The sequence below is a fragment of the Rhinolophus ferrumequinum genome, chromosome 14 (assembly GCF_004115265.2).
Source record: "Rhinolophus ferrumequinum isolate MPI-CBG mRhiFer1 chromosome 14, mRhiFer1_v1.p, whole genome shotgun sequence".
Lineage (NCBI taxonomy): Eukaryota > Metazoa > Chordata > Mammalia > Chiroptera > Rhinolophidae > Rhinolophus > Rhinolophus ferrumequinum.
Window position 1 is genome coordinate 18394431 of NC_046297.1, and position 144179 is coordinate 18538609.

General features: G+C 38.9%; 1 protein-coding gene and 1 pseudogene across 1 annotated transcript; one reads left to right on the plus strand and one right to left on the minus strand.

Annotated features, from left to right (window-relative positions):
* Positions 1–9279: 9279 nt before the first annotated feature.
* Positions 9280–94210, minus strand: RAB2A (RAB2A, member RAS oncogene family). Its single transcript, XM_033126555.1, has 8 exons — positions 93922–94210; positions 63701–63772; positions 54212–54279; positions 46363–46445; positions 45821–45913; positions 33931–34042; positions 11559–11627; positions 9280–9540 (listed from the first exon to the last, which is right to left on the minus strand). Exons 1-8 carry the CDS (start codon positions 93965–93967, stop codon positions 9445–9447), a joined length of 639 nt encoding a protein of 212 aa, XP_032982446.1. The 5' UTR covers positions 93968–94210; the 3' UTR covers positions 9280–9444.
* Positions 70817–71118, plus strand: LOC117034156 (60S ribosomal protein L37a-like; annotated as a pseudogene).
* Positions 94211–144179: the final 49969 nt, after the last annotated feature.

The window sequence follows — 144179 nt, forward strand, 5'->3', positions numbered from 1 at the left end:
TCTGCTGTAACATTAAAAATTGTGTTTTTATTGTCATATCAAGAAAGTACTGATTTCCGGTCAAGATTAGAGAACAGGTAAACGTGCTCATCTCCTCTTACGACCACATCAAATTTACAACTAAACCACAGAACAACCATTATTAAGAATCAACTGAAGTCTAGCTGAACTGAAGCCCTACAACTAAGGACATACAGAAGACGCCACCTTGAGACTGGTAGGAGGGGCAGAGAGGTGGAATGAGCTGGTCCCACGCCCATGTGTGACCATTACAAATCAGGAAGGATATCTCAGCAGTGGAGGACCCCAACTGGAGGAGCGAGGGGTCCGAGCCCCTTTCCAGCCCAGGGTTTCAGTGTCGGGGAGAGAAGTCTCCATAACTTCTGGCTGTGAAAACCAGCAGATATTGTAGCTGAGTGAGACTGAGGGTGGCTGTAGCTCCAGGCAGTCCTCTTAAAGGGACAGCGCGTGGACTTACTTGCTGATGGACTCACCCTCTTTGAATTCCAGTGCTGGGGCAGCAGCTCAAAAGGCCCCAGGAACATATGGGGAGGAACTGAGTTTTCTTGCTTCAGAGTGAGGGCTGGAGGGGCAGCTTTCTCCTGGATGGAGAAGCTGGCAAAAGCCATTGTTTCTTTGTGGAGTCCTCCCACTCCCTGCGTGCAGATGCAGGCAGACGTCATATCTGAATCTCCATCAGACTGGCTATCACCTTTGGTCTGCCCCACTGTAGTGATTCCTTGAGACCACGCTTTCTCCCCCTCCCCAATTTTCAGGCACACTCAAGCCACTTCCAGTAGCTTTTCCATATAAATGGCCTGCCTTTGCTTATGCTGCAGAATTTCCTAAAATCTCTCAAAGGTTCGCAAAACCCATACAAGCAGCATCTGGCTTCAGCGTGTCCTGTAATTCTGGCTGAGAAGTCCTAAGCCCAGCACCAGCGGTAGCCCGCCTTGGTTCGCAGCTCAGCCTCTCAAGGCATTCGGCACACAGTTCAAGTGGCAGCCATCTGAGGATTGCTTTGTGGCTCATAGTTAGTGGCCCTGAGCAGGGCACAGATTGTGGCTGAACTAGGCCTGCAGCAGGTTCCCTCCCAGGAGGCCCTGGGGCTGGCATGCCCAGCGGCTATCTTTGGACTGGGCCGGAGCATTCATCCAGCTGCTTCCAAGGATGACACACCCAAAGGGCACCAGAGCCCTAGTAAAGTGAACCCGGCTCTGTAGGGTCAGCTCCTGCACAACAGCTTCTCCACTGTAGTCAAGGCCAGTCCTCACAACCAATCAGCCTGAGGGTCAATCCCTCCTATTGACATGCAAACAGCAATCAAGGCTCAGCTACAATAGGAGGGCACACATAACCCACACAAGGGACACACTTAGAGCACCCAGCTCTGGTGACCAGGGAGACTCTGCCACTGGGCCCAACAGGACACCTACTATATAAATCCACTCTACTAAGATTGGGAGGCATAGCAGCCCTACCTAACACATGGAAACAAACATAGAGAGGCAGCCAAAATGAGGAGACAAAAAACATGTCCCAAATAAAAGCTCCCAGAAAAAAGCTCCAAAAAAGGACTAAACAAAATGAAGACAAGCAATCTACCAGAAGCAGAGTTCCAAACACTGGTTATAAGGATGGTCAATGATCTCAGGGAGAACTTCAACAAAGAGATAGGAAACATAAAAATAGAGATAGATAACATAAAAAAGAACCAGTCAGAAATAAAGACTACAATAACTGAAATAAAGAATACATTAGAGGGAATCAACGGTAGATTAGCTGAAGCAGTGGATCGAATTAGCAATTTAGAAAATAAGGCAGCAGAAAACACCACATCAGAACAGAAAAAAAAATCAAATAAAACGAAAATGAGGATAGTTTAAGGGGCTTCTGGGACAACATCAAGTGCACTGACATTTGCATCATGGGGATACCAGAAGGAGAACAGAGAGGGCAAGGAACTGAAAACCTATTTGAAGAAATAATGATTGAACTTCCGTAACCTAGTGAAGGAAGTAGATAAAAAAGCCCAAGAAACGCAGAGTACCAAACAAGATGAACCCAAAGAGGCCCACACTAAGACACATCATAATTAAAATGTCAAAGATTAAAGACAGAGTCTTAAAAGCATCAAGAGAAAAGCAGTTAGTTACCTACAAGGGAGCTTCCATAAGACTGTCAGCTGATTTCTCACCAGAAACTTTGCAGGCCATAAGTGACTGGCAAGAAATATTCAAAGTGATGAAATGAAAGGATCTATAATGAAGATAACTACTCTACCTCGGACAGATAAAAGAGCTTCCATAGACAAGAAAAAAGCTAAAGGAGTTCCTCACCACCAGGCCAGTATTACAAGGAATGTTGGAGGGACTTTAAGACAAAAAGGAAAAAAAAAAAAAATGGCAACAACTACATATCTATCAACAATTACTTTCAATGTAAATGGATTAAATGCTCCAATCAAAAGACAGTGTGGCTGAATGAATAAGAAAAAAAGACCCTTACATATGCTGCCTACAACAGACTCACATCAGATCAAAAGATACACACAGACGGAAATAAAGGGATGGAAAAAGATATTTCATGAAAATGAAAACTAACCAAAAAAAACACCGAAGTAACAGTACTTATACCAGACAAAATCAACTTTAAAACAAAGGCTGTAACAAATGACAAAGAAGGACCCAGTAATCCAAATTCTGGGTAATTATCCGAAGAAATCCAAAATGCTACCTTGAGGGGATGTGTGCATCCATATATTCACTGCAGCATTGTTTACAATGGCCAAGATTTGGAGGCAGCCTGTGTGTTCATCGATGGATGAATGGACAAAGAGTAGGTGGTACATATATGTGTATACAATGGAATATTGCTCTGCCATGGATGGGAGGGGGTTTTTGTCATCTGTGGTGGCAAGGATGGACCTGGAAGGTATTGTGCTGGGTGGAGTGTTAGAGAAAGACAGATGCAATGTGATTTCTCTTGTATGTGGAATCTGAAGAACAAAATAAGCAAACAAACAAAGCAGAAACAAATTCATAGACAGAAAAAAAATATTTTGATGGTTGTCTGATGGGAGGGGATTTAGGAATGGGAAAAAAAGGGGAAGAGATTAAGAAGTACAAATTAGTTGTTACACAGTAGTCATGGGGGCGTAGGGTATAGCGTAAGGAATATAGTCAATAATATTGTAATAACTATGTATGGTGTCAGGTGGGTACTAGATTTATCAGGGTGATAGATGGGAGGGAGGTTGAAGGACAGGGTGAAACAATGAAGGATTAATAAGTACAAATTGGTAGTTACGAAATAGTCATGGTGATATAAAGTAAAGCACAGGGAATATATCCAATGATGTGGTAATAACTATGTACAGTGCCAGGTGAGTACTAGTCAGGGGGGTCACTGCTTATATTATATAAATGTCTAACCACTATGCTGTACACCTGAAATTAATATAAAATAATATTGAATGTCAACTGTAATTGAAAAATTAAAAAGGTGTGTGTGGGGGAAGGTGAAGGGGAATGAGAGGTTTAAATTTCCAGGTGTTAAACAAGTAAATCACGGGACGTAATGTACAGCATAGGGAACACAGTCGATAATATTGTGATAGCATGGTACGATGTCAGACTTATGGTGTTAGACTTATGGTGATCACTTCTTTAGGTATATAAACATTGAATAACTGTTGTGTACACCTGAAACTAATATAATATTATGTTAGCTATATTTTAACAAAAATATTAAAAAAGAAAGTCCTATGTGTTGCATTAGTATTTCTGACTTATGAAATCTCTATGTACAAAGATTTCATATTCTGAATAGCATCCTGACGTGTAAGTTTAAATTATTCTGAGGCAGGAAGATGTAAAAATACCTAGAGATAACTTTGCTTCTCTCAGGATGAGCTCTACCTGTGCCAAGCTGTGAGGCAGCTGTTACGCTCTCATAAACCCATGGCTTCGACACCGCCTTTCACTGAAGGGACACAGACAACCTATCAAAACACATCTTCATTCATAGGATATAAGGGATGTATTAATTTCCTAGGGTGGCTGTAACAAAACAAACTGGGTGGCTTCAAACAACAGAAACTATTCTTTCACAGTTCTGGAGGCCAGAAGCCAGAAGTCAAGACGTGATCAGGGCTGTAATCCCTCCGAAACCTGCAGGGGAGTCCTTCCTTGCCTCATCCCAGCTTCCTGTGGATTGCTGGCAATACTTGGCATCCTTGGTCTGAGGTTGCACAAGGTCAAGCTCTGACCTTGTCGTCACATCGCCCCCTTGTGTGTCTGTCTTCACATGGTCATCTTCTTGTAAGGACACCAGTCATACTGAGGTAGGGCGGTAGTAGCCCAGCATGATTTCATCTTGACTAATTACATCTGCAACAATCCTATTTCCAAGAAAAGACAAATTGTGAGGCACCAGGGCTTATATTTGTTCTTTTTGGGGGGGACACAAATCGTAACAAGGGGATAAGGTAAACGCCACACTTTTGAGTTTTGAGGTCAACTCGTAAGGCAACATTTTTAACTGAGACAAAATTGTATTTATGAGTACAAGAAAGTGCATTAAACATATATGCATAGTTTAAAGAATTATAAAGCAAGTATCCATGTAAACCCCATTCAGGTCAAGAAAACAAACATTGTTACTACCAGAGAAGCCCCCCGTGTGCCACTCCACCAAAACCCTCCTGCAGGATCCACCCAGCACCCCACATTGCATTTAATTGTCATGTCTTCTTGTTTTCCTCAATCTGTGATAGTTCCTCATTCTTTATCTTTCACAACCTTGATATTTTTGAAAAGTGCTGGCCATTTACTTTGCAGAATGTTCCTCAGTTTGTGTCCTTTGACATGTGCCTCTCCTTCCCACTCTCATCATTTTACGAGCACTTTCTTACTTTGGCATCACAAGATGTCCCAGGCTCATTTTCTAATTTCCCTGCCCCAGCCTGGAATCAATCATTTCTCCGAGGAGCCCTAGTTCCCTTTACGAGAATGGTGTTTAGAAACCAATATCTGAGCACTAGGTGTGCTCATTGCTACTGAGGTGTCTTTGCTTTTAGGTCCTCTCCGTATACAAAACAGGAAATGTATGTGCGTATACTCAACACTCACATATCTGCATTTCTCTACCCATCTGTACATATAAAAACCATGAGTTCCTAACGTCTTCATTCCAACCCAACCTAAGGTTCTTCTGTGCCCTATTCTTTTATTTGTAACTCCTTTGTCAATGATGAGAACCCTTGCTTTCATTATTGATCTTTGATGATCCACAATATACAGAGGGTGCCAAAAAAGGGTATACACACTTTAAGAAATAAAACTATTAAAATTGTCATACTCAATATATACTGAAAATAAAAGGTGAATACAACTCATGTGTATGCATTTTTTTGGTATCCCGGTATTTGCTCCATTTTAATATGCAAAAGGTTATTTCTAGAATTGCTAACCCATACTTCTTTACTAGAGTGTATTTGTGTGTAGTTCATTTTGTCTTTAGCCTCACAGTATACACAATCAAAATCCTGTTTCCCAAAGTTGCTGGTTGTATGCTGTTTTTTCCCCCTACCCTTTTGCAGTGTGGTAATGTCACTCATTTGTAATACAGGTAGGTTCATTCATTAGTTTGTATTTTGAATTCCCTGCACATCATGGTTGATTTTAATTATTTCTGGAGTATGTGAAATATTACTATAGTTGAGTCAGAACTAAACAAAAATGTATACTGAGAGAGGTATCTCTTGTCTCAAATATCCCATTTGTAATCTTCCTTACTTTCCACTCCATATCAATCCACTTTCTTCAGGTAACATGCCATTAGTTTCTGGTTTATTCTTCCTGTTTCTTTTGCACAGATGAGCTGATACATGTGTATTTTCTTATATTGCCTTCTTTGTTATACGAAGGATGGTAAACTGTAGACATTCTTACACTTTGCTTTCTCACTTAACAATATATCCTGTAAATCAGGACATCAGTTCAGAGCTAGCTCTTCCTCATACTTACAGCTGTGTGGGACTCAATTGTATAGACGTACCATAGTTTATGACTAGGAGATTACTCCTATGTATAGACGTTTAGGTCATTTCCAATTATTTTGCAATTACAACCAATACTGCAGTGAGCAACCTTGTGTGTATGTGCTTTTGCATTGTGGGAGGGTATCATCAGGGTATTTTCCTGGGGAAATACTGGGATTGCTGAGTCAACAGGTGTGAGTATATTTTGGTTTTATTAGGCATTGCCAAGTTCCTCTCCACCAACGAGTACTAGTTTGTACTTCCACCAGCAACATGAGTGTTTCACCAACACAATGTGCTGTCATACGTTTATTACATTTTTTCCATTCTCATAGGTGAGAAATGGCATCTGTTTCAATTTGACATTTCTGTTTGAATTTTAAAAATATTTGTTAGGGACACATTTATTTAGTGCGCGAATTGTCTTTTTCCATTTTTCCTATCAGATTTTTGGTCTTTTGTCCTACAATTTTTAAGAGTTGGTCTCTTGATTTTATGAAGCTAATGAATACTGAATATGTACACTGGCATTTCAGTTTCCCATCATGACTTCAAGCAGTAAGTACCCTTATCTAGTACATACCAATGCAATGAGAGGCTCTACTATGAAGTTAGGTTCTATTTTCATTTGACCACCAAAGCACATGTAAACTCTAAGCAACACAGGTAGATACATATGTTAGTTTGTCTATTTGTATAATCAATTCTTATTATACAACAGGGTTATCTTTTTGTATTATTTTTTAGCTCCTATTATAAACCCTGTAAGGTCAATCTTGTTACTGAGCTTACATGGGGCTTCACTACCTATAAGTGAATTAATCTTTAACGTGTTCCAAAGCCAGACATAAGTCATTTTTTTGAGTGATTAGACGCATCTTGGTACCATTTACATTCCTACCCTCTGGACTATTAGAAGACAAATAGGGACTATTTCCCTTGTAACAGGGTATTTTAAAATAAAAAACGAACTGTGTATGAAGATCCAGTTCAGCTCCCATATAATGAATTGTATATCTAACTATATGACACTTTTTCAAAAATTTGCTCATCTTAAATTCAGAAGACAAACACTAATACTATCTTTATGAAGATAACTTCAGAATGTTACATGTTGAGATATTAAAAGTTGTATTTCTTTAGTGACTGATTTTCTAGCTCTTAAAACATGTCCATACGATGCTACAAAACTGATCAAAGATTAAAGACTCAATTACAGTATTCAAGATTCAATGACAAGTGCCAATATTCCATTATTTGTCACAGGGATAATAAAATGAGCAAAGAGTAGAAAGCAGACAATAACATTGTCAATTGATGTTAGATGAGATTTGCAGAGAAAGTGGTAATGAACTATAGAGGAGTCCACTCACTGCTCACCCACTGCCCGAGGCAGGTTAAAGCTGCAGTGGTAGGAGCTGTATTTGAAGGCTCCATTTTTTCTTAGGGTATTAAAATACACGTGCTGGTTTGTTGCTTTTACCATTAGTTGCTCTTCTTATACTTGATTTACAAAAGAATTAGGCAACACAGCATGAAGAAACAACATTCTGGAAAAGTTAAGAGCAGTTTAGAAATAACAATTTCCAAAGAATCATCCTCTTCTTGGTAGAGACCAGAACAAGTCCTAGTTGCTTGAACCTTGTCTACTCATCACTCAAAAGAGATCAATGAATTTGGTATGAACACTCAAGTGAAAAGAAGTTTATAATAAAAATACTCAAGAAACTCAATTTCCTCTCACCTTTCCCTCTGCCCTGCAGGAGCTAGTTAAGAAAAAACTAAGATGGCATTAGGTGACTTCCCATATGAGTAATTCTAAAGCTTTAACAGCATATTGTTGAATATTCAGGGAAGACCTATAGAAAGTTGAAGTCAGTGTGTGAATTGAAAGTAGTTAGTCTCATACTTAGAACTTCTTTATGAAGCCTTCTCATAGTTTAAATGTGCTTTTGTGATGGTTGAGAAGTAGAAAATATTGCTTACATCAGTAACAAAAAGAATTTCAATATTGTGAAAAGTTTTATCACCTTTAGCAAAATTTTTAATAAGTGTTGAACATTCTGAGCCTTTTAAAAATATGCTTAAATACATGTAAAATCTATGGATGGACTAATAAAAAAAAACAAACATTAAAAAAATGATGTGGCCATAATAAAAAAAAGAACACTTTTATACATAGGATTTTATTTTGCACTGCTATAACAATTTCATTATAAGACCAAGGGAGAAAAAGAAGAGAAAAAAAGGATAAAACCACCACACTGAGTAAATTACTAAAGCTTTTCTACTTTTTAACAGGATTTTCCATCTGGTAGATTTATTGTCAGATCCCCTTCAAAACAGACAAGATGCTTACCGTATTTTAAAGATTATAGGTTACCACTGAAAGGAAATTTTACACAGTCACTGTACATCAAGGTTGAAAAACTGTCCTGCATGAAAAATATACTTAGAAATCATGTGAATAAAAGAAAAAGAAAACATTATTGTGAATAAGGAAAAATTAAAGTCCTCATAACGTGCCATCTAAATGTGGACATTCATTCTTCTCGGAGTCGCTTAGGTGTAGGGAGTTCTTGCCTCTGCCCATTTCACTCATTATACTGTGTTTTTAACCAACAGTATTCATTAAGGCAAACAGATCCTTTTCTGAAGAGGTCTTAAAGAAACTGTGGACAAATAGCAAATTTTGGCATTAAAACAGGTTAACACATACATCGCCTTTAGTAATGTACATTAAGCCTATTTTTCTTGGACTAGTGACAAGAAAAGATGAACATGCTAGCTAACAATGTCAAAAAGTTTAAAATTCAGTGTCCAAGCAATTCCTAACAATGCTTCGGTAGCTTTAAGCTCTAAACAGGATAGAATTTATGCAAATGCATTAATGAATTCAAGCTTGGCAAATTACACCCAAGCAGGTTATTAAACTATATATACAGAAAGTAAATGATAAATACAGAATTAAAAGAGTCCTTCTGTTTTTTTCTTACAGGCTTGAAAATTGACAAACTTTTTGAGGACAGTTCTGTTAATATTAAACATTAGGTAACCACAGGTGTTGGGAAACCTAACTACACAAACTGATTTAAAATACTCAAGATGACTTTGTAGTGTTTCATATAATTCAGTTCGTGGGTAAGGGCACAAGACAACATTTAACAAAAATAATCACATCAATTGACCTAGAAATCAAATGCAAATAGGTATGAATACAATCTCCAAAATCTGTCTTTTTAAGTGAACATTAACCATTTATTCAAAGTTATACAAGAATTTGAAAGAGTAAAGTCTTCTGTGACATAAAGCCATCTGGAATAGTTTCATGTCTCAGCTGAGCAGGACGGACGGAGACAGTGGGCAGGCCCCACTTGGGCGGTGAGACAGGAAGACCGGACTCAACAGCAGCCTCCCCCCGCCTGCTGCCCTCCCTGGCTGCCTGCATGTGTGGCGTTAGTAGCAGCATGCTGAGGGCCAATTTTAATGCCATTTGCCTGAAATGAAAGAAAGGAGGAGAATACATGTAACTGGATCCGATAAAAAGCCATTTAATTCTTAATGACACAATTTTACCAAACAATTCAGAAAAATACAATCTCTTAGGGGATGTTTCTTTCTTTTAAAAACAATGCTGTGGAACTATTTCTGAACGTAATTCTTTATCATACCAGATCCTGGGTAAACAGAACTGGACAGTGCGTTTTTCAAGGAATTCTCACAATGGAGAAAATGTTTAAAACAATTCTTGCAAGTCATCTTTAAAGGATAAAAATATGTAAAGCCTCTGCTGCTCTAATACGACGTAAAATCTTTTCTCTAGATAGCGTTTCTCTTCCATGTTGAATCAGCTGTACAGGCTGAGGGCATATGAGTGTTCTGTGTCATCAATAATTTCTGTGATCCCCAAAGACATGGCAGCTTGCCAAGAACCCACACACAGAGTAGTTCTTTCATTCATCAAACTCACACTTATGTCTTAACCCTCACTCCCTCAAGTGGATTTTACCTAAAAATACAACACTTTGAGAAAAGTAATACAGTAGCTTCAGAAATTAAGCTCTTAAGGAAACTTTACGTCACAGTAAATCTTAGATTTATAGTGCTTGGCAGTTGTTCTGCAACAGTAGTAGCCTTGGGGTTTCTGGCACTAGCTCAGTATTGACAGCAGCTGATGTGGTTTCTTTTCGCTCTTTTGACTCCTCTTTAATAAAAAGCATGCCCTATGGCTCATTGGTTTTGCCCCCTCTGGGCTGGTAGCAACTTCTTGAGGAATCAAGGAGTCAGACTTGGCACGAAGCCAAATAAATCGCACGGCCTGTTGGCTCCTGACAGCACATTACAATCAAAGCTGTGGCAGACACAGCAAAGCAGTCAGCTACTATACGAAACCAGACAGAAACAATGAACCTGCCCTTTTAAATCGAGGCCCAATTACTGTTCAATTTATACGGCATTAGTCTCTGAGTGGTGTCGCTTTTAAATTAACTCAAGATCTGCTGCCAGATAAGCCCAGAAGATAGGATTTAGAAACCGCAATATTCCAAATGAAAACAAATGAGAAAATCAAGCACTTTTTAGACAACTCAGGCAAACTGTTGTTTTGTTTTAGCAAAAAATACTGAAGCAAATAATAAAGAGCCTCGTTTACGTAGAGGCTAAGAGACACACATGCGATGGCTTTCTAACACAATGCTTCCTAATTGTGTTAGGAATTAGGCAACGGGGGGAGGAAGAAGAGTTTTTCTCTTGGAAGCAAAAGTCTTAATATAGAATGGCAAAAATATGTATGTAACAGTAAATAATATCCAAACAGTAAGCCATATCCACAAAAACATTCTGAAATAAGTAAGGATAAATGCATAGTGGAAATTTAGGTCAAAATGACGAGCTCTGGTAAACAATGAATTATATACTTTAAAGCTTTACACTTTTATCCTAATCATGTTGATCAAAACTGGCTTAAAATAATTTTACAAACAAAACAAACACAAAAAACCTCAAGAAAAACAAACCAGTGCCAATCGTTAATTAAATTATTTAATTTAGTTTCCGGAAAATATGCTGTGCTATACCGGAAGGAATTTCCAAACTGGGTACTTCCCACTTTCCTATCAGGCAACAGGGAGAACACCTTGCATTAGGAACATGGCACATGCAGCATTTACACACGAGAAAATTATTTCCCAAAGCAGATGACACCATACGGATGTGTGGATGAATGTGGGTTCTCTTCTCTCTTTGGAGGGTTTATATTATTTTGCATTGCTCGCAATGGTGGGGAGAGTCACTTCCTTGAATATGTTTGTACAGATAAAGTGAGGTTCCACAACATAAACATTTAGCTGTCACATAACATACAACAAATTTTCAGTCAGATGATTAGAAACCAATGTGTTAATGAACAAATAGATCTATTTTAGAAATTCTAAAAAAATACAAAATCATGAATCTAAGTAGTAATTAAAATTCAGTTCTAAATTAGTATTAGCCAATAATAGTTATATGTCTATACCTCATTATTAATGTCAAAGACTCCTTCTTGGATTTTTTCATAAATTTCTTTTGCTGTATTAATAAATGCCTGAAATATAAAGGTAGAGAAATTGGTTCAAATTATTTAAAACCACAATAGTAAAAGAACATTATATAAAAGCTCTATAGATCATAACATGCAACATAAGAAAATCAACCAGTGTAATATACCATATCAATAGAATAAAGGACAAAACCACATGATCATTTCAATAGATGCAAAATCCAACAACTTTTCCTGATAAAAACACCCAAAGTAGGACTAGAAGGGAACTTCCTCAACCTGATAAACAGCATCTAAGAAAAGCCCCAGCCACCCTCACAGCCACTGGTGAAGACTGAGAGCTTCCCCCTAAGGTCAAGAGCAGGGCAAGGACGCGGGTCCTCATCAGCATTATTAGCAGCAGCATCCAAAAAGTGGAAATAGCAAAAATGTTTGTCAGCTGATGAATGAAAACCACAACACGGGCTAACCATACGATGGAATATGACTCAGCCATAGAAAGATGAAGTTCTGATTCATGCTACAATGTGGATGAACCATGAAAACACCACACCAAGTAAAAGAAGTCAGACATAAAAGACCACATATAGTATGATTCCATGTACATGAAATGTTAGAAGAGGTCACTCCAGAGAGAGGAAAAGCAGATTATTGGCTGTCAGGGATTGAGAGAAACAGGAGAATGGAGAACAGATTCTAATGGGTGTGGGGCTTGTACTGGGGTGATGAAAATGTTCTAGAATTAGTGATAAGGCTGCACGATTTTGCAAATATACTAAAACCCACTGAATTGCACTCTTTAAAAGAGTGAATTTTACGGTATGTGAGTTATATCTCAAAAGAAAAATTTGTGACTGGGGGGTAAGTGGGGGTTACCATAACGTGAGACCAGCATACATGAGAAAAACATGTCAACTAGATCGATTGCATTAACTTCCATGTTGAAACCAGCTTACTTTTGGGGGCCACTGCACCACACAAGTTCCTTTTGCCAGAACAATACATTACTTAATATACAGTTTAAGAGGGGAAAAAAAAAATCAAAGGATGCTTATCATAAAGAGATAAAAAGGCAGCTCAACTTCTATGCCGTAAAGTTTCACCCTTTTCCCATACAGCATACTACTAAATTGACCAAAAATTAGTGTCAGAACACTGACCAAATTAAGGCTCTAAATACTGAAATTAATCCACATTCTACATTTATGTAAAGTATTTAAAAATTTATGCAAATATCGCCAATGCTACAGAAGGTGTTCCTAAACTATCAGATTTGAGAGATCACAGATAATAGTATCAATATTACAAGTCAGGTCCTTTTTAATTAGCATTCTACGAAAATTCATAAAGAAACCTATTCTTTATTATCACTGATACAGACTTCAAAATTTGAAAAGTAAACAGGTTCGTGGAGAGGAACAAATCATACCTTTCTTTTTTTCTGCACTGGAAACATTTGACTGCTGAACTTGCCACCAGAGCTTTTGTTTCCTAATTAACAGGACTGATATGTTTTCACCTTTAAAGCCCTTACAGCTCCCCAGAGTAATCAATCTACTGCAGCTCAATTACTGCACCAAGAACACACCAGTCAGTGCAGGAGCACAGAGATATGAATATGCATAAATTCTAAGTGGCTGATCGAATCATCAGAGAGGGTCATGAGAATTTGCAGCAAAATAATGAGAAGAATTAATCACTGCAGATTCACAAGGCACTTTGGAAGTGACTGTGCTTTCCATGCATGTGCTGGAGAAACTGGCTCCCAGCCAACTATGAATTGATTTACATTCCTCAAAATTGAAGTTATCCTGATAAATAAGGAAAATTTTAACTTTACTTACAATAACATGCCAATTATGATGATGGTCTTAGCAACGAGGCTGACTAAACATTGAAGTCAACAGACTCATAAATACACACGGTTGGAATTCCATATAGGGACACCCACTTATGTACATGTCACCAGACTGTTAGAACTACAAGGTCCCCGTAAGTGAGTTATAACTTCATATAAACATTTACTTTATAAAAGTCATTATTAAATGTGTCAATTTACATAAATAGACTTTTTACTAATCTGTTGATGAATCACTTTAAAAACTGGCTTAAGAAAGCTATGTTGTATAAAATTTTCCAAGTCTCTACTAATTTTATTACCTAAGAATAGTTGTAACCAATGGACTTAAGATATATTTTATATTTGAAAGATACGCAATGAATTTCACTACAGTTGAAATATAACAAAATGGTTACATTTTATTTTATAATTCCCATCATCCCAATGAAAATCTTTGTACAATGCTACATTTACTTATAGTCCAAGTCTCTGATTACATATTAGAGACACTGAAATAAAACATTTCCCACTCTTCTGAGCATATTATAGAGAAGATACGTATATAAATGGATTGTTTTATCAACATCATAGCAAAAAATTAGTATTTAATATATATTAAGTGATTAATTAGTGATCAATTTTAGTGAGTACTCAGAGTTTAAAACCAAATGTAGACATCAGTATACCTGTTTTAAAAGTGTGTGGCTATGGACTGGAAATTGTCCAGTTCGCAAATATAATGAACATTAACCAAACATTATTAAGGCTTATTAGAGATCAAATGAAACTTCTAAGATAAGAGCCTTGGGTGTTACAGACAATATTTGTCCACTAAAGTTGCAAAACATCTCAAGAAATCGGAAATACAAGAGATAACATATCTATTGCAACAATTTGCTAGAATTTTAACTGCTCATTTCACTCTAGTCACTAAAAAATCAACCCCCATATATATTTTTCAGGGTAGACATGTAACATTCTGAAATTCCTCTAGAACACACACACACAAAAAATGAGGAAATCAGCAGTAAGTTAACTAAATATATACCATGTTTCTCCGAAAATAAGACCTAGCCGGACAATTAGCTCTAATGCGTCTTCTGGAGCAAAAATTAATGTAAGACCCGGTATTATATTATATTATATATCATTACATTATATTATTTAAGACCCGGTTTTATATTGTAGTAAAGTAAGACCGGGTCTTATATTAATTTTTGCTCCAAAAGATGCAGTAGAGCTGATTGTCTGGCTAGGTCTTATTTTCAGGTACCACAAAGGCTTTACACTAAAGGTCATGCTTTAACACAGTCTTGAAACTCTTTCCAATTTTAGAAATCATTTAAACCAGTTTTACTTTTTCAATTTCCCAAACTGTAGAAGCCAGTTCTGAGGAGGGGGAAGGAGAAAGAGAGCAGCTATGAGGGTGTGTCTGTGTGAATCGGGGGAAGGGCCGCTGCGGGGACTGGCACGGGGCAGCAGCTGTGGCAGCAGCATCGTGTGCCGGCAGCTCCTGATGGCAGAATACAAGTGTTAATGATGATGGGCCCCAGTTATCCAAGGAAAGGGGCTCAGTATTTGCTGTTTAACATAAGAAATAGAAAATACGTTTTTTGAAAACTTTCATCATTATTCTTAAAAGTTTTGATGTGATTATCAAGGTAAGATTTTGTAACCTGGGAAATTATCTGCAATACGTATTTCCCTAATATGAGAAAAATGAAGCAAGCTAATGGCATACCTACAGAAAAAATTTAACATTAGTTAATGCAATACTTTTAAAACATGGCATCCTAAAGATAATTGCAGGTTTTGTGACATAAGTTAGAACTAAAGTAAGAACATTATAATCATATATATCCCACATTTAACCTATAATCAATCCAAATATTAATAGGTTATAGAATAGGAAAAAAAGTATTTGCTGAGAAACGGATGTCAAAGGAGGACTGCATTATCAGCACTGTGAAACAATATACAGGTAGGTCCATGACCACGAAGTATAAACAGATTTCCCTGCAGCCAACTTAAATTGGCGAGCCTCTTGCTCCCCCATGCAGAGCTCTACTCGGGTTGGGAAGCTTGACTCTCTTTATCTTGCCATTAGCTCTCCCCCTTTGCCCTACTTTGATTAATTGCTACGTTCAGTCCTTTACCTTCATTAGCCATTAATTGCCTTCCACCTCAGACACTCATCTTTCAGCCGTTGGCAGTAGTTAGTGGTCTGAATGGTCCTGATAATATCTAAACTTAAGTAAAATTTCAGGGGCTTCTATTGCACAAAATAAGATAAACATTACAACAAAGAACTATAAATGCATGATGATTTAAATAATTATTCAGCGAAACACACAAGTCGATGTGTATCCTACCTCTATCATTTGTCATTTACTCAAAGTCGACCACAGATTCAGCACAGCTCTAGGTACCAGGGGAGACATGGGGACAACTAAACTGTGCCGATCACACAGTTTAGTTGGGAGACTCAAGCACAGGGCTGAAGCCTCTGTTGAAGATGCAGGAAAAATAAACTTTCTGTGCTGACTGACATGGGGAGAGAGGGCAGGGCTGAGGCAGGTCCAGCTGCGGGCCGTGGACATCGGGCTAAGGCGCTCCACAGCTGACGGCAGAGCCAGAGAAGAGACAAAGGGGGACATGGAATACAATTTTACTTTTATTATGGTTTAAGTTTTGATGGCAAAATACTGAAAATAAATTCGGTCTACAACAGACTACCATTTAAATTATTTCCTTATGTAATATGCTGCCACCTGGTGGCAAGATAAAAATTAGAGCATCTGTTAGGTAAGAAAAACAAACCTTACTTAAACATCTTGAACAGATGCTAGAGACAAAGTACCGTGTAAAATAAGTGACTCTTTAGTTTTCTCTTAGAACTGGGAAACATGAGGCAGCTAGGATGCTGTTTAATTTTCTTCTCAATTCCTAGTCAACACTATGGACATCGCAGGAGTCCAGCTGACGAAGCTAGTAATAGCCAATATTTACCAAGTACTTACTGTGGGTCAGACACTATGCTAAAAATAACTTACACAGGTGTTCATTATTTCTGAAAAGAAATTCAAAATATGGATAAAAATAAGGAAATTAATTTTCTTTCATTTGCTTTCAAGAAAATCGATGTTTCTGGGATGAAGTTGTAGCTATAAGATTGGCAGAAAGGCTAGAGGTGGGCTCTGGAACCAGACTGTCTAGGTTCAAACCCCAGTGCCACCTCGTACTAGATGTGTTGCTTTGGGCCCGATAACCTCGCTGTAAAATGAGAATAATTTACTTCACAGAACTGTTGGGAGGATGAATGTAATGCACTGGAGACAGTGCTTGGCACATAGTAAGGACTCAACATGCGTTAGCTTTCATCATCATGAATGTTTCAGTGCAGTGACATGTGGGGAACAACAGAACAGGGGACAGGTGCCAAGTGTGAATGTGTCCTGAAACACTGCAGACTAAAGGAGAGAAAAAGTCATCAAAGCTCTTCAGTAAATTACAATTAATTCTTGATTAAATAAAACTAAACATTAAAACAGTAAATTAGCAACATGTAATGTGTTCAGTGAGCCCTAAAGAATAAAATATATTGAGCTCAGACTTAAATATTATGCAAAGATAGGCAAGTCTTAGGAAAAGAACATTAGACTAGAATTTAAGATTAGGCAGTCTAAACGCAAACTCCTTCAAATTCTGTGACTTTAAAATGTTCTATTTGATTTAGTGTCAGTGGGAGAGGACTCATATATATATCCTCCAATAGACTGGCTTTCAAACTGTTGTTTCATGGAAATCCTGCAGGGGCCATCTCTGGGGGATGAGGTAGGAAGTCGGGAGAGCGCAGTGGAGGGAGAACCACTTTCTCCTCTTTCTCCCTCATTTTCCATGGCATCCCCAATTCCAAAGCATTTAGATAATAAAGAGCTATTTTGCTTTTATGTCTTTCGTACACTTTCCTGTTTCATTAAAAGAAAGAGGGCCACTGCTAAATCTACTGATTAAAATTGGACATAAAAGCACACACCTCTCTCACATCCTTCAAAAAGCTTCTAGCTAGAAATTATTTTGGAATTCTAGGATTATTTTTAGAAGTATATAATATTAGTGATTATTTACATCCTTTGTGTCCTTCCTTTCACAAAAATTACAATCATCAGTGAATGCTTATTAAGAAGGAAAAGAAATGGCCTAAACAAATCTTGATCAATTTTACCAGGGAAATAAAGGGGTAAAATTACACTAGAAAGGTTTAGGGCATTACAACATTGAAGAGTTTCTCTTCTATTTTCTGTCAGAGATAATACACAGATATGTTTAATTTCTTAGTAATTTAGTTCTTCCGTTCAACCAGCATTTAATGAGTACTTGGTTTGAATCAGGCACTGAGCAGACTCGGGTAAATATGAATGTTTTCAAGGATACGCTACAGGACATGTAAATCCAAAATTGAAACACAGCATGGAAACTTCCACAGTAGTTGTTTAGAGCGGTAGGAGGTATGACTTCTGATGGTAAAAACAAACTGTTGCAAAAGCCCTGTGAGTGAAGGTCTGCAGGAAAACTAAGCTCCTACTCATTTGTTGAGAAACTCAGTGACAGTAAAGGGCACTCTGGACAGAGGCAGATTTTAAGCTTAGTTATGCTGGAAGCTGGGGTCAGGTCGGCATATGAGATGAGGTTTAGAGGGGTGGACCAACAGACATCAGGAACCCTGAAAAGGCAGGAAGAGGTGGGGGACAAAATCAGAGCATAGTGTAGAGGATGAATTAAAAGGAGGCAAGGTTGGCAACAGGGAGACTGGCAAGGAGTATAGAACAATAATCCAGGTAAGAAATGAAGGCCTGACAAATAAAAAAGTGGCAACAATGGAGAACGAAGGTCAGACTGAGTATGTACTTTGGAGAAATAATAAGGTAAGAATGGCAAAGTGTTTAAGTGACTGAGATGGAAGTGACTGAGATGGAAGGGCATGCCATGAGTTGACAGATAAAAAAGGAAGAAAATGATGTTTCAAAGAGGAAATGCGTTTATTTTAGACATGCAATTCTAATGTTCTGTCATATACAAGTAGAAAAGTCTTGGTAGTTGGTGATCTATATAATTATGTGCCTATGAATACACACTATAGATAAATGTGTGTGTGACATGCACGTATCAGCATGATTCTCTTCAGTAATGTTTAGCTACCCTGGTTTAAAAGTAGATAAAATGGATGAAACTTTCTAAGTTTGGTTTGAGTCATCCCTGAAGTTCCGCAGGATGATGGCCAAATAAGGGGTAGAGAAGCTGATGCTAGTCTGCAAGTCTTCCAATTTGTGGAAGAGAGTTGTAAATATTTATTAAACTGAACTCTCCTCCAGGGACGCTGCAGCTTGAAAAGGTCACGTCAGATTTCCAGTGCAAAGTCGAGTGGTACCCTCACCACTGAGAACAGCGTTAAGGGGACAACAAAGCCTTCAGTTTCCAGCCACATGCCAGCTCCTGTTTCACCACTTACAAGACAGCCCAAGGCAAGATGTCTTCTCAACACAAATTAAGTCTGCAGATTTTCAAGTACCGGAACAGGACTAAAGTATTAGCAAGGGGTCTTGAAATTGGTTTTCTTAGTTGTTGAAGTCTTATGCAGTCATGTGTTTTCCCCACAGAAATTCACCTATCCTGTCAGTTTAGATGGCTCAGCAGGTTTCTGCAGTCTGCCTCAGGGTTAGCTGGCTGTATTTTCATCCTGGTTCTATCTTTAGTACTTTAACAGTTAAACCACGAATTTCCAGCCATGGTTTTTCAATAGTTTAAGATTATTTTTAATTATTAGACTTCTGCCTCAAAATTTTTGTTTATGTATTTTTTCTGGTTTAACATAAATTTTCAATCTTAAATTTTAAGTAAAATTAATATAGGAAAAAATAACACACCAAATGGCTAACAGGTTGAGAAAAATATTTGAAAAAGTGAGAACTGTTCGTGAAATGGCAAATTTAACCATTATTCACACCACAATCATCTTTAGGTCCTAGAAGGAATTTAACACTGTACGTTTTGGTAATGTACAACTCTGAGGAAATGAAATTTTAACTTAAGGAAAATACACAGAGAAAAGAAGGAATTATAGAAGTAAATACACCATGTCTGGGGTATTCTAAAATCTTCGAAAAGCTGGCATGGAGCTTCTGGGCAAAGGTACTTCCTAGCCTGCCATATCACTGCTAGTTATTCCCGGGTCTAAAAAAACCTTTCAAACAACAAAGACTCCAGGCAGCTATTGGAGGAAGCTCCTGATCAAAGGAGGAGCCAATTTGTGCATCTGTGTTTTCCAAAAATCTCAGGTTTTTAGAATGCTTAGGGCAAAGGAAGTTTAGGACACAATTCCACCTACATGTTAACCAAAGCATAACCTGATTAAAGACTGAAGGAAGAGGAGCAGGTTTACAGTAATTAAATAAACACTGAACCATCCAAACATTTGTTATCTCCTATGTGGGAGAGAAACTGTGATAGGTATTGGGGATACAGAGATGAAAAGATAGTCTGTTTTCAAGGAATTCTGCCCTTATGATGAGCTAACGTGAAAAATGAGTGTCATGACAGAATGCTAAGATAAATTCATGCCCATGATGTTACAGGAACGCATACAGAGAAAAGAGCGTATAAACTCTGACTGTGTGTACATGTATGTGTGGTGGTTGGTGGTGCTGGGGCAGGGAGGGTGTATGTAACAAGGGCCATGCATTCCAAGAGGAGGCATTGGACTTGACTCTATCTTTGCAGGGTCAGGTAGGAAGGAAGGGCATTTCAAGTGCAGAGAACACTTTCTGTGGAGGGGGTAAAGAGTGTCACGCAGCTGATGGCTCCTAGTTTAATATGGAGAGCACACTGCGGGTGAGGGTTCGGGGGGGGGGGGCGTTGGCAAATAAAGAGACTTGTCTTCCAAGCTAAGGAGTCTTATTCTGAAGCTGTGGGGAACCACACGATTTAATAAAATCGGAGAGTGACATTCAATATTCATTTCTTGAAAGATCTCACAGGCAATGGTGTAAAGGATTGAAAAATAAAGACAGGAAGTCCAATTAGGAGGCAATTATGGAAGAGGACAATTTGCAGAGATATTTAACAGGTAGAAATAATAGGACACAAGTGGAAAGCAATATGTATGCATATTAACTGAATAAATGACTGTTCCATGGGGTCAGGGAAAGGGAACGCTTTAAGATGTAGGATACTGAAGATTTGCAGACCAGAGAAAAGCTCTCAGTTCAGTCTGGATGTGTTAAATTGGAAGGGTCCAAGGACCACTCATGCAGAGCTGTCCAGGCAGCAGCCTGAGTCAATCAGTAGAGCTGAACACACAGTCTAGAAGTCATGGATTTAAGTGACATTTCAACATGGGAGAGCTGGTAAAGGAGTCTGGGAAGGCACAAAGAAAGAGAGAAAATGGTGTCATGAGCTAAGGAAAAAGTTTATGGAAGAGTAGTCCGAAGTAGCGACTATCCCAAAGGGACTGTTTAGGGTCAGAGCAGAAAAGCATTTGTTAGGTGAGACAAGTAGGTCCAGGGTGCCCTTGGCCATAATGGAGGAAACAGGACTGTGAACTGAGGTGTAAAAAGAATGAGGAAATGGCGACAAGGCTTATTAGAAGCTAGAAGAGAACATGTCCAGAAGAACTGGGAATGACAGGTTTTTATTTTTAAGATGGTTGAAATGTGATTATATAATCATATGCTGAGTGCCAAGAATGAGTAGAAAAGGAAGATGAAGATGAGAACGTTTGAAGGAATAATGTCTCTGAGAAGACGGAAAAGGGTAGCACTCGGCCAGTTTCATCGTAGCCTCAATCAATACTTCTCAGAGCGAGCCCCCAACCAGCAGCAACCACAGCACTGGAGAGGTGGTTCCAAATGCAGACTTTCAGGCCACACCCCAGCCTACTGAATCAGAACCTGCATTTTACTGGGAATCCTAGGTGATCTGAATGCACACTAACGTTTAAGAACTGCTGTAAATACAAGTGATTTGAAAAAAAATTTTTATGGTATATTCTGAGCTTTAAAAAAGTAGTCTTCACACCCCACAGTGCAACCTATCTGTTAGCGTGAATTAAGAGAATAAGCAAAACAAAAGAGACACCAACCCCTTAGATGTGATGCATCCCTCACCTGTAATTCCGTTTTTGCGGGGGATGGCTAAATCACTTGCAAACCTCTGGGTTAAATAAAATCCAACAACTTTCTTAACATTGGATTCTCAGAAACTAACATATTATTGTGAATTATTCTGGTTTTCTAAAAGGAAATAGTCCAGATCTTCCTAAACTTGTTTGACCAGGGAACGCAATGTAGAGAGATCATTTTAATTAATGTTCCTCAAAGGAGGATAAAATGATCTTCAGTACTGCTGTCCTCCACTGTATAGCAGCACAACGGGAAGGGGAATGGATGGGGAACTGAGACCCATGGGTCTGAGTCCTCTAGGGAAACATGGGGTAACGTATGTGAAGGAATTTTGACAATGAACCACACAGACATACAACAGCATTATTTTAGGTACCTGACATGTTTTAATCATTTAAAAATACGTCTCAAAGAAAATTCCCCCTTATGAGATGCTCTTCTAAATGCTGATACCCACTGTGCGACTGTGGTCACTGGATTCTAGTGACAAGAGGAGCTCCTTGCAATCTTCATCCCAACTCCTCAGTTTGTCACAGCACAGACCCCAGGGGTCAGACCTTCCTGCCACCCTGCAGAGTAGGACACTAAACAAAGTCACGGTCCTGGAATGAACTGGCAAAGGGTGGCAGCTGAGGAGATGTCAATTGTGATGGGGAGCCGGGCAGTCGCCAGGCAAACACGACATCCTGGTGTCCTCAATGACTTTCAAGTCTCAGTTGAAAATGGAAGCCAAAACTGATGTTCAGAAATATTACTGCTGATCACTTAGTCGATTCTTATTTCCTTATCAGCAAAATCTTTAGTAAATGGGGGTCAAAATAAATTGTTTTTTCCGTTTTGGTCAACCAGAGGTAAAAAAAATCTCAACATTCCTAACATAAAATGTGATGATACTGTAAATGCTCTGCATGTTTAGCATAAATATGACCTGATCAAATGACAGGTGACTAACTACATGGGTTTCCCCCACTACGTGCCGTGCAGTCAAATACATGTATATTAAATATTACATTAAAAAAATCAGTAGTAACGGGAATTGAAAATGTAAAGAATGAGTTCTGATATCCTATTACTATGGGAATACCATATAAACGAGAATTATTTTGGTTGAAATTGGCCTTTTGATTTCACTGACATTTAGGAAATGACTCTGGAGTGGACTTCCAACCACATATATGGGTGTATTCCTCAGTGAACAACAAAAAGGATAAATAAGAACAGCATATTAGGAGCCATCCCAAATTGTATAAAACTGATTAAAATCCGTCTCATAGATAGAAGAAATAAATTCCTTTATTATAACTTGTAACTTGGAAATTATAACTTATAGTTTGAAAACAAATATACTTAAACATACTAATTATGTGCTATATTAGTTTGCTAGTACAGAGGTTTTATATGAAGAAAGTTTTCTACGTTTGTGTGTATATAATAAATGTATATATATATATGTGTGTGTGTGTGTGGTATTCATGTTATATATTATTTTATAAATATAAAATTATATGTACCCACTAAATAGTAGATATTGTCCTGAGAAATTGTTACCTCTGTAATTAATACCTAGTTCAGGCAGAGTAGGGTATCACTTTATGTTTATGCTCTTTAGTAAATAATTGAAAAAAAAAGGAATTTGAAAGTAGAGTTTCGGGTGCCATTCTTTACGTAAGATCCCAGCTGAAGACCAGCAGCATAAATTCAGGTAATAGCAGAACAGCTGGCACCATCAGAGGCACCATAAAGGAAAACGTAAAGCTCAAGATGTAAGTAGTACTTCTACAGCAGTGCTGAATGAAACGTACAGAGTAGGGGGTCAGGATGGTTTAGGAATTTAATAAACTTGGATCTAGGTGGCAACATCATCAATGAGATGCTGTGACAGGGGAAGACACACACTGCAGAATCCACAGGTCACAGAAAGCTCACAAAGTACGAGTGACATTGCTTCATAACAGCCCTTTCCAGTCTTCACTTTCTCCCCCAGGTTTCCATTGAAATGAAGCATTTTTAAGGTCAGAATCATACACCCTTCGCTCCCCCTACTGCTACATGAAGAAGATTCATGCATTATGCTGAGTTGTTGGTTCTTCATTGATTTTAATGGTATCCTATTAGTCTAGCTCAGAATTTCTCCACCTCGATACTACTGACATTTTGGACCAGATCACCCGTAGTCGTGGGGAGCTTTCCTGTGCATATTTTTCTAATACCACTTTGACTCTTCTCCCTCTTAAAAAAATCCTTCATGGATGAAATCATTAAGCTGAGTAAAACCAGCATGTCCACAGATTAAAAGTAAATCTATTTCCAACAACTCAACTAATGGTGGAAAAATGATGTTATCGTGTTCTGCAAATTATCCCAATCTTGAGTTAAACTCATGGTCTCTACTTGCATTACAGTAACTGGACTTGGTTAAAATATAAAAATAGCCTACAGCATAATAGCAAAAGGTAACGAGTCCAGTTCTAAAAAGGAAGGAATCATCAATGTACCAGTTAGGGTTAATCTTAAAAAATAGTCATGTAGTTTTAGATTTCTAAAAGGAACCTATGGCCAGATGGTCCATAATCAGGACATGGGCATTGGATAAATCATTCAATCTTTTAACATAATTATCTTTAAATAATTCATATTAAAAATGGCTCTTAAGAGTTTAACACAGGGTTTCCCCAACAACTTCTCTGCACACGAGAGCCAAGGATTGGCTAGGAACTGAGTAATTCTCATTAGATTATACACAAGAGGACCAGGAGTGCTGCGAGCTGCCCCAACACCAACCACCACGCTCACTAGGGACTAGGACGAGTCAGCAGGATACCTTCCTTCCTCTTTTAACTCCTCACATGATCAGCTCTCCTACTGGAGGGTCCTCCACATTCAGGCAGTAAGTCTGAGCCCACAGCTTGAGTTTCTACCCACTGTGCTAAACTGCCTCTTCCGTGGAGGATGGCATAATTAGGCAAATCCAAGTCCTTAGAAAGCAAAAACATAAGGTATAGCACTTAGAACAAATTTCCCTGAAATCAATGCTTATTTTCTGCAACCCCAACTCTAAGTCACTGATTAAGAATATATGGACCCTGTAAAACTAACATTTATCTCTTATATTTCATCATGATTCTTCCCTGGATCTAATTCTAGCAGGCTAATTCTTGCTTAAATCCCAGAGATAATATATTGTAATTTTATGAACTGTGTGGTTTCCCATTGAGGCCTTAGCTCTCCTGCCACAGAAACTGCTGTTGAGTGCCTATCACAAGGCAGATGTCTGATAAATGGTCGCTTAGTTCTCCTTCTTCCCACTTCTTGAAGTAGAAAGAATACCTTTTGTTAGTCTTCCCTAATCCCAAAGAAACGAAATACTTGTTTACCAACATTAATTTCTGAATAAAATAAAAAGCATGCTATATAGACTTGAAGTCAGATATTATTAAGGAATTATTGCTAAGTTTGTTAGGTATAATAACGGTATCGTGGCTATATTTTTAAAATTACTGCCACTGAAATATTTTATAGGTAGAGTATTTCTGGAATTGCTTTAAAAACAGGAGACATAATAAAACAAAATCGTCAAAATGTCAAAACGGTGGTAACTTCTAAAGCCAGATGATGCATATATGGGTTTACTTTTTAAAAAGGTAACACTGTTTAAATTGATTTGCAATACCATGTTTCCCCGAAAATAAGACCTAGTCAGACAATCAGCTCTAATGCGTCTTTTGGAGCAAAAATTAATATAAGACCGGGTATTATATTATATTATTATTATTATTATATTGTATCTGGTCTTAAACTAAAATAAGACTGGGTCTTATATTAATTTTTGCTCCAAAAGACGCATTAGAGCTGGTTGTCCAGCTAGGCCTTATTTTCAGGGAAACACGTTAGCAGTTCCATCAATCTTACTGTGAGCCTACCAAAATGCTTTAATACAGGTGATGTAGAAAAATAAACTAATGGATAAATGTGCGCCGTCATACAAATGCTCTTTACATAATGTACTTAATTGTGTTTTAAAGTCTGACAATGCATAGGGGTCATGAATAAACTTATTTTTAATACTAGTTTATATATTAAAGTGCAAAACGTAATGTTTATCCCATTTTGGGAATTCTTAGTTACTTTACTAAATGTAAAACTCACTGTCTTCCAGGTCTTTCTTATTCCATATAGCCTTTTTTTTAAATATTAGTATAATTTCATCTTCAGCTACATCTGAGAAATCGTATTAAGAAACTCTATGCATTAATAAAAATCTCAACACTATTATTTATTAGGCATATATAAACACATTAGCATTTAGCATGAGCGACCTGGTTGTTGTGTAAAAATTTGCTCTGTGCAGAAATGTGACAGAGACTTGTGAAAAAAATCTTTAAAAATTAGTAACTTAATTTAAAAAAGAAATTCTGTGTTCTTCATGAATTCAAAAAATACCAGTTAAGCTTTTATAATTATATTCCATATTCCCACATTACTATTTTATAATTGTGAGGCATCTTAATCCTTCATTTTAATTCTTTTAGATGGCTACTGTGATCTTAAAGAACAGGTTGAATTTAATTAGTTTATGTGGTTATAATTATGGTGTTTTGATCAAACTTTCTGAGCTAATTACAGATATATGTGTGGGCACACGATAACACAGAGAGATCCTGTGTAACCCCAACCTAGTTCCCCCAATGGCGGTATCTTGGAAATGTACGAGTATAGTACATCGTTACAATACTAGAAAGGGATACGGAACATTTCCATCACAAGGATCCGTCAGATTGTTTTTTAACACCCACTTTCCGTCCACCCTGACAAGCTCCTTAACACAGGCGATGACTAACCTGTTCTCCATTTCTCTAATTGTGTCATTTCAAGAAAGTCATATAAAAACAATCATATAGTATGCAACCTAAGCATAATTTTCCAAAGATTCATCCAGGCTGTTCCATGTAGTTTGTCCTTTTTTACTGCTAAGTAGTATTCCATGTGTGGATGCACTACAATGTGTCTGACCATTCATCCGTTGAAGGGTATCTAGGTTGCTTCCAATATTTGGTTATTATAAATAAATAAGCTGGGTTTTCACGCATGGGTTTGTGCATGAACATAAGTCTTCATTTCTCTGGGGTAAATGCCCAGGGGTACAATTGCTAGGTCATACGGTAATTGCATGTCTAGTTTTTAAATACACTGCCAAAATGTTTACCAGAGTGGCTCTACCATTTTAAATTCCAACCAGCAATGTATGAGTGATTTAGCTTCTCCACATTTCTTGCTAGCTTTTGGTGGTGTCATTTTTTTTCATTTCAGCTATTCTGATAGGTGTGTTGGGGGTCTTAATTTGCATTTCTCTAATGGCTAGTGATGCTGAATATATTTTCAAGTGCTTATCTGCCATTTATATATCGTCTTCAATAAAATGTCTATTCATGTCTTGCTCATTTTCTAACTAGAATTTTTTTTTTCAGTTTTGAGAGTTCTTTTAAATACTAATCCTTAGCTGGATATTTGGTTCGCAAATATTTTTCCCCAGTCTGTAGATTGTCTTTCTATCCTTCTTCCATGATCATTCAAAAGTTTTTAAAGACTAATCTATCATTTGTTTTCCTTTTATGGATCATGCTTTTAGTGACAAGCATGCCTAGTGCCAGATACTGTAGATTTTCTCTTTTTTCCCTAAATGAGTTTCAAGTTTTACACTTAATTCCATTTTGACTTAGTTTTTGTGTACATGTGATACGTAGGTTCATTTTCTTGCCTATGGATAGCCAATTACTAGAGCACCATTTGTAGAAACAGCTATCCTCCTCCATGAATTACTTTTGTACCTTTGTTAAAAATTGGTATATTTTTGGGTATAAAAATTGGGTATATTTACTCGTTTGTTTCACTGATGTATTTATCCCTTCACTAGTATCACACAGTCTCAATGATTGTAGCTACATAAGACTTGAAATGGAGTGATTCCTACTTTATGCTTCTTTTTCTAAAGTTGATTTAGCTATTCTAGTTCCTCTGTCTTTTCATATATATTTTACATTAATATTGTCAGATATCTAAAAAAATCTTGCGGGGATTCTATTTAATAGGAATTGGGTTAAACCTGCATATCAATTTGTAAAGAAGCGACATCTTTACTATGTTGAGCATTCCAGACAATGAATATAGTATGTCTATCCATTTATTTAGATCATAATTTTTCACCAGTGTTTTGTAATTTTTAGCATACATGTCCCATGTATTCTAGATTTAGATTTTTATGTAGATATTTCCTTTTTTCTGTGACTATAGATGGTATTGTATTTTGTATTTTGATGTTCATTGCTAGTATATAGAAATAGTTTTTTAATATATTTGTCTTGTATCCTGTAACCTTGCAGAATTCACTTCTCACCTCTAGTTTGTGTGTGTGTATAAATTCCATGGGATTTCTTACAGAGACAATCATAACATACAAAAATCGAAACAGTTTTGTTTCTTCCTTTCAGAGCTGCGGGCCTTTATTTCCTTTTCTTGGTTTAGTGCACTGGCTAGGACTTTCACCAATATGTTTAATAATGGTAAGAGCATACATTCTTGCCAGATCTAAGGGATAAAGTACTCAGCCTTTCACCATTAAGTATGTCAACTGTAGGTTTTTTGTAGATGCTCGTCAACAAGCTGAGGAAGTCGGGCTCAATTCCTTTTTTTTTTCTTTGCGAGTTTTAAAACGTGTGGGTGTTGGATTTTGTCCAATGTGTTTTCTGCATTGATTGCTATGACATGGTTTTCCTTCTTTACCCTATTAAAACGGTGGAACATACTGATTCGTTTTTCAATACTGAACCATCCTTGCAACCCTAAAATAAATTCCATTCGGTCATGATGTATATATTTTATGTACATGTATATGATTTCATGTTGTTGAATTCTATTTGCTGATATTTTGTTGACAACTTTCGCTTCATATTGATTAGAGCTATCAGTCTGTACTTCTCTTTTTTGTACTTTCTTTGGTTTTGGTATCGGTAATATTACTTCATAAAATAAATGAGGAAATATTCTACCGTGTTTCCCTGAAAATGAGACGTAGCTGGACTTATTCTCTGGGCTTAGAGATTTCTTTTCTGGGAATTTTAAAATTATGAATTCTATTTCCTTAATAGTTATAGGGCTATTCAAATAATCTGTTTCACACTAGGTGAATCTTGGTCATTGTGTTTTTTGTCCATTTCATCTAATTTATCATAATTATGTATTATTCCTTTGATGTCTGGAGATATATAGTTACGTCTTCTGTTTTGTTCCTGATATTGGTGATCTGTGCCTTCTTTTTGCTTCTTTGTCAGTTGCCAGAAATTTGCCAATTTTATTATTCTTTAAAAAAAACAGCTTTTCTTGTTGATTTTCTCTATTGTTTTTCTGTTTTCAATTCACTGATTTCTGCTCTTATCTTTATTATTTCCTTTCTTCTATTTGCTTTGAGTTTATTTTGCTTTGGGTTTTGAGGTAGGGGCTAAGATTATTGATTTGAGACTTTCCCTCTGTTTTAATGTATGCATTTAATGGTAAAAATCTCCCTCTATGCATTACCTTGTATTTATCTTGTATTTCCCAACAATTATCTTGTATTTTCAATTTCATTCAGTTTCCTGTATTTTAAATTTTCCTTTGAGACTTTCCCTATGACACATATATTATTTAGAAGTATATTGTCTAGTTACCAAGTCTCTGGAGATTATTCCAATTATCCGTTATTGATAACTAGAATCGACAGAAATGAAAGGAGACATAGACAAATCCATAAGCATAGTTGAGACTGTCTTTGCTTTCTAGTTTAATTCCATTGGTTCTATTGCTTTTTGCTTCACATGTCTTGTAGCTCTGTTGTTTTAGGATTGCTATGTCTTCCTGGTGGATTCTTCTTTTATTATTATATGATATCCCACTGTCTCTGGCAATTTTCTTTACTCTTAAGTCTACTTTATATGATATTAATAGAGCCACTACTGTTTTCTTTTGATTAATGTTTATGTGATATGTTTTATGTTTTTCCCCATCATTTTATTTTCAACCTGCCTTTATCATTATATTTGAAGTGAGTTTCTTGTAGACTCCATATAGCTGCATTGCTTTTTAATCCTCTAGGTTAAATCATTTACATTTCATGTCATTATTCCTATGTGAGGTCTTAAGTCTGCTGTCTTATTTTTGTTTGCTTTTTTTTTGTTTTTCCCCCCTGCTTTACTGAGGGTTAATCGAACATTTGTAAGAATTCTGTATTGATTAATCTATTGTTTTTTAGTTTATCTCTTTGTATATTTTTTAGAAGTTGCTCTAGGTACTGCATTGTATAAACCGTGTTTCTCCGAAAATAAAACCTAGCCAGACAATCAGCTCTAACGTGTCTTTTGAAGCAAAAATTAATATGACCTGGTCTTATTTTACTATAAGACCCAGTCTTATATAAGACTGGGAATATAACATAATACAATATGATAACATAATTATATTAATTTTTGCTCCAAAAGATGCATTAGAGCTGATGTCCGGCTAGGTCTTATTTTTGGGGAAACAGGGTATATAATGTTATCAGTCTACTAGTGTTGTCATTTCACCCAATCAGGTGACATGTAGAAGTCCCTTTCTCCACTATGGTTGATATTTCCTGTATGCATACTGAGAATCACATCATATAGTTTTACTTAAATTGTCAAACAATTTACAAGACTCAAAAGTTTTAAGAAAAAACGTCTATCATAATTATCCATACTTTTGGTTACAGTATTCCTTCCTCCAAGATTCTTTCTTTTATTATTTCATTTCTGTTAGATAACTTCTTTCATTCTTTTTTGGTAGATCTGCTATCAATAAATTCTTAGTTTTCTTTCATCTCAGAATGTGTTGATTTCCCTTCATTCCTGAAAGATATTTTTGCTGGTTCTAGCATTCTGGGCTGAAAGCTCTTTTCTTCCAGCTCTTGAAAAATGTTGCTATTTCCTTCTGGCCTCCAGTTTCCGGTAATAAATTTGCTATCATTTTACTTGGTAAGATGTTTCAAGATTTTTCTTTTGTCTTAACTTTCAGAGATTTGACTCTGCACAGAAGTATGTCTTGGTAAGGATTTACTTGGGTTTATCCTGTTTGGAGTTGGCTGAGCTTCTTGAAACTGTAGGTTTATGTCTTCTGTCACATTTGGGAACTTTTCAGTCATTATTTCTTTGAGTACTTTCTTAGAGCCATCTTCTTTCTTTCTAGGATTCTGATAACACAATGTCAGAGCTTTTGTTGTCCCACAGGTCCCTGAGGCGCTGTTTTGTTTTGTTTTTACCCACCCACCATCTATTTTCTCTCTGTAGTTTAGACTTGGTAGTTTCTATTATTCTACTATTGAGTTCATTATTTCTTTCCTCTGTTCCCTCCGTTCTGCTGATCCTATCCATTGAGTTTTCTATTTCAGTTATTTTGTTTTCTGTTCTAAAATTTCTGTCAGGTTCTTCCTTTTATCTTGTATTTCTTTTGCTGGGACTATTTTTCATTTGTTTCAAACATGCCCCTAATTGTTTGGTAGGGCCTTTTTTTTTTTATGATGGTTGCCTAAGAAATCTTTGTCAGATAATTGTAACGTCTTTGTCATCTTGCTGTTGGCATCTGCTATCTTTTTCTTTTTTTTGCATTCAGTTTGAGATCTTCCTGGTTCTAGGTATGAAGAGTGACTTTTTATTGAAAGCTGGACATTTTTGGTACTGTTTTATAAGACTCTGGATCTTATTTGAACCTATGCTTTAGCTGGCTTTCTCTGACACTGTTCCCACAGTAAAAGATGAGTGTGGAAGAATCTCATCACAGCCAGTTGATAGTGGAAACAGTGCCCCAATTATTTTCTGTCATGTTGGGCTGTAGAATGGTCATTTTCTATCTTGCTAGGCTGTGCCTTTCCTGGTCCTTTGGCTAGAGAGTAAGCTTCCCCTCCGCCCGCCCCCCCACACCTGTTAGGCTTTCTAGATTGTCAGTTTCTCTAGCACCCAATCTGAGACATACTCGTATGAGGCAAAGAGAGAACAAGGGGAATCACTGCTGTCATTCCTCAGGCCCCAAGGTCCCCAGCTGGTCAGCCCTTCTTCTCTCCACCTTTTGGAGTCTTCCGGTAATTGTTTTATACATAATGTTTCGAGTTTTAGTTATACTTAGCAGGAAGAAGGTGAGAGTAAGTCTACTCCATCTTCCCAGATACAGAAGTCCTTTGGTTATTATGGTCATGTTCAATCAGTTCCTAAGTTGTATAAAGAAATTCAGCTTTGATTTCACTCTTTTTGGATCACAGAATGGTCCTCCACCTACATAAAATAGTTTATATCACAAAACATTTTTAGCTTTGAGGTAAAACCTCATGGATGATTATATTATGTAATGCTTGTTTATGAATCCTTTAAAAGTAGAATTTAGAAAGATTATTTCTTAAATCCTTGGCTTCTGAGAGTCAAATTAATTTACATGATTAAATAAAGTGCTGTTCTCTCATGAATATGGGGAATTCCTGCCCAGATCAAATTTAAATGATTATTTTTATTACTAACCACAGATACAGAATGTTTGTAATAAGTGCTGCCAAAACATTAATTGAATAAGCAGGTTTCTTCACTATCCAAAAGTAGAGCGTTCCTATGAAACCTTTCCTAAGCTGAAATGGCGTAAAATGAAGAGTGTCCTTTACTTACTCAAAGTCCACACTGTGCCATTTCACTTTTACAAAGACCTACATTAGTATAGTAACAGCTTTTTTTGTAAAAGTGAGAATTCTCTTCGTATTTCTTTCAGCTAATGAAAACAGGTACTAACGTAGATCTTTGGTGAAAGTGAAGTGGCGTAACACAGACTTTCGCCAAGTGGGGGACACCTACATTTCATTTAAATGACAACAGCCAAACGACAACAGTAATTTGCTGCTTACAAATAAACATCTACTATTACTTATTAAGAGTAAGAAAAATGAACACAAAGGCATTAAAGACAGAACTAGAAATCTAGTATTACTACTTTCCAATAGTGGACTCCTTGTTATCTTACTTCATAGCACGGTTCTTTATTAAAATGCAGACAATTTTGGCTTTATGATTCTTAAAATCAAGAAGAACATCTATTGTTAATATTAAGGATTTGTTTCAGATGTCTTGTAACCCCCACAACATGTTGGCCCTTATGGTTTCAAATACAACACTTCTAATAAAGGAGTCTCTCTGAAACAAGTAGCTTTACATGTCTATTTTAAGTTGAATAAAGGTACAGAACAGATTTCTCTCTGGGGTTGCTGTTTTTAATGAAACATTACTCTTGTATGTTTTCGTTTTAATTATTGGCAACAATAGGTAAAGCATTAGTTGGTGCCTACAGAAAATGCATTAAGGGCTATCACAGAGCACCTCATTAACTATAGATAAGTATAATATCTTAACTAAGAAAGAATTCTTCAGTGAAAATACCAATGCTGTTCAATTACTGAAGTCAATTTGTGGGTTCAAGGCCTAAACAGAAGAGCTCCAAGTATCACTCTTAATAAACATTTACTCACTGTTTACTATATCAAAGGCACAGTGCTAGCTGCTGCCTATAATTTCATCCTCTGCTATCCTTAGAAAAATGAGATTCTTCAATCATTTGTTTTCTAGAATCCCTTTCTGTAGTTGCTCTTAACATTTTTATCCATACGGTGGAACAGTAGCATTACTCTGGGTAAACCATTTATTTTTTGGCCTAATTTCTGCATTTTGTAAAATAGAATGTAGCAACACATGTACCTTAGGGAGAATTAACTGTCCTTTAATCTGTGTCCAGTATACAAATATCATATCCAAACACATACAGCACAGAAGAACACGATGTATTAGGAAAACTTCCAATGGATTAGGTTGACCAATGGAAATAATTGAGATACTGCAAATTTTTTCTACTAAAGATGGCAGAATTCCCATGCTTTATATAATGTCACATGGCAATAATATAATATTTTCCCTAGCAGAAGTGGCTACAAATGTTTAGTGTCTTGAAACATTTCCAAATTTTATTAGTGTCCTTTTTTTCCCTCATGCAACAAAAAAAAAGATTTTAGAGAAAATATATATGACGATGTGTTAAAGCATTTTGGCTTCGAGAAGAAGGCTCAGGATATAATTTAACAGTCTGATAGAAGATGAATGTTATAAGGCATTTCAAAGGGAAGGAATTTTCCTACTTTATGATATTCAAACAGTATCAGTGATTAACAAGCTTATGGAAGATATACCAATAAATGAATATTAAGATATATAAAACAATCCTATTAAAAGATGATACACATTTAAAAGGGTCTCTTATTTACCTCTTCTACATTGGAAGCTGTCTTAGCAGAAGTTTCCATGAAGATAAGTCCATGTTCTCGTGCAAAAGCTTCACCTTCTTCTTTTTTTACTTCTCTTCTAGATTCTAAATCACTAAACATGGGAAAGAAAGTGCCATATTATTAACCAACACAGGACAAATAGAGGCGTCTGTAGAAAATGTACCATGAGATTCAAACTCGTACTGACTATTCTTTCAATTAGTTTTTAACACAGTAATCAACTGCATTATGCTGGGTACTACGAGGGTCGAAGTGTTTCGAGTACACTGCTTAGTTTCAAACAGAAGAAAGATTCTGAGTTACAGTCCTAGAATCCTAAAATTCAGCAAAACCTAAAGAGTAGCCCAATACTCTGCCTTTCAGAATACTGGATTCCAAAATGAAAGGAGCCATTTTACTCAAAATAATACTTTTAGAGAGCAGAACTACACAAGTCTCCTTATCCTTCAGCCGATTGACTGCTATGAATATAATTAAAAAATAAGTAGCACAATTCTCAGAAACTATAGAAAACTGCTTAATAAAATCCAAAGTCCTAAAAAAAATTAATTAGATTATTAATCCCAGTTGGTTTAAGACCCAGTAAAATAAAGTCTAAGCTAGAAATTTTGGACAAAAGCATAGTATTCATTTTTATCATACTAGAATTGTATTAGTAAAGTGTGTGTGTGTGGGAGAAGTAGCAGTCTCCTTCAAGTGTTTTATTGTAAAAATTTTTAAACTTTACTATTATTAGAGAACCATAAAAGCAGCAAGACAAAAGCAGTTAGTTACCTACAAGGGAGCCCCCATAAGCTGTCGGCTGATTTCTCAACAGAAACTTTGCAGGCCAGAGGGACTGACATGATATACCGTATTTTGCCGTGTATAGTGCACTTCCGTATATAATGTGCACTCACGTTTTTGGCCTAGACTTTCAGGGGAAAAAAATCTTTTGTTTTAATCTTTTAATTCAAATTTTTATTTGTTTACATTTAGGTACTTTTTTTTGTATTATAAAGGAATTTTAGCATTTATATTTTTAACATATTATGGTACAAGAAATTTTATGTAACAAATAAATACAAAACACAAGAATAGATACAAAGTACAAGAGATTTCATGTACTGGTAACAAATTTACGATATTTATGCATCATAGAAGGCAAAGAAGTCTTTGTTGTTGCAAGTTTGTTTTAAGTTCAACAAGACCGATTATTGTATTCCAGGGTATTATTTTACACACAGATATCATTATTGATTTCTAGAGTTATACTTTAATCTCATAAGCATAAATAAAAGAATTAAAAACATTTATGTAGATACAGAATTAGTACTACCCATGTGTAATGTGCATTCTTATTTTTCTCTCACAAATTTGGGCTAAATAGTGCGTATTATACACAGCAAAATACGGTATGTAGTGATGAAAAGCAAGGATGTACAACTAAGATTACTCTACCCAGCAAAGCTATCATTTAAAATGAAAGGATAAAGAGTTTCCCAGACAAGAAAAAGCTAAAGGAGTTCATAACCACCAAACCAATATTCTATGAAATGTTAAAGGGACTCCAATCAGAGGAAGAAAGAAAGATAAAAAAGATGAATAATAAAATGGCAATAACTACGTTTCTATCAACAATTACTTTTACTGTAAATGGAAAAAGACATAAGATGGCTGAATGTAAGAAAACAAAACTCTTACATATACAAGAGACTCATATCAGATTAGAAGACACACATGGACTGAAAGTAAAGGAATGGAAAAAGATACTTCATGAAAATGGAAACAAACAAACAAAAGCTAGGGTAGCAACACTTACACAAGACAAAATAGACTTTAAAACAAAGGCTATAACAGAGACCCAGTAATCCCACTTCCTGGTATTTATCCGAAGAAACCCAAGCACTACTCCGAGGGGACGTGTGCATCCCTATGTTCATTGCAGCATTGTTTCCAATGGCCAAGATGTGGAGGCAGCCTGGGTGTCCACTGATGGACGAATGAATAAAGAGGACGTGGTACATATACACAATGGAACATTAGTCATAAAAAAGAATGAAATCTTGCCATCTGAAACATGGATGGACCTACAGGATATTATGCTAAGTGAAGTAAGTCAGAGAAAGACAAATACCATATGATCTCACATATGTGGGGAATCTAAAGAACAAAATAAATGAACAAAACAGAAACAGACTCATAGATACAGAGAACATTTTGATGGCTGCCAGGTAGGAGAGGGTTTAGGGGGATGGATGAAAAGGGGGAAAGGATTAAGAAGTATAAATTGGTAGTTACAAAACAGTCATGAGGATGTAGGGTATAGCATGTAGGGTATAGATGTAGGGTATAGCATAAGGAATATAGTAAATAAAATTGTAATAATTATGTATGGTGTCAAATGGGTACTAGATTTATCGGGGGTGATCACTCTGTAAATTATGTAAGTGTCTAATCACTGTTGTACACCTGAAACTAATATTGTGTGTCAAGTGTAATTGAAAAATAGCATACCTATGTACTTCCATCTAGCCTTAACACATATTATTTTGACAGATTTATATCAGATGATTTTTCTGTTAAGAAATAAAATCAATAGTTACAGCTGAATTGCCTCCTTTGTGTCTGTTTGTTCCTGATCTCATTCTCTTCCCTTGTACCACTCTGTATTTGGCGTTTTCATTCTCATGATGTTTTTATATTTATATTCATGGTTATAGCCATACAATAGAGGTTTTTTTTTTTTTTGCACGTTTTTAGAAAATACAGACGTAGCTATTGTTCTACTTGTTAATTTTGGACAACATTGTTTTTCAGATTTATCTACATAATGTATGTAAATCTAGTTTCCTATTTTTTTTACTGCTGTATTAATTCTATTAAATGAATGGGATACAATTTATTTTTAATTCTCCATCTGACAAAGTTATTTGCAATTTTTAATTATTATAAACAATGTTACAATGAAAATTTTATATAGTTTTTAGTGCCAAACTTGTGCCAAAACTTTTCCACAGTACTGTTTTTCAAACTGTGCCAGGACTCAGAGAATTGTAAAACCACTTTAATAAGTCATAATCAAAATTAAAAAAAAATGTTTATCACCCACTGTTTCATGGAATATTTGTTCTTTATATAGGTATATACATAATTTTATGTATAGGGTCATGATGGAAAATGTACCGTGTTTCCCCGAAAATAAGACCTAGCCAGATCATCAGCTCTAATGTGTCTTTTGGAGTGAAAGTTAATATAAGACCCGGTCTTTTATTATGTTAAACTAAGACCGGGTATATTATATTTGTTATTATATATTATATTATATTATACCCGGTCTAATATTACATTAAAATAAGACTGGGTCTTATATTAATGTTTGCTCTAAAAGATGCATTAGAGCTGATGGTCTGGCTAGGTCTTATATTTGGGAAAACACGGTACTTATTTTAGGTCAAATCAGAAGTTCAAAAGCCACTGCCCTTGAATATATACTTAGTATATAGCTGCTTTCACAAGAGTTGTATAATTTATACTCCTACCAGCAATGTTTGAATCACCAGTACATCACATCCTCATCAACATGTGGTAATAAGATCACACTTGTTAATATCTGCCAATCTGATGAAGGTGAATGGTTCCACAGATTTGTTAATTTGACTTTAGCAGAGTATTAGTGAGTTTCATAAATGATTATTAGCAACCTCATTAAATTAAGAAATACAGAAAAATCTAAAATGAGACAGTCATCCATTCATTCATTCAATCTTTCATTCAACATTTACTGAATGCCTTTTATATGCCAGGAATTTTAGTAGGTGGGATGTATTAATGAACAAGCCAGACAAAAATGTATATACATATAGTTGACCCTTGAACAATGCAACGGTTGGGGCATTGCACATATAATTGCACAAAATCCATATATAACTTTTGACTCCCCAAAACTCAGCTGACCTTAGTATCTGCCTGGGATTGGTTCCAGGACCCCACGAATACCAAAATCCATGGATGATCAAGTCCCTTATTAAAAAATGGCATAGATTAATGCATATCGTTGGCCCTTTGCATCTGCAGACTCCCAACCAAGGATTGAAAACGGTACCAGGTATTTACTGAAAAAAAAAAAATTCCCTCTGTATGTGGACCCGCACAGTTCAAACCTGTGTTGTTCAAGACCAACTGTATTCTAGTACGGGACACACAGACAATAATATTAAATGAGTCTTGTTTTTTTACCCCTAAGTGACTTTGTTTTACATATATTCATAATCATGCTATATCTGCAACTTTGTGTCCTAATTTTCTTCACTTAATATTGGTATCTATGTCATTACACCTTTTCCATAAATATTTTAATGACTAATTAATAATAATATCCCATCAAGTAGATATTTAACAATTCACTTAACTATTTCCTTACTGCTGGATGGTAAGACTAACACAGTATGAACCACGTACTGTGTATGAAGTGTTTTACATGGATTATTTAATTATCTTGACAGGTGAGGAAACAGGCACAGACGAGTGAAATAAAGCATCTGAGCTCACACTCTAGGAAGAGCTGGTAGTGATTCTATCCAGACCACTGTGCTAGACTATATCTTTAAAACATTTTTTAATGATTACTTTTTCTGGTAATTGATTATATTGAAGAATTTTTTGTCAAATATGGAAACACACACACACACACACACAACACACACACACAAAACTACCCATAATTTCACTTTGTACAAGTAATTAACAAGCTGGTGAATATAATTCTCCATTACTCGTTTATTATTACTCGCTGTTCCCTATCACACTTGGTCTTAGCCAACAGGCTGAGAAACAATGTTTCTTACCTACCAGAATATACTCGTATCCACCATTCCTTATAATTGGCTTTGTGTTCCCCACTCACTATATTGTGGATCATTTTCCCATGTCGTTTTTGCAGTCTTTTACAACATTATTTTTACTGAGTACACAGTAAAGCATGGTAGTATTTTATACAAATTTAAATTACACAAATTAGGGATAATACAGAACAAAGATGTTAAAGTCTCATCCACATAATGTTAAGTAACGTCAATGTTTCAACTTTACAAAATTCAGCAGGAATTTCATAACTTCAAAGCTGGGTGACAGAGAAGCTGTCAGTTATGTTTACAAAGTTGCCATATCAGTCATTATCAGGCACTGTTGTTTCTGTGATTGAAACTTCCATGAATGATTCTAATGATTGTTTTGTAACCTTCACAGTTACACTTTAGAAATATCTTGCAGTTTATAAAATGCCACCTAAGCATTCATTCAGTGAAACAAGTGCTGCAAAAACACTCCTAAAACTGAAATAGTGGAAGAAAAGTTTGATATAAAATACTATAAAGGGAACAGCAAGTATAGGCTATGATGTTAATTTAGGTGACTGTACTATAAAATATTAGTGGTAAGATTAAAACACATAAAGCAGGCAAACTGAGTTTGCAAATATCATGGCATAACTAGGCAAGAATAATTTATCCAATTATAATCTGAGGAACTTCTGTGTGCCAAGCTCCTTCCTGGTTCTGGGGACAGACCACTCAACAAAACAGACAAAAATCCAACCCCTCCTGGCCTGAGTTTACATTCTAGTACAAATTAAGAAGGGGGGGAATGCTAGCAACAGTGATGTGATAACATGCTCCTGGAATTCAGCCCCTTTGTCTGACAATCATTCTTAAGGGAAAATTACCGTGTTTCCCCAAAAATAAGACCTAGTTGGACAATCAGCTCTAATGCGTCTTCTGGAACAAAAGTTAATATAAGACCCGGTCTTATATTAAACTAAGACCGGGTATATTATATTTATTATTATATATTATATTATATTACATTACATTATATTACACCCGGTCATATATTATATTAAAATAAGACTGGGTCTTATATTAATTTTTGCTCCAAAAGACACATTAGAGCTGATTGTCCGGCTAGGTCTTATTTTCAGGGAAACATGGTAGCTTTGAATTACACAAAATCTTCAAGAAAGCACCCTTCCCTTTCCGTTTTATACATATGCCACTTTATATTTAAACCATCTCTTATTTTGGGATATTTAAAGTTATTCCCAGTTTCCCACTACCAGTATTTGATTATGTTTGCATTTTAAAATGTTATCTTAGCAGAGGGTTAAGGACTTGGACATTTGAGGGATTTTTCAAAGAAAAGCAAGTGACACTTTTCTATTCGCAGTTTTTGTTTTTATCATTCTACTTTGTTCATTTCCTCAGTTTTCCTGGCATAAAATCTTATTGTTGTCTTTGACTTTTCACCCCCTCTAAATTGCTTTCATTACTTAAATATTTCTTTCCTAAATTATTCTTTTATTATGCCCCCTTTTTGTTAAAGGTTTGTATGATAATCCTTTAACTATTAAAAGCTTTCATCTTTGTAGATTTTGCTTCCTACTTCTTGTATAACAAATTTAAAATGGCACAGTAAGAAAAATCTGTGTCATCTGTCACTCTGACTAGGTCACTGCCCTTCTCAAATCCCTTCCCTGGCTTCCTAGTGCTTAATACATCTAATTCAAAAATTGCTTATTCTGTTTCCACGTCTACCTCAACGCACCTCATCTAATAATAATCACCTCATTTATCTCCTTCATTCCCATTTACTCTTTGCATGCCATATTCTTTTTTCCTTTTTTCTAGCTTCTTCCTTAAAATGTCTTTCCACAACTACAATAGTCCTAATTGTAAGGGCCACCCACCCACAATCATTAGAAACATCTCTTGTATATACTAAGCTTTGCCTTTTTATATTTAGACTGTAAGCTCCTCATGGGCAGCAACCAAATTCAAGCCACAAGTGAGCTGCCACTCACCGTGCTTCAGACACAAGGAAAACACTGGTAAGACAGGGAATAAAAATTCTCATTCTTCTCCAAACATTCTTATCTTATCATATCACACATCACCACTTAAAGATAGTATGAATACTTCCGTATTACAAAGACTAAAGCTTCCTTCCAAGAACCTTAATCTTAAAATGGCTTAGTGAGGTAATTTAAATGAGGAAAAGATAACCAAGAAAGGCCTTGAGTGAAAGCAAAGATAATACACACTTCCAGCTACAAAGTAATTAAAATTAGCCTTTTACAATGGAAATATCACTTAAGTAAATATTTTCTCTTAACAGCAAACCTAGATTTCTATTAAAACAATACTTTCTAAAATCAAATCTATACAGTATACTTGACATGAAAGAAACTGTACATTCCATGTAAAGTGTGATGAGTTTGACACACATTTACCTGTGAAGCCATCAGCCTCAACAAAGTTTCCTCACATCCCGTTGTAATCCATCCTTTCCTCCTCCTGCACCCTAGGCAACTAATGATCTACTTTCAGCCGCTATAGATTAATCTCCATTCACTAAGATTTCATATAAATGGAATCACACAATATGTCTTTTTTGTCTGTTTTTTTCACTTGGGATAATTATTTTGAGACTCATCTACTTTGCTGCATATGTCAATAGCTCATTCCTTTTTATTGCTGAATGGTATCCCATTGTATGGCTATATGACAACTTACCTACTCACCAGTTAATTGAAATGTGGGTTTTTCCCAGTTTTGCACTATTACAAATAAAGCTACTATGAACACTCGCATGTTTCTTTGTGTAGACATACGAAAGCATGTTTATCTTGGGTAAATACCTAGGAGTGAAATGGCTAGATGGTATGGCAGATGCATGTTTACTTTCTAAAGAAACTACCAAATTATTTTACAAAGTTGTATCATTTTATATTTATACCAGCTGTATACAGGTTTAGTTCTTTTACATCCTTGCCAACACTTGGTATGTTAATCTTTTTAATTTTAGCCATTTCAGTGAGTGTGCAAGGTATATCTGAGGTTTTAATCTGCATTCCCCTCATGATTAGTAGAGTTAAATATTTTTCATGTGCTTACTTACCATCTGTGTATCTTTAGTGAAGGGCCGGTACAGATCTTTTACTCATTTTTTTTTTTTAAGATTTTATTGGGGAAGGGGAACAGGACTTTATTGGGGAACAGTGTGTACTTCCAGGACTTTTTTTCAAGTCAAGTTGTTGTCCTTTCAATCTTAGTTGTGGAGGGCGCAGCTCAGCTCCAGGTCCAGTTGCCGTTGCTAGTTGCAGGGGGCACAGCCCACCATTCCTTGCGGGAGTCGAACCGGCAACCTTGTGGTTGAGAGGACGTGCTCCAACCAACTGAACCATCCTGGAGCTCAGTGGCAGCTCAGCTCAAGGTGCCATGTTCAATTTTAGTTGCAGGGGGCGCTGCCCACCATCCCTTGTGGGACTTGAGGAACTGAACTGGCAACCTTGTGGTTGAGAGCCCACTGGCCCATGTGGGACTTGAACCGGCAGCCTTCGGAGTTAGGAGCATGGCGCTCTAACCGCCTGAGCCACTGGGCCGGCCTCTCTTTTACTCATTTTTAAAACTGGGTTGTCTTTTTATTAATGAATTGTAAGAATTCCACATTTATTCTAAATTCAAATCTTTGGTTAGATATATGTTCTGCAAATACTTTCTCCTTTTCTGTAGCTTGTCCTTTTATTTTTGGAACTGTCTTTTGAAGAGCAAAAATTTCAAATTTTGTGGAAGTATAATTTATTTTTTCCCTTTTATGCTTTTCTCTGTCCTATTTAACAAATGCTTGGGGGGCGGACGGGTGGCTCAGTTGGTTAGAGTGCGAGCTCTGGGCAAGGTGGCTGCTGGTTCGATTCCCACATGGGCCGCGAACTGCGCCCTCCATAACTAGAATGAAGTCAATGAACTGCTGCTCAGCTCCTGGGTGGCCAGATGGCTCAGTTGGTTGGAGCGCGGGCTCTCAACCACAAGGTTGCTGGTTCGACTCCTGCAAGGGATGATGGGCTGCGCCCCCTGAAACTAATGGCAACTGGACCTGGAGCTGAACTGCGCCCTTCACAACCACGATTGAAAGGACAACTTGACTTGGAAAAGCCCCAGAAGTACACACTGTTCTCCAATAAAGTCCTGTTCCCCTTCCCCAATAAAATCTTTAAAAAAAAAAAAAAAAAAAAGAAATGCTTGACAAAACCAGTCACTGAAAGTTTGTTTTCTTCCAGAAATTTTTTTACTTTTAGCTCTTACATTTAGGTCTATGATCCACTTCCAGTTAATTTTTGTATGTCGTGTGAGTTAAGGGTCAAGGTTCATTTTTTTGCACATGGCTATTCACTTGTTCTAACACCATTTAATGAAAGGATTATCCTTTTCCTTAATTGCCTTGGCAACTTTGTCAAAAAATTAATTGACCATACATGTATGGATCTATTTCTGGACTTCTCATTCTGTTCCACTGATCTATGTCTATCTACGCCATTATCAGACTAAACTAATTATAGTAGCTTTATAATAAATCTTGAAATCGGTGTTAGAGAAGCCAATGAATCCTTCAATTTTGGCTATTCTGTGACCTTTGCATTTTCATATAAATTTTTAAATTAGCTTGTCAATTTCTACCTCCTTAAAAATATCTGAAGAATTTTGATTGGGATTACGATGAATCTTTAGATCAATTTGGGAGGAACTGACATCTTAAAAATATTTCAGGCTGGTCTGGTGGCTCAGGTGGTTGGAGCGCTGTGCTTCTAACACCGAGGTCGCTGGTTCGATTCCCACATGGGCCAGTGAGCTGCGCCCTTTATAGTTAGGATTGTGAACAACAGCTCTCCCTGGAACTGGGCTGCTGTGATTAGCAAGAGGTTGGCGTGAGCTGCCGCGGGCTGACGCGGGCTGCCGTGGGCTGCTGTGTGCCGCCATGAGTGGCTGGTGGCCGGCAGCTCTGAGAGCTGCCGTGAGCTGCTGTGAGCGGCCGACCGACGGCCTCAGCCGGGGGGAGCACAAGGCTCATAACACCTGCGTGGGCCAGGGAGCTGTGTCCTACACAACTAGACTGAGAAACAATGGCCGGAGTGGGGGGGAAGGGAGGTGGAAGAAACGGGGGAAAAAAACATTCCATTTTCCTACCCATCAATAAATAGTCTCTCTCTCTCTCTCTCTCTCGCTCTCTATTTAGGTTTTTTTTTTTTTTTGACTAAGGACTCATAAGATAAGAAAGTAATCATCTAATAATAGGAATTTTAGGAAGACCATGGTAACCATAACTTAGAGCTGGGGAAAAAATATCTTTGAATAAAACAGTATTTTTAAAATTGTTTAGGAATCATTTATTTTTTTTACTGAGATATAAATGACATAACACTCTATGAGTTTAAGGTGTACGTACAACCCATTGATTTGATACGTTTATGTAACAGAGTGTGATTATCACCAGAGCATTAGTTAACACCTCCATCACGTCCCATAACTCTCATTTTATTCTGTGGTGAGAAAATTTAAGATCTAGTCTCTTAAGTACGTAATACAGTACAACTTTGAAGTGTATAATACAGTACTGCTAACCATCACCATAACGCTGTGCACCAGGTCTCCAGAACTTATTCATTTTCTGACTGCAAGTTTGTACCCTTTGACCACCATCTCCCCAATCCATTTGTTTATTTTGTTTACAATATTCCTTATTATTCCTATAACATTGAAGGATCTGCAGTGATACTCTTTTATTCCTGATATTGGTAATGTGTGTTGTCTTTTTTTCATGATCCGTATCTATTTATCTTCTCAAGAACTAGCTTTTAATTTCACTGGTTTTCTTATTACCTCCCTTTTTGCTTACCTTGGGTTTAATTTACTCTTATCTTTCTAGTTTTAATCTTAAGGTGAAAGTTTAGGTAATTGATTTTGATTTGAAACTTTTTCCTAATATAAGTGTTTAGTGTTATAATCTCCCTCTAAGCACTGCTTCAACTGCATCCCACAAATTGTCAAAGATTGTAGAGATAGAAATTAATTTCTGGAAAACAGGTAAATAATACAAATAATTTTGGTCCACAGAAATAGACTGTGCCCCATAGAATATGACTATCATCCTACGGTATTGTTTAGTTTTGTATCCATTTGTAAATTCATTTCAGCATTCCTTATTGCATTAAAAATGTGGTGTTTTGAATTACCTTTGAAATCAACCGTAATATCTTACTGGTTCCCTCATTAATTAATTGTGTCTAGCTAGCATTTTAGAAATACTAATTTTATTTTTTACCACTGTGATTTTCTACTAAAATCAGTGGAAACTTTCCCCCACTCTTGCAAGTTTATAGAAACTATGGGCAAGAAACTGTTCTCCCACTACTATCACTTCAAACGTAGAGCACAAGGCCATTACTGCAGACAATGCTCCCTAGCAATACAAAGGAAAATAAAACCGAAAAACAACATTAGGATGACACTACCTAAAGCTTTAGAGGTAAGTTTAAAAGCACAATTGAGATATACACTGAACAATATTAAAAGTGTTTCAGGATTTTAAGTAGAAATGCATGGGATTAATCAATGTCATGTACTAACTCTTAAAAAGTACGTTAAATCATGAAAAAGGGAAAAATATTTTTTTTGAGTTTTGCACAGATACTTATTTCTACTGCCAAGTAGTTAAACAATTTGGATAATATTTAACAGTGACTTATCCCCCAAATAAATCAGTGGGTTTTATTTCAAATTACTAATCAGATAAAACTCTTTTAGATTATTCGTTAAAGTATACCTTCCAAAACAAACAAAAAAAAACCTATTTGAAATAATAATAATTTCCAACAAAGCTTATTATCTTTATTTTAAAAACCAAAAGAAACATCTTAGGGTTTTCACAGTTTTATAATTTAAGAAGCAATAACTTATATTTGGACAAATGTATAAGATAAGTGCTTTAACAGTTATCACATCAACAGTTATCCGTGGTCTTCATCATTAATGCAAAAAAAGCTTTAAACTAGTCCTCTTACCTTTTATTTCCAATAAGCATAATGACCATGTTGGAATTGGAATGCTGGCGGGCATCTTCTAACCAGGTTGTCAAGTGGTTGAATGTATCTCTCCTAAACATAAACCATAATCTGATTACTACTGGCGAAGGATTTCCCCTAGCAGGGTACAATGAATGCTACAGGGCACAATGAAAGGTATATATTCCATCGAAGGTAACTATTTTTAGCCATATCCACTTACATAATGAAAATGTTCAAGTACAGTATTTGGATTTAGAATCCATTGATGATAGTTCAGTTTAGAAATTAAATGTAACATCCCTTTATAAAATTCGAATGTGCAAGTACCATTACCAAACTAATCAACTTGGGGGTACTTATATAAGAAAATAATTTAGTTGCAAATTCTACAGAAATTTATATTTAATTCAAGACCCACAAATCTGAAAGGCAAACAGCCAGGGCATAAGGGCAAAGCTATACTTTTACTACTGGTACCATATTTATTTAGAAAATTTCTCTGCATTGACCACAGCACTAAAACATTTCCAAGTTCTCACCTTGTAATATCATACACTAGTAAAGCTCCTGCTGCACCTCTGTAATATGACCTTGTGATGGAACGAAAGGATTCTTGCCCTGCCTGTGAGGAAAGAAAAGGTTGAGAGTTTCCTTTAATAAACGGTCCTCTACATTTTCTTATTACTCACATGCAGAATATGGGCAGGTATGGAAAAGAAGAAAACCTACCTTCACCAAGCTGGGAAAAAGTCATGAATACCACTAGTGCTTAAGTCAACCACAAGTGCATGCAACCCCCAGACCTCTAAACCTTTTTTGGCAATCCCTGACAACCCAATTTACTGAATGGCTTCACAACACATGAATCATTATTAGAGCACAGAATGGACTCCTAGCAACTAAGCTCTGAAGACAAATTTGAAAGGAAGCAAATAACCCAGAGCCTCACATTTGAATTCAATAACCCACTCCCTGGGGCAGCTGTTGACACTAGAATAAATAAAGTCCATTGTAAATAAATGATGAATGACATCTTTACGCCCACCATCTGCTGGTGTAAAGGTTGTTGGAAGGCCAAGGATGCAGATTTTATCAGTTATATCATAAACTGCAGTGAGCTTTCAACAGTCATCAGATGGAATTCTTTGAGCAATCATTTTATTATGAAAAACAGAAAATAGCCCTCAATTTAATTTATATAATTTTTCTCCACACTTAATCAATTTTCTCTGTATTTGATATATAATGTTGTCAAATGGCAACAGGATGTAAAAGTCATCTTTATATTCACTTATGAAAACAGACTTCAGATTATACAAATTTAGTTAATTTCTCTTTTACTGGTGGCACTAATGTTTTTTAAGAAAGGCTGGTGAGGGACATGTCAACTGCCTTTGAGTTTACTCGTAAAATTGAGACAGTTCTTATAAAAAATACTTTTTTCATTTTAATCACTTTTTTCTACCTTTCAGAAAAAAATAAGCATGTAATAAATTAAGTAAACACAAAGCCAATTTTCACAATTTTTGTATTCAAAATCTAACTTCTTGAAACATATTCATGTTTGTATGTTCTGAATGCAGATCTTCCAATGTAAGTATTAACCCTCAGAATGCACAGAGCTCAAGTTCTGTTGTGTTCTAATATTCAATGCTAACTTCTGTTCTTGTTGAGCCTCCCAGGCCGCCTGTGCCTAGCACTGTGCCGGGCACACAGTAGGCACTCAGAGAAAGCCTGCTGAGTGAGAGAATGAATCCTAATGTCTTAGCCAAATACACAAAATGGTCACTACTCGATCCGACCTAAATGAGTGAACATCAGTACATCCTAACATGCTAAGATTCAGTAAAAATAACTTCTATGTGGAAACTAAAGATTTAGACCCTCTCTTTGTAACTCACGAGCAATTCTGGCACTTGAATAGTGTCTTATGCTAAATTAGATACTGAGAAAGCCATCACATAAAAGGGCTGCAAAAATAGTAAGCACACATTTATATACCATTTCCATTCCTCCCGAACTGTTTTACCAAGAACAAACATGTTGTAATATAGAAATAACATCTGTAACTCATGACTTTATACTGAATCCACTGAATCTGGATTTTGCCCTCCATTATAAAATCAAACAAAAACTCAAAAAACCCACATGTTCCAAGTGAGAACTATGAATATAGCTATGCCTCTTAAAATCTTTAATTAAGTTACATAATAAGTAAAGATCAGTATTTAGAATAATTTCCAAAATCTTGAGACCTAACTTGTAGGAAAAACATCCCACATTCTGGCCTACTCTCTGTTAATGGCATTGGTAGTCTTGAAATAAATCTTGCTCAAATAAGTGTTTCATTATGGCTTTTCTTACTATATACAAAAAACAGCTAACTGCATAAAGCTAGCCCAGTGGTTAACTAACTATGTTGGTCATATTAACACAAAGTAATCTAGTTTTTAAAAAGCACTTTAATATAAACTTGTCCAAACTGTGATTGACCTATATTGTTTTAAATGAAAAAGAATGTCAACTTAGCAAATAGAAACGTTATTTTTGATCCTCTTCACTATAAACTGTTGACTTAAAAGAGATTTTAGAAGCTTGAAACTAAACAAGATATAGAATTCTTTGTAGTAAGGGATTCCTAATGGTAGCTGAGGGTGTAAAGAAAAATTCATTTAATGAAATGAGGATGACTGGTTAATAGCATCAGACCCGGCTAGGGTGGACCATGAGGTTATTAGCTCACAACATAGCTGTTGATTTCTGGGGAAAAAATTAGCAACATACCCAGAATATTCAAAAAAGTAGAACAGAGCAAGTTGGCCTTGAGAGATAATGGAAAAACTCATTTTTAGTGATGCTTAGTATTAAAATCAGAGTCACAGAACATTTGTGAAAAAGAAGCCTTATTGATCTTCACTTTCCATGTTAGAATTGCTAAATCAAATAAACTTGATTCTTTGCCCTATACCTTTAGAATTTACTCCCCAATTGCCAGATGAAGAGTCCCCCAAACTAGTTTCCCCAGGTGCCTGAGTCGTTCTGTTGATAATTTTTTTTTGTAGTAACCAGGCTGGCAACTTATCTCTTCTTCCTCTCCTGTTACCGCCATAACATTAACATACAACGTTACACAGATTAAGCTACTGCTCAGAGTTCTCTAAATAGCCTGAATTTAAGTCCTAAACTCTTAGGAATTTGATCCTAGTTCTTCAAAACTTTATTTTCTTAGTCAATAATAGTCTTGTTCATGGGCGGCCGGATGGCTCAGTTGGTTAGAGCATGAGCTCTGACAACAGGATTGCTGGTTTGATTCCCACATGGGCCAGTGAGCTGTGCCCTCCACAACTAGACTGAAGGACAACGACTGGGAGCTTATGGGCCCTGGAAAAACACACTGTTCCCCAGTATTCCCCAATAAAATTAAAAAAAAAAAAGTCTTGTTCATAAAACGAATTTTTTGTCTACTGATATCCTGCCTGTACTCTGAATATTCCTGCTTTTATACCTCTGTTTAACTCTCCCTGAGAACTATTTTCTCCCCCGCTTCATCTATTCCCTTTGCTAACCAGTCAAGCCCCCTAATTCTCTCACAACGCTAGCAAGCTTGTCTACCACAGCCCACAGTTACCTTTTTTCCTCACAATTCAAAAAGCACTTTCATGTGATCATTTGGTTCTAATACTATTGACTAGATAAAATGAACACACTGCTTAAATGCTTATCTTTTTCCCTTTTTAGTTCCCCTTGAGGGGTAGCCTAACTCAGAATACTGAAGTATATTTATAGCAGGCACATTAAAATGGTATCTTGATTGATCCCAAAGAGCGATAGTTAGAAAATTAAGATCTGTGAAATCAATATTACAACAATATCTCTTACTTTCATTGTTAGTCATTTATCTAACAATTCCAGCTATTAAAACCTAGCCAAGGACTAAAAAGAAGAAGAAAAGGATTTCTAAGTAGCCAAGTTGTCTAGTGCCCTAGCATGAAATCCCAGGTACTTTACTAAAAAGACTCAATTTAAAAATCTAGACCAGTGATCAGGGAACTGCTATCATTGAGGAAATTGAAAATTTCATGCATTGAAATCTACATGCATGAACAAGACTTCTGTTTTGGACTATAGTGAGATTAGTAAGAACCAAGTGATTCTTACTGCCTCAGTGTCCGTAGCGCGGTTGGAGAAAAAGTCAACCTGGACTATAATTCCGGGCCTTTTTGAGGGAGTCTCCTATAGAAACTAAAGTAGATCCTGAGAAGAGAAACAAGGGTTGTAAATATCTATAAAGAATAGCAGATGTTGAATGCTTTAAAAAATTTAAGAATATTTACTTTGAGAAAAAGACTTACAGGAGATGACCGCTGACTTCAGATTTTTTTAATGCTGCCACATAAGAAAAACTCGAGACCACCGGTGGGAGGTAAACATTAGAGGAGAATGAAATGTCTAAGATAGTTTCCTGTCCCTGTGGTTGTTCAAGAAAAGGCAGATGAACAGCTGCTAAAAGAGGCAAAATAGCTGGATCTCCAAAAGCCTCCGACTCCTGGGGATGGAAGCAGAAGTAGGATTGTTTCCCAGGGCTTGGTTCCAGGCACTTCCCTAGCCCCACTGAATTCTGGTCATCCATCCTTACTGCTCCATTGTTACATAAAAATATTCATTTTTGGGGGTGGGGAAGAAGAATTAAGGAGTGGAATATAAACTGACATTTTACAAAGAACCAAAAAAATGCCTGTAACTTGCTGAAAAGGTACTTTCAGTATGTATGTTTCACATGACTTTTTACATAATTGCACTAACTCCTACTTGATGGGAAAAATATTTGTAAATCTAAAATAAAAATATTTTAGGAAAGTTGAGAAGATATTTGGACTTAAAACATCCATACTACAAATTTTGGGGAAGCATAAGATTTATCTGGGTATGCTAAGAAGGTGCTTGAAAAAGGGACAAAAAGCAAAAGATGAGTAACAACAGAAAAAGGTGGTGGGTAAAGGGTAGATGAGAGTCTAAGAGTGAGAATGGACTTCTTCCATCAGTCAATGAACAGGAACTGGGTGCAACCTACGATTTTCCTTGACTTAATGTGGTAGAGATGAAGAATATCACACACCCGACTCCTGATAAAGGAAAAAAGGTGACACAGGGCCAAGGGAAAGTGCCTTAAGGAAGGCACTGATAGACGATGATCACTGTTTCCGGCAAGAGTATCTGCTAGCAGCTAGACTTACTATTTTTAAAAGCAAAGATGGTGGATGTGGATATTTTGCAAGGAAAACATTCTTATTTTTGTGAATGGAAATGGATGTATAATGAATGACAACTATACTAACATCCTGAGACTTAAGTCGTTGGGAAAAAGATTAATTTCTTTAAGGCCAATGAAACAAACCATAACATTTGGCAAATTTTTCCCTGAAGGACTCCAGAATGGTTTTGTAAATGTCCTGGGCCAGGAACCGACAAAACCCTCGCTAAAAATGTAGCTTGCTATCCAATGTACACACTGCAAAACATTAACGATACGGGAAACCATGTTTCACTCAGATGTAAACTAAGTGAGGAAGCAACTTCAGTGTATGTCAGATAATGTATATTGAAGAGTTCTGGAAATTAGGAGTGAAAGTAAGAAGAAAACCAATGAGGCAGAGACTCAAGAAACAACTTTCAAAAGCAGTAAGTTAACAGACATATTTGAACATTCCTTGAACTCTGGAACAGGCCACTGGGTCCTAGCACCCTCCATGTGGAAGACCTGGAATTCTTTTTTGGGAGTCATAATGTCTTCAATGGCACCACAATCTTTTCCTTTTAGATACTGAGGAAAGAAAGCTCGCCTCGCCATTCTAGAAGAAGTCTGAACAAGAGTTTTTCCTTTCCCCTTTCACACTGTCCAGCATTAGTAATTATTATAGATTTCTTTCAAAGTTCACTGCAGTATAAAACAATCTATTCATATGCTAAGAAAAAAAGTCTTCTATCAAACGAAAGCATGGCTAGTTAACCTACAAAACAACTGGGGAACGAATGACTTGTTCAAGTTTCAAGGAGTGGGGGGATTATTATTTAAGCGAACACCTTAAGGACAGAAGAACGATTGAATAAACTAGAACAAACTATAATGAGGTGGTTTGTGCCTAAAATATTACATCATTTTCATGACTACAATAATCTTTCCTTTTGAAACCATGTAGTTTAGTACATGCTATCCCTTGAACATGTCCAATGAGCCTACTCATTCAGTCAGTAAGATTTATCAAACATTGTATCAGTCAGTAAACTAAGAATCCAAGAAACAAAGTTGAATAAGATGTAGATGATCTTTCCCTCGCCATGTTTATTCTGAGGTTAGATAGTTGAACAAAAACTATAATGACAGGATCAGAGCTATAGCAGGAATAAAATACTATGGGGAGAATCAGCTATCCCATGGGGGTCAGAAAGGTTCCACAAGAGTTGACATCTGCGCTGATCTTACATGGAAAGGGGGAACAAAGTACTTTAAGCAAAGCCAAATATTTATGCAAAGTACAAGGAATGAAAAACATGTTTATTAAAGAACAGCAAATAGTTTGGTTTGCAACTACATGATACTGAATATGTGTGTCACACAAGTTTATCAGCTAAGAAAGCAACCTAGTTGATGTAAAACAATCAGTTTTCAAAAGAGAAGAAATTCTTTTAATACAGAAGTAGAAAATACTTCTTTTTGGTTGGAGATCATTAATTTTAAATCTCTAGGAAAGAAGGGACTTGGCATATTTTATTTTTCCCTTTTCTGTGCAGTTTTGCAATCAAGTTGCCTGAGAGAATATAAATCAAAAAAGATATGAGGTGCAAAAAAGTTATGAGGCTGTGGGGGAGGAAGAACCCTAAAAAAACAGCAACAGCGTAATTTTTCAAGAGGAGATAAGAAAGCGTAAGAACCTAAGAGTCCAATGCTTAACTCTGGGACAAAGCAAGACAGAGATCTAGGGTTTTCCATTTCAGGGACGATTATGTGATACACAGGAAGTGTCAGGAAACCTAGGTCTCACAAGGGCCTTCAGCAACTTGCTCGGTCTTCTGGGGAATCCAGTCTGTGAGACTGAATATTCTCCAAGGTTCCCTCCTTCATTAGCTGTTAGAGGTGACAGGAGAGAAACTAAGACTGAGTGACTACAGAAAAAAAGATCAAGAGTGTATTATGACAAAATGCCTCATATTTCCTATTTCATTTACTAGTTTAGAGAACATGCTCTTTGTCATAATAGGAGACTTTTGGGTTTTCTCAACTGGGGTTCTGTGATGAATTAAGTCCTAAATGCCCAAAGGTAGTGGTTCTCAAAGTGTGATCCCAGGACTCGTGGATGTCCTTGAGACTTTTTAAGGGCCTATGAGGTCCTATGTTTCCGAACGACCTATTTATGTGAGGTTGTATTTTCTCCATATATTTCAAGTAAACGACACACATAAGCCTCAGTGCAGAAGCAGATATCAGAATCTAGCTGTCTTCTATTAAACAGACAGTAAAGAGATTTTCCAAAATGTAATAAAATGACATTCTTCTCACTAGAAAAACATAGGAATTGTTGTTGTTGTTGCTTTGGAAAAACATACTTAATTTCCATAAAAATTGCACTGGTTTAGCCCACATATGAAATTATGGTTATTTCCAAAAGAATTAATAACTAAATATTAAATAAGTTTCTAAGTTTTAGTTTCTAATATGGTAAATACTGACAGCTGTAAGCTACATAGAAGCAAAGGCTCTTTGGGGTCCTCACTAATTTTTAACAGTTAAGGGATACGGAGATGAAAAAGTTTGAGAGCGGCTACCTTAAGACATCCATTGTATATAGTAAAGTAACTTCTCTTTTATACATCTAAAATGGGAGAATAGAAAATAGTTACTCAATTCATGTTCTGTGGTTCAGGTGAGAAACTGCCATTAAAAATTCTATAGGTACTCGATGAACACAAATGAGAGAATTAGGTTGGAGAGCAAGTTGGCTTCAGGTGGTTGGGACAAACTCAAACTTTCAAAATAAAATAACAAAACTGTCAGATCAAGTGACTTTATGGTACTGAAATTCATACTGTATACTTTAAAAATTGTTGTTTTTCTTAAAAACATCGTTTCTAGAGCATTGCTGTTTAGAACACAGCTGGAACATTCACTCAGATATGTTCACCAACACCTAACACCTGTGGTACATCTGCTGAAAACGCTGCATAAGAAAAACTAATCTTTTCTGGTACCACACTTCATCTCATGGCTGCATTGGTGTTAGTGTTTAACAAACCATAACAGGCATAAAATAACTTTAAAACAAAACCAATATACAATGTACTTTTATAAAACAATTTTATTGAAGTCATACAATGTATTTTTGCTATACTTACCGTATCCCATATCTGAAGTTTTATTTGTTTTCCATCAATAGTTATCATTCGAGCACCAAACTCTACACCTGAATAGATTAGAAAATGATTTGTTACACAATCTAGTGGGAATATATTATACATTTAAGGATTAAAAAAAGGATGCCTATTTCCAGGACATACTATGCCAGGTGATATACATACAGATGACCTTGAACAAATCCAGCTCCTATCCTTAGAAAACGTATAAGCTAAGGCAGAGGTGCTAACAAGACATAAGCTAAGGTCATAATCAAAACTAAAATATTTGAGTCTAGTACAGTCAAGAAACCAACTGAGGTCTTCATGTATCACAGGCTCAGTAATATAAAAACAACCAGAAATGTGATTTAAGAACCGTAATTATTAGTAACAAACATTAAAATTTCTTAAAAAAACAATTAATGTTGTATAAAAATCACTAAAAGAGATAGATGATTTCAAAATCATAGTCTTGGGTCCCAGTATGAGCAATTAACTGGGGAAAACAATCTCCGAATCTGTCCCACTAGAGATAACTACTGTTTAAATATACTTCCAGGCATGGTCCCACAGATGAATACACACTCAGAAATAAGTATACAATTTTACAAAACTAGAACCTATAAATGCTGTTCTGCAAAATGTTGTTAATATGTCATAAACACTATTTCATATGATAAATACCTGTGTCAATCAATAAGTATATAACACTGTATCATTAGTATTTTTGATAGCTGTGTAATATTTCTCTCTCTCTCTCTCTCTCTCTCTCTCTCTCTGTATATATATCTATCCATATACATATACATGTGTGTATATCTACTGCTACAAATTTAGGTTGTTCCCAAATTTTCACTAAGATATGTTCACCAACACCCAACACATGCTGAAATGAACTTTCCTACATACATTTTTTAACTTAGATTTGTAATTTTAGGCAAACTGCAGGTCAAAGGGAATATAAGCTTTTACCCTTATAACTTTACTACATTGACTTTTCCCCTTGAATTTCTCATCTCTTAAAAGAGAGATGAGAAAAAAGATGATTCCAGAATGGCAAACAGCTGTGAAGAAGACTCTGAAAGAAGTCTGTCACTTATCATTACTGCTTGGAGTACGTTCTATCAGTATTTAGATCAGAGTCAGGGTGAAGGGGAGACACACATGGTCCCCAGGATCCAGGTATCCTCCCAGCAGAAAAACAGCCTCTACCTGCCCACGGGAGAACATACTGCCCAGGGTCGGAATTCCATTTCAGCATCTCCTGCAATTCCCTCAATTTGGATTAGGAGGGTGAAATAGAACAGTAATTTATCCTCCCATGATATGTAACTTGATAGAGTTTGCACTCTACATTTGAATACTTATTCCATCCTAGAGGCATAGTCAATACCAAGAAACTAATGGTATGTTTCTCAGACTCAGAAATATAGAGAAAAAAGACCCAGGAGTCATGATGTACTAGAATGAAAAATGCAAAACTGTAAAATTATGCCACATAAAACCATTATAGTGTTTACATATCTACCTATCTACAAACATATACATTCATTTGCAAATATATAGTGTGTGTGTGTGTGTGTATTATATATATATATGTATAGTGTGTTCTCCCGCCCTGTGTCACAGAAAACAACTATCAACCAGCTTACCATTAATGACATGAAAATGACAGTAGTTGGGGAAAGACACCAGTGTATGTCTGGTGTCTAAGTATGGTACAAATGTTTTTAGAAATATTTAGTATTTAAAAGAAACGTACTGAAGTACAAATACACATATCAGCAAAATATGTGACAAAGTGGAAGTCTTTTCATTAATCTATTGTTTCTAGCCACAAACCAGAGAAAGAAATCCTGTTTCTCCTTCCATTGTCATGGATGGACTTTTAACCACCATCCAAAAACATCTCCACTGCGCCTTGGGATTCAAAATTTCTTCAATGCAATGCACAATGTCAAATTTGACAAAAACAACTACAAATTAGAAACAGGCCCTTGACTGATACCAAGGCAAGGCAAGCAAGAGCAAGCAGATGCTCCTCTGGAATCGGTATCTTGAAACAGAGGGATAAAAGATACTAAAAGGGATGGGCAACCATTCCATCCTAGCAGGTGAAAGGCTAAGTAAGACTCCTCTGCTGAAGGACCACTGTCATGGTTCCTGCTTCCTGGGCTCTAAGATGCCTCGTTCCTGCCCGTTCCCAAACCAAGTTCAAGTCTCTATCTTCCTGTGGGTTCTTTTAAAAACTCCAGGTAATCTAATATATCCCCTTTTGCTTAACTTAGCTATAATTGAGTTTGGGTATATTTATCTCTTTATTCAAAGTAAGTAGAGAGAGGTTGCTGAAGCTTAAAGTCTTTAAACAAATTTTGCCTCTAAAAATATATCCAATTTTAAAGAAATGTTATATAAAAGTGAGGATTGTTTCTAAAGCAGGGAAATGTTATAATAAAATTGATGTTTTAACTTCATTTATCAATAGGGTTAGCATAGAGAATTAAAAAAAAAGAGGCAAAGAAACTAGTTAAAAGGCTATGTATTATCCAAGAATAAGATACAGAATGATGGTAGGAAGAAAAAAATCACATCTCAAAAGGAAAAACTGACCAGCACTGCTGTTTACTGGAAAAAAACAATCTTATCAAATAAAACAAAAATAGAATTCAATTTCAGCTTCAAAAATGTAACTCTTCCCATTTACTTTCTCATTCTTAACTGGGCTCAGTGAAGGTTTTACCTTTCTACGAGTATGTTCTGTGGCAAAAAAAAAAAACCAACAAAAAACTGAAAGCTAAAGTATTCTGGAAAGTTCCAGAAACAAATAAAAAACCAAAAACCTTATTTCTCTTCTGGACTGTTAACAATTTTTCATCTTTTCCCTTACATACACATATATATGCTTGAGAATTTCATTTAGAAAAGCTTCCTTATCTTTTTTTTAATAGCATAAATCATCGTCCCTTATACCCTTGAGGCTGTCTTCCCAGATAAATTTTCAATTAATAGACAATTTGGCTGCCAGAGAAATTGTCTATGGAGCCAAAGGCAAGACCTCATTTACCTGACATTGTCAGGGAGTGATGCTTATTTTTTCGGATATGTTATTCACTTCCAACCTTCCAGAACAAAAGACTCAAAATGCAAATACACATTTTCTAATTGTCTCTAGATCATTATCATCCTTGCACAGTAAGTACTTGCATCCTTGCATAGTAACCATTTATTGAACATTCAATAATTGATACGTACTAATTGTGTTACCCTTGGCAAGTTATTAAAATTGTTTGTGTCTTAGTTTCCTTAGTTTCTGTAAAGTGGCATTAAAGACACCCATCTCATAAGATTGTTTTTCAAGATTAAAAGGGTTTCTTACATAATATATGGAACAGTGCCTGGCAGACAGCAAGTATTCAGTATGTTAGCTATTCTTATTATTATTCCACATTGTACACCACAATTTCTAAACCACCACTCATATAACTATGATGACAGCCCCTATGAGAAAGGGCCACCTGTCACTGCCAGGTGATTGCAGAGGCAGGATGTGGCTCCTTCCCCCAGGTGGGGCTGCCAAAGCCGACAGCAGGGAATCAAGCAAGTGGTCGGGTCAGGCTGAGCCTTCCTGGGACCAGCCTGAGGACCTGAACCTGTTCCTGGAACCTACACACCCGATTCAAAACTGAGACTTGTGGGAAGAAGATTCTCCTAATTCTAGAAACAAAGGGAAAACTATATATATAAAAACAATTTCCTTAATTTTCTATAAAAAATAAACAGCAAACACCATACTTATAGGTAAAACAGAAGAGGACTTTAAATTACACTGAGAAAAAGATTATAATGCCCTCAACCTGTAAATTATTCTAGAGATTTTGGTCATAAATTTCAAAAACAAAACTAAAAGTTATAAATATTAGCTAAGGAAAAAATTACGACTTCCAGATAAGACCAAACTATCTACATAGGACATGCAAAATAATTAAAGAACAATGATGGGGAAAGAAAACTATTTACAGTAGTAATAAAATATACAAATACCAAAACAAAGTTGAAAAGTATAAGGCATATATAAAGAAAATTATAAAACTTTACTGAAGAGCATATAAAAAGTTGGAATAGATGAAAACATATAGTGTGTTTATAAATGGTAACCTCAACACAATAAAAACATAAATTGTCTCCAAATTAACAAATAAAGTTAATAAAATTCTTAACAAATTTTAAAAGCCTCACCAAAAATTTTGCAACTTGGCAAGCTGAGACTAAAGTTCATCTGGAAGAACAAATGCACAAGAATAATCAAAAAAACTTAGAAAAGGAAAAATGTCAATCGCATATTAACTATACTATAAAGTTACTATAAATACCACATTGTGATACAGCCTCATGAAATAGCAAAAAAACATGAATGGAATAGATTTGAGAGTCTCCAAACAGGCTTGCTTACATACGGAGATTTAGTATTATGACAAAAAGGTGATAGTTCAAATAGGAAAGAAAGAATGGCTTATTTAATTAATGGTATGGGGCCACAATTATATAGGGATTAAAGAAAATCAGATACACGACCATATACCAGGTGGAGTACAAATTTATAGTATCAGAAGGATATTTAAGAGAATATGTAATTTTGGCACTGGGGAGCCTTCCTCAGTAAGGCTTGAAAGTCATAAAGAAAAACACCAGTGGATTCAACTAAAGAAAACCTGTAGTAGAAGGGGCAAAGATATAAACAGGTAATTCAAAGAGAAGACACATTAAGTGGTTCTTAAACATAAAAAATGCTCAGCCTCTCTAAAAAAGAAGGAACTGAAAAGTAAATTAACCATTTTTTCCTCTCCAATTCACAAATATTAAAAACACTAATGAGCGGCAGCAGAGGCAGGCTGAGGAGAAGCAAGTCCTTTAGTACACTGGTGGACGACGTGCACATGACGACAGCTTTGTGTGCGTGCATGACTATGTCCAAACGCTCCAGAAGGCGATACATACAACCAAACTCTTCACAGTGTTTGCTGGAAGGCCAAAGGCAGGTTATACAGGAAATTTAACTTTCTCTGGACTTTCATGTTTTCATAATAATCACACCCTGTCAGGAAGATACATTTACATTTTAAAATTCAGGTACTTGGTGAAATCTAAATTAGATGCTCACAAGAGGTGTTTTAAACTATCTTCCTAGTTCTTGGCAGTGTTATTCCAGATAACGTTATCAGAAAATTGAACGCCAAATAAATGAGGTATGTATTTTCACTGATGGTCTGTGGGGAGCTTGATAGAAATGATGCTTCAATTCTACCACCTTTTCCCCAAAAGTATACTTCCACTCTTAGCAGTCCCTTCTTACAGGTTGACTGGTTTAAGGAAGTGGGAGAGATAGGTATGGAGGTGGAATCAACAAACAAATGGCCCAGCCTCTAGACCAGTATTTGTCAGGTTGTCCATGAGCAGGTAGTGAAACAAACATAGTGGGAATCAGTGGGCTGTCACTGCAATTATTTGTAAACATAACTGAATAGCATTAAAAGAATGCATGCATTAAGCACTGTAATGTTAAATGCTGCTTTATGAAGCCTTCCCCCCAGACAGATAGTACCGTGTATTAATTTAGCAAACATTTATAGAGTCTTCATATGTAGCAGGTGCTGGAGATACAGCCATGAAGAAAACAGGTAACTCTGCTGTCACGGACTTTATACTGGTGGGAGACCACGTTCACTTGTATTTACTTGTATAAAAAGTTAAGGAGAAAAAGAAATCTAGGTAAGAGAATGGGTATGGGGATACATGTACAATTACGAAGATCTGGGAGTAAAAGCATCAGGAGCTATTTGCACATGTTAAGTTTGAGATGCCTATTAGATATCCGAGAGAGGAGATGTTGAGTAAGCAGCTGAAAATGTGTATACGGGAGGAGAAAACACTAATTGGAGTGGGTTCGAGAATGAGTGGAGAAAAATCAGACGTAGAAAACATGGACAATTCTTTCTGAGGACTTTTGCTAAAAAGGAGAGGAAAGTATTGAAAGCTAGAAAACAGTCATGAAAAATAACAATCAAAAAGGGAAAATTAGTAACAGGTAGAAGAAGAAAGAACTGAACAATGTTCTTCAATAGGTCTTGGCTAGCAACGCCGAGTTCCTCCACAGCAGCGAGGGGAAGGCTGAGTTTATGGACACAATGCAGGCAGTGAGTCTATGTGGTGGTAGAAACCAGTGAAAATGCTCTTCTACTTGCCTTTACTTTCTGGGTGAAACAGAAACCAAGGTCATCATCTGAGAGTGAAGACAGAACGGTGCTGCATGCATAAAGAGCAAGAAGGCATAATGTAGTTATACAGGAACGGGAATGAATGGACTGGGAATAAAGTGTTATTGCCTGGCAGTTAGAAGTTAGTGTCCAAGAAATTACAGTAATGACACTAGTTAGCCTGGCTCTGTGTTTTTCTCCATGCAAGCACGGAGTAGGTAACTGAATTTAACCTATGGGTCAGCCACAGCATACGGTGAAGTGAGAGGGCACGAGGGGGTGGAGGGTCCATGCAGGAGTCACTGTGATGACAATTACAGTGGTTAGAATTACAACTGGGTGAGGGGGGAAGTACGAACGCCAGAGGGGTGAGAGTGAAAAGATGCTGGGATCAACAAATTATAGTCTGATGGGGTAAATAAATTGTTACTGTCAGGAACTAGAAGAGGGTGTGAACTGGAAGGATGGGAGAGAGAGCAAACAGTCAGATCCCCGAAACTGAAATTCTGGAGCGGCTGCAGATATGCAATGGCAAGGTCCTGGGTACGACAGTGGGAAGAAATAGCTGAGGTAGAGTGGAAGCAAGATCACAGGAGAGAAAGTAAGGGAACTGAGAGGCCAAGATGTATGTGTGCTCGCGTGTGTAGAGGTCAACAATATAAAACATATTTCTAGTTGGGTAATCAACACTTAAAAAACACTGCTCCAATGCTTCTCAAACTTTAATGTTCGTAAGAATCACTTGGAGATCCTGGTCAAATGCAGAATCCGAGCCAGTCGGTTAACAATCTCCCATGTGCTCCTGCTGCTGCTGCTCCAGTGCAAGAGCCTCGAGTAGCCTTTGAGTAGCAAGGCTGCCGTGCAGACCTTCCCTGTAACTGTATCCAGGAAACTACTGATAAACTGTGTCTTTGATTCGTATCATAACAAACCTCACTGAGAAAGTAGTCAAAGGGTAAGGAATATTTCAGTCTTTCCTCGCCTTTTATTTCCTCTTTTCTATCATTTAATACTTAGTCATGACCCAACCATAACTTTTCACATTTCTCTACTCATCAGGGAAAGGCAAGTGTGCAGCAGAATCAAGGTACTGTTATATGTCTGTTTTAGCAAACACTCCAATGTTCCTTTAAAAAATTGTGCTAATGACCTGTTGAATTATTTTTATGTCTGAAAAATACATTGTTGTGATGGGCGTCATAAAGTATAGCTGTCAGAGTCCAACCAGAAAAACAGAAACCATATTTAAGTATTTAGAACAGAGGGAATTTAACATAGGGAATTGGTTACAATAAGGAAGAACTGAGAAGCCCAAAACAGAGCTGAGAAAGCAATGCAGAGATGAGCCAACAGCAGGAAGCTGCTACCATCCCTAGCCTGCGGGAACAAAGAGAGTTTGGAAACCAGGGTTTCCAGAGCTCAGGAGCGGGACCACCAGTAGGCCTGGTGGGCAGGGGCTGGGACTACAGCCATGCAGGACCTACAGAGAAACAGAAGACCCTTGGATTCTCTGTGCTTTTATCAATCTATCTCCCAGTCCTTCCATCAGCAAATCCAGAGGGGAGCCAGCTGGTAGTTAGTTTTCCAAACAACTCCCTTTGGTCTACTCCTTATCTCTTCCCCAAAGTACGGATAGCCTATGCCAATTTCTGACAGCAGGCTCAGGCCCATCCTTTCCATCAGGTATGCCTAACAATTTACAAATTTAAATGAAAACTTCAATGAAAAGGAAGACACCTTTTTTTAGTAACCTCCACTAAAAACAACTGTTTGGCCAGTAGTCTAAGGACTGAGTCATGCCTAAGAGATGGCTACCAAGGCACAGACCTGTCTGCCAAAGAGCAAGTACACCCTCCATAAAAACGAGCCCACCAAAGTTAAAGTATGTCATGAGGGCCAGAAACAGTAGTACCTGTTTTACCCATCATTATTGAGTATACTTAAAACTATCAAAATTAAAATAGAATTTGAATGTTCTTATTGATGTCCCTACTAAGGAAAGATTTCAATACAGCCACAAAGTACATGTGGCTTGAACTATTAATTGAGCTATAGTTTGACTCATAAACTCTATCTTTGATTTGGTATTTTAAAAATACACAAGACATGAGAATCAACTTGCTGGTAATAGTGAATTAATGATATCTATAAAAAATAAACAGTCACTGGGTGAAAAGACACATCAAGTTATGAAGTGTGAAGTCTAACTAGATTACCAATTACTTTATTTCTTCTTAGTTGACTAATTTCTAGTTGTTAATGGGCTATAACCATAGAATAATCAAGCTAGGTTCTTTAGTTTTCAGGGCCTAAATAGAATTTTTTTTTTTTTAACAAATGAGGACCTTGAAATAGTATGCTTACTTCAAGATTTTAGTTTTTCATTCATTTTAATTTTATACTTTTGCATATTAATAATATCATTAATAACAGCTAATCCTTACCAGTCACTGTCTCATTTACTCTACAAAATTGAAGAAACTAAAGAATGCTTGATAGTAGTTTTTCTACAACAACAATAATAATGATATCTAATATTTAAATAATATTAGTTAAAAATAATAGCTAATATTTGTTGACTATTCCTTATCATTAACTGTCTCATTTAGTCTTTAAAATTGAGGAAACTAAAGAATGTTTGATGGCATTTTTTCTACTACAACAATAGTAATAAGAATAATGGTAACTAATATTTAAACAATTGAGGAAACTGAAAAATGCCCGATGGTAGTTTTTCTTGTTTAGTAATTATAGGTGAGCCTAGAGCACTTACCACGTTGCCAGGCAGTATTCCGATGCTTTGCATTTATTAACTCATTTACTGCTCACAATAATTTTGTAAGACCAGTACTACTATTACTCTCATTTTACAGGTAAAGAAACTGAGGCATGCGGTGGTAAAGTGGCTTGCCTTGATTCGAACTCTGGCAAGGTGGTCCAGAGTCTCTGGTCTTACCCCTATGCGATACTGTCTCTCAATCATTGTTTCATCATTAAATACAATCAGAATCTTATGTATTAATGTCTTGCTGCAGTGCAACCATTTTTACAAAGTCGGGTAACATTATTTTTACTATACTTATATTTTTAAAAAGTGATGGAGACTAAACTCCGCAGAGCAACAAATCTAGTTTCACTGATATTTTGACTTGTCACTAATAGAATGGACCCTCTAAGCATATTCCGTTTCCAGTACCCAAAACTTTTGAATGCTTCTTGTCTCTTTTATAAAACTTACCAATAGTAAGGTCATGCACTGGCTGAAACCTCTTGTCTGTAAATTGTAGCAGTAAGCATGATTTACCAACACCTGAAAGTTAAAAAAAAAAAAAAAAAGAAATTGAGACAAAACACAGAAATTAAGGAACACTTAACAAAAGCACATGGAAAACAGCCAGCCAGGGTTTCCGGTGCTCCTTCAACAATCTACCAGCTTTGTCAGGGCTCTAACTTCTTGGGAGATTAGAGGACTGATAATTAAGGTGGAGGGTGTTAATCAATCCAAAACACCCTTTTCATCCTCTCAGTCATTCAATCTGAAAGATAAAAGTGGCAGTAATTCCTACAAGACAACTAAGGTCTTCCCAGGAACCACTACCACAGTACTCATTCTTTTTTGTGTGCTAGTGAAAATATTTAAAAACATAATTTCATTTCTTTGTAGATTATTTTACCTTACTTTGTTCTACAAATAAACAAATAAGCTCGCAGCGTTTGGGATCTACTTTTCTGGGAAAAGCTGCTTGCTGTATCTTCCTTCGGGCTATTTCATTTCAAGATCAACTCTAATTTGAATTGCATACCTTTACCACCAAATTTCACCTCATTAAAGTCATGAATAACTTCCACATTCCTAAATTAAACGCAAATTTCATATATTCATTCTACTTGCCCTCTAAAAAGAAATGTATATTCAACACCACCTTCCTATTCGTTTTCAAGCCCTTAACCTCAGACTAGACCCAGTCTACTTAATTGATAACATCTTGCACTTCTACAAAACACTACAGGCCGTTCATTCACACTCATTCATTCATACACTTACTCACAAAGTCTTTCCTGAATGCTAACTATGCACTGCACTAGGCACGTGAAGATACCATCGTGTGGAAAACCAATATGCTTCCTTCCTTAGAGTCTAATACAGGTAGAGAAATTAAACAGAATGAATGCCCAAATTATCTATATGAACTGTAATTTGAAAAACCACCATTTGAAAGAAGAGAATAAAGTGCTACGAGGACAAACAATAAAAGAGACTTAATTTAGACTGAAAGGCTGGAGGACTTTCTGAGGAAGTGACACAAACTAAGCTGTTCAGTATCTTCTAGATTATAAACTCAGGAGAGAAGGATAATGAATACCTTGTCACTTGCTATCTTATGGTAGAGATAAGGCACTTAATAATTTTGCTGAATGACTGGACCTAGTGTCAAATGTTACAAAGTTTATTAAAAATGCCCAGTAACAAATCAAAGAAATGTTCTGTATATACATATGGTTGCGTTTTAGGAAATATTGTATTTATTTGAAGTTTTTTTGAATGTTTTAAGATTCTAGTTAACTGAAAATAAATTGGTATTTGACCTTAGTTTTCTTCCCTGCCTTTTATCCATGATGTCTCTTTTATATTACAAAATGTACTCAACTCATTTTATCAGATTTCTAACTCCACTGAATAGCCTTTCAGGTCTAGGATAGAAAGGAAAAAAAAATTTTTTTTAAGTATGAAAGTACAAAATAGGTGAACAGTTGGGATATGAATCGTCAGTTCTTTTTTTAAAATACTTTAGTTTTAAGAGCAGTTTAAGTTCATAGCAAAATCGCCAAGTCCAGGAGCCCCCATATTTTCCTTGCCCCAGATGAGCACAGCCTCCTCCACCGCAACACCCTGCACCCAAGTTTAAAACTTGTTTTGTTACAATCTGTGAACCTACATTGACACATCATCACTCAAAGTCCATAGTTTACATTAGGGTTCATTCTTGATGTTATACATTCTTCCGATTTTGACAAATGTATGATGTATCCACCAGTACAGTATACAGAAGGGTTTCACTGCCCTAAAAATCCCTATGCTCCGCCTGTGAGTCCCGTCCTCACCCCTAAATCCTGGCAACCACTAATCTTTTTACTGTCTCCATAGTTTTGCCTTTTCCAGAATGTTATATAGCTGGAATCATATAGTATATAGTCTTTTCAGACTGGCTTCTTTCACTTTGTAATATGCATTTAAGATTTCTGTGTCTTTTCTTCTTTTTTATTTTTAACATCCAAAAAATTCCCATATGTTACAGAAAAAAATATAATTAGAAATCACAGATTTTATTAATATTACTGAGGGACTTCAAGAATCATCTAACAGTCATTTATATGATACAAGAGCTTGAAAACCCTCTCCTATCTCAACAGAATACCCGTACATATTGCTCTAATAATACCAATACCACGTATTCTGACCAAGTGCTTGTTAAATACAGAAAATGCTTGCTCTTTGGTTCTCCATTTTCAAGACTCCATATTCTTTCTTCAGGTAATCAAAGTATCTTTCAATGCAAAGTATCTTTCAATCCAATTGCCACTGTGGTGTTTCCCAAGTCTCCTTAATTATACTACAGATCATTTGTTAGTGTTGGTTATATTTACAGATAGCTTATCTTATTCAGTATTTGTGGACTTCCATTTCATTTCTGGATAAACCTGTTTCAGAATACATGGGCTGTCTGTCTCACAATCACCAATGCTTTTCCAAATTGAATTAGCTAGCCTTTTCTCAATCCTCATCTTATTTGATCCAGAAAAATGATCTATTTGTGCCACAAACTACAGTTTATCTGCTTACAACCTCCTTGAAAATAATTTCTGACTTTATCAGGCTGTAACTATCTCCTTGGTTTCTTAATTCTGTGACAACTGCTCTTCTTCTATGTAAGCTTTAAATACTGGAGGTTTTCCTCACCATCCCATCTTTGGTCACCTGAGAGAACTAATCCAGTCCGATAGCCTCAACCTACTTCTATAAATTCGTCAGTGATTGTTCAAATCCATCTCTCCCCAGCCATCTTAACTTCACTCATTATTTCCCACTGCCTACGGAACATTTCCACTTTAATTCCTTTAGGGCTGAAACTTCCAAAACCTAATCCATTCCTTTTCATTCTCCTGCCGACCATCCTCCCAACCAACTCAGAACAAACTCAACTTCTCCTTCAGTATTCGCTGGTCTCTGCAGTTGCCTTCCAATGGATCACACCAACAAGAAAACCACAACCGCCCTTAATTCCGCTTCTTCCTTTATCAGCAGCTGTATCATAATGTTTCACAGGTTTTCCTACAATGGTGTGATCCCCACCAGAATGTGAGCGCCACTAAGATGGAGACCACATGCAAGAATACACCTCCAGCACGTAACGGATCAAAGCGAGTGTTAGAAAACCTCCTTCTGTCCTCTTTCCTATCTTACTACAAAAATTGCCGTCGTTGTCGATTCAAAGAGTAAATTTGCACATATAATTAATTCTGAATTTTTTTCAGTATTTCAGGAAGGTGGCTGTCTAGGAGGGATTTAACCAACCTGACTTTGTACAACTCATTTCCCCTTATTTTCTGAGAGGAAAAAATAAATCTTTAAAATAAAACCATTAAAACATGGACCAAAATTTCATCATAAATAGGAATCAAAACCTTTTATTGGACTCCCATCTTTTAAAAAGTGCTAAATATTATTTAAATAAATTTAATGCAATAAAGTTTAATTTTTAATTACAACTACACTCCTGAACAAAGAATGTAACAAATATTAAGTTAGAGGTTTTTGGTAATGTGCATACTTCGTAGGCCATCATTATTTAATATTTGCCCTTTTTATAACATAAACTTAAATTGATGAAAGAAAAATTTCTTTCATCAATCTTCCCGCCAGTCTCTCTTAATCCTTGATATTCAAATAGTTCCTTAATAGCATCTTCTGTATCTGTCCTCTTCTTTAGTAGTTTATTAGCCTAAATGTCAGATCCCCAATCATCAATGGCATTACATGGAATTCAAGCAGTGCTCCAACATTTTCACAAAACTGACGAAATCCTATATATTTTGTGGGATTTGCAATTGACTCGTCCTTTATTTTCACAGAGAATCATTGTCAAATATGTTGATTTTCCTGAAAGAAGACACTTAGAAAAGATAACTGAACGAGGAATCGGTTTTTTTTAGTGGCCAATGAATATTCTCATGTCATTATGACTATATTCTGAAGACCTCTGAAATATTAAAAATTATGATTCCCAACAACAGATAAAACTTATATACACCCTCCCCTGTGCCAGACGTTTTAAGCAATTTACGTCAACTCATTTAGTTCTAAGACCACCACAGCAGAATGGTTAAGATTTGACTCGGAAGCCACACTCTTTGGGTTCCAGTATCAGTCTTGCCAATTATTGATAAGACTTCAAATTATTTATCCTCTCAGTGCCTCAGTTTCTTACTCTGTAATAATACCTATCTGATAGGTTTATTGGGAATATTGAATGAGTTAATGCATTAAGTTCTTAAAACAGTGTCTGGCACATAGTAAAATTCAATAAAGAATTCAACTACTATTAATAAAACTATCACTTATTACTATGCCTGTTTACACTTTAAGCTCCCTCAAAGCAGAAACTATGTTTTATTCATTTTCAGTGCAACCACATGTATCTCCACTGCTTGCCAAGTCAGTTTTTCTAGAAATATCCGTGAGTGTCTACTTTTATGTTCTAAGACTAACCAACTGGCAAACATCAGTAAACAATAAAGACAAAAGTCCCTGCTCTTGTGGAGTGACGAGAAAGAGACAATGAACAAACCTTTTTTAAAAAGGTGTGTGTCTGTATGTACCACGTTTCCCCGAAAATAAGACCTAACCGGACAATCAGCTCTAATGCGTCTTTTGGAGCAAAAATTAATTAATATAAGACCAGGTCTTATATTATATAAGATCCGGTCTTATAGTAAAATAAGACCTGGTATATTATATTATATTACATTATATTATATTGAAGACCCGCTCTTATAGTAAAATAATACCGGGTCTTAATTAATTTTTGCTCCAAAAGACGCATTAGAGCTGATTGTCCGGCTAGGTCTTATTTTCAGGGAAACACAGTATGTGTATGTGCAGAGAGAGAAAAGAGAGAGAGAGCAGAGAGTCAGTCGGTAGCAGGGTGTTAAATGCTGTGGTACAGAGGAAAAAAACAGAGTAAGGTCCTGGAATGCCGGGGGGAAGGGAGGGAAAGGGTGTGGTACTAAAACCAGGTAGTCTCTCATGGAGAGGGAGAAAGTGAGATTTCGGTAAAGGCTAAAGGAGGTGAGGAAACAGGCAGTGGATTACTGAGAGAAGAGCACTCCAGTCTGAGGAACCAGCTGGAGGAAACGCTGTTACCGCGGGATGTGCTGGAGAAACTGCAACAGGCCAATGTGGCTAAAGCTGAAAGGTGGGGAAGAGTCACACCCCTAGGAGGAGACTGCACAGGACTTTGCAAGTTTCTGTGGGATAAAATGCGAGGCTCACTGGAGGGTTCTGAGCAGAGGAGTAATATAATTGGACTCAAATTCTAAAATAATCACTCTGGCTGCTACAATGGGAACAACTTATACGTAGAAGCAGATGAGAGTGGAAGAGAATGGTTAAGGAGGCTTTCTCAACGAAGCAAGAAATGGTGTCTTGGACCAGAGCAGTCGCAATGGAGGTGGTTTGAAGTAATGGAATTCTGCACATATTTTGATGCAGAGACAAGAGAATTTGTTGATAGTGAGTTTTGAGAGGAGAAGTATGTTAAGTATAGCTCCAATATTTTTGCCTGATCAATTGGAAGAATCAACGGGATGGGCAAAACTGTAGGTAGAGCAGGAAAGACCATCAGTTCCAGTTTGGTTATTTTGAGTTAAGAAGTTTATTAGACATCCAAGTGTTAAAGCTGAGTAGGCAACTGGATGTTTGAGTCCCGACTTCAGGAAAGGTGCTCAGGCTGGAGACATAAGTTAGAGAGATAGCAGCATAAGATGGTATTTAAAGCCATATTAAGAGAGGAATCAGCCAAAAGCCATGTTTGTTTTATAAAAGCATGTTTGTTTAATAATTGCAGAATTAAACAGAGAACATACAAGTGGCCTCTCCAAATCCATCTTCCACCCCTGGAACCTGCAGGGCCTTCACACATCCTTTTCCCTCTCTCGATGTACGAATCTCATGGCTGGCTGCTCACCTCCACCAGGCGCCTCCACGACTATTCTATATGAAGCAGCTCCCACTCTCAATCACTTTCTACCTGTTAGAAGTTTCTGATCTTGACCAAAATACTCCCAAATCAGTATCAAGCCTTGGCCCTGAGATTGTGAATGAGTTGTCAGCATTGAACTAGCTAGCCTTGAATAAACCACTGGCCTCTGTGTATTTCCTTTGCTGTGCAGCTTTTTAGTTTGATGTACTACCACTCGTTTATTTTTGTTGCCTTTGTTTTTGGAGTCAGATCCAAAAAATCATCACCAAGACCAATGTCAAGGAGCTCACTCCTTATGTTTTCTTCTAGTTTTATGATTTCAGGTCTTACATTCAAGTCTTGAACCCATTTTAAGTTAGTTTTTGTGTCTGGTGTAAGATAGTGGCCCAGTTTCATTCTTTTGCGTGTGATAAGTGACTGTCCAGTTTCCCCAACAACATTTGTTGAAGAGATTGTCCTTTCCCCATTGTATATTCTTAGCATGACCACATATGCATGAGTTTATTTCTGGGCTCTCTATTCTGTTCCATTTATCTGTGTGTCTATTTTTAAGCTAATATCATACTATTTTGATTACTATAGTTTTTGTAATATAGTTTGAAATCAGGAAGCATGCTACCTCCAGCTTTGTTCTTCTTTCTCAAGTTTGCTTTGACTCTTCAACTACTCTTTAATTAATACCAATTACTGCACTTAATAATGCTGCTGTTAGAATTCATACCATGAAGTCACCTTACCTTCTTCCTTTACTCAGGGTCCTCAGTAGGACACAGTGTTGTGTTGAGAACCAAGTCCCTAAATACCACATCAATGCCACAAAATTACAAGTAACACTCATTAAAAATACAGATTCTAAAGCCCATCCCAGAAATTCTGATTCAGTCTGTCTCTGACTGGGCCTAAGAATCTAGTAAGTTCCTCAGTGATTTTTAGGCGATAGGTCCTTCTCCACAAAACACACTGGTGTAAGTGCTAGGTATTCTACTCATGTTTATTTTCCTAGTCTAAACCGACGTCCAACCAATTTCAAGGTAATTTTTAAAAATTGGTGATGGCTCACCAGACAGCTATGTTCTGACCTAGTTTGCGGCGACATGGCTAAACGCAGTAAGAAGGTCGGAATTGTCAGTAAATACGGATCCGTTATGGCTCCTCCCTCAGGAAAATGGTGAAGAAAATTGAAATCAGCCAGCATGTCAAGTACATTGGCTCCTTCCGTGGCAAAACCAAGATAGAGAGACAGACTGGGGATCTGGCACTGTGGTTCCTGTACAGAAACAGTGGCTGGTGGGCCTGGACCTGCAACGCCACTTCTGCCATCATAGTCCAGTCCGCCATCAGAAGACGGAAGGAACTGAAAGACCAGGAGAAGCTCCACAATTTGAAACACTGCTAGCCTATAATAAGTGGGTAATTTACGACACAAAATTTAAAAAGAAATCACAAGATGAATCACTTCAATTTAAAATATGAAAAAGCAAAGATTAGAAAAGTAACAGGGCAAATTCCTAACTACTAAAGAAAAGTTCTGTCCACCTATCATCCTGAAATCATGGCTGCATATTGTCATCTACACTTGGTCCTCAAAAAAAAAGTCACAAAGTTCCATGAATGAATGACCTATCTCATGACTAAAAGTAATCCACTGAAGATCTACATGTTTTAAAGTCGTGCCAAAGAACTGACAGGCCTCAAACACAGACCACATAAAGAGATATGATTAGTTGGTTTAAATATTAGTAACTTATTTTGCAAACATAGAAAATCTTACTCTTCTTTGTGCTAACATTCCAAATTGAGAAACATGTGAAACATGAAAAACCAATAAAGTGTGCTCTTTTTAAATAAAATAGTAATAAACTTGGCAAGCTTTACACAGTTGTTAATGCCAGTGTTCAAATCCACTTGCATTATTTTATAACCAGTGACCTAGGAAAAATTAGTTACAGAAACTGAGGTCCATTTCCACACGTGTAAAATATGAAAAAGAAAACAGCATTCCGGACAGCCGGATGGCTCAGTGGGTTAGAGCTCGAGCTCTTAACAACTAGTTGCTGGTTCGATTCCCACATGGGCCAGTGAGCTGTGCCCTCCACAATCAGACTGAAAACAATGACTTGACTTGGAGCTGATGGGTCCTGGAAAAACACACTGTGTTTTTCCCTAATATTCCCCAATAAAAATTTTTAAAAAGAGGGAGAGAGAAAGGGGGGACAGGCAGATGCACACAGGGGAGAAGGCCATCTGAAGACAGGCAAACAGACTGGAGCTTTGCTGCCACAAGCCAAGGAGCACCTGGTGCCACTGGAAGCTCCAAGCAGCAAAGAAGGATTTTCCGTGGATCCTTTGAAGGGAGCGTGGCCCTGCCAATATCCGGATATCAGACTTCTGACCTCCAAAACTGTGAGAGAACAGGTTTTTGTTGTTTTCAGCCCTAAAACAAGTTTGTGATAATTTGTTACAACAGCCCTGGGAAACCAAAACACTTATCACTAATCACTTTCATCCCTTTCTCCTTAGACTTTTATGTTATTAGTCTCCCAGTCTTGTTGGCTCTGTCTATAATTCCTACCGTATTCAGTAAAGTAACTCAAATATTAAGAATGAGTGGAAAGGGAAAAGGAAATGGAATATAGAGAATTTATTTGAGAATTTTGTCAGTGAAGGCTGGAAAGGAAGAGACAGTCACTCAAAAAACTATTTATTGAGGACTATATTCCAGGCACTGAGCTTAGTAATAAAAATAAAGAAAGTTCTCAAAAGGATGTAGCTTTAAGAACGTAAGACATCTTTTCCCTGACCCTAGAAGGTATAGAAACAAGCACGCTGAAAGAGTTGCTAAAGAATCAATAAAATGAGAAGGAAATAGGAAGATGTGGAGAACCAGCCTTCTTTCCCTTATGCAAATCACCTATTTCTGTATCTCTGTTTTACACGCTAAAGGACTCCAAGTACTAAAACACTTCTGGGATGAGATCAAAGCACGGAAACGAGTAAAGCAGGCAGCATCAGCAGAAAGTCTCTGATGCCTTATGCCAGTATTTCTCACACACCGGGCCTTTGCACATATTTATTTAGTATTTTTTAAGTGTTCCTTCTCCAGGACTCAGTGACTTTTTGTCCACTTAGCAAACAGCTACTTTAAAACTTAACTCAAGTGCCACAACCTCTAGGAAGCTTCCATAACACATATCCTTTCACAAAGTGAGTTAGGTATTCTTCGGAGTTTTAAATATGGAGACTTTCTGCTTGTGTGTGCATTGAATATACTCAATATAATTGTGTGGTTTCAGAGGAAAAAACAATATCCTCTGCTGTAAATGCTGGAGGAGGCAGGGACACTAATGGGCTTCTGGGATGACCTCACTCACCCTGGGGGTGGCATGGACTCTAGGAAACCAAATCTAGACCTGAGCTCAGAACAACACATTAAGTCAGGCCTCACTGAAAGAGAAAATTCATTTCTAAAACAGGCTTAGGAAGAGCTCCAACCACAGTATTTATTTAGCCACTATTTGCTGAGCACCTATGGACAAACAATGGCGAGTGGAGAGGCCTTAACTTGAGTAGTTTAATCCTTACCCTGAATTCTTTATGAAACCTCTTTGCTTTTACCTCTCCCAAAATTTTGGTTGTTTTTCCTTAAGTTTTTACCTAATGTCTGTTTTCTGTCCAGGATCCCACCCATGAGTCCACATTACATTCGGCGGTCATGTGTCCTTAGGCTCTTCTTGGCTTTCTCAGTCTTTCCTTGTTTTTGATGCCCGTGACAATTTTGAGGAGCACTGGTCGGGTATATCATAGAACGCTCCTTAATTGGGATTTACCTGATTCCCTCCCCAAACCCCTCCCCTTGGTTGACTGGAATTACGGGTGTTTGGGAGGAAGACCACAGAGAGCACAATTTTCATCTCATCGTAACAAGGGCCAATACTATCAACGTGACTGATTACTGCTGACGTTACCCCTCATCACCTGGCTTAGAGAGTTCGGCAGGTTTCTCCCGTGTAAAGTAACTCTTTCCCTTCCCTTTCCATAACACACTCTATTTGCAGTCCTCTCCTTTGGGGAGTGGAGCTTCCCAAAGTTTTAACCTCTGTATAGTCTGACCTGCTTCTCTTTGTACGATGTCATCTTTCACTCCCACTGCCCCCAGTCATATCCAATCTTCTGCCCTTCATAGTGTTTTAACATTAACACATGTATTCATTACCTTTACATTAAACAAATAAATGAAAAAGAGCCTGTATTTGAAGTATATACTCTTCTGTGTCTGTAAATTACCGTCATCTTTTATTTTTTCACTCTCTACAACATCCTTCCCTAAACCTGTCTGCTTCACTTTCACCACCATTGTCTTAGACAAGGCCTTTCCACCACCTACTTGGACCATTGGAATAACCACCTAATCAGCTTTCTAATTTGTCCTACATATGCCAAGGATGGAAGAGAAAAGAAGACAGAAGGAAAGGATTACATTTAACATCTAGTATGTCTCTGCCACTGTATTACAATATGAATACATATACGTGTGTGTGTGTGTGTATATGTATATACATATACATATATATATATGTAGTTTTAATTTAACTCTAACTACAATCCTGCATTCTTTCCTTTAAAAACTTCAATCTTCCCTACTGTCTAGAGAACAAAGTTCAAACTCTACCTTAACCTGTCACAACCTAGTACCTACTTAGGTCCTACATGTGTAAAGAACTTATTTTTCCAGCCTATTTCCTGTAACTGCCTGACACAGGGTCTACATACATTAAACTGGATGGTTTATAATGATGGCACTTAGCAGATGTGCAATAAATGACAACTACCTTGCTGTCTTTTTCTATTTTTACATTTTGATTATTTACCATTTCTGCTTGTCTAAACCCTACTCATTTTTATCAGCTCAAATGCCATCTTACCCTAAGTCTTCCAAGGAGGACAGGCACATTAGATCCTATGCAATTCCGAGCGTTTTCTAGCACCTCAATCAGAGCCCTTACCACATTCTCTCAGCGCTGCTATAAAGCGCTTAGGATCCGGCCATATCCAATTCACTCTTTAATTCCTTTGTACTAGTACCTCATCCTGTGTTGAACACTGGTAAACTTTTACTATTGTAGCCCATCTGCTTTCAAAGTCCACCATCAATTTACAAGAGAACAAATCTGCTGGATTGGATTTGCATCCAGTGCATGACAATGGTAGAAAAAGTTGTTTCAGGTCCTCTAGAGGCTTTGTTTTGCTTATTTGCATAATGGTAATCATATTAATCTACTTTTAATAAGACTACTTGAGGAACACAAGAGTTAGAATGAGGGAATAAAAGAATAATATATATCTGTGCTTTTTTTGTTCCCAACGTTTGAAGGCAGGCTTACACTTTTATCCTATGCTAAGGCCAGAGTATAATATACATACTTTACTAGTACTACCACACTATACACTTATTTTGAGTTTACACATCTACTTTCCTCCCCTTAGGAGCAGTAACATTCGCATTTTTACAGTAGACCCCCTTATCAGGGGATATGTTTCCAAGACTCCGTGGATGCCTGAAACTGTGGATAGTACTGAACCCTATGTACACATATACTACGTTTTTTCCTATACATGCAAACCGTGTTTCCCTGAAAATAAGACCTAGCCAGACGATCAGCTCTAATGCATCTTTTGGAGCAAAAATTAATATAATATCCAGCAGTAATATAATCACGTTATGTTATATTATGTGATGTTTATGTTACATTATATAAGACCGGGTCTTATATTAATTTTTGCTCCGAAAGATGCATTAGAGCTGATTGTGCGGCTAGGTCTTATTTTCGGGGAAACAGGGTACCTATGATAAAGTTCACGTTATCAACTAGGCAGAGTGAAAGATTAACAATAACTAATAATAAAATAAAAAATTGTAATAACAACTGTAATCTAGATTACGTGAACGTGGTCACGCATTCAGGCGGTCCCTAGGTGAGGTCTTCATATAGGCTCAATGCTTTCTGGTGCAACATGCTGCCATGAATTTAAGCACGTTTTCTGTTCATGTCTTCCACCCACACATTTAATGACTTCCACCTTACTAACCCGATATGCACTTGTGAGCTGTGCCCATAACTTCGCAGTTTGAGGCATGAAAGCAAAACTAGCATGATTGTCTTTTTCCTCTGTAATTTCACAGATAGAAGATTTGTTCTTACTGTAGATCTTAGCACCTCAGCAGCAATTTTTTTCCTTTCCTTATTAGGTAGAGAACTTTTACCTTTTCACTTAAAGGAAGCACTTTTAGGCTTCTCTCTGGCACATCTGCACTGCCAGCATCACTATTCCTGAGCTTTGGGGCCGTTATTAAGTAAAATAAGGGTGACTTTGAACACAAACACACAGTACTGCACAGTGGATCTGGTAACTGAGATGGCCACGAAGTGACTACCCACCGGGCGTGTAGCATATACGCCAGACAAAGGGACGATTTCTGTCTGGGCAGGATGGACAGCGACTGCAAGAGATTTCATTACACTACTCAGAATGGCACGCAATTTAAAACTTAAAAGTTGTTTATTTCTGGAATTTTCCATTTTATATTTTCAGACCCTCAGTGAAATTCTCTACCACCCAGTGGGGCCCAGCCACGCCTCTCCCCTCCAAAGAGGTCCAGATGCCAGGTTTGTTCCATCCATGCTCTGCCTCAGTCTTGGGGGTGGTAGCCGTGTCCTCTACCTGCTGTTACTGGATTCTTTAGAGTTCTCTTTACCTCTTAGCCAATTTCCCATTCATGTAATCCCACATTATAGTTAATGATTCTTTACATTAGACTCTCCCTGTTCAAATTCCTGTGTAATTTCTGTCTCCTAGTTGGACTCCGATTGATACAACTAGATGATTAACACAGCCTTCATTATCAAATTTAATTTGGTGAAATTGAGGGTTTTGAATATAAGCTAAGTTTAGATTTTCTTAGGAAAGACCTAGTTTGTCTTTTTTTAGTGCCATACTTTCACAAATACAAAACTCGGTGCAACTGAAATTTTTAAAAATTAGAGAATAAAATGAAGCATTTGCTAATTTTTACAGGGGATAAATAACAGACTAGTAAAGCTAATGCCAAATAAGATAGAAGAATGTGGTAAAAACAGCATCCCTTTTCTTTCTCTCCCAACTCCAGAGACTTTCCCCCACTAGTTTGCTGTAATGGTGTAAAATAGCTAGAGTGAGAAAAATCAGAGTGAAGAAAACTGAAGTATATAACTAATTACCTTTCAGAATCTTAGAATGCCACAGTTTGTTGGAATCACAGCGGTCCTCTGTGGAGTGGCTTTTAAACAGTATGCCTTAACCAGTAAGGACATAAAATCAATTCAGTGAATCACAACTAGCATTAAAAAAATGAACCAGGCCTGCCCGGTGGCTCAGGTGGTTGGAGCGCTGTGCTCCTAACGCCGAGGTGGCTGGTTCGATTCCCACATGGGCCAGTGAGCTGCACCCTCTGCAGCTAAGATTGTGAACAACGGCTCTCCCTGGAGCTGGGCTGCCGTGAGCAGCCGTGAGCGGCTGGTGGCCAGCGTGAGTGGCCGAGCGACTGCCTCAGCTGGGGGCAGCACAAGGTTCGTAATACCAGCATGGGCCAGGGAGCTGTGTCCTACACAACTAGACTGAGAAACAACGGCTTGAACTAGAGAGGCGGCGGTGGGGGGAGGAAAAAGAAAGGGGGAAACAAAATGAACCAGAACAAAATAGCAAATATTAGACTGTATGTACTATACATGGTTAGGATACTACTGTTTGGAAACTTGTTTTAGAAATATATATATGCACTCACACACATATCTGAATGTTGGGCTGCAATGTATTATGTCCCTATTACTGTGGCTTATAAAAAACAAACTTGGAAATTACTCTCTAGTATCTAATCCAACCACACATCCAATGAAAGAACTCATCTGCACTATTTTTGCTAGTATTTGTGGCAAAACAAATCAGTTGAACAATCTAGAATACTTAACCTTTTAATTAACATTTGCAAGGACAGGAATCAAGGGGGGAATCTGATTGAATCATCTGTTGGCAATTTAATATAATAAAATAAATACAACTTGGGTATCATGAGTCACCCACCAGGTGACAATTCCATTATAAACCTCTTTGTAAAAAGATTTTTCCATTAGATAAAATTAGGATGACCCTATATCCTGGTTTGCCAGGAGCAGGCTCAGTTACTCCTGTTGTCCTGGTAAATTATGGATCAGCTGGGATGATAAATTATATGGTTTCCCTAATACCCTGATTGTCAAAATGTGGTCCCTGGACCAGCAGCATCAGTGTTACCTGGAAACTTGTAAAAATGCAAATTATGGCCCCATCCCAGACTTACTGAATCAGAAACTCTGGGGTGGAGCCTGGCAATCTGTGTTTTACCAGGCTCTTCACGTGATTGATGTGCCCTAGCAATAACTGACTAAAATGCTGCTTTCAGTGTCCAACCCTCTTCAGTTTAGTTTTCCAGCTACAACTAATCTGAAGCTACTACACTTGCTATAACAGACACATGACTGAAAATACTGGGACATGTTTCACCACAGTACAGATTAAGTTAAAAACATGATTATGCTGGTTTCCACTTAGTAAGAATAGCTGGACTACCTGCTACCTGCCAAATGCCCAAAGGACCCACTTCATATGGATAAGTATTTCTTTTTTATTGCATCTATGGAGTCCTACATTCAAGTTTCTGCTAACGTACTTATTTAAAATACCTGCACGGCTTTTGATAATTTGAAGGAAAAATAGGCTCCCTCCTCACATACAATCTTTTCTGACCCTAACAGTAAATCTATGAGATCAGTAAAGCAGGAATGATAACCTCATTTTAAAGATGAAGAAACTGAGGCTTAAGTGATATGCCTCAAGTTAAGAATGTAGGAGGCAGAACTAAAATGCAAAACTGAGCTTTTTGATTTTCAGTCATATTTTACCACTATACCACCCAACCTCCTGAATTTGTTCTTCTCAGATACATATTATTATTTGCAACCTCTCCTAACTAAAAAGAATGTTATCTCACTTTCTAGGTATCAGTAGCAATACTAAGAGGAAGGAGGAAATATTTATAAATGAAATGACTCTGGCAGGGCAGAAATTTAATGAAGGAAAGTTTTTAAAAATGAAAACTGTTTCTTTGACACTGACTTTATGCCAAACAATAATGTTCCAGTTAATATATCAGGTATATTAGTATATTTTAATCTGACCATTTTCTTAATCCTCGCGTAAGCAATGGTTCCACATGAGGAACTGCACATCTCAGCAATACATTTAAACGAAAGAGCTTGAAGAAGATACTTAGTCAGGACGCTATGGAAGGAAGGGGTCTGGATGTAAATGTACAAAATGATTACTGTACAATAAATTTATTGTACATGATCTCTAAGCAGTATGTATGCTACAAACAGGTATCTGTTTCAAGTCTATATGCAAAAAGAACTATTTCATGCAGTTGTCAGATTAAAAGTACTAAGAAAAGAAGTGCATGGTAACAATAACTAAATCAAACTGCTAAGTCCCCAAACACAGACTAGGCATCAGTCAACACAGACAATAAATGTTGAGAGTAGCCTGTTGAACTTAAGTACATGCAATACATACCAAGCTCCAAATCAAATATTCTTTCTGAATCCACATTTTTAATGGAAGGTTATTTGGCAGTATTTATCAAAATGCAAAATGTAAATCCTAGTTGATCCACAAACTTTACTTCTTACACAAAAAAATCCGAATGCTTACCACAGCATTGTGTGTAACTACATTCATCAGCAGATGTGGGTGGACATTTGTTGGGTCGCCAAGCATCAGAACACCCTTCCTTGAGCTCCCTGGCAGTGAGGGCACAGACATGTGCCCCAGGCTGAGCCAATCTGATGCTCTTGTCCAATATATGGAATCTTGAAGGAGTGTTCCAATATGGGGGGGCCATCAGGAGAGAACCCACGGTGGCTACAGTGGAGATGGGAGACCACTGGCAGGCACCCAGCATCTTCTTTAACAGGTGAATGACAGTGAGAATTCTGGCTGTGCCTTGCCTTCCTTGGTTCTGCCATTTTCAAGCTTGATTATGTTGCCTTCTAATCAATTCTGAGGAGCACCCAATCTTTCCAATAAAATACTCTTCTGCTTAAATAACTACAATAGGTTTCCTCCGCCATTTGCTATATCAGACCAGGCTAACAGAATTTGGAACCGATTGAATTAATTATGGTTCAGCTATGCAGGTGTTTAAATAGAATGAGGCAGATTTATATGTGATGATATGTTAAGACATCCAAGGTTTATCTTTAAGTGAAAAAAATAAAGGTGTACAACACATTACTAATCGTATCTTATTGGTGGGATTAGGAACACACACACGCATACCGATTTACAGATGGATAGAAAATGTCTGGAAGGATACACAAGCCACTGTTTACCATACTTACACAAAGTGGTCAAGTATTTCATTTTCATTTTTACCATAAGGATTTGTGATTTTCACCATTAAGAAGAACATGTAAGTTTTCAAAAAAACTATTTTTACCATCAAACACTGTATAAGCAATACTTTTACTCATCCAACCTCCATAGTGATGTGGCATTTAAATAACTAGCAGAAACTTCTAGAATGACCAAAAATAATTACATTAAATGTTGGTCTGCTAAGAAAATTACAAGGAAGCCTGCAAGTAAATAATGTGCTGTGAAATAGCAGATTTTGATTTCCTTTTTTAACTCCTAAAAGCCACTAAAGAATACAAACAGTAGAAACTTTTTAGCAAGACTTACTCATGACTAAGGCTGAAAACTCACATATTCACACTCAAATCCAACATGATTTTTTCCATTTCTCATGTAAAATTCTCCAAGAAAACGAAACTTTACCAAAAGGATGTTCCCCATCCTTTGGCCATGAAAAAAAAAGTTAAATGGTGGGAAGGGCTCATTAATTACTGTCAGAAATCTGAATTAAGGGTAGAAATTTATTCATTTAGAGATTGGGGGATAAAGCTTCTTTGAAGCTACCCAGAGGATAAAAACCCAACTCTCTATGCCACACAATGATCTTCACAGTATGGTCCCAAGATTCCCTTAGTCTTCAGCCCCCCACAAAATCCTGACAAAAATCCTGTACTTCCATACGCAGGTGGGGAATTATTCAAACAAATGAGACCACATCTGATCATGACACACCCGATTTACCATTTGTGAAATGGGATCAATAGCTACCTACGATTACTGTGAGAACAATTATGAAAGCCTGAGTACAGCACTCATCATACAGTAGGTGCTCAATAAATTTTTACCCAAAATTTGAATCTGTTATGAGCCATTCCTCCAGGAACTGCCTACATGGTATCCTAAATTTCTTTAAAAAAAAAAAAAAAAAAAGTCCAATCCATCCTCTATTCTGCATAAAATTCATCATCCAAGCCCTAATACATGCTGATCAAATCTCTGCTAGAACAACTCCAATGACAAACCAACTCACCACTTAACAGGCTCTTTCCATTTCACCGGGAGTCCACATCTATCCTCTTTCCTACTCATGGCCCTGGTTCTGTGGGCAAAAAGCCACAAAAGGCAGTTGAAGCCCTCTTTCATATGACCGTAACCTAAGTTTGAAAGTCATTATATTCTCCTTTAAGTCTTCTCTTTTATTAGGTTAAAATGTTTCAGTTATTTTAACTGGTCCTAAGACGTCATGGTCGATACAGCCTTCCTACCACCCCGATTGGTCTCCTGAGCACAGACTCCAATGCGCAGGACGTCCTTCTGAAACAAGAGTTTCCATACTGAATTGTAGTTGAGTCCAGACAGAGTAGAACTATTACTTGCCTTGTCTGTACATTATACTTTTACTAACCTAACATCACATTTATTCCTTTGCTGGCTTTATTACTCATCTGACTCATATTGAACAAAGTCATGTAGAACTTTAAGTTTTTAGACACATGCTGCTATTTAACGAGCTGACCTCCAAATTGTAATTGTATGGTTGTTTTTTAAAGTAAATATAGGCCTTTGACTTCATTTTATTAAATTCCATTTTGCTAAATTTAGCCGGGCAAAGTCATTTTTCATTCTGTCTAGTATAATCTACACATTAGCTCTTTCAACCAAATTGGAGTTTATCCAAGTTGTTGCTATTATGAAATGTAAAAATCCGGGACTGAATGTAGCAGCACACTTCCTCCAGCTTGCGTACATGGAAAGCCCTGTATGGAGACGATTTTTCAACCAGTTAAAGCTCCACTTAGACCACAAGAATTCCTTTACATTATACCAAAGGTTATTCTGAAAAAGTTAGCAAATACCTTTACTTGAAGAACTGGGGAATCAATTCACCAAGCATATAATTATTACCGCTTTAATATATAACTAATAACTCATTTCCCTATTTATTAATTTTTGTATCAAGTAAAACTTTGAGCATAAGTGATTTTGGACACATGCACTTTTACTTTGCCCCGTGAAATGGTTAAAACTGAATTATAAATACTTATTCAAAGAAATAAGAAAATAACCTTTGATCAACAGATTCATTTATAACGAAAATTCTTCTGTAGATCTATAAAACTGTCTCTTTCCAAAGAGGTTCAAAATTGAAAGAAAACATTCAAGAGGTATAATGAGGTACCAAAGAGTTGCCGGTGGCTCAGGCGGTTGGAGCTCCTAACACCAAAGGCTGCCGGTTCGATTCCTCGAGTCCCGCAAGGGATTGTGGGCAGTGCCCCCTGCAACTAAGATTGAACATGGCACCTTGAGCTGAGCTGCCGCTGAACTCCCGATGGCTCAGTTGGTTGGAGCGCATCCTCTTAACCACAAGGTTGCCGGTTCGACTCCCGCAAGGGATGGTGGGCTGTGCTCCCTGCAACTAGCAACGGAAACTGGACCTGGAGCTGAGCTGCGCCCCCCACAACTAAGATTGAAAGGACAACAACTTGACTTGGAAAAAATCCTGGAAGTACACACTGTTCCCCAATAAAGTCCTGTTGCCCTTCCCCAATAAAATCTTAAAAAAAAAAAAAAGAGTTGTTGTGAAAGAACTCAAGTTAGAAGACAACTATGCATCTCTTTCCTGAAAACTAAGAGCATCTCCTACTTGCTATTCCTCTCAATCTCAAGTGGGCCACAAGGACATTTGAAATAGAAAAAGACATTTTCTTTTATGGAATCCAGAGAGTATTTCAAGATCAAAGAACTACCATTTTGCACATTAACATGTGATCTCATTTCCTTCACCTCAAGTAATTACAGCGTAAAGTCAGCACAGTGAATAGCTTTCTCTGTAGACAAGACCCCCCTACTAACTTAATTTCAGGATGCTCAACAGATAGAAAAATTATCTTTCACATATTACTATTAATAAAGCAGTTTGCAGCTTACAAGGCACCTGCACACACTGTTTACTTCAAACTCACAAAAATCCTGAGATAGATAAGCCAGGCATTACTACTGCCTTTTTCTAGAGGAGAAAACTGAAGTTAAACAGGTTTGAATTTTACCAGGAGGAGCCACCACACTAATCAAGACATTCTAATTACAAATACTAGGATCTTGGAAAATTTTCAGAAGTGCTGTCTAAGCTAACATAACCAGAGAGAAATTAGGATGTATTATTTGCCTCACAGGTACACAGTAGTTATTGCCACAGGTGGACCAATGCTAACAGGGGAGTCAGCCACCAATTTTAATAATGCTGGAGGCAGCAGACCAGGCATGAATACACCACTCTCAACCGAAAATAAATGAAGGGAAACAAATTACTGACACTTGAATTTCAAAGAAAGCTATAATGTTGGAGAAAAACAACCCTAGGTGCACTAGGCAGATACTATATACATTTCGTAAACAGAAAACTCAGGAATTTAAATTAATTGTTCATTTACATAATTAAGAGTTAGTGAAGGTATCACCTCTTTCCATTAGACTCTTTCTACATTGTCTTTCCAGGAATAGGTGACACTATACACACTTGGGAAACACGACCACCGTATTGCTTCCTGTGTGGGACACGTGCCAGCCTTACCCCCAAACCCACAGCAAACGGGTGTGCCTGTGACCTATGCCTCGATCTCTCCCCATGTGACTGAACAGAGTAGGACCTAATAATAGAAATACATTCAAATTCTTCAGTGATTAAATTCTCCTGATAAAGACAGCTTCTCAGATTGAATTTTTTTAAAAACATGGCAATGGGCTACATGAAAAAACACAGGCCTTAAAAAGAAGTGACATCGTAGGGCCGAAAAAACAAGAACGAAGAGTTAACTGATTAACTACTCTGGAGAGGGATTTATATCAGTTGGTAACACGGAGGATGTGTATACCTTCCATCCATAATCCTATTTCAAGGATTCTCTCCAGAACTCTAGCACATGTGTCCCAGGAGGCAGGCACAAGAATAATCCATGAAATACTGTCTTTTACAACACAACAAAAAAATCCACCCTAAAATTTCCTTAAGTGGAAAGAAGGGGAAAATTGCAGTATAGTCAAACAATAGAATATAATTAAAATTAAACCAATCAAGCAATTAATATAAACAAAATTGAGCAAAATATATTAATACAGATAAATCCCTAAAAATAATGTTGAACAAAAAAGTTTCAGAACAAGTACAATTCCATTAATATGACGTTTAAAAAACCCTGATTCCAAGAAAAACTAAAAGCAGATAAAAAGTACATATGAGGCAAACATGAATGGAAAGTTAATGTTCAAAATTAATATCAAACACTTAAATACCAAAAACTACATTACCAAATACACAAAATGTAAAAGTGGACGGTAACTTAATGACAAAGCAATAATTAACACTGCAGCAAGGTATACTCACTCCAACACTCAGGTATAAAGACCTGAGCCCATATACACCTTACTACAAAGGAGTCCTCAAATTTACTGGAGAAAAAAAATTTAATCTGACAGAACTGCCAAAAGAAAAACATCCATTATCATAATAGGATATGTCAACATCTTGCCCCAAAACGCAAGCGACTATTAAGAATACAGAAGATATGACCCACACAAACAGCAAGTCGAATCTAATGGAATGTACCGCGTACACAAGAATACACTTTTCAAGCACACATGGAACATGTATAAACACTGACTGAGAACTCGTCTACAAAATTAGCCTCAAACACTGAAGAATCAATACACAGTCTATATTCTCTTACCTAAGTGACATAAAGTCAGAAATCAATAATGAAAAGATTTAAAAAAGGAAAAGCATATTTAAAACCAAAAAACACATATTCCTAATTAGCTCAAGGATTGAATGAAAGAGAAGCCATGAGAGGAAAACAAAGATTTCAGAGTGACCAGTTTCCCAAGACTTATTTACATAGTTTTCCTTGGATTCCTATGAGCCCTCTTTAAATCCATATCAAACCTCTTTTCTTAAATTAGTTGGAGTAGGTTTCTGTTCTTTGTAATCAAATGGGTCCTTTCCTAGAACAAAATCCTAAAGTCTTTCTAAATCATTAGTGGACTTGCATGGTCATATAGATTAAATAAGGCCAAGCTGCAAAAAAATACAGATACCTGGAATAAAATGTATCTTGATAAACAATTTTGAATGTTGTTAAAATAATGTTGCTAAAGTAAGGAACTTTCCATAAAATATGGAGACACAAACAAACATAGTAAGTACAAGATAATACCAACATACGCTAGGAAACAATGAGAGTCAAAAGTAGCAGACTGAGAGCATCAGCTGGCGACAAATGAGTAAGCTAAACAGGCATGTGGAGGGGGAAAATAACCACAACATATTAGGACATATGAGGGCAAAAGAAATTATTTTTGCTGTGAACAACATTACTCAAACACTATACAGCACTGGTCAAGTTTGGGTTAGTTTTTCACATGCGTATGGGGAAAGTATAGAAACATTCAAAGAAGCAGGATAAGAAGTGAAGATGAAATATTAACCATTTCTTCTTCAAGACAGTGCCATACATATTACTTCATTCCATTTTATAGATGGGGACACCAAGACTCAGGGCGATTAAGGAGGTTGCTCAAGCTCACATAGCTGGTAAGGAGCAGAGAAAGGACTTAATCCTTGTTTTATACAGAGGACAGTTCTGCCCCATTTTACACAAGTGGAGGCGGGTGCTTATCTGTTTTAATAAAGGGAACGAGGGACAATGTACTCCCACAGCCACTCAACAGACAAAGCAGTTAAGAAGCCAACAGAAGAGGACTGATAGGGGATTTGTGGGAATCAGGGGATATGTATAATATGGGCGAGAGCATGACTTTGGAGGAACGAAGACCTGGGCTCCAATTCTAGCTTGGTCAGTTGCTAGTTGTGTGCTGTAACAATTTGTCTCCCTTTCCTCATCTATAAAATGGAGTCTTCCTCATGGAAATCACTGTTCAGGCTCAATGAGTTATACCATATAGGGCCCTAGATGTAGTATAAATATACTAGTTGCATATTTACATTCTTCACCAGATTAAGACCCATTATTAGTTATAATTAAGTACACGCATGCACATACTTTAAAAAAAAGCGATGGATAATATAATTAGGGGCAATGAGCGGTTTTTCTGTGTGCACCGCTTAGTGCTAAGTACAGTGCTCACTTCAAAAAGGTGTCCATATCATGTCATTGTCAAGTATTAATGTTGCTTCAGACTTCAACTTCCAGTTTCTCCTTAGCCCTCGGGTAGGCAGAATAATGCCCCGCCATCAGACATATATGCCCTAATACCCTTGAACGTGTGACTATGTTACAAGGCAAAGGGGACTGCGCAGATGTGATTCAGATTACAGACTTTGAGATGAGATTATCCTGGATTATCCAGGTAAACCCAATCTAAGCACGAGTCTTTATAAGTAGAAAACCTTTCCCAGCTTCAGTCAAAGAGAGGGGATGACCCAAGAAGAATCAGAAAGAAATGACACTAGAAGAACTTGATCCCTGTTGGCTTTGAAGATGGAGGAAGGGGCCATGGGCCAAGCGATGTGGGTATGTGGGTGGACTCTAAAAGCTGGGAACAGCCTTCAGATGACAGCCAGCAAGAAAACAGAGCTCTTAGCACTACAGCTGCAAGGAACTATATTCTACCAACACCCTGAATGAGCAAAGACCCTCCAGAAGGGAACTCAGCCTTGCTGAAACCTTGACGTTAGCCAGATGAGAGACACGTCAGACATCTAACATGTACATGTAGAACTTCAGAAATGTAAGATAATAAATTACACAAATATGAGCTGCTAAGTATGTAGCAATTTGTTATGATAGCAACACAAAACTAATACATACCCTCTCTCATTTGCATTAAAAAAAACTACATTTTTTTTTAACGTAAGTGCCCTTAATCGTTTTTGAAACAGAAATAAATGAGTCAGTGCATGAAGCCACCCAGCAGAGGCTACCCGGCACACATTTATGGTTTCCTGAAGCACTGTCGCTGTGCCAGGTACGGTCTTGCTTTCAAGAACTTCGCTGCAGGATGCATCCATCAATATTTATTTTCTTCCTTTTCTCCCTCAGATTTGGCCAGAACAGTTAACTGTCAGCTACACCTATAAATGGGAATATTTTGGAGAACTGGGAGAAACTTGAAGAGCTACACCAAAGCTATGAAAAGTAAAAGCTTATGAGGTGGGGGTAAAAGGAGGGAAGGAATAAGTAATTTGCTCCAAATGACATGGCTCAGTTTGTCCATTTATAAAATGGTAACTTCATAAATCTGTTGACAGATTAAAAGATAAGAAGCTTTCACTTTTGTGTATGTACTATAAAGTGTGGAGAATTCCTCGTGAGAATCTACTACATGGACACAGTGCCAAAAGCTAATGTGATGGAGAATTCTATATAAATTCAGCCTAGATATATCTTAGGGATGACTTAAATAAAATCCCAGAAAGCAGAAAATCTGGCAATAGAAAAGAATAAATTTTAGAAAAATAGGCAAAAAAGGCCTATAACTGACCAGTAGAGAGGATTTGTCATAGTTCCACCACTACAAACAACACCTTAAAAAAATACAGATGTCCAGGGCTCGCTGCAGGTCTACTAAAACATCTCCAAGGATGAGTTAACGAACAGTGCAGGAATTAAAGCGGGGTGATTACGTGTGTACGATAGCAGAGGGAATCTAGCATCTTTTTGCCAGGCAGCCTTTAGGTACTAGTGAAGAATAACACCTAGAATGTAGAGTATTTTAAAACTTGAAAATAAACAAGGTTTATGAAATCAAATGGGAAAGTTTCATGTAGAAAATGAAAGGTTAGAGAGGGGGACAAAGCAGGTCAGAATGTGGCTGCTTGTTTTGCAGCAAAGGACACAGCCTCTCAGACTGAAGATGAGAAAGTAGAGAAAAACAAAATGGAGCAAGCACAGCTGGGCCAGAGAGGGAAAAACAGCTGAGCTGGCAAAATGAGGATCTGCTCAAATAAAACAGCAAAATTACTGGCTACTGCAAGAAGAGGAGAGCTGGCGAGATAAAATGGGGGAGGGGAAGCAGTGGGATGATAAAGGAGAGAATTAATTTCATGTTGGAGCAGGAGTAGGAATGGAGTGGAGACAAAAAGGACAAGAGCACCAAGGAAGAAAGAGGGGCATTCTTTGGGATGAGGAAGAGGTAGGTTCACTAAGAGAGGTGAAGAAAAGGAAAAAGGAATAAGAACACTGGGTCACAGCCTCTATGGTGCAATATAAATTCTCCAGAGCAACAACAATGTTAGGGGAAGCAAGAAGCAAATAAACGGTTAGGAGAGAAAGAGAAAAGCAAAGGCTGGTCAAAAATCTTTAAAGACTACACATAAAATGTATAAAACAAAAATCTAAGTATAACAGAAATATATTGTTTACATCTTAGATGGCATTAAAAGGTATGTTTCAGGCAGGTTTAGCTCTCTGATTTAATAAAACTACTAAACACATCTAAAAACAAGCAAAACTAAACAATATAGTTTAGGGATGCTAAGTGACACAACTATGAAGAAAAGCAAGGGAAGAATTCACAGAATTCAGGCCAGTGGAAGCCTAAGAATGAGGGAGAGGTATGTGATGAGGATCTGTATTCTCTTAGCATGGCTGTTTGATTTATTACTTTCTTCAAAACAATTAAACTATGCATATAGATATGTAAAATACGCATATTTCATAACTTAAAAAATTTAATGGATTTGTTCTACCTCTGAATTTCCCAGTTTGTTTTTTAATTTTTAAAAAAATTTTAAAAATTTTCAGTTACAGTTGACATACAATATTGTATTTAGTTTCAGGTGTACAACATAGTGATTAGATAGTCATACTGTGGGGACAGAGTCCCAGACAGCAGTTTCCAGGCTCTCGGCCTCGCATGGGGAGGTGCTGGCTCGGGTAGTGAATGACCATCAACTGTGACTGGACGGCCACCAGCTGTAACCGGTTAGCCAATTGGCTACTGATGTAACTGCGGGGCTGCGTTGATTGGTTGGTTGGTTGGCAGGCAGAGAAGTGAATGGCGGAGTGCAGATTGTGTGGCTACTACTGCGTGTGTCTCGCCCCGCTGCCAGCGAGAATATAGTGGTATGATTCCCCTATCTATGGCTCCATGGGTGTTCCTTTTTGGCCTCATCATATCCTGCGTTCTTATATGGGGAGCGGGACCAGAGACCCCGCAGGCCGCCCCGCACGACAAATGGCGGAGCGAGCAGGGTCCCCCGCAGGATACATATAACTTACGAAGTTAGCACCCATCTGACGCCATACATAGTTATTACAATATTATTGACTATATTCCCTTTAATGTACTTTACATCTCCTTGAATGTTTTTATATTTGGCAATCTGCATTTTAATTCCTTCCCCCTTTTCACCCATCTCCCCCAAACCCCCTCCCATTGAGATTCCACATATAAGTGCAATCATATGGTATTTGTCTTTCTGCCTGACTTATTTCACTTAGCATTAATATCCTCTAGGTCCATCCATGTTGTTGCCAGTTTTTCCACCGTTTGTTTTCTGAAGATATTCTAGCAAACTTGCTCAAATTAAAATATCTGGGGGTTGGGACATCTAATCTTTTTTTTTTTTTAAACACCCTAGGTGATTCACAAGAATCTAACGAAACTCAACTTTGAGTCTCCCACAGGAAAAGGGCTTCCTTCAGTTACAGCTCTAAAACGCTCATGCCATTCCTTCACAAGTCCTCTAGCATTTTGCTCCTGCCCTCCCTCTGTATTTTCAATCTTTCAACCTCAAGTCTTCCATCTTAAAACACACATACCAGCCAACCTGATCTTGCAATCAATTCTAAACTTGTTCTTTCCTTCTTTCAGACTCAAAGTCTTCAACAAAATGGATCTATTTTTAACTTCCCAATCTCTCTCTCTCTCTTTTTAAAACCACCAGTAATATATGTGAGATCGACAGATTGAACTGCAAACATGCACTTCCAACTACCTACCAAGACATCTCTCCTCCTTCCCCACCTAGCAAATCCCTACTCACTATTCCCATTTCAGCTCAAACATCACCTTTCAGGTAAAGCCTTGCAACCTCCCCTAAAGGCCCATCCACTTATCTATTAAAATTTGACACTGAAAGGCCTACCTTTACATTTACAACAAAGACAAAAGCTTTCCAGACAAACAACAAAAAAAGACTATTTAGAATCATGTAGTGAAGGCAGTCAAAAGGTCAACTTCAGTTATAAGAAAAGTAAGTCCTGGGGACGTACTGTGCAGCATGGTGAGTACAGTTAACAACACTGTATTGTAGAGCTGCAAGTTACTAAGAGAGTAAACCTCAAAAGTTCTCCTCACAAGAAAAAAAAAATTTGTAACCGTGGCAATAGATGTTAAGTAAACTCGAGGTAATCATTTCACAATACATACATATACCAAATCATTATGTTGCACACCTGAAACTAATAAAATGCTATATGTCAATTATATCTCAATTAAAAAAATACATTCAGATGATATAATAATGTATAGCCAGGCTGGTCTTGTTTATTTTTTTATATAGTACTTGCCCTCAAAAGATTTTAAGGGGGGCAGCCAGATGGTGCAGTTGGTTAGAGCACAAGCTCTGAACAACAGGGTTGCCGGTTCAATTCCCACATGGGCGAGTGAACTGCGCCCTCCACAACTAGACTGAAGACAACAAGCTGAGCTTCCGGAGGGGCAGCAGGATGGCTCAGTTGGTTAGAGCGCGAGCTCTCAACAACAAGGTTGCCGGTTCAATTCCTGCGTGGGATGGTGGGCTGCGCCCCCTGTAACTAAGATTGAAAACGGCGACTGGACTTGTTGCTGAGCTGTGCCCCCCACAAAGAGATTGAAGGACAGACTTGGAGCTGATGGGCCCTGGGGAAAACACACTGTCCCCAATATTACCCCCCAAAAAAAAATTTAAAAAAATATTTTAACGAAAAAAAAAAAGCATGTGGGGAGGAGAAAAGAAGAAGGGGGAGAGAATGAAGGAAGAGAAGAGGGGACCAGTATGATGCAATAAGGAGTGGTGGGGTTATCATCTTAAAAGAATGAATAGGAGTTGGTCAGGTGAAAAAGTTTTGACCTAAACTTTCTCTTCTTTTTCTTTTTCTTTTTTTTTTTGGTGAGGGGAGGAGGGGTGTGCACAGCAAGAAGGGGCATTTCAGATAGAACACAACAAGGTTTGTGCTTTTGTGTGCCTAGTTGAGTGGCAGGGAAGGGAAGGGAAGGTTAGTGAAGAGGTTAAAATGATAGGCAGAATTTTAGGAGTGACAATTATAGGTTTATTACAATTTTTCTCTCCCTCTATACTTAATAATTATCTGCTTGTGATATTAGGCCAGGCTTGTTAAAAACCAATTTTCACTTTATATTTGATTTAATGAGGGAAGGAAACATGGTAAAGGATTTCTGCCAAAGTCAATTGTAAGAAAGTGGCAGAACTGGGCTAAAAAAATTCTGCTTTCAAGTGACTAATGTGTTTTAATAGGCACACAGTGGCCTGTTTGGCTATTCTTTCATTACTTTAATGTATAGGACTTTCTACTAGGTTCTTCCTGAAATACAAAGCCATACAAAACACTTTTTCTGCCCTCAAGAAGTATCTAATCAAATATAGGTGCCTATACAAGTATCTATAAAACAGTCTGGGATTAATATCAGAAAAATGATACAAACTGAGACACATCCAGATAAGGAGTAATCACTTTCAGCCAGCATACCAGGAGACGCCTGACACATCAAAAGAGCTTACTATAGTATGTTGACTCTGAAAGCATTATGGAAGACCAGGGTTAGACTTTGAAGGACTATTGCAACTCCCACAGAGCAGCAAAGACCAGAAAAAAAGCACAGCAATCAGCCCCTGGCCCTCACTGGCAAGGTAAGGAATAGTGAATAAAGGGAAAGAAGGTTAGAAAAGTCAACAGAGGCTAACATATGGAGCTCCTTGAAGGTGAAACAAAAGAATGTGAGCAAAGGAATAGCCTCGATCAGCCATGTTTCAAGAAGATAAATCTGAAAGAAAACTATACAAACTGAACCGCAGTGGGGAGAAAGTACCGCTGTATAGAGTTCAGTGTCAGGTGCTCAGTGCCTGAACTAGGTGGTTAACAACAGCAATGGCAAGAAAGGAATGTGTTCTTTTGAATTGCCTGGGGATTGTTTTTGAATGAGGGCAAATTCCAAGAGAACACCGAGGTGTTAATATTTGTAGCCCTACTACTCCCTACACAATGCCTTACCCGTAGTAGATGCTAAGTAAAGAAGCATCCTGCCAAGAAGGCAACTTGCAAAGACTAATGTGAATCTTCATTACTGCTAACGTCCAAAATTTTCTCTACTTCTGAAACCTACTCATATGACAGTTAACGTGAAGTCCCTCTCCAATCTTGGTTTTACAACCTAAACCAAACTTTGCCAGGAGGCTTTAGAACCCCACTTCCTTTTCCCACAAAATATGCCAGAGCATTTTTAAAAGCATATAAATTTGCTACTAAACATTTGCAAAACACTGCTTTCCCAGGATTTCCTGTAGAAAACCATCCAGTTTCCATACACACAACAACAAAAAACTTGCAGAAAAATTGTTACTTATAGCAGAAAGTTTTTCTTTTAGGCAGCAGTCAACATGCTTCTTGTGTTACTTATTGAATCTGCTAACTCACTAGTGCAACCACAAGTTGCAGCTTACATTTCTAAAATTGTGCAAAGGGTCCAAAGTTGTGCAAGACTCCTCACTGAAATTAGAGTCTGGTATATTAATAGTTACAACACCTAAAGAAACCTCAGTATTATTAGAGTCGAGCAATACCAAAATCACAGGTATTAAAAAATATTTTAGCAGTTTGTTTAGTATCTGTCCCATATACTCCGATGTTATTCTAAGTGAGAATAATTCAATTTCTTTCTGCCTCAGCCATCGGGTCACCTGAAAATTGGTACTTGTGACCCTGGATTTGATATATCTTTATAAAAAATCACAATGTCTCCGACACACAAACACGCGCAAGCTCACACCCAGAGCACTGAAGGGCCTTGCACTACCACCAAATAAGCCCGGTTTACACGTGGCAAAAGTCCACAGAACTCTTTCATGCTTTAATGACCTCGAAAAGGATTTCCCAGCCGTCAAGCAATGGGATGTGATTTAGTCTGACTTGGGAGTTGAAGGTGTTAGGAAAAAAACAGTAATTTTTTTAAAAAAGGTTTCCTTCTCTTCTCAGCTGGCTGTCCCGAACCAGGGAGACTCTGCCCAGGCCTTGGAAGATGCATGTAGGTCAGAGAAGGTGGGACTGTTCAGGAAACCCAAGACCCTCCTCCCATCACCTCCTGCTCTCCTCTGCCTCCCTTTTTCTTTCCCGGACGCTGCAAAGAGGCCCAAGGTGATGGGGCCTTGGCGAGGGATTGCAATCCACTGAGCCGGGCCCTGACGGCCCTGGGCTGGGTGGCCCTCTCGTCACACACTTCCCGATCGGGCGTCGCGAACCGCTGCCACCGGCCCTGGCTGCAGGACTGGTCGGGGCGGGGGCCGCGGCCCAGGCCTGGACAGGCCGCGGCCGCTCGCAGTGCCCACGTCACCAGCTCCAGCACTGCGGAAATGGAGCGGCGCAGCCGGGAGGGAGGCACCGGGCGGCATCGGCGCCCGCGCCGCGGCCAGACGCCGTTTGCCCCTCAGCCGGGACCCGCAGGTCGCCGACACCCGCCTGGCAGCGCCCCAGGCCCTCACCTGTGTCGCCAATGATGATGTACTTGAAGAGATAGGCGTACGCCATCGCCACGGCCGCTCGGTGCCAGGGCACACGGCTCCTCCTCCGGCTACTGCTCCTCCTCCTCCTCCTCCTCCTCCTCCTCCTCCGCGCCCCTCACCCCGGCGCCGCTCGGCCTCGAAACGCCAGGCCCCGCCCGCCGCAGCCGCCGCCGTCAGCCGCCGGGAGTGAGGGGCTGAGAGGAAGCCAGACAAACTGACACCGCCAGAGCCGAGTAAGACAGCGCCCGGCCGCGCACAGTCGAACAATAACAGCCTCCTCGGCGTCTCCGCCCCGCCTCCGCGCCGACCCGGAAGTGCTGCGGCCGCCGGCGCCGCGGGAGTAAAGGGGAGGAGCCCGCCGCCGGCCGCGCCCGCCGGCCGCAGCCCCGCCCAGCAGAGCCCTGCCCAGTCCAGCGCCTGGCCGGCCGCACCCCGTCCGCCTGGTCCGCCCGGAGCTGGGCGAAGCCGGGTGCTGGTCGTTCCGGCACGTTTGAGCTAGCGACCCTGGCGGCCCAGAGACGCTGGGGGAGGGGTGGGGAGGGTTCGGTTCCGTCGCTGCGACGTGCGCGACTGTCGCGTTCTTCCGCCCTTCGGAAGGGGAGCGAGGCACGTGGTGGGAAGGTCGGGTTCCGCCCGGGGCCCCGCCCTGGGATCGTGAAAAGGTGTTTGAAAATGCGGGAGCCGCCCTGAAATGGGTTGGAGTGCGGTGATATTTCTGTGTTTGGAGACCGGGCCGTGGCAGTGAAAAATGGAAGTAGTTGTGCCCTGGAAACCGTAAATAAGGGAATGCGAAGTAAATGATGGTATGCCCCTCCGGTGGAATACTATGCGGCGAAAACAAGACTTGGGACTCAGAGTATAAATATATATTTATGTGTGTTATTTATATATGATATATAACAACTAGAATATGTAATGTTATATTTGTAAGTTACATTTTGTTATATGAACACATTTCTTTTTACCATTATGTAAAGTGATAGGAATACACTTAAATACCCTGTGTGTCAAGTCAGTCTTAGAGGAAACACAACTGGCGCCAAGGGGGTGAGTGGGATGGGAGGAAGATCTGCATTTCACTGAATCATTCACGTGTGGTTTGGTATTTTTTTCTGTGTCCGTGAATTACCTATTGAAAAATACGTTTAAAGGAATAAACAAAACTTTTTTGTTGATTCAACTAACACTGTGTATGTACTTTGTTTCGTGCACTGCTGGGCATTGCAACTAAAGGCAGACCCTGTTCTAAAGGGGCACAGATTTTGGAAGAGGGAATAGAGAGACAGAGTAAGTGTCAGGATAGGTTACCTAGAGAAGATGATGTCTGAACCAGGCATATGAATGTTGAATAAGAATGTGTCAAAATGACAAGTTTAAGGAAGGGAACAGAAGTTTAGGCAAAGAAACAGAATGAGCAATGTTCATGGATCTGCTCAGGGGAATTTAAAGTTGCATAATGGGGAGAAGTGACTAGGATTTAGTGGCCTGGTTCCTATTAATATTCTCATTTGGGATCTTTCATTATGTAATTCTATTGACATCATGCTGGGCTGGCTGTGGTTGGTTGCCACAGGATTTGAATGGTCTCATAAGTGTGAACTCAGGTTTTTTTCTGGAGTATTTGGAGGAGAGTTTTACTAATGATTCAAGGATAGCCTACAAGAATTTGATAGGAAAAGTTACCTGCAATTGCATAATCTGGTTCATTCATTCATCTGTAGCTTGGGGACGAGAGGTCCCTGCCCAAGGCCTCTAGGTTCCAGAGGCCATTTTGTCCCTCCCATTTGAATGCCTTCACTCAAGTCTTTTCTGGTGATTGACATGTAGAATGTCCCCTCCTTCCAGGAGAATCTCAGTTCCTTACTGTTCTCCGAGGTCCGGCCTTTACTCATAGTCCCAGCAGGACAACTCTTATCAATCAGGATGTTACACAAAAGCCTAGTGTCCTTAAGTCTTAAGACTCTAGAACATCCTCATACTGTTGAAGGTGAATAGCTGAAGATGTCACTGGTGCCAAGTCATGCAGCGTCTTGTAGCCATGTCATTATGCAGATAGAACTTTATCCAGTGGACACAAGGGAAACTGAAGAGAAAGGTCAGAATTGGGTACGTAAAAATCATAGAAATGGATGTAGAGTTATAGAAGTAATGAAGTATAAAGAAAAGAACTTAGGAAACCTGACTTTTGATTTTGGCTCTGCCACCAATTGGTTGAATCATTGTGACATACCATTTGGCTTCTTAAAGTGTCTGTACTCATCTATAAAGTTAAGTGTTATGTAAGTGCTCTGTTCCAAGTCTGAAGTCCCTGAATTTTATGTTTATCCAACCTCCAGATCTAAAGCCACCTGTAAAGTAGGTAGTAATCCTCTCATGAAAATGTCAGGGCCACAGCAGTCAAATGTATATTGTTCTTGCATAGACCTAAGATGCATTACTTATTTGTGCACAGGAATTATAACCATCAGTTGCTGCAGAGCAGTGTCACCTCATGAAAAAATCGACTCCTTTTTCAAGTCCTTCCCTGAGCCTCAGTTTCCTTATCTGGAAAATGTACATAATAACTGCCCCACACAGTCAATTTAGGGTCAAATGAGATAATACCTGTGAAGATATTTTGTAAATTATGAAAAAATATATACTAATACGTAAAACTCTTAGTGCTGTGTGTATATATATATATATATATATATATATATATTAATTACCTTAAGGAAGTAAAGGCCTAATCACAATATAAGTTCAGTTTTTAAATCAGCTCCATTTCTCTCTCTATTTCTCTACCTTTATTTTTTTCCTACATGTCCTTCATACTATTTTGTTACGTTTTCTCTATGCCTATACGTTGTTTTAAATCCTCTTTGAAACAATACAGTGTATACATAAAAAACACAAACTTTATTTTAAGCATTTTATTTAGACCCCCAAATCCAAAAACATTTTTCAAGAAAAATTTCTCCAGCAAAATGACAGAAATAAATCTCTCTTACCTTAAGTTGTAGGGTACTTCCTGGGATTTTTCCATTCAGTTTTATTTTCAGCTATTTCACCCTCTTGAGGATGAATTCCAATAAACTCATCTCTCAGTCTTCCATCACGTATGATCTGAAGGTCATAACTGTGAAATGTAAATATTGTAAGACAATATTCTCCAACGTCTCCTTGTTCAACTTCTCCATGACATTTTAAAGTACAGTATTATATTGGAATTTTGCATTTGGTGCTCCAAGCCAACTTTTCATGAGTTTACATTTTCTCTGGTTTTGATTCCTCTGAGACTGTGGGAAGAGAGGTAGAGTGGGATGGCAAGGAAGAAAGGTGGTGGCTTGGAATACTGTAATCCATAGTTTCTTACTTTGGTTTTCATGGTTTCTCTAGCCAGTTCTTGAATGAACTCCAGGGGCTCTAATCCTCCAGAAATGGTATGCAAACTGTTGTATGTACTTGCATATAATTTTATGGGAGAGATTCTTATATGACTCCATGCCCTAGAAATAGTTAAGAACCACTGTGAAATGCCCTCTTTCAGCCATTTCTAAATACCACGACAGAACTAATTTTCAAGCAAATACTAATAAACTCAGTACCAATTTTGCAGAAAGAAAGAACTAGTTTCAAATCCCGAATTTCCCATCTATCAATTGAGTGACCTTGGATAAATTCCTAAACTCTCAGCCTCAGTTTTCTTATGAGATGACATAAACAAAGCGTCTAGCACAATGTCAAGTTCACAGTAGACATTAAATACACATTGAAATCATTTCCCCCTTCCTTTCATCCTCTCCTTTGTCCTCCACCTCCAACCTGTCACTAGTAACTGTAGGAGTTAAATGAGGCCAAAAGACCCTCTGACTTAAAGGAGATTAGCGTCTCCTCGTGCTGAGTCATGAATGGCTTTGGCCTGATGAAGGCTCTATGTGAGAGGTGCTGTGTTATTTTAGAGGACAGAGTTTTGTTCTGAGAAATGAGGGTAGATTTTATGGAAGCAGACCCATTTAATGTGAGCCTTAAAGGACATTATCTTTCATAGTTGTTGCTTTAACCTAGTCATTCTAGATGCTTCAACAGCCCTCTTCATTGTACTTTATTCACCTTATCCACCTGCTCTGCCATTTATATTCTAGTTGGTCAACCTGCTTAATGTTCTGTTTTACTTTACCATTCATGACTTATTTTTGACCACTTGTCAAAGCCAGAAATGACTGTTTTCTCTCTTCCATTTCATTCTGCTTATCCTTCAAAAACTTTCCTAAAGAGTCAAAATAATCGCATAGTCACATCCTTACGCAATGTGTGTGGAGGTGGATGAAGAAACTTTCTTTTACATGTAAACTATTCTTTTTATCAATGGACTGATCGTTACTAATACAAGGGACCTACATAAGTGCGTGGAACAGAGAAACAGTTACTATTGGAATAATAATAAGCTAATTTTATAAAATAGTGGATTAAAAATATAGCTACATAAAATTTTTTGAATTAATAATTAATAAGAAAACCTCAAAAGTTAGTTAAAAACCAGAATAGTGTTCTTAAAGTAACTACTTTTCTAAGTGCTTAACATTTGCTTAGTGCTTTCAGCAGAGAAAGTGTTCTGGAGAAAGACCTAATATTGGATTTCAGGAGGCCTGAATTATAGTCTCTTTCCTGCCACTACCTAGCTGACCTTGAGAAAATTATCTTCAAGCTCTTTGTCATATGTTCAATAAAAATAATAATTTCAGTGGCTTACATAACTGAATTGCTGGGAGGTAGATGTGAGAGACTCTGAAAAGAACATTATTGCTAGGAGAGAGTATATATACCAAATTGTGAATGAATGATTTTCTGTACATGTATCTAAGTATATTAAAAGACCAACTATATAACATCAGTAATATTTCCTTATCAGCATTGCTGTTTTGTTTTGTTTTTTTGTCAGTAGAGACTAGACCATGCAATTACCTCAAACCCTAGTCTTTATTTATCATTAATGTGTTCTATGTCTTGTGTTAATTGGTAGGTGTTCCTTGTTTTGGAAAAGTTGGGATGGGAATAAGAATGTGGATGTAGGGGGAATATAGTTCACATTGTGCTGAAGAGAGAACCATGTACGACTCCCGTAAGTGCTTCAAGTTATTTTAATCTTTACCCCTAAAGGTTTTAAATTTTGATAAAGAGAAATCAATTTTCTCTCCATTTTTGAGGAAATGATGAACTAGTTCTGTCCCACTGGGAGGTGTGGCCAGAGAAAACATGTCACTGATGTCCTTTGTGTAAGATGGGATCTTAGAAAATAAGTGGTGCAGGAAATTGTAAGATCATACTTCAACCTTTTGTACCTCCCTCCCCTCCTATCTAATCTTTATCTCTGCTGTGAACAATCTCATTGTCAGAATTTTTGACATGTGGAGTGAGACAGAAGAAAATGACCAGCACAGGATCACATTTCACTTCTAATCTGGAGAAAATAGGAGTCTTTTTCCAAACTTCCTTATTTAAAAAAAAATAAAAGTTATTAAAAGCATAAATCTTTTCTTCAAAAATTGACATTATATCTAAAGGCTCACATTTAAAAATCTGCAAGGCTAATTTAGATTTGTGCCAAGAATTATATCTGTACTTCTCCCGGTACTGCTCTTTTAAAAATTTCAATTTAAGGCACTTGGGGATCAATTCTCAAGAATTTCTTCAAATAAACAGATCATGAGAAAGTACACTACAACCTTAAAACAGCAATCAACATTTATTCTTATACAAGTTTTGTGCATCAGAAACCTAGGAGCAGCTTAGCTGGATGGTTCTGGCTTGGGGTCTCTCATGGGGTTGCAGTTAATCTGCAGTTATCTGAAGGTTTGATTGGCGCTGGAGGATTTACTTCCAAGATAGCTCATTCACATGGCCAGGCGCCTTAGTTCTTTACCAGATGGATCTGCCATAGGACTGCTTGAGTGTCCTCATGACATGGAAGCTGATTTCTCAGAGAGAGAGAGAGAGAGAGAGAGAGAGAGAGAGAGAGAGAGAGAGAGAGAGAGAGAGAACAAGACCAAAACCTCAATGTCTTTTAAGACCTAGCCTCAGAAATCACTCCTGCTCTATTCTTTTGGTCCCATGGACCCACTATGATAAAATGTAGGAAGAGACTGCACGAAGGTCTTAATACCAGAGGCAAGGGTCATTGGGAGTCATCTTAGAAGCTGGCTACCGCAACATAAAGAGATCACGAAGTAAAAACAGGGATCTAATAAATGTCTAACCATCTGAAATCAGATACATTTTGGATCATATCAGGTGTATTTAACCTGTCTATCTACAATAAAATTTTACTATAAATAGATTAGTGTATAAAGAGGTTTATGGTGGTTTTGGTTTTGTGTACTTCTGAAGGTATTTTCAATAAAGGACCTGAAAAATAATTACTTTACAGTTGGAAAAGGAAGAAAAACACATTTTTCAGTTTTTAAAAATTATATTTCAAAGCAGTTGTTTTGAGAATAAAATACAATGACAATGTAGCTCCTAAAAAGTCTTTTAAAAAAGGGTTGTTTGTTTCCATCCCAAGTCCTTAAGGATTCATGTGGTTCAACAGAGTAAACAATTTATTTCTATTTTTTCATTAACTTCTTTGAATACTTTTATGGGAACTCAATATTTTCCTACCTGTGAAACTCATCAAAATATTATAACAGTTGATTATGCATTCTAAGTTTTAGGTTAAAAAACTACATTAAATGCAAATAGGCGAAGCACAACCTTTAGTTAAGCAAGTTTAAGGTACAAACAAATAGAAGTTTGGCTATCATCTTATTTCCTAAAAGTAGTCTTTTCTGGTACTATAGTTTAGTAATCTTTATTAGAAGAATTGAAGGCTTATGTCATTTTGGAATCTTATGATTATTTTTTTAATTTTTTAAAAAATTTTTTATTGGGGAATATTGGGGAACAGTGTGTTTCTCCAGGGCCCATCAGTTCCAAGTCGTTGTCCTTCAATCTAGTTGTGGAGGGTGCAATTCAGCTCCAAGTCCAGTCGCCGTTTTCAATCTTTAGTTGCAGCGGTCATAGCCCACCATCCCATGCGGGAATTGAACCGGCAACCTTGTTGAGAGCTCGCGCTCTAACCAACTGAGCTAACTGGCTGCCCTGGAATATTATCTTGAAGTTTTCATTACTAGATCCAATGGAGAATATTTTTTACTCTTAGTAAAAGGATATTTTAATTTTCTTTCTCTCCCTTTCTTTTCCCTCTTTCTCTCTCTCTCTCTCTCTCTCTCTCTCTCTCTCTCCCCTTTCTTTTTTCTTTCTGTTTTTTTTTTTTTTACACGTGTTTGCCAGGACCAAGTCAAGTAGTTGTTTCAATCTAGTTGTAGAGGGCGCAGCTCACAGTGGCGTATGCCACTGTGGATCCAACCGTCAATCTTGTTATTAAGAGCACCGCACTCTAACCAACTGAGCTAACCGGCTGGCCCTATTTTTTAATTTTCTTGATACTGCATTTGATAGAAATTGTAATACAAAACCTCTATTAGAAAGAGTAGATTATTTAACATGATATCTTATACTTTTTCTTAGTTTTTCCTTTAGAAAAATCAATTATAGGTCTTTAGAACTAGATCCTGTTTCCTCTCTTTGAATTGACTGAATGCATTTCTGGGTGGTTCTCCTTTCACTTCACCCCAAAAGACACTAAATCCAAACACCAAATGTGAGATTGTCTCATCTGAACCCTGAGATAAGCTATTTTGTTTATTTATAAAAGAACAGACTGAGGTTCTTAAATTACTAATTAAAACACAAAAACTGAATTATTTACCTTTTCTTTCTTGGAAACAAGCAGAGATGAGGAAGTAAATATATAATATGTTTTATTATGTGACACGGGCTATAGGAAATTGAAAGCGGACAGGCATTCCTCAATTAACATTAATTCACTTATGAAATTTTTGAAGTCACTAAGTCACTAAAGTGAACGACTATTCAGTGATTAATTTAATGTAGCTTTCTAAGAAAGAATTATTTGCGACCTGCCACTCATACGGCAGGTACTCTGCCAGGTGCTAAGGATAGATGTGTAGATTTACCATGAAGCTAATGAGGCTTGAGCTCAGGATCCCTTACTTCCAAGGCAAATGTGTTCACGTGGCATTTTTCTTTCTTTTTATTCTTTGGATAAAATTTGCAAAAGTAAAACATTTTTAACCTTAATCGTTAAATTCTGTTCTTTCTCTCCACTCAGACTTCCTATGGGCCACACGTCCCCTTGTGCCCCTTGTGTTGGGAGGTGCTAGAGTGTCCACAGATATATGTATATACATACACATATACACGCATATACGCTGGTTAACGAAGAGTTGAGTTGGGAACACATTTATCTTCATAAGAAATATTTATTCAGTCACTCGTGTGTAGTTGAATTATTGCTAGTTGTTCAGTGTAGAAAAGGCTTCCAGGAATACTGCAAATCCCTGCTGTGCTGACTCACACCACATCATATGGTGCAGAGGTCATATCTCAGTGTAAGCATATCCTAATGGATTTATTTTTCTATTGCTGAGTAACAAAATACCACAGACTTAGTGGCAAAAAACAACACCCCTTTATTATCTCACATTCTGTAGGGCAGAAGTCTGGGTAAGGTGTGGATGGATTTTCTACTCAGGGTCTCACAAGGCTAAAATCAAGATGTCAGCTTAGCTGTAGTCTCATCTGGAGCTTGGGGTTCTTTTCCAAGTTCATGTGGTGTAGCAGGATTCAGCTTCTTGCACTTGAAGGGCTGACGTCCCTGGTTCCTGGCTGGCTATTAGCCAGGCTCGCAGTAACTAGAGGCTGCCTGCTTTCTTTGCCACATGGCTGACTCCATCTTCAAAGCCGGCAATAGAGAATCTCTCTCATTTTTAATCCCTTGTGCTTTGAATCTCTCTGTCATGAAGGGCCCCATCCCTTTTAAAGCATCAACTGATTAGCTCTAGCCTGCCCAGGACAATCTCCCGATCTTGAAGTCAGTTGATTTGGAACATTAATTGCCTCTGCAAAATCCCTTCCAGGAGCATCGAAATTATTATTTGATTGAACAACTGGGAGAAGGTATATGTGCGCCAGGGAGTGGAGATCTTGGGGGATATCTTAGATTTCTACCTACCAGCACTGGACATAGGTAGGTTAGTAGAAGGTGCACCTATTATAAAGCTTTTCAACTCAGAATAGGTATCTTCAAAGACTTGGAAGAAGAATTCAACATAAATAAGGTGAAAATTTATTCAAAGAGTTGGCACAGCTCTAATATACCACTGTAACTGCAATGTTTCTATTAAAATTATTTATTTATTTATTAAAAACCTAGAGATTTTAATTTATTAAAAACAAAGAGTTCATGAAAAATTAACAGAATATGCAGTAAAATCAATAAAGATGAATGATAAATTAATAAAAATTATCCTGTCATAGAGAACTAAATTGTAACAAAAGACTTTACAGAACACACCAAAAGCAGTAGTTCATTACAAAGGAGAAATACAGTTTGAAAATAAGTAATAAGCAGGCTCAGTGTCTGTCTTGGACTCCGAGAAGAGGGGTCTTGCTCTGATCCCTGCCCTTTGGACTCCCTTGCACATCACAAATACTGAAGCACAGAGAGAGCTTTCTTTTTGACCTCCTAGGGGAGGTTCCTGAAAGTTTGGAAACCAGTGGAGGGCCAGAAATTATGAGAAGGGGATGTGTAAGGAGAGCTGGCCCTGAGGCCAGAGGGGAATGGCTGAGAGCAGAACAGAGTGTGTGGGGTTAGGAGGAAAACTGTAACCCAGCCTGTGGAAACTAGAGAATGAGGAGCTACGTCAAGTTGGTCACCCCAAATCACCCAGGAGGGTGTCCAGGCAGATCGGGGTCCTTACACTCTTTTCTCTCTTCTGCTCTGCTGGTGTAGTATTGAGAAGTGAACTTCCAGAAGGCAGGGGATTTTTTGTGAGACAAGAGGGAGAGTATGTGCCCACCCTGACTCTCTGAGGAGCTTAGCCATGTCATTCCCTCCTGGCTTCCGGCTGGGTGCATGCACCACTCAAGATTCCAGGGCCTAGCCAGGTCCAGCTTTCTGGTGTAGTGTGTATGGAAGGACTGAGAAGGAGAACAGTCAAGCAGATTCCTAGCTATTTTGCTTAATGAACAATGCAGTGCAATTCACTGAGCCAGGAGAAGAGCAGGCGTGTGGGACAGGGGAGATGACGAAAGATTCTGTTTTTGACATGTTGAATTGAGATGCCAATAGATATCCAAGTAGAGATGTCAAGTGGGCAGTTGGATATTTGGGTCTGGAGCTTGTGGTAATGGTCTGAGCTAGAGACAGAAATACCATCACACAGGTGTTGTTGTTGGGGCCAAATGTTTTTTCAACTACCTGGTTCCTCTATTACAGATTATATATTTGTTTCCACTACCTATTTGTCTATTTAGTCTCTGATGATTATTGTTAAAATTCCCTGGAAATTTAATACAACTAAAAATGTGTAACAGATACCCCGAATCATCCAATCATCACATCTGATACAGGTATTTTTAAATTTAAAATCCTCATAGAGAAAGAGGCTTCAAGAGATTAAATAATTTCTCACATCATGACAGCTAAGTGGCAGTGCTGGAAGCTGGATATGTGGGTCTAATGAGAGTTTTGACCTCCATATACAAATATAGAAGTTACCAGCATATAACACATAAGAAAAATGTATTTGTCCTCTAACAGGGAGTGATGAACACTCGATGTTCATGCAGAAAGGATATATTGAGTCCCCAAGGGAACTCTCAGGATGGTATATATAGCAACTCAGGTTTAGAAACCTGATTTCTTTTCACAGCAAGAGTGAATCCATTTTTCATAATGGACTCACATTTACCCACGTAGTTCATGCATCTGATTTTTAAAAGCAGAATGTCAAATAGCAATGAGAAATCACTGTCCAAGAGACAGGAGTATGTAAAAATCCATGCAACTCACTTTTTTCTTATTCTGGACAAAAGGTAAAGTGTATGGAAATACTTAATGACTTTAAGAGAACATGAAGCATCCATCTCACTTTCGAGATGATCTTTCCGGGGAAGAAAATCTGGGACTCCTAACGCCTTCTGTCAGCTCATTCACTCTCATTTCGTCAGTCTGACCACATCTTGTTGTCTCACTCTGAGCTGCATGATGTATCTGTTTGGCCTCTGAAGGCCAATGACCTTAACCAGATACCAAATTCTCTGATGAGTGAAAAACTCCAAAACTCCCGAGTAGTATTTCAATAAAGAATACCAATTCTTATCTCTGAGATCTCCCTGTTGTCAAGGTTCTAAGGCTGACCAACCCTCTTGATGGACAATAGCTTCCAATGTTTTAACAAATTCAGTCAGATTACCATGAAGTTCTGGCCCTGGGATCCAATCTGGACTTTTCGGTCACTCTTATAACTTCATTTTGCAGGATATTAAGCCTTCTGTCTCATTAATTACCAACTATATGACTTAGCCAAGCCATTGATTCCATCTACACTTCAATTTCTTAATTTGTAAACTAGGGAAAATAAAATCAAAGTCATAGGGTTACTGTGAAGTGCTTAGCATGTGTGAAGCTCCCAATGTGTTATCTGTTGTTATTACGACATGTCATCATTTTGTATTGAATTTTAACATAAACTCAGAGGGTACAAACTTATTTTCAAGTCCTTAGGTGAACGCTTGCTGTAAAACCCAATGACTATAATGTCAGTCACATGGGGTTTGAAGCTAAAAAAAAAAAAAAAAAAAAGGAGGGAGGAAACTGTGGGCACTGTGATATGAGCTTCAAAACTGAACTGATAAACAGTAATCAAAGAGATTTAAAAAGCAATTAGGCAAGAAACATTATGAGGTATCTTCTTTTATTTCATTTTTTTTCTCCTTTTAGCATTAGACCACTTTAGCAGTCTGGTAAAGCTCATGGATGCCTTCTCAGAATAATGACTTTTTTAAAAAGATTTTTATTAAAATATAGCTAACATGGAATATTACCTTAGTTTCAGGTGTGCACCATAGTTCTTCAACATTTATATACCTAAAGAAGTGATCACCATGGTAAGTCTAGCAACCATCTGACACTGTACCACACTATCACAATATTATTGACTATATTCCCTGTGCTGTACATTATATCAGGTGTATAGCATAATGGTTAGACATTGATATAATTTAAGAAGTGATACCCCTAACTAGTCTGGTACTCACTTGGCAGTATTATACATAGTTATTACTATATTATTGATTATATTCCCTATGCTTTATTTTACTTCCTATTGAGTATTTTGTAACTTCCAATTTGTATTTCCTAATCCCTTCACGTTTTTCACCCTATCCCCAAACCCCTTCCCAGCTATAATCCTGATAACTAGTACCCATCTGACACCATACAAGTACATAGTTATTACAATATTATTGACTATATTCCTCATGATATACTTTACATCTCAGTGACTACTTTGTAACAATCAATTTGTGCTTCTTAATCCCTTCACCTTTTTCACCCACCCCCAATGCCCCTCCCATCTGAAACCATCAAAATGTTCTCTGTCTACCATGTTTCCCCCAAAATAAGACCTAGCTGGACCATCAGCTCTAATGAGTCTTTTGGAGCAAAAATTAATATAAGACCTGGTCTTATTTTACTATAACATAAGACTGGGTCTCATATAATAGCATAACATAACATAACATAACATAACATAACATAACATAACATAACATAATACAATACAATATAATATAATACAATACCAGGTCTTATATGAATTTTTGCTCCAGAAAACGCATTAGAGCTGATAGTCCAGCTAGGTCTTATTTTCGGGGAAACACGGTATGAGTTTATATCTGTTTTGTTTGTTTATTTTGTTCTTTAGAGTCCACTTATAAGTGAAATCATATGACATTTGTCTTTCTCTGTCTGACTTACTACACTCAGCACTATATATTCTAGGTCCATCCAGGTTGTCCCATATGGCAAGATTTCATTCTTTCCTATGGCTGAGGAATATTCCACTGTATACACCTACCACCTTTTCTTTATCCATTCATCCATTCAGGGAAACCCAGGTTGCCTTTTGCCTTTGTATCTTGGCCATTGTAAACAATGCTGCAATGAACATATGGATGAACATGTCCCCTCAAAGTAGCGTTTTGAGTTTCTTCAGATCAATACCCAGAAGTGGGATTTCTGAGTCCTTCTTTGTCTTTTGTTATAGCCTTTGTTTTAAAGTCTATTTTGTCTGGTATAAGTATTGCTACTCCAAATTTTTGTATGTTTGTTTCCATTTTCATGAAATAAGTTTTTCCATCCCTTTACTTTCAGTCTGTGTGTGTCTTTTGATCTGAAGTGAGTCTCTTGTAGGCAGCATATGTAAGGGTCTTGTTTTCTTATCCATTCAGCCACTCTATGTCTTTTGATTGGAGCATTTAATCCATTTACATTCAGAGTAACTGTTGATGGATATGTAGTTATTGCCATTTTATTATTCATATTTTTTATCTTTTTTTTTTTTTTGGTCTTAAAGAAGTCCCTCTAAGATTCCTTGTAATACTGGTTTGGTGGTGATGAACTCCTTTAGCTTTTTCTTGTCTGGGAAGCTCTTTATCTGGCCTTCAATTCTAAATGATAGCTTTGCTGGGTAGAGTCATCTTGGTTGTAGGTCCGATCTTTTCATCACTTTGAATATTTTGTGTTAATCCCTTCTGGCCTGCAAAGTTTCTGTTGAGAAATCAGCTGACAGTCTTATGAGTATGGAAGCTCCCTTGTAGGTAACTAACTGCTTTTCTCTTGCTGCTTTTAAGATTCTCTCGTTGTCTTTAACCTTTGGTATTTTAACTATGATGTGTCTTGGTGTGGGCCTCTTTGGGTTCATCTTGTTTGGTACTCTCTGCCCTTCTTGGGCTTCTTTATTTACTTCCTTTGCCAGGTTAGGGAAGGTTTCCGTCAGTATTTCTTCAAATAGGTTTTCAATTCCTTGCTTTCTCTCTTCTTCTTCTGGGACCTTTATAATGTGAATGTTGGTACCCTTGATATTGTCCCAGAGGCCCCTTAAACTATCCTCATTTTTTTTGGATTCTTTTTTTCTTTTTGCTGTTATGTTTGTGTGTTTTCTGGTACCTTATAGTCTAAATCACTGATTTGATCCTCTGCTTCATCTAATCTACCGTTGATTTGCTCTAATGTATTCTTCATTTTAGGTATTATGTTCTTTATTTCTGAATGGTTCTTTTTTATGTTTGCTATCTCTTTGTTGAAGTTCTCCCTAAGATCACTGAGCATCCTTATGACCAGTATTTTGAACTCTGCATCTGGTTGGGTGCTTGTCTCCATTTTGTTTAGTTTTCTTTCTGAAACTTTTTTCTGTTCTTTTATTTGGGACATGTTTCTTTGTCTTCCCATTTTGGCTGCCTCCCTGTGTTTGTTTCTATATATTAGGAAGGGCTTCTATGTCTTCTGGTCTTAATAGAGTGGCCTTATGTAGTAGGTGTCAACCCTGTGGTACAGTCTTCCTGGTCACCTGAGCCAGGTACTCCAGGTGTGTCCCTTGTGTGGGTTGGGTGTGTCTTCCTGTTACAGTTGAGCCTTGGTTGCTATTTGCACATTGATGGGAGCAAGTGACCCTCTGGCTCATTGTTGTGAGGACTGGCTGTGACGACAGTGTTGGAGCTGTTGTGCAGGGGCCGACCCTGTGGAGCAGAATTCACTTTAGCAGGGTTCTGGTGCCTGCCCAGTCTGTCCTTTAGGTGCATCATTCTTGGAGATGGCCAGGTGATGCTCCAGCTCAGTTAGAAGCTGGCCACTGGGCATGCCAACCACAAGGTCACCTGGGAGGGTACCCACTGCAGCCCACATTCAGCTGTAGCCTGTGCCCTGCCCAGGGCCACTTGGAATGATCCACAAAGCAATCCACAGATGGCCACCACTTGCAATATGCTTGGAAGCACCTTGAGAGGTCAAGCTGTGAACCAAGGCCAGCTGCTGCTAATGCTGGGCTTAAGGCTGCTCAACCAGAGGTATGGGACACGCTGAATCCAGATACTGCTTGTTTGGGTTTTATGAACCTTTGAGAGACTTTAGGAAAGTCTCAGCATGAGTCAAAGCCACCAGTTTATAAGGAAAAGCAACTGGAAGCAGCTTGATTGTGCCCGAAAGTTGGACAGGGTGTGGTTTCAGGGAATCACTAGCGTTTGGCAGATGAAAGGTGATAGCCAGTTTGATGGAGACTCAGATATAGTGTCCTCCTATATCTCCATGCAGGGCAAGGGAGGGCTCAACAAAGAAGCAATGGCTTCCACCAGCTTCTTCACCTGGGAGAAAGCTGCCCTTCTAGCCCTCACCCTAAAGGTAGACAACTCCGTTCCTCCCAGTATGTCCCTTCCACCTTCTGAGCTGCTGCCCCATTGCTGGAGCTTAGAGCGAGTCAGTCTGTCAGTGAGTAAGTCCATGCATGGGCCCTTCAATAGGAGTACCTCGCAATATAGCCGCCCTCTGTCCCACACAGTCACACTCTCCACTGGTTTTCACAACCAGCAATTATGGGGACTTCTCTCCCCAGCACTGGATCTCTGGGCTGGAGAGCCTGATGTGGTGCTGGGATCCCTCAATACTCTGGGGGAGGGGAGGGGACCTCTACAGCCGAGATATCCCTTCTCATTTTTAATGGTCATACCCGGGATTGGGACCAGCCTGTTCCCATCTCTGCCCCTCCTATCAGTCTTGAGGTGGCTTCTTCTTTATATCCATAGTTGTAGAGCTTCAGTTCACCAAGACTTCAGGCAATTCTCAATGATGGTTGTTTTGTAATTTAGTTGTAATTTTGATGTGGTCACTAGAGAAAGTAAGCACAGCATTTATCTACTCTACCTTCTTGAATGGCTAAAAACAGAATAATGATTTCTAAAGATACAAAATAAAATACAGGTGATTACAGAAAAATTAAATTATATTAGAACTGTTATGAAAAATTCCCAAAACAAATTTGTGTTAGAGTAATGTATGTGCTTCTTTGTTAACACATTAAATGCCAAGATCTAACAAAAAGCTTATAGTGTCCATACTTTAGCAGTTGGGTTGAGTGTAAATGATATGACAAGATATTTGTACCAGTTGCATTGTGTAATGAAAACGTCCATATTTCTATTAGTGACAAAGCCACTGCTACTGCTGGCTAATACCACCATGGTTTAATGACAACAATCATAATTGAAGAAAATGTTAAATATCAGTTAGAGTTAATAAAAATAAAGATACAGTTCCCCCAATCCATATCTGTGTGGTCCATGGACCTCAGATTAAGAAACTATGCCTCAAAATGTGGTAATACAGACACCAAAATAAGAGAGAATTTTTGAAGGAAGAATTGAATAATACATTTAACAGAAAGATTAGAAATTACAAAGATGAAAATGCCTATTGGATTTATCATTTAGGAGTTAATCAGTGAACATTGCTAGTGCCATTTCATTAGAAAAATTGGGGCATAAATCAGGTAACAGTAGTTTCTTGCAGAGCAAAAATTGACCAGGCTCTTGAATCTCATTGGCTTCATGAGGAGGTGTGGTGTTAAGAAATATATTTGGTCTTTGTCCCTGGTTCATGGCACAGAGCTCCTAAAACCCTTGGAATTTCCTGAGTGATAGGAGTGTCTTATGTTATTCATAAGTAGCCCCTTTTTGATAACAAGGAGTTTATGCAAATGAGATGACTTAAGGTGGGGTCCCTACATAGCCTAAGGATGGGGCTGGTCACCAGAAAGACTAAGTGATTAGAGGGTTGGAACGTTCAGCCCCACCTACCAACCTCTAGGACGGGGATGGGGGCTACAGATTAAGCTCTGTACATACTCTTGAACAACAACAACAACAAAAAATCCCCAAAACTCTTGAACAGTGAGAGATTCGATGAGCTTCTGGGTTGGTGAATACATGGAAGTGCTGGGAGGGTGGTGTGCCCAGAGACTGCATCTCTTCCATGTGGCTGTTTCTGAGTAGTATCCTTTTATAATAAACAGGTAAATGTAAGTCAATGTTTGCCTGAGCTTTGTGAGCCAGTCTAGCAAATTACCAGACCTGTGGTGAGGGTTCTGGGAACTGTCATTTATAGCCGGTCAGTCAGCAGGACAGGTGGCCCCTGGGACTTGTGATTGGCGTCTAAAATAGGGGCAGTCTGGTGGGACTGAGCCTTTAAGCTGTGGGGTCTAATGCTATCTCCAAGTAAACAGTGTCATTATTGAGTTGTTTGTAGGACACCCCGTCTATGTCCACTGAGAATTGGAGAATTGCTTGGAGGTGTTGGAAAACACCTCAAGAGGATATGGATATCTGAACAAAAATCTGGAAGGAAAGGGCAAGTGGGTACAGAGGAGGTAACTAACAATAGCTACTATAGATATTGATCTTAGAAGCAGAGGACCTGGAGTTTAAATCCTGGCTTTGCTACTTTGGAACTGTGTGATCTTGAGCAAATTAATGAACCTTTAAAAGCCTTATTTTGTTTAATAAGTAAACATGGATTAATAACACCTACCTCGTGAGATTACTGAGAGGATTAATAAGACAATGTATTCAAGGAGTCTGTTAAATGTCTTGATCCATAGAAGGGACTCCGTGAGTGTTTCCTTTCTTCCTGCTCTTTTGTGCATTAGTTTACAGTATAGCCAGTTGATCGGATCTGAAGGGATCAGTACTTTGCTATTTCCAACAAATGTTTTTTGAGGTGCTGATATCTTCTAATGAGAGCATGAGCCATCATTTAAACCATTAGATTAGGAACATTCCAGATGGTCCCAGCACAATGTGTTCGTGTCACAGATGGCTGGCTCATAATAGCAAGTCTGGAGTAATAAGCAAGAATAGGCATATCAGTTTTAGCTTTGGGCTTTCACCTCCTTCTTAAATATACTATTGCTGTGTAAAATAAATAAAATATGCATGCACACATATGTTTGCCTTTCTATATGTTTCATAATTAGGTGAAGATACTTAAGAAAATGACCTTCATTCTGGTTTTAAATGCATTGTCTTCCCTTCAAACATAGGCCTTTGTGCATACTGCTCTCGCTGGAAAGGTAACTCTTACTTTTCCCCCCAAGCCATGTAAATCATCAATGCCTGAGGAAAGGCCTCCCGGTTTTCTAGCCTAGATAGGACCTTTTGTTTGTGTTCTCATAGCCTAGAGTTTTTATTATTTATTGCTGTGTTATAAACAACTCCAAAATTCAGTGGTTTACTAGTGGTATCATTTCCCATGATTTTTTTTTTTTTGGTTGATCAGGTGGTTCTTCTCCTTCATGTGGTCTTGACTGAGGAGCTGAGGTAGCTGGAAGGTCACAAGACTGGCATATCGTGCCGGCCACCGACTGGTGCTCAGCTGGGGTTGTTGGCCAGGGCCCTTGGTTGTCCTCCACACGGACCGTGTGGCTGGTGAGCTTCTTCAGAATGACAACTAGGTTCTAAGAAAGTGCATTCCAGGAGGTCTAGTCTTATTGTGCAAGTGTTCATCGGACCTTGGCCTGTACCATGTATGTAATGTCCCAATTGTCAAATTAATTATATGGCCAAACCAGTGTCAACATGGAAGGGGGTTACACAAAGGCAAAATATCAGGTGGTGTGGAGGCCCCCAAATCTACCGCATCTAGTGAAACTTCCCTTCATAGTACTCATTGTTTACAATTATATAGTTGGATGTGTTATTTTCTCTCTCTCAATAAACTCTAACATACATAAAAACAGGGATCTTTTTGGTTTTTTTTGCTAATCATTATAGAACAGAACCTTAAGGGCAATGTAAAAATTTTTGAAGAAGCCCAAGGGACTGAGAAACTAAGAATAGGTGCCACCATGTAGGTCTTGCTGAAGGGATTGGTCCAAAAATGGCCTCACCGTTGTTACCCACTTCCACACTATTTTGGAGAGAGTTTCAGGTGTTCTGTGGTCCCTCCCCCATCATGGCTGAGGGGAGGAGGGCTTCCCTCTCACCTGAAGTCAACGGAGAGGGATTTCAAAAACTATTTGGGAAAAAAAAACAAACAAGAAAAACAAAACAAAAACTATTTGGAGAACTTAACATGGGACCCTTGGATTTTGAAGCACCATTCCTGCTAACATTCCATTGTTTGCAGGCACCAGGATTGTTTGTGGGCATCAGACCCCGTAAGGGGATTGTCTCAGGAACCTCTTTCCAGGCAGTCTCTGTGAATGAAGGAATCTGTACAAGTCCTAGACAGACACCAGTGATGCCTTCTACCAAACAACATTAGCTGCATTATTGGGCCTCCCATGCGCTAGGGAGATCACATTTATTTTTTCTAATTTGTATTACAACCCTGCAAGGGTTGTAAATGAAAATTGAAAATTCATTCAAATTTAAAGATAAGAAAGCTAAGTGAGGTGGAATTACTTGTCCAATATCACACAGCTAATAAGTAGCAGAGTTGTGTTTCGAACCTAGGTCTGTCTACAATATTCATGTCCTTCTGCTAGAGCCCCACTGTCCCAGTTCAGGGATACATGGAGGTAACACGTGTTCAGAGACAGACACAAAGACCAACTTTGGGGTACAAAATATTTAACAGGAAACAAAACCTGTGATAGGAAAGGAGAGGGAGCATCTTGGGCAGCTGGAGGAGGTATGCTGCAAAGCAGTCCTCAGCTACCCTGCAGGATTCTGGACCACACTTCAGTTAGTGTGGTGCCCCTTTGGGTGGAAGGCTGGACCTTGTACTTCTGCCTCACTCAGGATACACATTGCCTTAGTGTGATGGTTAATTTTGTGTCAACTTGACTGGGACATGGGGTGCCCAGGTTTTGGTTAAACATTATTTCTGGGTGCTCTGTGGGGGTGTTTCTGGATGAGATTAGTATTAGAATTGGTACTGAGTGAAGCAGACACCCCTGCCCCCCATGTGGGCGGACATCATCCAAACAGTTGAGGACCTGAATAGAACAAAAAGGCAGAGCAAGGGAGAATTCAGTTTCTGCCTGATTTGTGAGCTGGGACATTGGTCTCTTGCACTTGGACTGGAGTTCACAGCACTGGTTTTCCTGGACCCCAGGCTTGCAGATGGCAGATCACTGGACTTCTCAACCTCCATAATTCTGTGAGCCAATTCCTCGTAATCAATCAACCTATTTCTCTCTCTTTCCCTCCATCCCACCCTCCTTCCTCCATCCCTTACTGTTCTCACAGGTCTGACTGGGGTCAGTTGATTGGTTCTCACCTGAGGTCTCCTGTGCAGATGCTGTGAGATGGCAGCTGAGACCTGGGCAGACGGAGCCTGGGCTGGCTTGGCTGGAGCAGCCACCGCTGGCTGGGTCTCTGTCTCTTCCTGCGCTTTCTCACAGTGTGGTGATGTCAGGGTAGTCAGCCTTCTTACATGGTGGCTGGCTTCTCCCTGATGGAGCATTCCGAGGGACAGGAATCAGAAGCTGCCAGTCTCTTAAAGTCCGTGCATGAAAATGGGCACAACATCACTTCCACTGTATTCTATTGGGCAAAACAGTCACAAAACCCACCCAGACTTAGGGGGAGCTGGCATAGAACCCCACTTCTTAATGGAATGAATATCAAATAATTGGCCTCATCTCATTCACCACAAATGACCTGATGTCTTGTTCCCTGGTTTAGCATTGATCTGTGACTATTCTCTAGTCTCCTTCAGTGGTGTCTTCTTTCCCCACTACTTGCACAACCTCTTCCCTCTTCTCTCTCAATACTCGTCTGCCCTCAATGACCATATCTGCTTTGATGACTTCAGTCACCACCTTGAGGCTGATGATCCCAAATCTCCAAAGATGGCTACTCTACTCTTCTGACTCACGTGGCCAAGCAACCTTTACAACACCTGTGAAAGGTGTCTGAACAGTCTTTGTGTCCCCACATCCGTAGGCAGAGTCACGACTTTCGTCCTAAAGGTGGCTGGGTCTTCCTTGTACGGCCTTCCTGAGAGCCTCCTGCTTCCGTCCAACTGCACCACACTCACGGCCATCTCCAGGAAAGACCTCCATGAATGACAACCTAGGATGACCTAGGCCATCGAACCCAAAAGTGTGGGATGTGGGAAGGCTGACTGGCTGTAAGAACGATTTACATGAACATTTTAAATATTCCACTGCAGGACCTGCGTTTAGTGATTTCCAGGTTATTCAGCTGTGGGAAGCAGAGACACAGTTTGTATGTTTTTTTTAATCGTACTTTGCCATAATTGTACTTTTATAGTTAATAAATGAACAGCTCAGTCAGCCGATTCACGATGCATAGTACTCATTCCTATAAGAACAATGACTAGCCGGATCCTTTCTCACAGAGCATGTGGACATAATATTCAGTAGTAAAAATGAGCTGGTAGTGGCCCCTGAAAACATAAAAACAGACATAGATTAAAAAACAGCTTGCTTAAAAAAAAAAAGAAATAGACTAGGAACATTGTTTAAATAAATCCTAATTTTGTTATATTTATGTAACAACATTTGTTAATTTTGTTATATTTATATTTGAATTCTGTGTTGACAGACTATTTCTGTGACATACTGCTTTTTTTAAATTAGTTTCAGGTGTGCAAAACAATGTAATAGACATTTATATTCCGCATAAAGTGATAACCCTTCTCCCCGAATCTACTACCCCTCTGACATTGTATATGGCTGTTACAGTTCCACTGACTCTATTCCTTGTGCTGTACTCCACATCCTGTGAATATATATATATATAAATATATATATATATATATATATATATATATATATATATATATATTAAATTATAGTTGACAATCATTATTATTCATCTTCAGCTTCAGGTGTACACTGCAGTGGTCAGGCATCTACGCCATCCATGAAATAGTCTCCATAATAAGACGAGTGTCCATCGGATACCCTACAAAATCTTACAACATTATTGATTATATTCTCCAAACTCTCTCTCGTATCCCCATGGCAAGCTTGTGGTTACCGATTGTGCTTTCTAATCCCCTCACCTTCTCTCTCATCCCCACCCCCCTCCCATCTAGCAGCTCTCAGTTTTTTTCTCTGTATCTCTGAGTCTATTTCTGATTAGTTTGTTCATTTATTCTATTCTTTGTATTCCACATATAAGTGAGATCATACGGTATTTGTCTTTCTCTGTCTGACTTATTTCACTTAGCATAATGTTCTCTAGGTCCATCCATATCGTTGCAAATGGTAAGATTTCATTCTTTATGGCCAAGTAATACTCCATTGCATAAATGTACCACAGTTTGTTTTTCCAGTCATCTACTGATGGGCATTTCAGTTGTTTCCATGTCTTGGCTATTGTGAATAGCGCTGCAGTAAACATAGGGGTGCATACATGTTTTTCAAATTAGTGTTTTGGATTTCTCTGGATAGATACCTAAGAGTGGAATTGGTGGGTCGTAAGTTTGTTCCATTTCCAGTTTTTTGAGATTCCTCCATACTGATTTCCATAGTGGCTGCACCAATCTGCAATCCCACCAGCAGTGCACGAGGGATCGGTTTTCTCCACATCCTCGCCAGCACTTGTTGTTTGTTGATTTTATTGATGATAGTAGCCATTCTGACTGGAGTGAGGTGGTATCTCATTGTGGTTTCTATTTGCATTTCTCTAATGATTAGTGAGGTTGAGCATTTTTTCATATGTCTGTTTGCCATCTGTATGTCCTCTTTAGAAAAATATTTCTTCAGGGCGGACGGGTGGCTCAGTTGGTTAGAGCGCGAGCTCTGGGCAGCGGGGCTGCCTGTTCTACTCCTCGACTCCCCGCAAGGGATGGTGGGCCGCGCCCCCTGCAACTAACAATGGCAACCAGACCTGAAGCTGAGCTGCGCTCTCTACAACTTAGGTTGAAAGGACAACAACTTGACTTGGAAAAAGTCCCGGAAGTATACACTGTTCCCCAATAAAGTCTTGTTTTAAAAAAAAATGTTTCTCTTGTCCTCTGCCCATTTTTTAATTGGGTTGTTTGCCTTTTTGGTGTTGAGTTGAATGAGTTTTCTTATAAATTTTGGATATTAACCCCTTATCAGATGTATCATTGACAAATATCTTCTCCCATTCAGTAGGATGCCTTTTTGTTTTATTAATGGTTTTCTTTTCTGTGAACAAACTTTTTAGTTTGATGTAGTCCCATATGTTTATTTTTTTCTCTTACTTTCCTTGCCTAAAGGGAAATATCAGTAAAATATTACTAAGGGTAATGTCTGCAAATTTACTTCCTATATTTTCTTCTAGGAATTTTATGGTTTCAGATCTTATATTTAAGTCTTTAATCCATTTTGAATTTATTCTTGTATATGGTGTAAGCAGGTGGTCCAGCTTCATATTTTTGCATGTGTCTGTCCAGGTTTTCCAGCACCATTTATTGAACAGACTGTCTTCACCCCAGTGTAAATTCTTGCTTCCATTGTCGTAGAGTAAATGACCATATAGGTAGAGATTTATTTCTGGGCTCTCTATTCTGTTCCATTGATCTATGTGTCTGTTTTTGTGCCAGTACCATGCTGTTTTGATTACTATAGACTTATAGTATGATTGACATATTGCTTCTTAACTACAAGGTGCAAGGACTTATGTTCTGGAATGGGCCATCAGTATGGTTTCTTCCCCATGACTGGTCCAAATCTGGGACTAATCTTAGCAGTCGGTCCATCATACAAGTATCCCCATTTAGTGATGTTCCACAATTTCGCACCCTCAATCTGATGACATCTTCAGTTAAATTCAGAAGACATTTATAAGGCACTGTGTTCCAAGTTGTGGAGGATGTAAAGAACCTAAGAAGTTAAGATAATGAGGGAGAGAGGAGTTACAGACAACAGTAAGACAGTGTAGCTAGGTGACAGTGTTAAAGGGATGCAGATCTGTGAACTGCAGGGAATTATCTGTTGCTTCTCATTTCAGGAGAGAGGGATGGGAGAGCACCCCGGACAGAAGTAACAGAGGCTTGGAGTAGGAGTTCAGGCTGTGGCTGGTAGTGATGAGCAAACCCTTGGCTAGAACACAGAGTATATGCGGGTGGGGGTATCAAGGAAACCGACTGAACAAAGGATTGGGGCTGCATCATGGAAAGAGACATTTGGAGAGGGTGAGTCATCAGGGCTTCTGAGCATAAGTGAGGCTTGCTCCTAACACTGTTTCATGACTGTGCCTCCCAGGGAGTATCATGTCAGTGCTTGATTGCATGGGCGTCTCGTTCTCACTCTTCCCTGACTGAAAAGACTCATTTTTAAAATAAAGAGCAAAGCAAAACAAAACAAAAAACCCTTTCCTTGAACTGAGTCTCTTTCTAATAACTCCCTAAACAGCCAAGCCTATCAAAACAGGCTAGAATCTTGTGTCTGGATCCCCTACTTCTCAAATGTTCTTTCTTTCTTTTTTTTTTATTTACTTTTTTTTAACTTTTCAATTACAGTTGACATACACTATTATATTAATTTCAGGTGTACAACATAGTGATTAGACATTTATATAATTTAGGAAGTGATCACGCTGATAAATCTAGTACCCATCGACGCCATACATTATTTATTACAATATTGTTGACTGTATTATAGTTTATATCCCCATAACTATTTTTTTGTTTCTTTCTAAAGATCTTTATTAAAAATATAATTAACATACAATATTATATTAGTTTCAGGTGTACACCATACTTATTCGACATTTATGTACCTAAGGAAGTGATCACCCTGATAAGTTCAGCAATTGACTATATTCCCCATGCTGTACATTACATCCCCATGACTTATTTATTTTACATCTGGAAATTTGGACCTCTTAGTCCCCTTCCCTTCCCCCCATTTAAATTGATCCATTACAGTTGGCATTCAATATTGTTTTATGCTAATTTCAGGTGTAGAGCATAATGGTTAGACATTTATTAATTTAAGAAGTGATTCCCCTGACTAGTCTAGTACCCACCTAGCACTGTATATAGTTATCCTTAACTATATTCCCTATGCTTTACTTTACACCCCTATGACTATTTTGTAACTATCAATTTGTACTTTTTAATCCCATCACCTTTTTCATCCTTTCCCCCAACTCCCTCCCATTGATCATCCCAACAAATCTAGTATCCATCTGACACAATACAGTTATTACAATATTATTGACTATATTTCTTACGCCATACCCTACACCCCCATAACTACTATGTACCAGCCAATTTATATTTCTTAATCCCTTTCCCTTTTTTTACTCATCTCACCCAAACTCCCTCCCATCTGGCAACCATCAAAATGTTTTCTGCACCTATGAGTTTGTTTCTGTTTTCTTTGTTAATTTTGTTCTTAGATTTCATATATAAGTAAAATCACATTGCATCTGTCTTTCTCTGTCTGACATACTTCACTCAGCACAAAACCCTCCAGGTCCATCCATGCTGCTGCAGATGGCAAGAACCCATTCTTTACCATGGCCAAGCAGTATTCCATTATATATACCACCTCCTTTTTATCCATTCTTCCACTGACAGACACCCAGGCTGCCTTCACATCTTGGCCATTATAAACAATGCTGCAATGAACATATAGATGCACATATCCCCACAAAATAGCATTTTGGATAAATACTGGGATTACTGGGTCCTTCATTGCCTCTTCTTACAGCCTTTCTTTTAAAGTCTATTTTGTCTGGTGTAAGTATTGCTACCTCAGCTTTTTTTTTTCATTTTTATGAAATATCTTTTTCTATCCCTTTATTTTCTGTCTGTATGTGTCTTTCAATCTGAAGTGAGTCTCTTGTAGGCAGCATATGTAAGGGTTTTGTTTTCTTAGCCTTTCATTCCCCCCAAATCATTTCATTGGAGCATTTAATCCATTTACATTGCAAATAATTGTTGATAGGTATGTAGCTATTGCCATTTTATTATTCATAATTTTGATTTTTTTCCATCTTAAAGAAATCTCTCTAATATTCCTTATAATACTGGTTTTGTGGTGATGAACTCCTTTAGCTTTTTCTTGTCTGGGAAGCTCTTTATCTGTCTTTTGATTTTTAAATGATAGCCTTGCTGGGTAGAGTAGTAATCTTAGTTGTAGATCCTTGCTTTTCATCACTTTGAATATTTCCTGCCAATCCCTTCTCGCCTGCAAAGTTTCTGTTGAGAAATTAGCTGACAGTCTTATGGGAGTTCCCTTGTAGGTAACTAACTGCTTTTCTCTTGCTGCTTTTAAGATTCTTTTTTTGTATTTAACCTTTGCCATTTTAATTATAATGTCTCTAGGTGTGGGCTTGTTTAGGTTCATCCAGTTTGGGACTCTCTGCACTTCCTGGGCTTGTATGTCTAGGTTAGGAAACTTTTCAGTCATTATTTCTTCAAATAGGTTTTCAATTCCTTGCTTTTCTCTTCTCCTTCTGGTACCCCTATGATGTTAATGTTGTTACGATTGATGTTGTACCAGAGGTCTCTTAAACTATCCTCATTTTTAAAAATTTTCTTTTCCTTTATGCTATTCCAATTGGGTGTTTTCTGTTACCTTGTCTTCCAAATTGCTGATTCAATCCTCTGTTTCATCTAGTCTGCTGGTGATTCCTTTCAGTGCATTCTTCATTTCAGTTATTGTATTCTTTATTTCTGATTGGTTCTTTTTTATGGTTTCTATGTCCTTTTTATGCTCATTATCTCTTCCCCCCCTTTACCCCTTTCTCCCTCCCCACTCCTGTTCAAGCTATTGTTTCTCAGTCTCGTTGTGTAGGATACAGCTCCCTAGCTCATGCTGGTATTATGATCCTTGTGCTCCCCCCCCACCCCGGCTGAGGCCAGCCACTCACGCTGGCTGCTGGCCACTTACGCTGTCCACCGGCTGCTCTTGGCAGCACACAGTAGCACACGGTAGCCCACGGCAGCACACAGCAGCCCACGGCAGCCCATGGCAGCTCACGCCAACCTCCAGCTGCTCATGGCAGCCCAACTCCAGGGAAAGCTGTTGTTCACAATCTTAGCTGTAGAGGGCGCAGCTCACTGGCCTATGTGGAAATCAAACTGGCGACCTCGGTGTTATGAGCATGGCGCTCCAATCACCTGAGCCACTGGGCCGGCCCTTGTTATCTCTATACTGAAGTTCTCACTAAGTTCCTTGAGCATTCTTATAACCATTGCTTTGAACTGTGTCTCTGATAGGTTGCTTGCCTTCGTTTCATTTAGTTCTTTTTCTGGATTTTTCTCCTGTTCTTTCATTTGGGACACATTTCTTTGTTTCCTCATTTTGGCTGCCTCTCTGTGTTTGTTTCTATGTATTAGGTAGATCTGCTATGTCTCCCAGTCTTGGCTGGGTAGCCTTATGTCGTAGGTGTCCTGTGGGGCCCAGTGGCACAGTCTCCCTGGTCACCGGAGCTGGGTGCTCCAGGAGTGTCCCTTGTGTGGGTTGTGTGTGCCCTTCTGTTATAGTTGAGCCTGGATTGCTCTTGGCACATCAGTGGGTGGGATTGACCCTTAGGCTGACTGATTGGCTGTAGGGTTTGGCCATGTCCACAGCTTATGGGCTGCTGTGTGGTAGGCTTACACCATTAAGTGGGATTTGCTCCAGTGGGCTCTGGTGCCTGTTGAGACTGCCCTTTGGGTTTGCCACTTTTGGGGCTAATTGGATGGTGCTCTGCTGTGGTCTGAAGTCAACCTCCAAGAATGTTGGTTCAGGGGTCTCTTGGGAGGATCTTCACTGCAGATCCAAGTCAGCCACTGATTATGACCAGTTGGGGGCTACCTGGTAAGATCTACAAAGTGATCCACTGTTGTTCCCAGCCTGTGCTGGACCTGGAGGTGCATGGGAGAGGCCACACTGTGAACTAAGGATGTCTGCCACGAGTACCAGGCCTGGGGTAGCTCCTCAAAAAACAGGACACCTAGAAGCCTACTGCCATCTGCCAGCTCCTTTAAGGTTCAACCACTGATAAAGCCTGTGCTGTATGCAAGTTGGGTGATGCAGGGTCTCAGGGAGTCTCTGGAGTGGGAAGAATTGTAGTAACAAGGTTAATGTAAATTCTGTTTTTGTGCCAGTGCTGACCCTTGAGTGACTCAGCAAAAGTCGTAGAGCACACTGAGGCCAGTCACCGCCCACCTGGGGCCTGCCGGACTCCGATAGTTTTCCAGGAAAGAATGCAATAGGGGCAGAGCTGGCTGCTCTTGCAGAAAGTGCCTCCAGCAGTACGAGAGTTGGGTGGGGCAGGGTCCCCGCTGAGTCATTATGGCAGAGCAGCAGAGCTCACCAAGCCAATCAGATTCAGATTTGGCTTGTGATGGGGTGGGCTCAATACAGGAAAGATGGTGCCTGCCTGCCGGCTGCACAGAAGGTGCATATTTTCCCTCACAGGGAAAATGCCAACTGTCCTCTAGTCCTCCCCGCAAAGCCACATACCTCAGTCTGACCCCCCCGCCCCACATATGTCTCTGAGGTCCCTCAAGTCACTGTCCGTCTACTGGATCCCAAGGTGAGTGCCCGCAAAAGAGTGAGTCTGTGCACAGGCCATTTAAAAAGATGGCTTGGTTTCCCGCAGCCTTTCATCCCACCCTAACAGTTGGATTCCCCATTGTTTTTCACAGCAGGACATTGGGGGCTCCTCTTCTGGATACCAGTATTCCAACCTGGAGAGCCTGGTGTAGGGCTGGGTCCCTCGCTTTTCCAGGGGGAACCAATGCAGGGGAGATATCTCTCCTGAATCTCAACCACCACACATTGGTGTAGGGCCTGTTCCGTGTCTCTGCCTCTGCTACTGGTTTTGACGTGTTGTCTTCTTTAAATTTTTAATTCTAGGACTTCTGTTTGGCTAGACTTCAGATGCTTCTCTAGGATGATTGTTCTACAATTTAGTTGTAATTAAATTGTTCACAGGATGTAGGCACAGTGTTTATCTACTCTGCCATCTTCAGGCATTCAAGTATTCTTTAAATACCCTCAACCCCACCACCATCAACAAAAATCCACTTTAAAAAAATTACATGATATACCTCTTTATTAAAGAAAATTTAAAAAGTACATATGACCAAAAATCTAAAATTAATGCCCACCCATTATTCAATGCCTCAAAAGCAACTATAGTTGAAATATTGGTGTACTTTCCTCTGTTCTTTCTTGTATTCATGTATTATCTATCTATATATAAAACGCTTGATCTATAAAAATGAATATAGATTATTTTATAATCTGCTTTCTTCCCTTATTAATACTACGTGGTCACTATTCCATGTCATTAACTATTCTTCTACAACTGCAATTTTTTTCTGTCAGATTTATTGAGATAGAATTTACATGCAGTAAAACAGCCTTTTTAAATGCTCAATTTGATGATTTTGAAAAATATATAAACGATCCTGGTAAACCCCAAAAACAGCAAGATATAGAGAATTTCTGATATGTCCAAATTTTCTTTCCCACTCCTGATCCCTGGCAACTACGGATTTGATTTCTGGAGTTTTATGTTTTCCAGAACATTGCATAAATATAGTAGAATCACAGAATATGTTGCCTTTTGTTTGAGTATATTTGGCTTCTTTCACTTAAAGCTTTTGAGATTTATTCGTGTTGTCTAATCTATCAGTAGTTTGTTTCTATTTATTGCTGAATTTATTCTATTAATTTGTTTTTTATTTTAGTTATTCTAATAGGTGTTTAATTGTTTCTCAATGATTTCAATGGTTTAATTTGCATTTTCCTAATGAGTAATGATGTTGAGCATCTTTTCACGTGCTTGTTTGCCATCAGAATCTCTTCTTTAGTTAAGCATTTGTTCAAATCTTCTGCCCATTTTCTAATTGGTTTTATTGAGTTCTGAAAAATCTTTATATATTGTGGATACAAGTCTTATATATGTATAGTGAATATTTTCTCCCAGTCTGTAACTTGTCTTTTCATTTCTTTAACAATGTCTTTCAAATAGCTGCAGATTTTTATTTAATTGTAATGAAGTCCAATTTATCTTAAAAAAAAATCTGGATGTACCACAGATTATTTATCTATACACCAATTTATGGACACCTGAGTTGTTTCCAGTTTTTCATAACCTTTAATAAAGTTGCTATAAATGTTTGTGTACTGGTCTTTGTGTGGACCTGCATTCTCATTTCTCTTGGGTGAATTCCTAGGAGTGAGGTTGCTGAGTCATATGGCAAGTATATGTTTAATTTTATAAGTAGCTACCAAACTGTTTTCCAAAGTGGTGTGCTACCATTTTGCATTCCCAGCAGTAATGTAGGAGAGCTCTATTTTCCCTGTATCCTCACCAGCCTTAAAAATATTTAATCATTCTAGTAGGTGAAAAGTGGTATTTTGTATTTCTCTACGCATCAATATCTCTTCTGTGATGAAATATCTGTTCAAATCATTTTCCCATTTGAGGGAGTTGTTTGTATTATTAGACACAGCTTTATTTTTATAACTATATGAATACACCCAGGGAGGATTCAGTTTTAGAGGGGCCTAAAGCTTATAGAATTTCGATAGCCCTGTTTAAGGAAAATAATGTAAAATTATTTATACAGAATTATGAGTGCCTACCCCACAGTACTGAAGGAGTCCAGAGCTTGACTTTCATTATCTTCACAGTAAGTCTGCCTTGGATAGAACATATGTGGTTTACTCAATACCCTGTTATTGCACCTTTCAGTCCTTCCTCCCTCTCTTCCTTTATTTTCTTTCTTTCTTTCTGGAATATCATTAGAAATCTTGGCATAGATATATATTCATTTCTTTGGGATAATTTTCTAGAAGTAGAATAGCACTGCCAAATGGTATGATCATATTAAAAACTTTCGATATAAAAATTCATACTATTTATACTTCTAACAGTATATAAACATCCCCTCTCACCAATTCTGATTGTAAGTTTTGTTTCTGCTTTTTAATGAATTCTTCTCCATTTAACTTGAATCAAGTTTCTACCTCCACTGCTCGGCACCTCACCAGCTACCTGTTTCCCAAATCCAGCCGATTCTTTTCACTTTTCATCTTCTTTATTTCTCTGTGTCATGGAACACCGTTGACCATTTTAGTCTTTTCTTTTTCTTTCTTTCTTTTTTTTTTTTTTTTTTTTTGGTTTCCGTGGCACCATTTCTACAGTTGGGCATCTCTGTGGTCACTCTTCTTGCCCGTCTCTTGCTTTGCCTGGCTCTTCAGTGTTGTGCCTATTAGGGTTCTTTCTTTGACTCTCTTCCTTTTCCATTAATTCCCTTCCCACCTGTGATGGTTAATTTCATGTATTCACTTAGCTAGGCCACCGTACCCAGATATTTGGTTCAAACATAATTATAGATGCTTCTGCGAAGGTATTTCTTAGGTGAGATTAATGTTTAAATTAGTAGATTTTGGATAAAGCAGATTACTTTTATAATTGGGTGGGCCTTATCTAATCAGCTGAAGGCCTTAATAGAAAAAAGGTTGTTCTCCTCCAAGGAAGAGGAAATTAAGCCAGCGGACTGCCTTTGGACTCAAGCTGTATCACCAGTGCTTCCCTGGGTCTCTAGTCTGCCAGCCTACCCTGCAGATTTTGGACTCACCAGCTTTCACAATCACATGTGCCAATTCCTTAACCGCCCCCCACCCCTCTGGATAGATAACCTATCTATCTACACATACACACATACACACACACCCCACTGGTTTTATTTTCTCTGGACAACCTTGATTAACACACCATTGTCTATCAATGGATCTCAAACTCCAGTTGCATTAGAATCACTGAAGTTGTTATATTCATTATCCGAAGACCCCGTGAGTCCCTTTCTTACCATTTGGCTTCAGTAAGTCTGGAATTGGGCTTGAGAATTTGCATTTTCATAGGTTCCTCAGATGATTCTCATGTATGTGGTGAGAGAATCACACTGGTCTGCATATTCTTTCTGGATGACCTCATCAATTTTCATGTCTGTAACTGTTATATGCAAGATGATTACTTCCAAATCTATAGGTCTAGGCCAGAACTCCCCAGATCTTTCTGTCGGCTAAACATTTCACATAATTCACATAATCAGTTCCTTTAGCAACTGATCTCATTATTCCCCCTGTAACATGCTGTTTAACCCCCGTTTCAGTGAATGATACCTATCTATCCATTCACTCGAAAGAGAAAGCTAGGAGCCCTACTGAACCCCTTCCTCCCACTTATGCACTTAGTTAGTATCTTTCATATCTTCTCTACCTTTTCACTCCACTGCTATTGCCATGGTCTGAACCATGGCACCATCTGGAGCCTGGGCAGTTGTAATTAACTCTACTTCCTGTCGTTTGTCCCCATCCTCTCAAGCCAATCTCGACTGCTTTGCCAGATCCATTTTCTAGAATACAAATCTGATCATGCTTAAACCCTTTAATTGCTCCTCCTGCTCCCAGGATAAATCTGAATTCCCAGGATGACATCAAGCCCTCCATGTCTAGTCCTGCTCTAATGTAGTGTGTCCCTTCCCATATAGGCTTTAGCGATATCCAGCTGTTTGTAGTTACTTAGACACATGAGGCTATCTTTGGCATATTCATGATACTGACCTGTCTTAGAATGTGTTCTCTGCCTTCCTCAAGTGAAATATTCATCCAGTGATCATTTACTCATCCTTCAAGACTCAAGAATCATCTCTGTTACCAAGCCTTTTCTGACATTCCCTGGTAAAATCAAATTTTCCCAGTCTTCTGGGTGGTGAACACACAATGTGATATATAGATGATGTATTACAGAATTGTACACCTGAAATCTATGTAACTTTGCTAACAATTGTCACTCTAATAAACTTTAATTAAAAAAATATTTTCCCAGTCTTACTTTGATCATACTCAAATACTTTAGTATACTTATTTATTTATATGTGTGGCAGTAAATAAATGGCAAATAATTTCTTACTATATTGGGAATTAGTTTTTCACTTTTATATCCTTAGTACTGAGCACAGATTCTGACATAATATAGATGCCTGTGCCTTTTGATTAAATAAATGAATTAATTTTGGTGCAAAGAACATTGTTCTGTATTATAAGGTCTGAGGATCTAATTATAACATGGTGACTATAGTTGATAACACTGTCTTGTGTAATTGAAATTTGCTGAGAGTAGAACTTAAGTGTTCCCCCTCCACATATACAAATTACATATATATATATATAATATATATATATGTGAAATAATGGATGTGTTAACTGTGGATTAATAATGGATGTGAAATAATGGATGAATTCTTTCACAATATCAAATACATGTATCAAATTATCACGATGTATACTTTAAATATGTTACAATTTTATTTGTCAATTATACCTCAGTAGACTACAGAAAAAGAAAGAAAACATTGTTCTGTGAGTTCAATCATGAGTCTACCCCTGGTTCAACTAGGACTTAATTTAACTCGGACAAGTTGTTAACCATCTTGGAGCTCAGGTAGCTTTGGGATTCGCTGGAAAGGGAGCAGTGCAAACAGCCAATGATGACAGAACTGGCACACAGATGGTACTGTGACTGTCATGAGCACCTCCCAAACTTATGTGCTCATTTAATTCTCATTTTATGAGAATTCATAAAATTCTCATTTTATGGTACCAATAAGTCATGCATGCTGACATCAAAGGTTTGAGTCCTAAAAGAACTGAGATGAAGAGTAACTCATATTGCAAATGTAATGCAGACCTCCTGTCTGCCAATCTGGAGTATACGAAAGGAAAAACCCTGGGTAACCAGAAGTGAGGAGTGGTGTCCAGCTAGTAGTGGGGCTCACATGAGCCTCTACCTACACGATTTGGCTACTGGTGTAGGTTTAAGAAGGGATATCCCCTTAGGTACTCCTCCCCGCCACCCCGCCACCATAGTGCCTAAAAATGAGGCTGCCCCATCATTGATATTTAATCAGAAACCCTGTGTGGCTGTTCGGTTTTCTGAATCTATTCTAGGCTTAGGGCACATCTGTTGCTTGGGAAGAACCTTGTGCTCAGGCTTCCTTTCACTCAACCACTGGGGCAAGCAAATGAAAAGGAAAAGGATTCTCAACTAATCTTTGTTATAATTCCTTTTCCTTGAGGGCATGATTTCCCTGAAAGGTTAAAGAAGACTTTCTTTGGGAAATGTGGGTCAGAATGTCCCCCTTTCTTCTAGAGGTCTTACATTTAGGCTCAGATATCACCATAACAACAAACAACAACAAAACAGCAGCAGCAGCAGCAGTTGTAGCAGCAGCTACCTTTTAGTGTAAGATATTGTTTTCTGGGCTTTGTGCTAATCATTTGGCCAGTTGCCTCATTTAGTACCTGTGATAACTAACCCTGTGTGATAGATACTCTTGTTGGCTCCATTTACAGATGAGTAAATAGGCTCCGACAGATTAAAGGACTTGCCTAAAGCCACACAGCTAGTAAGTGGCAGAGCTGAGAAATGAGCCTAGGTCTGGCGGACTGCAAATTCTTCCTTATTACAGTCTTCTCTACGTTTCCTGAATCATCCCGATTCTATAGCATACACTCAAAAATTGATATTCACTATTTTATATTCCTTAAATTCAAACCTTTGAATTGATTGAACAAAGTGATATGTGCAGTCATATATAATTATAAGAAAGCTTGTGACAACTTGAAAATATAGGTCCTTGGAGTTTTCTGATAAACAAACAACCAAGGTAGCAACAAAACCTTCTGACATTAGAAGCTTTGTCTGAAACAAAAATGCATTCTAAATATTGAAGCCACAGGTTTGTGGTTTTGTGAGTCATCTGGTGAATCATTTTTCACTTCTAGTGTGTAATCCATCCCCAGACACCTTTAATGCATGAACTCTGGAAGTCTTAAGAATTACTCACGATGTATCTTATTTGCTCATAAGCTGAATACTTTCCCCACCTTTGAGTCTGACCAGCCACTGCTTCACATAGTTGTATCTCCAGTGATGATGCTATTTAGCCTACTCAGGTTCATTTCTTGAGCCCTGTGCCCTATCAAGTGCTTCTTTTAAAAACTGTTCTTGGGATTAATCATCTTTCACTGCCAACTGCTATGATTCATGGGTAATGTCAAGCTTAGAAGGTGAAGGCAAGACATTCTTTATTTTTATCTTGCTGTGATTGTTCTAACACTGACTTATGTACCATCCCTCCCACCTACACCGCTGTACTGTGAGGATACCTGATTGTTTTCTGTTGAAATCATAGGTCTGTGAGTTACAGGGAAAGATTAAGCTTGTTCTCTAAATACTGCATCAGTCGAGGCAATTCAGCTGGAAAGACCCATAAGCCCTTATTGCTTGCTATTCCTTATCAGCCTTGGGAATCATAAATACCTTCAGGTTGGTTCCTCTTTGTGCCCTTGAAATTGGTAGCCAGGTTCCAGACTGCTGCCATCTATGACTCACTCAGAAGTCCCTCAACCACAAAAATTGCCCTCAAGCGGAGCCCTCACTAGCAGTTTTGGCCCTGGGGCTAAAAAAGACAAAACTTCTCTCAAGTCAACTTTGGAATTTTAACTAGTCATTCTTAATGATTAGGTGCTAACATAAAATCATGGCATTAAAGCCATGTACCCTCTTCATTTGGGGGACCTGGCACAAAGCTTTGTCATCTCACCATTGCTTGTGTGTCCCTGTGGTGGTCTCTGATGGGCTGCCCCAGTCCTGCTTGAGCAAGGGACTTGTGTCCCTCCTGCTGGGAGAGCTGTCTTCAGCCAGTCCCCTCTGCTGTCTGCCCCTCAGGAATCACGGTGCCCACGACCTCTCCCTGATCCAAAGTACTACGCACCTAGTAACTAGTGGACGCAATCACGTTGCCTACAAATAAAGACAGTTTCAGTTATTCCTTTTCAACTGTGTGTTTTTTCTTCCCTCCCTCCCTTCCTTTCTTCATCCTTAGAAATATATAGAAATACAAGATACTACTACTACTACAGATATTTATTGAAAATGTGCAATGAAACAAATGCCTTTGCACCTTTGTAAAACATTTGTTGTTCATATATGTGTGGGTCTATTTCTTGAATCTATATTCCATTTTATTGATCTGTTTGTCTATATGTCAATAGCACCCTGTCTTGACTTAATACGTCTTGAAATTACATAGGATTCGCCCTCAATATCTGTTCCACTTTTCCAAAGTTGCTTTTGCTGTTCTAGATTCTTTGCATTTCCATATGAATTTTAGAATCATCTTGTTAGTTTGTACCAAAAAAAGAAAAAAGCCTTTGGAGTTTCGATTGGGATTGTTTGAATCTATACATTAATTCTTCCAATTCACGAACAAGGTATCTCTCTCCATTTATTTAGGTTTTCTATAATGTCTCACTGTGATGATCTGTAGTTTTTACTGTGTAGGTCTTTCATATCCTTTGTAGGTCTTTCATATCTTTTATCTGTAAGTATTTCATATTTTTGATGTTTTGTAAGTGGTATTTAAAAATTCAATTTCTGATTATTGCTAATATAAAAATACCTTTGATATTTGTATGTTGATCTTATATCTTGCAACCTTGCTACATTCACTTATTAGTTTTAGTAGCTTTTTAGATTTTATTGAATTTTCTACATAAATAGAAAATTGTGACTAAAGACAGTTGAACTTTTTTTTACATTGTTAGATTCAATTTGCTAAAATTTTATTAAGAATTTTTGCACATATAGTCATGAGGGATACTGTTCTATAGTTTTCTTTTTTCATATCTTTGTCTGATTTTATTATCAAGGTGATGCTGTCCTCACTTAAAAATTTCTGGAAGAGTTTCTGTAGAATTGGTATTATTGTTACCTTAAATGTTTAACGGAGACCCTGTAGAGCTCCCTAGCCCGTTTTGCCATGTGAAGACACAGCAAGAAGTCTGCAACCAGCAGAGGGTCCTCACCCAGCCATGCTTCACTCTGATCTTGGACTTCCAGTTTCCAGAACTGTGACGAATAAGTTTCTGTTGTTTGTAAGCTACCTAACCTGTGGTATTTTATGGCAGCCTGAATGGACTAAGGCATCTGACAACCAAAATTATGCAACACATTCCTAAATGTCGCCTTGGAGGGAAGGTGCAGTGCAGACCCTGACTACCTGCATTAGAGGAAGTAAACTGGAGATAGAGGAGGTTGTGATCAGGAAATCAGATGCTCCCATTTTTTTATTACTCATATTTTTATCATGGCCTGCAGGATGTTTTGTTTCAGTTATTCATTTCCACTTCTGTCTCCCTCTACTAACCTGTTAGTTCTCTGGTAGAAATCACGGTTCGATTGAGTGTATTGTCTCATTTGAATACATGAATATACATGTATATATATGTATCTGTATATATATTTCTACTTATGTCTTTTCCCTATTGGACCACCAGCCTGCACAGCCATGTTCTTTTCCCTCCCCTCTGACCCATCAGGTGTCACTCAGCAGGTATAGTGAAACAAAGCAGGAATTTGACGTTGCACACACTGGCTCCGGGTTACTCCCTGGTCCAGCTGTGAGCCAGAATCTGCTCTTGTTCCTACAGGTGTGATTATCTCCATTTTACAGATGAAGAAATTGAAGCTCCTGTTCTTCATCAGCACCTCATTGATGGATAACCAATCGGGTCTTGTCACCTTCTGAACTTGTAACCTTGCCTCCATTCCTAAATGCTCTACATGTAGCCTTCAGTCGTGATTTTAAGCGAAGGCTCTCCAGGTAGTAGGGGACAATGTTGACTGACAGTGTCGTCATTTCAAGTCGGGGTGACTAATAGGCCTGAGTCCTCCCCTCGCTGTGCTGAGGGAGTGTGACCTTTGAGCTGTGGCAGCCACTAGGGCAGGCAGCACCTGTGCCTGCTGATTCTGCTGCTTTGTCTCCTGAGACATTAAGTGACCTGCTCGGATCCACTGAACTAATTAGTAACCTAGCTGGGACTGGAATTCAATATTCCTTTCTCCATGTCACTAGGCTCCCTCTATGCCTGGTGTCTCCCTGACTTCAGATCTGCCTTATCTGTTAGGACCCTGAATCTCCATAACCTTCATTAGTCAACTCCCTCACCCCAAGCACCTCAATGGATATGGCGCATCCCGGCAGGCCTCACCTCCGCGGGCTTTATTACCCCGGGGGTTTTGCCCTATACTCTTTCACCTTGGTGACTTGGGCTGGAACATATAGACCCTTTTGGTGTAAGGTTGGAGAGGCCTGGGAGAACTTGGGCCTATTTCTTTTAGTCTGGACTCATATCCCACACTTTGCCCTGTGACTGAGGCATAAAAATACGTGTTCTTGTCCCTCAGGCCTCAGAAAAGCTTCCCCACATCAGTGTTTTCAAACTCTGGGCCATAACCAGTTGGAGAGTTGGATAGTCAAGGTATTGGAGTTGACCAGCATTAGAGAATGAATGAAATAGAATAGAGCAGAAAATAGCAAAGTGGTAGTAAAGTACTATTCTGTGAAATCTTTTCTCGGGTGTGTATGTGTGAATGCATATGAGTATTGTATGTGTATGTGAGTATATACTAGATCACAGTTTAAAATGTATTATTACATCTTGTAGTGAAAAAGGGGGGGGTTCTCAAATTGCAGGTGATAAATATGATTTGGTATAATGCTGGCAAGGGGGTTGGCAGAGAAGTGCAGGTTGTGGATCGTGTGGATCCTGCTTCCTGTATCTCCAACCCAGCTGCCGGCGAGAATATAGTGGTGTTCCTTTTTGGCCTCACCATATTGTGTCCACCCGCCAATAGTGGGACAAGAGACCCTGCATTACACTTGGCGCAGCGAGCAGGGTCTCAACCAGCACGGGGAACAGGAAACACGATCTGCCTGGGAGAAACATGACCCCTCGGCAAATTGGTAGTTCTCTCGAGCCTCCAGATGGCACACCATCCTCTTGGCCATAGCAAACGTTGCCTGCCTTTTGGTAGCCTGCTGCTCCCATAGGCGTCTAGAGTTGTGGACAGCTTACATGGGGGCCACCACCCACTCGGACACCTGGCATGGCAAGCAAGATTCCGGCCAGGTAAGAACGATGTCTGACTCTGGGCAGGAGGACATGTGGCCCCCACACAGTGTGTGGTGCCCAGTAGCCACTGTTCTCAGGAGTTGGACTCCCGTGGAGGGATGGGAAGACGTGGATGGCACTCCGGCCAGCATAGAAAGGGCCCTGCAGGTTTTAACTGAACAGTTGCCGGAGAAGGTGAAAAGCGCAGCCAACCATGTGGGCTGGATGTGCCTCACCGCGTTGCATCGTGGCACTGAGGAAGTGCTTACCTAAGCAGCCCAGGTACGGGACCGGCAGCCCCGGTAGGAGGCGCTGGAAGCTCGGGTCCACCAGTTAGAGGAGAAGCTCCACAGTGGAGACTCTGAGGCAGAGGTGAATGACCCGAATGGAAGTTATGTGCCTCCCCACCTCCATGCCTGGCCCATCATGCAGCAAAAGGTGAAGCATGAGCAACCTTTGGGCCTCGGGGGTGTTATTGCCGGTAACCAGCTGTGACTGAGTTCACAACCTACACCCCTTACACTTCCACTGAGTTGGAGAAGCTGGGGAGGTGATGCCAACAGCCCCTGGAGAGCCGCACCTGGCTTTGCTGCTGCGTTTATGGGATGAGGCAGACAGCATTCTCTGCTCCCCAGGTGAGATGGAAAAGCTAGTCTCCGTGACAGTGCATCTGTCCCTGCGACAAAGGTTACAGAATTGCCGTAGGTCCAACAGCCCCTGGAGAGCCGCACCTGGCTTTGCTGCTGCGTTTATGGGATGAGGCAGACAGCATTCTCTGCTCCCCAGGTGAGATGGAAAAGCTAGTCTCCGTGACAGTGCATCTGTCCCTGCGACAAAGGTTACAGAATTGCCGTAGGTTGGCCCAATACCAGGACAACCACACTCTAATGGAGTGGCTCACCACTGCAGTACGCACAGTATGGGGACAGGCTGGCGAGCTGCCAGACACTGTGAGTAAATATCAATCATATATGGAACTTACTCAAATCATCTGTGAAATGGGTATGAGACATACTATGTTCAACCCTAATATGCAGGGGCCAGATGACGAGCGTTTTACAACCAGCATGAGAGATCTGGTTTTGGATACTGACCCTGTAAGTGCTTTTGGATCCTTGTTTGCCATTCTTACGCCCTATATGTGGTGGCGGATCCATGAATTTACAATTGCCATGGCCACCCTGGGAAATGTTGAAAGCCAGCGGCAAGGGAAGTTAAGACATGAGGTCTGAGAAGTCAAGGCCTGGAAGCCCAAGTCAAAAGTAAGGGGGCGAGGTCGCAGACCTCAGAAAGTAACACACATGCAGATGTGCCGTGATCTTGTGTCAGTGGCGATTGATCAGGACAAAATAGACTGACAACCCAATGTACTCTTGTTGGAACTTTGGAAACAGTTGCGTCCGGAACAGCAATTCTGGCGAAGCCCAAAGGGGAAGTCTGGTAAAGTGCAACCCGTGTTTCTCCAGGACTTCATGCAGCCGCTTGAGGCCGACTCCTTCCAGTTTGATTGGGGCGGGTAGGGGACAAGGTACCCGGTTGGAGGGGATGAGCAGGGACCGGAGGCCCCATGTGGAACAGTCCATACATTGGTCCCCTTCTAATGTGCAGAGGGGTTTGGCCCTAGTTGACACTGACAGACTGCAGTCTTGTTTATGGGAACCCAGAACTGTTTCCCGGACCAGCAATCTGCATTGATGGCTACAGGGAAAGACTGTGACTGTAAAAGCCGTTTCCTTACCACTGGGTATAGGAAGGCTTCCCCCTCGTACCTACAAGCTTTATGTCTCCCCTGTTCCAGAGTATATTCTAGGGGTGGAAGTGCTACATGGCCTCAGCTTATAGACGTCGGTAGGAGAGTTCCTTCTCCGGATCTGGGTGGTGAAATTGGTGACACGCGGGCATGCTCACCACCCTCCTCAAGTGTTGCCACAGCCCCGGCACGTGGTTACAGTGCGACAGTACCGCCTGACAGAAGGACAGGAGGAGATTGGTCATACAATTTTGGAATTGGAGAAGGCACATATTGTGAGGCCGATGCAGTCATTTTAATTCTCCAGTGTGGCCTGTCAAGAAGCCAGATGGGACCTGGTGAATGACTGTGGACTATAGGGAGTTGAATAAAGTGACACCACCTTTGCATGCTGCGGTGCCTTCAATTAATGATTTAATGGATCGTCTGACTGTCTGCCTGGGAACGTATCACTATATAGTGGACTTGGCCAATGCTTTTTTCTCCATTGACATTGTTCCCGAGTGTCAAGAGCAATTTGCTTTTACTTGGGACGGGCAGCAGTGGACCTTCCTCAAGGATACTTGCACAGCCCCACTATCTGCCATGGGCTCGTGGCCCAGGATTTGGCACAGTGGGATTACCCGTCCTCTGTGGCCTTGTTTCACTATATTGATGATATTTTGCTAACATCTGATTCTCTTTCAGATTTAGAGCAAGCAGCTCCCTCTCTTCTCTGTCACCTGAAGTCATATGGCTGGGTGGTGAATGAGGAAAAGGTCCAAGGCCCTGGCTTATCTGTCAAGTTTTTGGGTGTTGTATGGTCGGGTAAGACAAAGGTCATACCTGAAGCAATTATTGATAAGATACAAACATTTCCCTGGCCGACCAAGTTCTCTCAACTGAAGACGTATTTGGGTCTGCTGGGGTATTGGCGGGTGTTAGTACTCCATTTAGCACTGATAGCAAGGCCCTTTATTCCATGGTAAAAAAGGGGGCCTCATGGGATTGGATAGAGGATATAGAGCAAGACTTTGTTGCCACAAAACGGGCAGTGCAGCAGGCACAGGGACTACAAGTAGTAGACCCTGGTCGCCCATTTGAACTTGATGTTCACATAACCCAAGAAGGGTACGGTTGGGGCCTCTGGCAATGGCAAGAGCGTCTCCAGTTGCCAGTGGGATTTTGGTCCCAATTGTGGAAAGGAACGGAAGTCTGCTACTCTCTAATAGAGAAACAGCTGGCTGCTGTGTATGCAGCCCTAGTGGCCACAGAGGCCATCACAGGAATGGCACGGGTGTTGATTTGAACAAAGTATCCCGTCCAGCGATGGGTCTGTACGTGGACCCAAGGACTCAAAACAGGGGTGGCACAGACCACCACCCTTGCCAAGTATGGTGCCTACTTGGAGCAACGTAGCACCCTTAGTTCCAGCTCTTTGAACACAGAGCTACAGCAAGTCTTGGGGTCTGTGGAGTTTGTAGCCAGGCTGAGCCAAGCGCTCTGCCTAGGGGGGAGGACTTGGAGCCCTCGCCCTATAGAGAAGGAAAGATCCCAATACCTGAAGATGCCTCGTATAATGATGGGGATTTGCAGCCGTTTGGATGGCTATTAGTGTGCAGCCCATGGGTCTGGTTTGACCCATCATTTGCAAGTGACACCAGGGGTGGTGGCCAAGTGGCCACTGCAAGTGACTGTGGTATACAGAGGTCCTGATGCTGGGACGATTTTGCAGGGAGCGTATGTGCTCTTGCTATGGCTTATTATGGGGTCCCCTGTTCTGCTACATGTTGAAACTATGCAAGGGACCCCAAGCACTGCCATAAAGGTCTGGTACCACAAACTGAGAAAGGTGCTGGTGGCAGCGACCCTCCTTTCCCAGGACAAAAAGCTAGCACATATCCTCCCAGATGGTAGGGATTTGCCATTGACTACTATTTCTTTCCACACGTCGGTGCCTATGGGCTAATATGATAGTGGATTGGGCCCACACTTTTAATGGTGTGGTGAATCAGTCATCTTGTCAGATCCGCACGGAACTGCCCGTTATTTCAGCCCCAGGTTCCTGCGGAAAATTAGCTGCTCCAGGTGGCAACGGCTGTATAAGTAGACATGGGGGGACACCCCCTGGGACATTACTTGTTCTGGACTGAAACCTTTTTAGTGAGCTGGGTTCCTGGCACAGGGCCCCTCGTGAAAGACGCTGGTTACATCGAGTGTGACGTGAGACCCTGGAGGGGTAAAGTGTAGGGACGGAGTCCCAGAGAGCAGTTTCCAGGCTCTTGGCCTCATGTGGAAAGTGCTGGCTCAGTTATTAGATGGCCATCCGCTGTCATCAGATGGCCATCAGCTGCAACTAGTTGGCCATCAGCTGTAACCAGTGAGCCATTAGCCACTAATATAACTGCCATGGCTATGGTGGCAAGGTGGTTGGCAGAGAAGCGCAGATTGCGGATCGTGTGAATCCTGCTTCCTGTGTCTCCAACCCAGCTGCCAGTGAGAATATAGTGGTATGGCTCCCTATCCATGGCTCCTTTGGTGTTCCTTTTCGGCCTCACCATATTCTGTGTCCACCCGCCGAGAGCGAGACTAGAGACTCTGCATTACAGTAAGTATGTTTTTTAAGTTCCGATTATAACCTACCTCCCTTGCTACTTCCCCAACACACACACACACACACACACAGTCTCCACTGTTGTTGAGAACAACCACATCTTAGTCATTGGATCGCCCCCGATTCCTGAAACAGGTCCTGGCACTCGGAAGGTACTCACTAAATGCTTATAATTGTCAAAGGGCAAATGTTTGAAGGGTAAAAAGTGGAATCTATGTAGTTTTCTTTCACCGGGCCGGGGATACACTTGACACTTGACAGATGCCAGCGGGAGTGATCATAATGACTTGTGGGAAACAAAAATACAACCATGAGAAGCTCTATGAATAAGACACACAGGTGTGATGAACAACCGCAGAACGGGTCTGGCCTTCACCACCGCACAAGAAAGCTCCCTTTCCCCTTCACTGCACTTCAACAAACCAATCCAAGCCTGCAAACCTCACAGAAGGAGTGGCTGTCGTCTCCCTAAATAATAGAGCCTATGTCCTCTTAACCTTTGTGACCCGCAAAAACCAGTAAATTCCTTCTTTTATCTATCCTAAGTCCTTTATACTACCCTCTAAGCCAATTTTCTGTTGTACTGTAGTCAATGGGAATTGGAAACAGCTGGTCACCATCTGCTGTAGATTAATTCTTCATGTACTTGAAGCCTATAATTAGGTCATTCCTCCGCCTTCTCTTCTCCAGGCTAAATATCTTATTTCCTTCAGCCCTTCCCAAAAGGTTTTATTTTCCAATTATTTAATTGTCTTCCTAGTGTTACTCTCAACATCAGGTTCTCTGTTCTCCATCCACCGCAAGTTGAGGAGGTGGCTCAATGGGAAGGGTTATGGGTATTTACGGTCACCACTGCCTCTCCTGAGGAGTCTGCTTTCTGTGAATTGTTTATTTTCAGAGGGCCATTTAGAAATCAGCAGCAGCCTTCAACGGAGCAGGACTCTGCCACGCTGAAATTGGAAACAGAGGAATCAGAATGTTATGCTTTGCTTCTAACCTGACTCCAGATAGCCTTGACTTTGCACCCCCAAATCTGTGAGATGGTCACTACAAATCTACAGGAAGTAATTGTCACTCTTGATCATGGATGCATCATTGTAATGGCCATTTTGAGTGTTTTGGAAACCTGGTAGGTGGATGACAGCTGGAGAAAGATTTTTAACTTGACAAAGCTCAGGAAACGAGTCAGGTAGTGAGAAGTGTTCTTCCTTTTAAGTCCAGGAAATACACTGCTGGTGGAGTGACAGAGAGGAAGAAAATGTGTCCAAGCACCATTCTCCAAGGCAGTGGTTCTTTATCTTTCTCCCTTCTGGCGTTATAATATATGTACAACACAATCCTTACTATCCTGATTTTTATGAAATAAAAATTTTTATACATGTTGCACGTATATAAATATAGAAATACTTTGTGTATCAATAGATTCTTGAAATAACTGACAGTATATCTTCACTCCTGGGACCCTCTGCTGTGTCTCTTGAAACTGTGTTCATGTTTTATAGCATGAGTTTTGGCTGGAAGAAGTTACTTCCTGGTTGTCGGTCCTTAAAAAGACTCCATCATTACTCAGAAATGATGGCCAGACTAGATGGGTTTTTGCCTACCTCTATTAAATATCTGTTCTATGTAACCATGCCTAACTCAAAAACAGCCCAAAATTAATGGCTTTGGTTTATTTCATGTGCACAATCCCTTTATAAGATAGATATTATCACCCTCATTTTTACAGATAAAATAGATACGGAGAAGTGTGTGTGTGTGTGTGTGTGTGTGTGTGTGTGTGTGTGTGTTTAATGTGCTTGTGGTTACTTAGGTGGCAGAGCTGGGATTTGGATCCAGGTCTGGTTGGTCTCTGTAGAGTCATCACAATCACCTTGGCATACTTGTTAAAATATAGATATCTGGATCCCATGCTCAGATTCTGATTTCAGAGGCGGGGCCCTGGAATCTGTATTGTCAATCAAGTATCCCAGCAATGCGGATGCAGGTAACCCAAGTCCTGTACAAAAACACCGTCTGACTATCTGATCCTGTGCGGCCTGAAATAGAAAATCTAGGTCATTGTTTCCCAAGCTCTGTTGTACATCTATATACCCAGGAGGTTGTTGAAAAGAGCCTAGATTCCACTCCACAGCTACTGAGTCAGAATCAAGGAAGACTAGAGTCCAGAGGTTGTATTGTTAACATGCAGCCTTGGGGTATTCTGAGTCACGCTCAAGTTAGAAAACCACTGGGGTGAGCCTGCCTGCCAGTGGTTTCCTATCCACAGTAATTCTGGGTGCTTTTGTGGGCAATTGAGTCGGCTGGGGAAAGGTGGGATGGTAGTGGCTTCTTAAATGTGAAAGGAAGCCCTTGGCTAAGGAAACAGTGGGAAGATGACCCCTGAGAATGCCTCCTGCCTCAGTAGGCAGGTGTCTCCTAGAGAAGAAACCTTAACCCTAAGGATAAAATGCCATGGGTTTGAAAGCCAAGTGTTACATTTGATAGCAGAAGTCTAGTGAAGGGGTAACCATTCGTTAGGATGTCATAGCAGGTAGTGTTGCCTTGGCAACATAGCAGGGGACTTACAGAGGCGAGAGACAGGAGAACAGCTGGGCGGGGTGTCATTCTGTGGAGAGCTCAGGGGATACGAAAAGGTTTACTAAAAGGAGCAACATAAAAAAAAATACTTGGCACACAGAAATCCAGTCATAGACGAAAACTCAGAAGACCTGGTTCCATGAATATATTTTAAATCTAAAAAATATGTTTTAACAGCAGGGAAGAATCCTCACAGACGTCTGAGAAATCTTCATTCTGCAGACCTTCTTTGTACACGGCTTTCTAGTAGATCATGCGCTGTACCATATGCTAGGAGTATACTGTGTGGGGCAAACTGAATATAATGTTTGCACTCAAAAACTACAGCACACAAGGACAATTAAACTCTCACTAGATGACCTAAAGACGATTGATTGAATTCAGCATGGCAATTTTTTTGAGTCAGTATATGTCAGGTAAATAGATGGAAATAATCTTGGAGGTTCACGCACATTCGTTTTTAAAGTTCAGTATTACGATATTTATAGGCAATGGTTAAAGACAAATCTAATTTTAATTCTGTAGATTAACTTGGATTCATGTTTATTTAATACATTTTTACTTTGAACCAAAAAATGTTATTACATAATACCTCAGCATCTATACTCCATTAATTCCTCAAATTCATTTTTTAAAAATGCTCTCTACTTCAGTAATTAAACTTCACTAGTTTCTGAGATATGCAATTACTAAATTAAAATTATTTCAAAAGGAAACATACAGATTCTACACAAATGTTTATTTTGTCACTTGCTAAAGATCAAGCTGGTTTTCCGCCACCTTGGGCAGTAGACAGATGGTGACCTCATCACACTGGGAACTGGAATTCCTCATGTTCTTGTTTGAATCAGTCTCTCCGCTCTAAGTACTCCCGAGGTTACACTGCTGAGAGACTGAATCCTTCCTCTAGGCATGAGTCTTCCCAACTTACTTTGGGCTGCTTTCCAGACCCCGTGCAGTTATACTCTTCCAACTCCCAACTTCCTGTAATTTTCCTGTACAAACGTCTCCTTTGCTTCAGAGCCTGGTAAAATAGAACACCTTCCAAGGCAGGAAATAAGAGCATCTCTCCACTTTTCATGTTTTTGGAGGTACGTGATTTTTCCTTCTTCACCCGCCCTGGGTTTCTGCGTTCCCTGCTGCTTCACAGATTACATCTTCCCGGGGTGAATCCCCGGACCGGACCGCTTCCTCCTGTTAGAAGTGTAGCTCCTGAAATCCCGTTCTGAAGCAGGAAGACTTGCTCAGAACATCAATGAAGAGCTGAACTAGGTGCATGGCTGCCTGGGACCCCAGCTGTCTATTCCTGGCCATCAAAAGCTCACTCACTTCTCACGTCAGTGCGAAGGAGTGGTTTTGGAGAAAATCGAGACCTGCTTTTACAGTGTGACTCTGTGAGGAATTTATAATTACATGGCGGAAATAGACTGGGATGCAAGACGGTCAGAGAGATCACGATTCAATGAATGATCCGTGTGGTCGTTCAGCCTCCTCAGTTAGTCTCTGTTTACAATCACGGGATCATTCCTGTAGATAGAAGTCTCGAGATGGAAGTTGTCTGCCAAAAAAGGAATGTCTCAAATCGGGGGATGACTTTCTCTATTACTTGGAACTCCACTGGTTACAAATAACAGAAACTGAGTTGAGGTAGCTTAAGCAAAAGGCGGGGGGTTTGTTTTAAAGGTAAGGGACTGTCTCATAAAATCCAAGGGCAGGCATACAACTTATGGCTGGAACGGGAACCACGGAATAGAAGTCCATCCCAGGTCTCTCTGTGTTGGCCTTTGCATGCTTACTCATTCCTCTTTCTGTAGACTGGTTCCCATTGCTTCTCATTCTCCATATTGGAAAGAACGGTCACATCCTAGGGTTTTGTTTCCTCCCTTTAGGAGGGAGCACACTGAAGTGGGAATCCTTTGATTGCATTTCCAGTTTCCTCTGAGAAGGGGTACACAGGCTCAGCTCGGGTCAGGTATAGTATGGGAAACCAGTCACGTGTACAAAAATGGCTGTCAGGGGTCCTGCTGCTCTGGCCATGTGGGTGGCAGTGGGATTAGGGTGCAGATAGGGCATTTCCAGAGCTAGGTAAACGGGATTGAGCTGGGTGAACTGCAACACTGCTCCCCTGCCACACACACAGACACCTTTCATTATTTTTCCTCATGCACTTAAACATCCCCACCTAAGATGATCTAACTGTATCGTGTCAACATAATTTCCATACAGTACACACCCTTTCCTTATGCAGGATACCCCAAAGTCATGTTCTGCCATTGCATTCAAAAGAGTTTTCATGGAGTTATTATTCAGAATTAGAGCACAGGATTTCTGGAAGAATTCCATCTTACTCTAGTTCATTCTTCTTGTCTACCTGTGATATCTCACTATCTTGCGACCCATGGACTACTTAAAGATAGACATTTCTTACACATCTGGTACAAAATGGTGGAGGAAAAATTGGAATAGCCTCAATAAAAACCTCTCACTTAGAAAATAGAGAAAGAAGAGCCTTCATTGGTAATAAGCTCAGAGCTCATGCCTTCTGTTGATAAATGATAGGCTCCCAGAATCTCGCATGCATCAGTTAGTCATCTCGCTGCCGGCAGTGGAGTGAGCGCTTTGCTTAGCTGACCTGGCCGTCTCAGGTTCTGACTTGGCACTGCACTTGTCCAGTACACACGGGATGATGTGGGGTGTCTTCAAAGCAGTCCACTTTCTATCGGTGCAAATTGTTGGACTTTGGGATCACTTCAGAAACTATTGGGAAGTTATGGGTCCCTCTTCACTAGGCCTGAGTTTTTTGGTTGTTCCTTTTTTTTCTTCCTTTTTCTGGAAATGCAACTCCCTTAGATCATTCATTTAATTTCTGGGGAGCTCCATTTGCTAATAACCACCACCAGAAATCCTGTGCATCTGTTTCTTAGCCCAGGGGGGTGGGCCCTCTCTCCCTTGCCCCTAACTTTCAACTGGAGACGTGAGTTTTCTTCTTGGAGACGTGAGTTTTCTTCTTAATCTGCCCTGGAATGTTGCTCTAGCCTCCTCTGCAAGCTTTATCACCTTTGTCTGCTGATAGTTAGCTCCCTTCTATTCAGAGGCTGTCTTCAGGGGAGCCTATGGAGGTGTGGGGAGTGGAGAGTTGAGCAAAGACCAGTGACCAGGCTCTCCATTCCCCAGTGCTTGAAGCTGCACAGAATCGTCCACACGTCACACTGGGGCTGGCTCTCAGAAATGAGCTGCACATGCTACGGGTTGAAGTAGTTGCATGTTTTAAACAATATCCACTATTAAATATTGTTTAATAATATTTAAATAATGTGCTCGTTTCTACCCCTTGGAAGTCTGCTCACATTCACTGTCTAATCTTCTGGGTTGAACTCTTATCCATATAACCATCTACTCACAATGAGTGCCCTGTCTCCTGTGACCTCGGGCTCCCTTCTTGACACTTGGAACTACTGTGGTTTTCGTATTCATCTGCTCCACTCAGGACCTCCCCACCCCCATCTTGCTCTAGCCCTGTAACCCAGAAGATCCTGGCCGTTGCCAGGCTAGGTCAGCCCTTTACAGGGGGTGGGAAAACACACTGTGGGGGAGACATTTCTTTCCCTTCTTTGTCTCTAACTAAATTTTCTAGTGTCTTTGCTCCTGAAGCAGCTGATTAATCCAGAGAGTAAAGTGGAAAAATAGTGCATTCCTTAGAAAGCACAGACAGCCTCCTGAAACTTTTCCTCCTGATGGTCACAGCTCTGAAAGATCAGTCCTGGTCGGGGAATGACAGTGTCCTGAACAGACTTCATTTTGGATCGGTATTTGGATTTCAAGTTCTCCCCTGCCATGGCCAACCAAACTGGGCTGTCCTTTTTAAAAGAAGCGAGTGTGTGATGCTTTGGTCATGAAGAAGAGGTCCTTCTTCATCCCCGCTCCCTCCTTCCATGCCTCGTCTACTTGCTTTCTTTTAAAGATTCACTGAGTTCGTGTTATGTGTTGAGTGCAGTTCTCTGTGTGAGGAATAGAATGCTATCCACAGACATTGTTCTTGTATCCATAGAGTTTAAAGTCTACCGGGGGTGTGGAGAGTCAGTGACTCCCGTATTATAATGATGAAAACTGCTACGATAGGGGAGTGTACAGGGGGCTATGGTACAGCCGACAAGTGGCTGGACACAGGACAGTCCGGGAAGACCATCAGTAATTCTGAAATTGAGATCTGAGCACTGAATGGGAGTTAAGCAGGGGATTTAGATTTGGTGGTGATGGTGATAAATGGGGAGTAAAAGAAGTTAGGTAGCAAATGTCTAACAGATGTCAGCTCGGTCTCTCTTCTGCTAAGAGGTGGTTAGGATAGACTCCGGTGCCTGTTGTACATCTTGCCGAAGTTCAAAGTCTACCGCAAGATCTCTGAGGCTGGTTCTTGGGTTTGTGCCTGCCCTTTCCTTAATTGCTACGAAAATCT

Coding starts and splice junctions, on each gene's coding strand:
- RAB2A (XM_033126555.1), bottom strand. CDS start 93,967: ATGGCGTACGCCTATCTCTTCAAGTACATCATCATTGGCGACACAG. Junction 54,280..63,700: donor AGTGCATGACCTTACTATTG/GTAAGTTTTATA, acceptor TAATCTATTCAG/GTGTAGAGTTTGGTGCTCGA. Junction 46,446..54,211: donor AACTTCAGATATGGGATACG/GTAAGTATAGCA, acceptor CTTTCCTCACAG/GCAGGGCAAGAATCCTTTCG.